The sequence below is a fragment of the Leptosomus discolor genome, unplaced genomic scaffold (genome assembly GCF_034619465.1).
Source record: "Leptosomus discolor isolate bLepDis1 unplaced genomic scaffold, bLepDis1.hap2 HAP2_SCAFFOLD_138, whole genome shotgun sequence".
Lineage (NCBI taxonomy): Eukaryota > Metazoa > Chordata > Aves > Leptosomiformes > Leptosomidae > Leptosomus > Leptosomus discolor.
In genome coordinates, this window is record NW_028237968.1 from 49,966 (window position 1) to 189,121 (window position 139,156).

At 56.2% G+C, this 139,156-nt stretch overlaps 1 protein-coding gene, 7 pseudogenes and 8 gene segments (V, D, J or C); 7 read left to right on the forward strand and 9 right to left on the reverse strand.

Annotated features, from left to right (window-relative positions):
• Positions 1-1,312: 1,312 nt before the first annotated feature.
• On the reverse strand, positions 1,313-49,694 carry LOC147412274 (Ig mu chain C region-like). The segment is given in 11 exon segments: positions 1,313-1,342; positions 2,827-2,951; positions 5,638-5,977; positions 7,113-7,442; positions 7,549-7,673; positions 7,736-7,868; positions 8,371-8,487; positions 8,526-8,811; positions 18,940-19,018; positions 49,229-49,534; positions 49,643-49,694. Coding segments are annotated over 11 exon segments (1,902 nt in total).
• Positions 49,695-57,433: 7,739 nt separating this feature from the next.
• LOC147412275 (uncharacterized) lies at positions 57,434-58,802 on the forward strand. The gene is made up of 3 exons (XM_086481532.1): positions 57,434-57,587; positions 57,693-58,045; positions 58,575-58,802. The coding sequence occupies exons 1-3, from the start codon at positions 57,434-57,436 to the stop codon at positions 58,800-58,802; spliced, it is 735 nt and encodes a 244-aa protein (XP_086337658.1).
• Positions 58,803-68,818: 10,016 nt separating this feature from the next.
• Positions 68,819-69,762, reverse strand: LOC147412276 (Ig heavy chain V region T601-like). The segment is given in 3 exon segments: positions 68,819-69,198; positions 69,304-69,565; positions 69,724-69,762. Coding segments are annotated over 3 exon segments (681 nt in total).
• A 4,597-nt stretch (positions 69,763-74,359) lies between these two features.
• On the reverse strand, positions 74,360-75,134 carry LOC147412277 (immunoglobulin heavy variable 3-23 pseudogene; annotated as a pseudogene).
• A 189-nt stretch (positions 75,135-75,323) lies between these two features.
• LOC147412278 (Ig heavy chain V region 914 pseudogene) lies at positions 75,324-75,743 on the forward strand (annotated as a pseudogene).
• Positions 75,744-76,098: 355 nt separating this feature from the next.
• Positions 76,099-78,709, reverse strand: LOC147412279 (immunoglobulin heavy variable 3-23-like). The segment is given in 2 exon segments: positions 76,099-76,478; positions 78,556-78,709. Coding segments are annotated over 2 exon segments (534 nt in total).
• Positions 78,710-89,353: 10,644 nt separating this feature from the next.
• LOC147412280 (Ig heavy chain V region 914-like) lies at positions 89,354-90,019 on the forward strand. The segment is given in 2 exon segments: positions 89,354-89,507; positions 89,613-90,019. Coding segments are annotated over 2 exon segments (561 nt in total).
• A 1,073-nt stretch (positions 90,020-91,092) lies between these two features.
• LOC147412281 (immunoglobulin heavy variable 3-23 pseudogene) lies at positions 91,093-91,897 on the forward strand (annotated as a pseudogene).
• A 658-nt stretch (positions 91,898-92,555) lies between these two features.
• On the reverse strand, positions 92,556-95,199 carry LOC147412282 (immunoglobulin heavy variable 3-11-like). The segment is given in 2 exon segments: positions 92,556-92,968; positions 95,046-95,199. Coding segments are annotated over 2 exon segments (567 nt in total).
• Positions 95,200-97,677: 2,478 nt separating this feature from the next.
• LOC147412283 (immunoglobulin heavy variable 3-23-like) lies at positions 97,678-99,207 on the forward strand. The segment is given in 4 exon segments: positions 97,678-97,689; positions 98,224-98,269; positions 98,659-98,997; positions 99,053-99,207. Coding segments are annotated over 4 exon segments (552 nt in total).
• Positions 99,208-99,704: 497 nt separating this feature from the next.
• On the forward strand, positions 99,705-101,590 carry LOC147412284 (immunoglobulin heavy variable 3-23-like). The segment is given in 5 exon segments: positions 99,705-99,873; positions 100,240-100,299; positions 100,405-100,716; positions 101,495-101,516; positions 101,575-101,590. Coding segments are annotated over 5 exon segments (579 nt in total).
• Positions 101,591-101,641: 51 nt separating this feature from the next.
• Positions 101,642-102,316, reverse strand: LOC147412285 (immunoglobulin heavy variable 3-23 pseudogene; annotated as a pseudogene).
• A 10,363-nt stretch (positions 102,317-112,679) lies between these two features.
• On the reverse strand, positions 112,680-113,454 carry LOC147412286 (immunoglobulin heavy variable 3-64D-like). The segment is given in 3 exon segments: positions 112,680-113,053; positions 113,159-113,218; positions 113,439-113,454. Coding segments are annotated over 3 exon segments (450 nt in total).
• A 189-nt stretch (positions 113,455-113,643) lies between these two features.
• On the forward strand, positions 113,644-114,063 carry LOC147412287 (Ig heavy chain V region 914 pseudogene; annotated as a pseudogene).
• Positions 114,064-114,249: 186 nt separating this feature from the next.
• Positions 114,250-117,029, reverse strand: LOC147412288 (immunoglobulin heavy variable 3-23 pseudogene; annotated as a pseudogene).
• A 3,745-nt stretch (positions 117,030-120,774) lies between these two features.
• On the reverse strand, positions 120,775-121,516 carry LOC147412289 (Ig heavy chain V region 914 pseudogene; annotated as a pseudogene).
• Between the last annotated feature and the right edge of the window lie 17,640 nt (positions 121,517-139,156).

The following is a 139,156-nucleotide window of genomic DNA, read 5'->3' on the forward strand; positions in this document are numbered from 1 at the left end:
AAACATCTCTCAGGGGCTTGAACCCTGTTGAGACACCCTCAAAACATCTTGCAGGCCCTTGAACCCTATTGGGAGATGCCCAAAATATCTCCTAGGAACTTGCACCCCAAAGAGACACCCCACAAAACGTCTCCCAAGAGCATACACCCCATGGAGAGAACCCAAAAATGTCTCCCAGGAATACGCAGCCCATGGAGAGACCCCCAAAACATCTCGCAGGACCTCGAACCCCATTGACTGACCCTCAAAATATCTCCTAGGAGCACGCAGCCTAGGGGCATGCAGCCCCCAAACACCTCCCAGAAGCACACGTCCCACTGAGAGACCCCCAAAACATCTCCTAGGACCTTGCAACCCACTGAGAGACCCCCCAAAATGTTCCCAAGGAGCACGCAGCCCATGGAGAGACCCCCAAAATATCTCCCAGCAGCCTGCAGTCAACTGAGAGACTCCCAAATGGCAACCAGGAGCACACACCCCACTGAGAGACCCCCCCAAAACATCTCCCAGGAGCTTGCACCCCACTGAATGACCCCCAAAACATCTCCCAGGAGAACACAATCCATGGAGAGACGCCCCAGAACATCTCCTAGGACCTTGCACCCCATGTAGAGACCCCCAAAACGTCTTCCAGGAGCTTGAACCCTGTGGAGAAACCCCACAAAACATCTCCCAGGAGAACACAATCCATGGAGAGACCCCCCCCAAAACATCTCCTAGGACCTTGTGCCCCACGGAGAGCCCCCCAAAATGTCTCCCAGGAGCTTGAACCCTGTGGAGAGACCCCACAAAACATCTCCCACAACAATACACCCTACTGAGAGACCCCCGAAATGTCTCCCAGATGCACGCACCCTACTGAGAGCCCCCCAAAACCTCTCCTAGGAGCACGTGCCCCATGGAGAGACCCCCCAAAACGTCTTCCAGGAGCTTGAACCCTGTGGTGAAACCCCCACAAAACATCTCCTAGGAGCACACACCCCACGGAAAGACCCCCAAAAATGGGTCCCAAACATGACGCCCCCCCCTCCAATGTCCCCCCCAAATCTTTCTTCCCCCCTATCTTCCCCCCGCAAAAAAAGGGTGGGTGATGGGGTTGCACCCGTCCAGCGGTGGAAAATGGGGGGTGTCCGCTTCTTGAGTTGTGTGATCCCAGAGAAAATCAGGAGGAAAACGGAGGAAAATTGGACAATTTTATTTTCAGGATGGAGAATATTTACAAGGGGGGGGGGGGGGGACACAAATGGGGGCGGAGAATCCCGAAAAATTCCGGCAATTTCCGGCGGCGGTGAGGCAGCGGTTTCGGGCGGCAAAAATGGCGTCAGGAGCTGGATTATTTCACCTGGGATTGAGGAAAAAAAGGGGAATTAATTCGGTTTTGGGGATAATCCTGGGTGAATGCATTAGGGGTGAATGAATGGGGAATAAATAGATAGTTTTGGCAAAGATGGGGGAAAAAATTGGGATTTTAGCGAAAATTGAGGAAAAATAGGGATTTTTTTTGTGGAAGGAAGAGGTGAAAAAATAGGGATTTTAGGGGAAATGGAGGGGGAAATAGAGACTTTTGCAAGGATGATGGGGGAAAAAAAGGATTTTTGCAAGGTTGGGGGGAAAAATAATTGGGTTTTTTGCAAAGGATGAGGGGAATAGGGATTTTTTTGCATGATGGGGTGGAAAAAAATGAGGTTTTGGAAGAATTGGGGGATAAACAGGGCGTTTTCCAAGGATGCAGGGGGAAAAGGGGGATTTTTTTTTGACAACTGGTGGAAAGAAAAATGGATTTTTTTGCAAGGAAGAGTGAAGAAAATAGGGATTTTGGCAAAGGTAGGGGGGGGAAAATGCAGATTTCTGGTAAGGATTGGGGGAAAAATAGGGATTTTTGTAAGGAAGAGGAGAAAAATAAGGATTTTAGTGAAACTGGTGGGTATAAATCATGATTTTTGCAAGGATGGGGAAAAGAGAAGGATGTTTTAAAAGGATATGGGGGGAAAAGGGATTTTGTGGAAGGATGGTGGGAAAAAGGATTTTTTTGGTGAGACGGGGTGAAAAATAGGGAGTTTTTGCAAGAATTGGGGGAAACCCAGGAATATTTTGCAAAGAGGGGGGAAAAATTGGATTTTCGCAAGACTGGGGGAAGGAAAAGGGATTTTTTTTTTCAAATATAAGGGGGGAAAACGGATTTTTTTGTCAAGGATGGGGAAAAAATTAGGGATTTTTTGCAAGGATGGCAGAAAATGAGGGGGTTTTGCAAGGACCGTGGGGAAAAATAGGGATTTTTGACAAGGACTGGGGGGAAAATAGGGATTTTAGTGAAATTGGTGGGAATAAATAGGGATTTTTGCAAGGATAAGGAAAATATAGGGATTTGGGGCAAGAATGGGGAGGAAAACGGATATTTTGCAAGGATGTGGGGGAGAAGATACAGATTTTTTGGCAAGGATGGTGGAAAAATACGGATTTTTTGGATGGATGGTGGAAAAAAGGGTTCTGTTTGTGAGATTGGAGAGTTTTTGCAAGAATCAGGGAAAAAAATAGGTATATTTTGCAAAGATGGGGGAAAACATCAAGACTTTGCAAGGATGAGGGGGAAAAGGGAATTTTTTTTTAAGAATGAGGGGGAAAAATTGGGTGGTTTTGCAAGGATTGGTGAGGAAAACAGGGGTTTTTTTTGCAAGGATTGGGGAAAAATAGGATTTTTTTTGGCAAGGATTGGTGGGAAAAATGGGGATTTTTTGCAAGGATTGGGGGGGAAAAAATACGGATTTGTCCAAAATGGGAGAAAAAATGAGGGGTTTTGGGGAAGGGTGAGTGCTGGAGGCCCCGTACCTTGATCAAGGTGACCGTGGCGCTGTAGAAGAGGCTGAGGATGAAGAGGACGATGAAGGTCGAGGCTGTTGCCCAGAGGTTGTTGAGATCCTCCTCCTCCGCCTCTGTGAAGCCGTCGAGGTAGGCTTTTGGGGGGGGGGGGGGGGGGCGACAAGAGGGGGGGGAGGGGGGGTTAGCAACGTCACCCAGCCAAGGGGAGCACCCTTGGGTGCAGCACCTTGGGGTGCAAAGGGAGGGGAGGGGGGGACACTCGCTTTGGGTTGGTTTGGGGCTATTTTGGCTACGGCCAGGGCTGGGAAGGGGGTATTTTTTGGGGAGGGGGGGAGGGCAGGCACTGCATTCGGGGGCCAAGGGCTGCTTAGCAAGCGAGAGGAGGCGGGGGTTCAGGGTGCATAGCCCAAAATTCAGGGTTTGTACCTCAAAATCTGGGGGGCATAGGCCACAATCTGGGATTTGTACCCCGAATTCTAGGTTTACACCCCAAAATCTGGGTTTGTACAGCAAAATCTGGAGCGCAGCCCAAAATCTGGGGTTTATACAGTAAAATCTGGGGTACATAGCCCAAAATCTGCAATTTGCACCTCAAAATCTGGGGTGCACAGCCTGAAATCTGGGGTGCAGAGCCCAAAATCTGGGATTTGTACCCCAAAATCTGGAGTGCGTAGCCCAAAATCTGGGGATGCACAGCAAAAAATTGGAGTTTGTACCCCAAAATCTGGTTTGTACCCCAAAATCTGGGGTTTGTAACCCAAAATCTGAGGGCTGTACCCCAAAATCTGGGGGTTGTACCCCAAAAGATGGGATTTGTACCCCAAAAACTGGGTTTGTATCCCAAAAGCTGGGGTACTTAACTCAAAATCTGGGTTTTGTTCTCCAAAACCTGAGATTTGTACCCCAAAAGCTGGGTTTGTACCCCAAAATCCGGGCTTTGTACCTCAAAATCCGGGCTTTGTACCCCAAAATCCAGGCTGCACACCCCCAAAAGCAGGGGCTCCGCCCCACTGCACGCAGCTACACCCCCCCTTGCAAAGGGGAGGGGGGGGGGGGGGAGCCCCCAATTTCTCCTCCCCCTAAATCACCACTTTTGGACCCAGGGCGGCTTCCCCCTCTCTTGGGGGGCAAGAGCCTGGTTTGCAAATTTTGCAGGATTTTTTTGGGGGGGGAGGGAGGGGAAGGGGGTTCGGCTGCAGCTTCTTGCAAGGGGTGCGAGGGGGAGGGCGCGTGCAAGAGGAGGGGGGGCGGCGGGGAGGGAGCTTGCACGGGGGTGCAAGGGGGGGCGGTTGCACGAGGATGCAGCGGGGGGGGGGTGCAAGGGGGGGGCGGCCGCAAAGGCGGCTGCAGCGGTGCTGAGCCCCAGGGAGCCCCCCAAAACCCAGCCCCCCCCTCCACCCCCCCCAGGAGAGCTGCGGGCGGCCCCCAAGGATGCAGTGCCTCACCTTCCCCCTCCCCCACCCCCCCCCAACACAAAGATGGGGGCGCTGGCGGCGCGGGCCGTGTCTGGAAAAAAGTTGATTTTATTGCGGTCGGAATGTCCAGAGGGTTTGTTTTCCCAGAAATTCATACAGGAAAGAGGAAAAAAAAAAGGTAATTTTTTTTTTTTTAGGGAATTGGTGGTGAATTTGTAGAGTTTGTAGCAAATTTGAGGAATTTGCAGGGATTTGCAGGGAATTCAGAGGAATTTGCGGGAAACTGTAGGAATTTGTAGCGAATTTGGAGGAATTCACAGGAATTTGTAGTGAATTCTATAGGAATGTTGTAGGGAATTCAGAGGAATTCGCAGGAATTTGTAGCGAATTTGGAGGGAATTTGGAGGAATTTGCCAGGAATTTGTGGGAATTTAAGGGAATTTGTATGAATCTCAGTGAATTTGCAGGGGTTTCTTTTAGCGAATTTGTAGTGAATTTTTTAGCAAATCTTTTTCATGAGTTTTTCCCAAATTTTGAGAGGAATTTGTATGAAATTTTAAGCAAATGTTTAGGGAATTTGTAGGGAATTTTAATCAAACTTCAAGGGGCGCTGTAGCAAGTTTGTAGCAAATTGTTTAAAAGTTGTCAGCAAATTTTCATCAAATTGCCAGCAAATTTTCGTCAAATTTCCAGTGAATTATCAGCACACTCTCAGCAATTTTTCAACAAATTCTCAGTGCATTTTCAGTGAATTATCAGCAATTTTCCAGTAAATTCTCAGTGCATTTTCAGCAAATTCTCAGCATTTTTTCCAGCAAATTCTCAACGAATTTTCCTCAGATTCTCAAAAATTCTCAGCAACTTTTCAGCAAGCTCAACAAACTCTCAGCGAGTTTTCAGAGAATTCCCAGTGAGTTTTCAGTGAATTTTCACCAATTCCTCTGCGAATTCTCTGTGAATTCTCAGTGAATTCACAGTGTGATTCTCAGCAAATTCCCAGCAAATTTTTCACCAATTTGTCAGTGAATTCTCTGCGAATTCTCAGCAAATTCTCTGCGAATTCTCAGCAATTTCTCTGCGAATTCTCATTGCGTTTTCACCAATTCCTCCATGAATTCTCTGCGAATTCTCAGCAAATTCTCGCTGAGTTTTCTACCAATTCCTCCGTGAATTCTCTGCGAATTCTCAGCAAATTCTCGCTGAGTTTTTCAACCAATTCCTCCGTGAATTCTCAGCAAATTTCTCAGCCAATTTCCCAGCGAATTCCCGGCGAAGTTCCGTCCGCTTCCTCCGCGAGCTCTGGGCGCCCCGCCGCCAACCCGGCCCCGCCGCCGGGCGCGCGCTCAGTAGCAGGCGGTGGCGGCGTCGGCGAGCACGAGGGAGATGTTGACGGCGGTGGGTTTACCCAAGGCCTTGTCCACCGACTTCTGGGCCACCTGCAGCGGGAGCCGCTCGTGGCCGACGAGGCAGGTGAAGACGTTGCCGGCCGCCCCAGTCCTCGCCTGCCCACCGTGAGGGAGCTGAAGGTGGTGAAGGAGGCGGGGCGGGTTGCACCTCGGGGGACGGGCGGGGGCGGTGACGTAGTCGGCGTCGGGGAGGGGGCTCGCCGTTGCGCAGCCAGCGGACGAAGAGGTCGGCGGGGCTGAAGCCCTTCACCAGGCAGGTGACGGTGACGGCCTCGCGCAGGGCCAGCTGCTCCGGCGGCGGCGGGAAGACGTAGACGGCGGGAGCCTTGGCGTCGCGGCCTGCGGGGGGGGGCGGGGGGCAAGCCGTTTGGGGGGCGGGGCTCGGGCGGGCCAATGGGAGAGGCCGCTCGGGCGCCCGCCCGGGTTTTGGAGAAGGGAAAAGCGGGGACCCGGCCCCTGGGGGGGGAGGGGGTGTGGGGGGTGTGAGACCGTTGTTGCGCCGGTCCCCCCCCAAATTGCAGAAAAAAAGGGGCGGTGGGGTTGCGCCCGGTTTCCCCAGATTTGCCAAAAAAATAAAGAAAAAGGGGGCGATGGAATTGTGCCCGTTTTCCCGCAGATTTGCAAAAAAATACGGCGGTGCAAACTGCAGCCGGGTTTCCCCCCAAATTGCAACAAAAAAAAAAGGGCGACGCGATTGCACCCATTTTCCCTCCAAAATTGCAAGGGGAGAAAAAAAAAAAGAGCAACGCAACTGCACCTGTTTTCTGTGGGATTTGCAGAGGAAAAAAAAAAAAAAAAAAGGGGCAATGGAATTGCGCCCGTTTTCCGCAGATTTGCAAAAAAATACGGAGATGCAACTGCAGCCGGGTTTCCCCCAGGTTGCAAAAAAAAAAGGGCGATGCGATTGCGCCTGGTTTACCCAGATTTGCCAAAAAATCCCGGCGTTGGAGCTGCACCCGGGTCCCCCCCAAATTGCAAAAAAAAAAACCCAAAATGGTGATGAGGTTGCACCCGTTATACTCAGATTTGGAAAAAAAAAAAAAAAAAAAGGCACTTGCACCTGTTTTCTGCAGATTTGCAAAAAAAAAAAAAGAGGGCGATGCAACCACACCCGTTTTCTGAGGATTTGCGAGAAAAAAAAGGACGGTGCGATTGCACCCGTTTTCTATGGATTTGCAAGAAAAAAAGGGTGGTGCAACTGCTCCCATTTCCTGAGGATTTGCAAGGAAAAAAAAAAGCAATGCAACCTCACCCTTTTCCTAAGGATTTGCAAGGAAAAAAGGGAGGCGGAATTGCGCCCTTTTCCTGAGGATTTGCAAGGAAAAAAAGGGCGGTGCACCCGCACCCCTTTTCCCCTCAAGTTGCAAACCAAAAAATCAGCGATGCCATCGCCCCCGCCCCCTCCCCCCCCCCGCCATCTACCACCCCCTCCCCCCCCCCCCCCGCCCCGCCCCGCCCCGCCCCGAGGACTCACTGGGGGTCTTCTGCAGCCTGCTCTCGGTGGGGAAGGGCAGGTCGGGGTGGGTGACCTTGCAGGTGTAGACCTCGCCCTTGGCCCAGTCCTCGTCGCAGACGCTGGCCACGCCGGCCACGCTGTAGAGCCCGTTGGGCTGCACCACCCGCCGGCCCGTCTCGCTCTCCAGCTTCTCGCCCGTCTCCTTCCACCACGAGATGACCAGCCCCTCCGTGCTCGGCAGGTTGCCCGCCTTGCACGTCAGCTTGGCCACCTTCTCGGCGAAGATGTCGGCGAACGTCGGCGGCACCACCTCCACCGTGATCTCCTCGCTGCAGCCCAACGAGGCGTCTGGAAGGGAGGGGGGGAGGCGCCGGGCGTGAATTCCCCCTCGTTTCCCCCCCCCCCCAAAAAAAGCGGACCTGCCCTGCCCGCCGGCCCCCGCCCCGTCACTCACAGCCGCACTCCAGCGCTTTACTGGTGTTCCTCAGCTCGTCGTCCGCTTGGCAGGTGTAGACGGTGTTGGCGTCCCACTCGGCCTCGGTGACGGACACCCGGCTGTTGGTGACGTAAGCGCCCCGGCTGCCGGGCCGTCAGGGTCTCGGGTGATGACGTCGTCAGCCAGGGGGGTCCCGTTCTTCAGCCAGCGGACGGCGGGGGTGAGAGGGCGGCGGCTCCGGACTTGGCAGAGGATGGTGGCGTTGCGGTAGGGGCCGCCGAACTCCTCGTGGGACGGCGGGTGGAGGGTGACGGTGGGACCCTCCTCCGGGACGGAACCTGGTGGCGGTGGGGGAGGGGGTGAGCTGAGGGCGAGGGGGCAGGGGGAGGCAGCGGGGGGGGGGGGGGGGGGGGAGGGGAGGATGCGGGAGCAGCGGGATGATCCAGGGGGGTTGCAACGCTGGGATGCAACGCCAGGATGCTCAAGGGAGGATGCTGGGAGCAGTGGGATGCTCCAGGGAGGATACAACACTGGGATGCAGCACCAGGATGCTCCAAGGAGGATGCAAGACTGGGATGCAACACCGGGATGCAGCACCAGGATGCTCCAAGGAGGATGCAAGACTGGGATGCAACACCGGGATGCAGCAGCACCACAATGCAGGAGCACAGGGAATGCTCAAGGGAGGATGCAGCAGCAGCAGGGTGCTCCAAGGAGGATGCAACACGGGATGCAGGAGCACGGGGATGCAACACCAGGATGCTCCAAAGAGGATGCAACACCGGGATGCAGGAGCACGGGGATGCTCAGGGGAGGATGCGGGAGCAGGGGGACACTGGCGGGGGAGGACGCAGGAGCAGGGGGACACGGGGGGGAGGATGCGGGAGCAGGGGGACACTGGGGGGAGGATGCAGGAGCAGGGGGACACGGGGGGGAGGATGCGGGAGCAGGGGGACACTGGGGGGGAGGATGCGGGAACAGGGGGCGTCACTCACCGGGGTTGGTCACCTCCCGGCTGCGCGTCCCCTGGGGGTGGGCGGCTCGGCAGGTGAAGGGCTGTTGGCTCTTGCCCTCCAGCAGGGGGAGGGTGAGGCGGGTGGCGGCCGCGTAGCGCCCGGCGGCCATGACGGAGGGGAAGTTCGTCACCCCCTTGGTGACGCTCTGGTTGATGTAGTCGCTCCAGGTGAAGGTGACGCCGTCGGGGAGGAAGCCACCGCCACGCAGCCCACCGCGTAGAGCTCCGGGGTGGCGGGGGACCCGCAAGAGACCAGCGGGTAGAGGTCGGGGGCACGGGGGGGGCCCTGAGGGTGGGGTGGGGGGAGGGGAAGAAGAGGCGTTAGGGTGGGGGTGAAGGCGGGGGGGGGGGTGAGCTCCGCCAGCCACGGGGTGGGGCAAAAATGGCCGGCACCGGGGGCGCAAAGACCCCTCAGGTTGGGGGCAAAGACCCCCTGGTTGGGGGCAAAGACCCCCTGGTTGGGGGCAAAGACCCCCTGGTTGGGGGCAAACCCCTCCTGTGCATGGGCAAACCCCACCGTTTGGGGGCAAACCCCATCATTTGGGTGCAAACCTCACCATTTTGGTGCAAACCCCACCGTTTGGGGGCAAACACCACTGTTTGGGAGCAAACCCCACCATTTGGGGGCAAACCCCACCATTTGGGGGCAAAGACCACCTGTTTGGGGGCAAAGACCACCTGTTTGGGTACAAAACTTGTCTGTGCATGAGAAAAAACCCCACCATTCCAGTGCAAACCCCACTATTCTGGTGCAAAACCCGTCCTGGTGCGCGTGCAAACCCCAACATTTCCGTACAACCCCCACCATTTGGGTGCAAACCCCACCATTTGGGTGCAAAGATCCCCATTTGGGGGGCAAACCCCACGTGTGCATGTGCAAAACCCACCATTTTGGTGCAAAACCCACCTGTGCATGTGCAAACCCCAACATTTCTGTACAAACCCCAACATTTCTGTACAAACCCCACCGTTTTGGTGCAAAGACCACCCGTTTGGGGGCAAAACCGACACGTGCATGTGCAAAACCCACCATTTTGGTGCAAACCCCACGTGTGCACGTGCAAACTGTAACATTTCCGTACAACCCCCACCATTTTGGTGCAACCCCCACCATTTGGGTGCAAATATCCCCCATTTGGGGGCAAAACCCACGTGTGCATGTGCAAAATCCACCATTTTGGTGCAAAATCCACCATTTGGGTGCAAAACCCGCCTGTGCATGTGCAAACCCCAACATTTCTGTACAAACCCCACCGTTTTGGTGCAAAGACCACCCGTTTGGGGGCAAAACCTACGTGTGCACGTGCAAACCCCACCATTTTGGTGCAAACCCCACCATTTGGGTGCAAATATCCCCCATTTGGGGGCAAAACCCACGTGTGCATGTGCAAAATCCACCATTTTGGTGCAAAATCCACCATTTGGGTGCAAAACCCGCCTGTGCATGTGCAAACCCCAACATTTCTGTACAAACCCCACCGTTTTGGTGCAAAGACCACCCGTTTGGGGGCAAAACCTACGTGTGCACGTGCAAACCCCACCATTTTGGTGCAAACCCCACCATTTGGGTGCAAATATCCCCCATTTGGGGGCAAAACCCACGTGTGCATGTGCAAAACCCACCATTTTGGTGCAAAACCCGCCTGTGCATGTGCAAACCCCAACATTTCTGTAAAAAATCCACCGTTTTGGTGCAAAGACCACCCGTTTGGGGGCAAAACCTACGTGTGCATGTGCAAAACCCACCATTTTGGTGCAAACCCCACCATTTGGGTGCAAATATCCCCCATTTGGGGGCAAAACCCACGTGTGCACGTGCAAAACCCACCATTTTGGTGCAAAATCCACCGTTTTGGTGCAAAACCCGCCTGTGCCTGTGCAAACCCCAACATTTCTGTACAAACCCCACCATTTTCATGCAAAACCCAACGTTCTGGAGCAGAGCCCCCCCCCGTTTGGGTGCAAAGACCCCCTGTTTGAGGGCACAACGCGCCTCTGCATGTGCAAAACCCCAACATTTTGGTCCCAAACCCACTCGTGCATGTGCAAAAGCCAACGTTTCTGTGCAAAACCCACCGGTTTTGTGCGAACCCCACCATTTGTGGTGCAAAGACCCCCCCCGTTTGGGTGCAAAACCCTCCTGTCCGTGCACAAAATCCAACATTTCCGTGCAACCCCCCCCCATTTTGATGCACACCCCCCCCCCCAATTTTGGTGCAACCCCCCCCCACCCCATATTGCTGCCAACCCCCCCCATTTTGGTCCAACCCCCCCCCCCCCCCCGTGCGCGTGCAAATCCCGTCTGTGCTTGTGCAGAGCAGCGTGGGCGTGCAAAAGACCAGTACCAGACCAGTACCAGACCAGTACCAGACCAGTACCAGCACCTCACAGCTCCCCCATAACCACTTCTACAGGACCATTACCTGAGACGTACCAGCACTGGACCAGTACATACCAGTACTAGCTGGTACAGCTACTGGACGCCCCAGCTGCCCGATACTGGGACCAGTACCAGCACCCCCCAGAGCCCCCCACAAACCGCCCCCCACCAGCTGCCCCATAGCTGCTTCTGTAGCACCACTACCGGACCAGTACAGGCACCCCCATACCACTACTGGACAAGTACCCGCTGATCCCTACCAGTACTGGACCAGTACCAGCTGTAACCAGTACCGGACCAGTACAGGCTCCCCATACCACTACAGAACCAGTACCTGCAGCTCCATACTGGTACTGGACCAGTACCAGCTGGTAGCAGTACCAGACCAGTACCTGCTGCCCCATACCAGCATGGAACCTGCACCAGCTGGCACCAGTACCAGACCAGTACAGGCTCCCCGTACCAGCACCAGACCAGTACCAGCTGCCCCATGACAGTACTGGACCAGTATGCACTGTTCCCTACCAGTACCAGAGCAGTACAGGCACCCCCATACCAGTACTGGACCAGTACCCGCTGCTCCCTAGCAGTACTGGACCAGTACCAGCTGGCCCATACCAGTACGGAACCAGTACCCGCTTCTCCTACCAGTACTGGGCCAGTACCAGCTCACCGTACCAGTGTGGAACAAGCACCAGCTGGTACCAGTACCGGACCAGTACAGGCTTCCCATACCAGTACAGAACCATTACCAGCCGGTACCTGTACCGGACCAGTACCAGCTCTCCCATACCAGTACTGGACGAGTACCACCTCCCCATACCAGTACAGAACCAGCACCAGCTGGTACCAGTTCTGGACCAGTACCAGCTGCCCTATAGAAGTACTGGACCAGTACCAGCTGGCCCATACCAGTACCGGACCAGTACCAGCTGGTACCAGTACCGGACCAGTACCTGCTGTACCATACCAGTACTAGACTGGTACCAGCTGTACCATACCAGTACGGAACCAGTACCCGCTTCTCCTACCAGTACTGGGCCAGTACCAGCTCACCGTACCAGTGCGGAACAAGCACCAGCTGGTACCAGTACCGGACCAGTACCGGCTTCCCATACCAGTACGGAACCATTACCAGCCGGTACCAGTACCGGACCAGTACCAGCTGCCCCATACCAGTACCGGACCAGTACCAGCTGGTACCAGTACCAGAGCAGTACCTGCTGTCCCATACCAGTACTGGACCAGTACCAGCTCCCCATACCAGTACGGAACCAGCACCAGCTGGTACCAGTTCTGGACCAGTACCAGCTACCCTATAGCAGTACTGGACCAGTACCAGCTGACCCATACCAGTACGGAACCAGTACCCGCTTCTCCTACCAGTACTGGGCCAGTACCGGCTCACCGTACCAGTGCGGAACAAGCACCAGCTGGTACCAGTACCGGACCAGTACAGGCTTCCCATACCAGTACGGAACCATTACCAGCCGGTACCAGTACCGGACCAGTACCGGCTTCCCATACCAGTACGGAACCATTACCAGCCGGTACCAGTACCAGACCAGTACCAGCTGCCCCATACCAGTACCGGACCAGTACCAGCTGGTACCAGTACCGGAGCAGTACCTGCTGTCCCATACCAGTACTGGACCAGTACCAGCTCCCCATACCAGTACGGAACCAGCACCAGCTGGTACCAGTTCTGGACCAGTACCAGCTACCCTATAGCAGTACTGGACCAGTACCAGCTGACCCATACCAGTACGGAACCAGTACCCGCTGCTCCCTACCAGTGCTGGGCCAGTACCGGCTCACCACACCAGTACGGAACCAGCACCGGCTGGTACCAGTACGGGACCAGTACCTGCTGTACCATACCAGTACTAGACCGGTACCAGCTGTACCATACCAGTACGGAAACAGTACCCGCTGCTCCTACCAGTACTGGGCCAGTACCAGCTCCCTACCAGTGCGGAACAAGCACCAGCTAGTACCAGTACCGGACCAGTACAGGCTCCCCATACCAGCACCAGACCAGTACCAGCTGGTACCAGTACGGGACCAGTACCTGCTGTACCATACCAGTACTAGACTGGTACCAGCTGTACCATACCAGTACGGAACCAGTACCCGCTTCTCCTACCAGTACTGGGCCAGTACCAGCTCACCGTACCAGTGCAGAACCAGCACCAGCTGGTACCAGTACCGGACCAGTACAGGCTTCCCATACCAGTACGGAACCATTACCAGCCGGTACCAGTACCGGACCAGTACCAGCTGCCCCATACCAGTACCGGACCAGTACCAGCTGTCCCATACCAGTACCGGACCAGTACCAGCTGGTACCAGTACCGGACCAGTACCAGCTCTCCCATACCAGTACCGGAGCAGTACCTGCTGTCCCATACCAGTACTGGACCAGTACCAGCTCCCCATACCAGTACGGAACCAGCACCAGCTGGTACCAGTTCTGGACCAGTACCAGCTGCCCTATAGCAGTACTGGACCAGTACCAGCTGGCCCATACCAGCACGGAACCAGTACCCGCTGCTCCCTACCCGTGCTGGCCCAGAACCAGCTCACCATACCAGTACGGATCCAGCGCCAGCTGGTACCAGTACCGGACCAGTACAGGCTTTCTATACCAGTATGGAACCAGTACCAGCTGGTACCAGTACCGGACCAATACCAGCTGCCCCATACCAGTACTGGACCGGTACCAGCTGGTACCGGTACCGGACCAGAACCTGCTGTCCCATACCAGTACTAGACCAGTACTCACTGCTCCATACTAGTACCGGACCAGTACCAGCTGGTACCAGTACTGGACCAGCACCTGCTCTCCCATACCAGTACTAGACCAGTACCAGCTGCCCCATACCAGTACCGGACCAGTACGCACTGCTCCATACCAGTACCGGACCGGTACCAGCACTGGACCAGTATCTGCTGTCCCATACCAGCACTAGACCAGTACCCGCTGCTCCCTACCAGTACCACACCAGTACCAACTGGGATCGGTACCAGCACCTGTGCTGCAGTTGCAATGGACCCCATTAAAGCAATGTCTTTAATTAAGGCAATTAATTATCTTAATTAAACCAATTTATGCCTTTAATTAAGGCAAGGAGTGCCCTTAATTAAGGCAGTCACTGCCTTTAATTAATCAATTAACACCCGCCAGCACTCGGCTGCTCAAGCATCCCCTGCTAATTAATGACTCTAATTACTCTAGTTAATGACCCAGCCCCTACTAACAAACCATCCTGTAATTAACCCCCCAAGTCATTAACTCCTAATTGCTCCCAAAGGCTCATTAAACCCATGAATTAGCGCCAAACTATTAAGTCTGTCCCTTGCGGAAGCTTAATCAGCCGAGGGGTAATTAGCCGAGGGCTAATTAATAGGAGGGGGGACAGGAGAAGTTTCGATGTAGTGCATTATTAACTATTAACTATTAATAATTAAGCAGACATTACTAAATATTAAAGATTAATTATTAAAGAGTAAGAATCAATGAAGAAATTTAAAGGTTAATTAAGGATTAATTACGAAATATTAATTATTAAATATTGAACGCTAAAGATTGATGACTAAATACTAATCGCTAAACATTAAAGATTAACAATTAAAGATCGATTATTAATCAGAATTAATCATTAATTAACCCGCTGCCCTCCGGCCAGCGGACTCTCCACCGACAACGATCGGGTTTAATTAACGGGGTTTTGGGGTTTCTGGAGTGAATTAATTGTAGCAAAATGGATCATTCGCTGCAATTAATTGGTTTCTGCTAATGAGCCGCGACCGGCTGGTCCCTGGCGTGGCATCAGGCAAAGAAAAATTTATGGATTGACAAATTAGATTATCGATATTATATTTTAATTTAATTTAATTTAATTTAATTTAATTTAATTCTATTTTATTTTGTTCTATTTTAGTTGTAATTTGATTTAATTTAGTTTAATTATATTAATTTCTATTATTTTGATTTTTAATTTTATTTTCTATTATTTTATTGTATTTGTTATTATTTTCTATTTGTTTTTTAATTGTATTTTCTATTGTTTTATTTTGTATTATTTTCTTTTTGATTTGACTATTTTATTTTATGTTACTATTTTGAATTTTATTTTATATTTCTTACATTTCCTATATCAAATTATCAAAAAATTGACACATGAGCTTAAAACTCTCAATAATTATAAAAATGTATTAAAAGTCATTTTATATGAAGTTGCTTTTATAGTCATGGCATCTTCGATTAAATATGTATAAAATATATTCTGCAGATTTCATTTAAATATATATGTTTTATATATATTTAATCTCAATATATTCGGCAGATTTAATCGCAATATATAATTTAAATACAAAAATATATATAATTTAAAAATATTAAATATATTTCAGCTAAATAATTATATTTGTATTAAAAATATCTATTTAACCTAAATATATTCAATATAGTTAAGCTAAATATATATTTTATCAAAATATATATTTAAACTAAATATATTCAATATATTTGAACCTAAATATATGTATTTTTTATAAAAATATATATATTTAACCTACATGTATTTAATATAGTTAAGCTAAATATATATATTTATATTAAAAATATATATCTAACCTAAATATATTCAATATATTTAACTTAAATGTGTCTATTCATATCAAAAATACCTATTTAATCGAAAGGAATCAAATATATATCATCTCAATATCTACGTTTATACCAAAATCTCTCTTTAATCTCAAGACATTCACTCGGTTCAACCTAAATACCAGCATTTTCTGTCTAAAACCATCCCTTCACTCCAAAACTTCACTCGATTTCACCAGAACGATGCTAAACGACACCAAAAACCCCCCAAATTCAACAAAAAATCCCTTTCTGAGCAACACCTTTGCCCCAAACCTCCTGAACTCACTCCAAAACTACTGTTTTCCCCACCCTGCACCCAAAAAAGCCACGTTTCACCCCAAACCCGTGGCTGGTTTCACACCCCCCCCCCTCCCCTTGGGCTTCGGGTCGTTTCTCGGGTGAAAAAAAAAGCGGAATTGGGACAAAAAACCCACAAACTTCCCACTTCTCCTTTCTTGCTGTTTTCGAAACCCAAACCTAGCTATTTTGGGCAAAAAAGGGCTGAAAAACAAACAAACGCAGGTGCCACCTGCAAGGCTGCGCCGCCATTTTGGGGCCAAACAGCCCCTTTCGGCGAAGTCGCCTTGAATTTTAATTTCTTTAGATTTTCTCCCGTTGAGCTTTGTGAAAAGGCAAAAAATGGCCAAAAAAAAAGCGAGTTGTGGAGTTGTTTCGAGGCAAAATGGCTCAATTTGGTTATAAAGCTCTATTAAAAATATTTTTAATAGATATTATTTAATTTATATCATTATAACAGATGTTTTTTCTTATCTATGAAAAAATATTTTTAATAGATATTTGGTGACACTGTATCGTCTATTCCTATGGTTTATATATTCGAATATTTTTATAATTATCTTTTTTATCTATTATCGGCTTTATTTTTAATATAATATTATCCGTTTTATACTTTTTCTGCATCTTATAAATTAACTATTTCTTGGTTTTCTATATTTTCTATATTAGTTATTTTATACTTTTTCTGTATTTTATATACTAATATTTATTTTTATATATTATATGTTGTCCATTTTATATTTTATATATTATCAATTTTTTCCATATTTTATATATTATCTATTTTTTCCATATTTTATATATATTATCTATTTTCTATTTTTCTCTATTTTACATATAATTTATTATATATTTCCCCACATTTTAGATATTATTATTTTTCTATACTTTTTATATTATTAATTTTATCCTTTTTCTACATTTTCTACATTATTTACTTACTATTTTTACTATATTTTGCGTATTATCTATCTTCTATTTTTCTACATTTTATAACTTACCCATTTTCTGTTTTTTCTACATTTTACACACTATCCATTCTCTATTTTTAATATTTTTTTCCCCATATTTTCTACATTTTATCAACTTCTCCAAGTCACCACATTGAACCACCCCCAATTTCACCTAAAACCCCTGAAAAACCCAAACCCCTCATCCCCATTTTCTGCAAAAATGACCTTTTCTTCGGGGAAAAAAAATAATCCTATTTTAACATGAATTTAACTTAAAACCCCCTGAGCGCTCCAAAACACTTCATTCTCTTCATCAATACAATGCCTTTTTCCTCTTGAAAAACTCCATTTCTGGCACTTTTCAACCTACTTTTAATTATTTTCTTTTTTTTTTTTTTAAGAGAACTGCCCCCACCAAAATCACTATCTTTTTTCCCCCAAAATCCCTTTTTTTGGCCCGTTTTGATGCATAAGACCACCCAAAAGCATCCTGTCTGTCACCCTAATTACTGATAATTAATTAAAAATCAGATTAATGGGGAGATTTTGGTAAACAGGGAGGGGAAAAAATATATAAATTTCACAATAACGGACCAAAAAAGGCAAAAAATCTCAAGTTCCTGCTTAAAAATTAACATTAATTATTAAATAGCCACATTCGGGGGCAAAAATAATAAATTTATTTGTCTGAATCCATTAATTTCCTATTAATGAAGCAATTAAAAAAAAAATCTCCTCTTTAAGGAGCATCAAACTCTGCTGAAACAGCCCCAAAAATGTCAAATTACACTTTTTCTCCCTAAAAACAGGGGTGGAGCTTGGCTTTGCTAAAAAATAAACCCCCAAACCGCTCTAAAAAGATGGTAAAAATTAAGATTTTTTGTCTTTAAGCTGCCCCAGATTCACCTAAAAGCCCCCAAAGTGCCACATCTTCACAAAAATATCCACAAAACTGATGAAATTTCAAAAAGACCCAAATTCGGGGATTTGTAACCAGCAAATTTCCCTCCAAAATGGCTCCAAATAAGGGAGAAATGACCTAAAATATTGTCTCTTCACCTCAATCTTCACTTTTTCTTCCAACTATTTTTTTTTTTTTGCCTTATTTTGGCCCTAAAAGTGCTTTTTTTCTCCCCATTTAAGCAATTTCTCCCTCAGGAAAAAAAGAAAATTATATTCCAGGGAGAAAAAAAAAAAATCGCTATTTCTACTCAACTCGAAACACCCTCATTTAAATACTGTTTTTTGGAGGAAAAAGTCATTTTCCACACAAAAAAAAAGTCCCAGCACAAAACCCTGCCTCTTTGACCTCGAATTTTACAGTTTTTCCCCAAAACACCCTAAAACCACCAAAATTGGGGTCTTTTTGACTATTTTCATCATCAAATTGCCCCCAGATTAATTTTTTTTTCCAAAAAAAAGACACTAAAATCAACTTTTTTATCCCCAAATCTGCCATCAAATCGCCTCTGGACAGTTTTTCCCCCCCAAAAAAGACTCAAAAAATTGACTTTTTGACACCCAAATCACATCTAAATTAATATTTCCAATAAAAGACCCTAAGAATCAACTTTTTTTCCCCAAATCTGCCACCTATTAATTAATTCTTCCCCTGAAAAGACCACCTTAAAAACCAGACTTTTGGACCTATTTTTGATGATCAAACCACCTCTAAATTAATATTTCCCCCCCCCCAAAAGACCCTAAAAATCAACTTTTTTCCCCCAAATTGCCTACAGATTAATTTTTCCTCCCAAAAAAGACCCCAAAATCAACATTTTTTTGCCCAATTCTGCCATCAAATCCCCTCAGGGTGAATTTCCCCCCGCCCCAAACCCCTTAAAATCGACTTTTTGGCCTATTTTTGACCACCAGCCAAAGCCCCTGCCCTAAAAAATCCCCCAAAATCACCTTTTTCACCCCAAGTTGCCTCTAAATGGACATTTACCCCCCAAAAACCGCCCTAAACCTGCCATTTTGCCCTGCCGACTGCCATTTCGACCCACCGACCGCCATTTCGGCCCCCGAAGGGGGGGGTCTCCCGCCCTCAAGCCCCCCCCCCCCGGCCAAAATTTGGGGAGAAAAAGGCCAAAATTTGTCACGGCGAGATGTTGGGGATGAGGACTTACCGGAGGAGACGGTGACGCCGACGCCGCTGCCCCACAAGTCTATACCACCAGCATTGCCACAGTGATGCGACGCCCATGTCCCGTCGTACAAAAACTCCTCCCTTGGGCGATTTTGGGGGCTAAAATCCTTTTTGAACCAATTCTAGGCATTTTTATCCCCCGAAAACTAAAAATATAAATAAAAAATACGGATCTTTCTTCTTTTTGGGAGCATCCTGCAGACTTCACACTTTTTTTTCTCCTCCTCAGGTGCATTGTGCAGATCCACGCGACAGGAATTTGGATGGTGTACCCCAAAACTGGGCCAAAAATGGGGAGAAAAGGGAAAAAAGAACCTACAAAAGGCAAAACCTTCTGAATATTTGGGCAAAAATGGTGATAAAGAGTAAAATACCCCATATTTGGGATTGCAATGCCCATATAAGGCAGAGAAATGAACATATATGGGGAAAAAAGAGCATAAAGACAAAAAAGTCTGAATCTTCGGGGTAAAAAATGGCCAAAGGAGGCAAAACCATCCAAAAATTTGGGGCAAAAGTGGCGATAATGACGAAAATACCCCGTATTTGGGATCACAAAGCCCATATTTGGGGTAAAATTTGGTATAAAGGCAAAAGCATCAAAATATTTGGGGGCAAAAATGCAATGAAAGGCCAAAGCATCTGAAGGTTTGGGGCAAAATTGGCCGAAAGAGGCAAAGGCATCCAAATATTTGGGGCAAAAATGGCAATAAAGAGGAAAATATCCCACATTCGGGATCACAATGGCCATATAAGGGAGAGAAATGAACACATGTGGGGAAAAAAGAGCATTAAGACAAAAAAGTCCGAATCTTTGGGGCAAAAATGGCCAAAAGAGGCAAAATCATCCAAATATTTGGGGTAAAAATGATGATAAAGAGGAAAGTACCACGTTTGGGATCACAATGCCCATATTGGGGGCAAAAATGGGTATAAAAGCAAAAGCGTCCTAATATTTGGGGCAAAAATGGCAATAAAGAAGAAAATACCCCACATCTGTGATCACAATGACCGTATAAGTTGGGGAAATGCACATATTTGGGGAAAAACAGTCCAAAAAAAGGAAAAAAAAAGTAAAAAAGCCCTAGAACTCCAAAGCATGTCCATATTTGGGGCAAAAGTGGCCACAATGGGAAAACCATCCAATCACATGGTACAGAAATGCCCATAGACAGCAACTGCATCACCATATTCAGGTCAAAAAAGGGTCGTAAAGGCAAAACTTGAGTGGAAAATGGCCAAAGAGGGGAAAAGGGACCAAACTGTACAAAGAGCCCCAAGACTTCATGCAAAATTAGTCATAAAGGACCAAAGTATGCCCAGATTTGGGTTGAAAATGGCCAGAGGAGTCAAAGCATGGCGACGTTTGGGGCAAAAGTGGCCAAAGAAGGCAAAGCGCGGCCAAAAAAGAAAAAGCATGCCCAGATTTGGTGTGAAAATGGACAAAATAAGGACAAACATCCCCAGATTTGCTGAAAAATTGACAGTAAAGGTTAAAACCTGCCCAGATTAAGGGGAAAAAAAGACCTCAGAGGCAAAGCATCCCCATATTGGGGGCAGAAATGGCCAGAATGGGCAAAACCAGCCCAGGTTTCCTGCGGCAGTGGGCAGGAAGGGGAAGGGGGCACAAGCGGGGGGGGGTCCCCTGGGAAAGGCCCCCCGGGGCGGGAGCCGAGCTCAGTCCCCGGCACCGTTTTTGTCACCGCCTGCACCACCGTGAGCAACAATATTCCAACCAGCATAACCAGTAGCACCCACAGTGACACAGAGGGGCACAAAATCCCCCAGCGCAGCCCCCTCCTCTGCGGGGCCGCACGCCCCAGCGCCCACAGCCCCAGCTCCTCCCTCCCGCCACTGAAAACACAGCGATGACGAGGGCAAAAATACTCTTGAATTCATGGAATAAATGGTTATAAAGGAAAAAACATGGCGAGATGTGTGTCCAGAAGAGCCCAAAGAGCCAAAGCTTGCCAAGATTTGGGTGAAAAGCAGCCAGAAGAGGCAAAGTATGTCCAGATTTGGGTCAAAATTGGCCTGAAGAGCCAAAGCAAGAGAAGATTTTAATCGGGAATGGCCAGAACAGACAAAAAAAAAGCGTGATTTGGGTCAAAACTGGCCAGAAGAGAAAAAAGAGGAGAAGATTTTGGTCAGGAATGGCCAGAAGAGCCAAACAGAAGCCTGATTTGGGTCTACACAGGGCCAAAGAGACAAAGCATGGCCCAATTTAGATGAAAACTGTCAAGGAGAGGAAAACCCTGCCCAGATTAGGGTCAAAACTGGCCCCAAGAGCCAAACTGTGCCCAGCTTTGGGTCAGCACTGGCTGGAAGAGCCAAAGCATGGCCAGATTTGGAGCAAAAAGGAGAAAATAGGGTAAAACATGTCCAGATTTGCTGAAAAGAAAGGATAAGAAAGGGTAAAAACCCCCCAGATTTAGGGCAAAACTGGTCCTCAAAGGAAAGTCATCATCACTTTAAGGAAAAATGATGTTAAAAGGCAAAAATGGTTTCATATTTGGAACGAATCTGTCCACAAACAGTGTAAGACACCAATAGCTGGGAGGGGGGAAACTGGTATTTAGAGGCAAAACCAGCCCAGGGCTGCTGCGGGGGTGGGCAGGAAGGGGAAGGGGGCACAAGCGGGGGGGGGTCCCCTGGGAAAGGCCCCCCGGGCGGGAGCCGAGCTCAGCCCCCGCCACCGTTTTTGTCACCGCCTGCACCACCGTGAGGAGCACCCCAACTACTACCAGCACCCACGGTGACACAGAGGGGCACAAAATCCCCCAGCACAGCCCCCTCCTCTGCGGGGCCGCACGCCCCAGTGCCCACAGCCCCAGCTCCTCCCTCCCAAAACCGAAAACATTCCTCAACAGCAAAAACCATCCCAATTTGGGGGCAAAGTGACCACCAAGGGCAAAACCTTCCCATCGTTTGGGGGTGGAAGGGCTGTGAAGGACAAACGGAGCCCCATGAAGGGGCCCAGATGCCCAGGAAATGCCCAGAAATGCTCCTATTCTGGGCAAAATTGGCCACAACGGGCACAGCATCTGCAGCCTGGGGGCAAAAATGGCCAGAAAAGGCAGAGAAAGGCCGGCGGGAAGGGGAAGAGTAGGCAGAAAGGGCAAAGCGCCCCAGGTTTGGGGCCAAAGGAGCCAGCAAGGACAACAATATTGCTGAATTTATGACATAAATTGTGATAAATGGAAAAGCATGTGCAGCTTTGGGTCAAAAGTAGCCAGAAGAGGCAAAGTGTGTTCTGATTTGCGTGGAGAAAGGGCCAAAAAACCCAATTGTGCCGCATTTGCATCAAAACTGGCCTGAAGATCCAAATCAAGTCATGATTTAGGTCTAGAATGGCCCAAAGACTGAAATGGTGCCCAGATGTGAGTCGAGAATCACCTGAAGTATCAACGTGTGCCCAGATTTGGAATAAGAATGGCCCAAAAAGAGCCAAATTGTGCCCAGATGTGCGTCGAATCTGGCCAGAAGAGCCAAACTGTGCCCAGGTTTGGGCTAAGATCAGTCCAAAGAGCCACAGCATGTCCAGATTTGGGTCAAAAGTAGCCAGAAGAGGCAAAGCGTGCCCGGATTTGTGTCAAATCTGGCCTGAAGAGCCAAAGGGAATCCAGATTTAGGTTGAGAAGGGTCCCAAGAGTCAATGCATGCCCAGATGTTACTGAGAATGGCCCACAAGAGCCAAAAAAAATCCCAGATTTGGGTCAAGAAAGGGCCGAAGAGCCAAAGAATGCTCAGCTTTGGGTCAAATATGGCTCAAAGAGCCAAAGAGCGCCCCGATTTGGGTCGAGAACGGCCAGAAGTGCCAAAGCATGCCCAGATTTGGGTGACAAATGGCCAGAAGAGCAAAGTGTATGAAGATTCGGGTTGAGAATTTCATGAATGGCCAAAGTATGCCCCAATTTAGACCAAAACTGTCAAGGAGAGGAAAACTCTGCCCAGATTAGGGACAAAACTGGCCCCAAGAGCCAAACCGGGCCCAGCTTTGGGTCAGCACTGGCTGGAAGAGCCAAAGCACGGCCAGATTTGGAGCAAAAATGACAAAATAAGATAAAACACCACAAGATTTGTCGAAAAGAAAGGACAAGAAAGGGTAAAGCACGCCCAGATTTAGGTCAAAACTGGTTCTCAAAGGAATTGCATTGCCATTCTAAGGAAAAGTGATATTAAAAGGCAAAAATGGTTTGATATTTGGAACTAATTTGTCCATAAAGGGCAGAAGACTCCAGTAGCTGGTGGGGTGGAAACTGGTATTTAGAGGCAAAACCAGCCCAGGGCTGCTGCGGGGGTGGGCAGGAAGGGGAAGGGGGCACAAGCGGGGGGGGGTCCCCTGGGAAAGGCCCCCCCGGGCGGGAGCTGAGCTCAGCCCCTGGCACCGTTTTTGTCACCGCCTGCACCACCGTGAGCATCAGTCCAACCAGCACCACCAGTAGCACCCACGGTGACACAGAGGGGCACAAAAACCCCCAGCACAGCCCCCTCCTCTGCGGGGCCGCACGCCCCAGCGCCCACAGCCCCAGCTCCTCCCTCTGATGCCCAAAACGTCTCTAAAAAGAGGAAAAATATCCCCAGAATCGCTGCAAAACTCACCATTGGAAGGAGAAATGTCCCTCGAGTTGGGTAGAACTGGGGATAAAGAGCAAAAGCTCCCTCCGACTGGGAGCAGCAAAGGCATGAAAAGTCCAAAACACCCGCAGGTTTCCTGCCAGAGTGGCTATAAACGTAAAAACGCATCCTGATATTGGGGGAAAATGTCCTCAAACAAAAACCACGCACATCTCTGGGGCAAACTGGCCTCAAAAGTCAAGAAATCCCAAGATTTGGGGCAAAACTGGGCATAAAAATCCCCATGTTCCCGGATTTCCTGCAGAACTGGCCGTAGAGGGCAAAACATTCCCAGACCGGGGCAAAACGGAAGAGAAATGCAAAATGTCGCAAGGTCTGCGAAGGAAACGTGGGCAGGCAAGGCCAAAAGAGGGTCACGTTAGGGGCAAGAATGGCCATCAAGAGCAAAACGTGCCCAGATTTGGGGCAAGACTGGGCAGAAAAGGCAAAGCATCGCAAGACATAGTGAAAAACTGGGCATAAAAGCCCAAAGCATGCCCACGTTTGGGGCGGAACCGGTGATAAACGGTGAAAGCATCCCCACCTTGGTGACAAGGAGGCAGCAAGGGCAAACCAGCAACAACTGTTGAGCAAAACTGGGCATAAATATCCACAGATTTGGGGAGGAATTGGCGACAAAGGGTAAAAGCTGCCCGGATTGAGGAGAAAAATGGTCCTCAGAGGCAAAGCATCCCCACATTGGGGGCAGAAATGGCCAGAAAGGGCAAAACTATTCCAAGGGCTGCTGCGGGGGTGGGCAGGAAGGGGAAGGGGGCACAAGCGGGGGGGGATCCCCTGGGAGAGGTCCCCCCGGGCGGGAGCCGAGCTCAGCCCCCGCCACCGTTTTTGTCACCGCCTGCACCACCGTGAGCAACAGCCCAACCAGCACCACCAGTAGCACCCACGGTGACACAGAGGGGCACAAAATCCCCCAGCACAGCCCCCTCCTCTGCGGGGCCGCACGCCCCAGCGCCCACAGCCCCAGCTCCTCCCTCCCAAAACTGAAAACATTCCTCAACGTCAAAAACCATCCCAATTTGGGGGCAAAGCAGCCACCAAGGGCAAAACCTTCCCATCTTTTGGGGCTGGAAGGGCTGTGAAGGACAAACAGAGCCCCATAAAGGGGCCCAGATGCCCAGGAAATGCCCAGAAATGCTCCTATTCTGGGCAAAATTGGCCACAACGGGCACAGCATCTGCAGCCTGGGGGCAAAAATGGCCAGAAAAGGCAGAGAAAGGCCGGCGGGAAGGGGAAGAGTAGGCAGAAAGGGCAAAGCGCCCCAGGTTTGGGGCCAAAGGAGCCAGCAAGGACAACAATATTGCTGAATTTATGACATAAATTGTGATAAATGGAAAAGCACGTGCAGATCTGGGTCAAAAGTAGCCAGAAGAGGCAAAGAGCGTTCTGATTTGCGTGGAGAAAGGGCCAAAAAACCAAATTGTGCTGCATTTGCATCAAAACTGGCCTGAAGATCCAAACCAAGTCATGATTTAGGTCTAGAATGGCCACAAGAGCCAAAGGGTGCCCAGATGGGGGTTGAGAATCACCTGAAGTATCAACACGTGCCCAGATTGGGAATAAGAATGGCCCAAAAAGAGCCAAATTGTGCCCAGATGTGCGTTGAAACTGGCCAGAAGAGCCAAACTGTGCCCAGGTTTGGGATAGATTGGTACAAAGAGCCACAGCATGTCCTGATTTCAGTTGAGAAGGGTCCCAAGAGCCAACGCGTGCCCAGATTTGGTCGAGAATGGCCCAAAGAGCCAAAAAAATTCCCAGATTTGAGTCAAGAAAAAGCCTAAGAGGCAAAGAATGCTTAGCTTTGGGTCAAAAATGGCCAGAAGGGCCAAAGTGTGCCTTGATTTGGGTTGAGCATTTCATGAATGGTCAAAGCATGGCCAATTTAGACCAAAACTGTCAAGGAGAGGAAAACCCTGCCCAGATTAGGGTCAAAACTGGCCCCAAGAGCCAAACCCTGCCCAGCTTTGGGTCAGCACTGGCTGGAAGAGCCAAAACATGCCCAGATTTGGAGCAAAACTGACAAAAAGAGGACAAAACATGCCCAGAATTGCTGAAAAGAAAGGACAAGGAAGGGTAAAGCACACCCAGATTTAGGGCAAAACTGGTCCTCAAAGGAATTGCATTGCCATTCTAAGGAAAAGTGATATTAAAAGGCAAAAATGGTTTGATATTTGGAACTAATTTGTCCATAAAGGGCAGAAGACTCCAGTAGCTGGTGGAGTGGAAACTGGTATTTAGAGGTAAAACCAGCCCAGGGCTGCTGCGGGGGTGGGCAGGAAGGGGAAGGGGGCACAAGCGGGGGGGGGTCCCCTGGGAAAGGCCCCCCCGGGCGGGAGCCGAGCTCAGCCCCCGGCACCGTTTTTGTCACCGCCTGCACCACCGTGATCAAGACCATAAGCAGCACCACTAGTATCACCCACGGTGACACAGAGGGGCACAAAAACCCCCAGCACAGCCCCCTCCTCTGCGGGGCCGCACGCCCCAGCGCCCACAGCCCCAGCTCCTCCCTCCCACAACTGAAAACATTCCTCAACAGCAAAAACCATCCCAATTTGGGGGCAAAGCGGCCACCAAGGGCAAAACCTTCCCATCTTTTGGGGCTGGAAGAGCTGTCAAGGACAAACAGAGCCCCATGAAGGGGCCCAGATGCCCAGGAAAGGCTCAGAAAAGCTTCTCTTCTGGGCAAAATTGGCCACAACGGGCACAGCATCTGCAGCCTGGGGGCAAAAATGGCCAGAAAAGGCAGAGAAAGGCCGGCGGGAAGGGGAAGAGTAGGCAGAAAGGGCAAGGCGTCCCAGATTTGGGGCCAAAGGAGCCAGAAAGGGCAACATTTCTGAATTTATGGCATAAATCGTGATAAATGGAAAAGCACGTGCAGCTTTGGGTCAAAAGTAGCCAGAAGAGGCAAAGTGTGTTCCGATTTGCGTGGAGAAAAGGTAAAAAAACCAAATTGTGCCGCATTTGCATCAAAACTGGCCTGAAGATCCAAATCAAGTCATGATTTAGGTCTAGAATGGCCACAAGAGCCAAAGGGTGCCCAGATGTGGGTCGAGAATCACCTGAAGTATCAACGTGTGCCCAGATTGGGAATAAAAATGGCCCAAAGAGCCAAATTGTGCCCAGAAGTGAGTTGAAACTGGCCAGAAGAGCCAAACTGTGCCCAGGTTTGGGCTTCGATCGGTCCAAAGAACCACAGCATGTCCTGATTTGGGTTGAGAAGGGCCCCAAGAGCCAACGCATGCCCAGATTTGATCGAGAATATCCCAAAGGGCCAAAAAAATCCCAGATTTGGCTCAAGAAAAAGCTGAAGAGCCAAAGAATGCTTAGCTTTGGGTCAAAAATGGCCAGAAGGGCCAAAGCGTGCCTCAATGTGGGTTGAGCATTTCATGACTGGTCAAAGCATGCCCCAATTTAGACCAAAACTGTCAAGGAGAGGAAAACTCTGCCCAGATTAGGGTCAAAACTGGCTCCAAGAGCCAAACCGGGCCCAGCTTTGGGTCAGCACTGGCTGGAAGTGCCAAAGCACGGCCAGATTTGGAACAAAAATGACAAAATAAGATAAAACACCACAAGATTTGTCGAAAAGAAAGGACAAGAAAAGGTAAAGCACACCCAGATTTAGGTCAAAACTGGTCCTCAAAGGAATTGCATTGCCATTCTAAGGAAAAGTGATATTAAAAGGCAAAAATGGTTTGATATTTGGAACTAATTTGTCCATAAAGGGCAGAAGACTCCAGTAGCTGGTGGGGTGGAAACTGGTATTTAGAGGCAAAACCAGCCCAGGGCTGCTGCGGGGGTGGGCAGGAAGGGGAAGGGGGCACAAGCGGGGGGGGGTCCCCCGGGAAAGGCCCCCCCGGGCAGGAGCCGAGCTCAGCCCCCGCCACCGTTTTTGTCACCGCCTGCACCACCGTGAGCATCAGTACTCCAACCGTCACCATTAGCTGCCACGGTGACACAGAGGGGCACAAAATCCCCCAGCGCAGCCCAAGCCCAAGCGACCGCAGGCAGAGCTCGTCCCTCCCCTGCCCCTAAATGCCCCTAAAAAGAAAAACAATCCCCATCTTTGCTGCAGAAATCACCGTAAAACCACAAAGAATCCCTACATCTTGGCCCAACCGGGGGTAAAAGGCAAGAGCATCCTCAGATTTGGGGCAAAAGTGGCATTAAAAGGCCAAATATCCTCAGGCTTCCTCCTGAGCACACGCCCTAAAAGGCCAAAATGTTGTTCTGTGTGGGGCAAAAATGATGGTGGAAAAAGGACTGTTTCTGTGGAGGAGGGTAAAATTGTCCATTAAAGGTAAAACGTCCCCAGTTTTCAGGGAAAACTGGCCATAAGAGGCAAAACATCCCCAGATTTGAGGCAAAACTGGCCAGAAAAAGCAAAGCATCCCCAGATTTGGGGCAAAAGCAGCCCACAGAGGACAAAAGCTTCACCTCTTGGGGCCAAAAAAGAACAAAACCTCCCCAGATTGGGAGCCAAAAATGGCCACAAAGGGCAAAACCTCCCCACACTGAGCCCAGAAGGGCCCAGAAAAAGCCCTGGCAGGCGGATAGCCAAGAGAAAAATGGCAGTAGAAGGAAAAGATGCCCATTTGGGGGGCAAAAAATGGGCGTCAAGGCCACAACGTCCCCATGTTGGCTGCAGAACTGGCCCAAGAAAAGAAAATCACCCCCAAATTGGGTTAAAAAAGGCCGGGAAGGGAAAATACCCTGGAGGCACTGCACACCTGGCCAGAAAGGGGAAACTGGGCTAAACCTTCAGAGATGTGGTGCCTGTAAAGCCACAAGGGGCCCGAGTTTTTCCAGGTTTGGGGGCAGAACTGGCCCGAAAAGGCAACGCATGGCCAGATTTGGTTTGAAAGTGGACAGAATAGGGACGAACATCTCCAGATTTGCTGAAAAATTGGCAAGAAAGTGTAAAACCCGCCCAGATTGAGGGGAAAAATGGTCCTCAGAGGCAAAGCATCCCCACATTGGGGGCAGAAATGGCCAGAAAGGGCAAAACTATTCCAAGGGCTGCTGCGGGGGTGGGCAGGAAGGGGAAGGGGGCATAAGCGGGGGGTGGTCCCCCGGGAAAGGCCCCCCCGGGCGGGAGCCGAGCTCAGCCCCCGCCACCGTTTTTGTCACCGCCTGCGCCACCGTGATCAGCAACCCAACCAGCACCACCAGTATCACCCACAGTGACACAGAGGGGCACAAAATCCCCCAGCACAGCCCCCTTCTCTGCGGGGCCGCACGCCCCAGCGCCCACAGCCCCAGCTCCTCCCTCCCACAACTGAAAACATTCCTCAACAGCAAAAACCATCCCAATTTGGGGGCAAAGCGGCCACCAAGGGCAAAACCTTCCCATCTTTTGGGGCTGGAAGGGCTGTGAAGGACAAACAGAGCCCCATGAAGGGGCCCAGATGCCCAGGAAATGCCCAGAAATGCTCCTATTCTGGGCAAAATTGGCCACAACGGGCACAGCATCTCCAGCCTGGGGGTAAAAATGGCCAGAAAAGGCAGAGAAAGGCCGGCGGGAAGGGGAAGAGTAGGCAGAAAGGGCAAAGCGCCCCAGGTTTGGGGCCAAAGGAGCCAGCAAGGACAACAATATTGCTGAATTTATGGCATAAATAGTGATAAATGGAAAAGCACGTGCAGCTTTGGGTCAAAAGTAGCCAGAAGAGGCAAAGCGTGTTCTGATTTGTGTGGGGAAAGGGCCAAAAAACCAAATTGTGCCACATTTGAGTGAAAACTGTCCACATGATGCAAAGCAAGAGGAGATTTTGTTTGAGACTAGTCAGAAGAGCCAAAGCATGGCCAGATTTGGGTCAAAACTGCCCAGAAAAGCCAAAGCAAGAGAAGATTTTGGTTGGAACAGCCAGAAGAGCCAAACAAAAGCCTGATTTTGGCCAGCAGGTAGGGGAAGAGTAGGCAGAAAGGGCAAAGCGCCCCAGATTTGGGGGAAATCAAGCCAGAAAGGGCAAAAACATTCTTGAATTGATGGCATAAATTGTGGTGAAGGGAAAGGCATGTGCAGATTTGGGTCGAGAGAGGCCCAAAGAGCCAAAGCCTGACCTGATTTGGGTCAAAAGAAGCCAGACGAGGCAAAGCAGGACAAGATTTCAGTCGAGAATGGCCAGAAGAGCTCAAGTATGCCCAGATTTGGGTCGAGAGCGGCCCAAAGAGCAAAAGCCTGCCCAGATTTGGGGTCGGAATGCCCTGAAGAGACAAACCACACCCGGATTTGGATGAGAGTGGCCCAAGGAGTCATACTGTGCCCCGATTTGGGTCAAAACTGGCCTGAAGAGACAAAGCAACACAAGATTTGGGTCAAGAATGGCCCAGAGTGCCAAAGCAAGTCAAGAATTGGGACAAAACTGGCCTGACATGCCAAAACGTGGCAAGATTTTTGTCAGAAGTGGGCCAAAGAAGCAAAGCTTGACCAGATTTGGGTCCAGAATTGCCCAAAGATATAAACCATGCCCAAAGTTAAGTCAAAACTGGCCCAAAGAGCCAAAGCATGCCCAGATTGGATGTAAAATTGACAAAGTAGGTTAAAACACGCCCAGATTTGCTGAAAACAAAGGACAAGAAACAGTAGAACATGCCCAAATTTAAGGCAAAACTGATCCTCAAAGGAAAGGCATCCCCATTTTAAGGAAAAATGATATTAAAAGGCAAAAATGGTTTCACATTTGGAACAAAACTGGCCATTAAGGGCATAAGACACCTGTAGCTGGGGGGGAGAACCCAGTATTTAGAGGCACAACCAGCCCAGGGCTGCTGCGGGGGTGGGCAGGAAGGGGAAGGGGGCACAAGCGGGGGGGGGTCCCCTGGGAAAGGCCCCCCCGGGCGGGAGCCGAGCTCAGCCCCCGGCACCGTTTTTGTCACCGCCTGCACCACCGTGAGCATCAGTACTCCAACCGTCACCATTAGCTGCCACGGTGACACAGAGGGGCACAAAATCCCCCGGCGCAGCCCAAGCCCAAGCGACCGCAGGCAGAGCTCGTCCCTCCCCTGCCCCTAAATGCCCCTAAAAAGAAAAACAATCCCCATCTTTGCTGCAGAAATCACCGTAAAACCACAAAGAATCCCTACATCTTGGCCCAACCGGGGGTAAAAGGCAAGAGCATCCTCAGATTTGGGGCAAAAGTGGCATTAAAAGGCCAAATATCCTCAGGCTTCCTGCTGAGCACACGCCCTAAAAGGCCAAAATGTTGTTCTGTGTGGGGCAAAAATGATGGTGGAAAAAGGAATGTTTCTGTGGAGGAGGGTAAAATTGTCCATAAAAGGTAAAACGTCCCCAGTTTTCAGGGAAAACTGGCCATAAGAGGCAAAACATCCCCAGATTTGAGGCAAAACTGGCCAGAAAAAGCAAAGCATCCCCAGATTTGGGGCAAAAGCAGCCCACAGAGGACAAAAGCTTCACCTCTTGGGGCCAAAAAAGAACAAAACCTCCCCAGATTGGGAGCCAAAAATGGCCACAAAGGGCAAAACCTCCCCACACTGAGCCCAGAAGGGCCCAGAAAAAGCCCTGGCAGGCGGATAGCCAAGAGAAAAATGGCAGTAGAAGGAAAAGATGCCCATTTGGGGGGCAAAAAATGGGCGTCAAGGCCACAACGTCCCCATGTTGGCTGCAGAACTGGCCCTAGAAAAGAAAATCACCCCCAAATTGGGTTAAAAAAGGCCGGGAAGGGAAAATACCCTGGAGGCACTGCACACCTGGCCAGAAAGGGGAAACTGGGCTAAACCTTCAGAGATGTGGTGCCTGTAAAGCCACAAGGGGCCCGAGTTTTTCCAGGTTTGGGGACAAAACCGGCCCGAAAAGGCAACGCATGGCCAGATTTGGTTTGAAAGTGGACAGAATAGGGACGAACATCTCCAGATTTGCTGAAAAATTGGCAAGAAAGTGTAAAGCCCGCCCAGATTGAGGGGAAAAATGGTCCTCAGAGGCAAAGCATCCCCACATTGGGGGCAGAAATGGCCAGAAAGGGCAAAACTATTCCAAGGGCTGCTGCGGGGGTGGGCAGGAAGAGGAAGGGGGCACAAGCGGGGGGTCGTCCCCCGGGAAAGGCCCCCCCGGGCGGGAGCCGAGCTCAGCCCCCGCCACCGTTTTTGTCACCGCCTGCACCACCGTGAGCAACAGCCCAACCAGCACCACCAGTAGCACCCACGGTGACACAGAGGGGCACAAAATCCCCCAGCACAGCCCCCTCCTCTGCGGGGCCGCACGCCCCAGCGCCCACAGCCCCAGCTCCTCCCTCTCGCCACTGAAAACATTCCTCAACAGCAAAAAACATCCCAATCTGGGGGCAAAGCGGCCACCAAGGGCAAAACCTTCCCATCTTTTGGGGCTGGAAGAGCTGTGAAGGACAAACAGAGCCTCATGAAGGGGCCCAGATGCCCAGGAAAGGCTCAGAAAAGCTTCTCTTCTGGGCAAAATTGGCCACAACGGGCACAGCATCTGCAGCCTGGGGGTAAAAATGGCCAGAAAAGGCAGAGAAAGGCCGGCGGGAAGAGGAAGAGTAGGCAGAAAGGGCAAAGCGTCCCAGATTTGGGGCCAAAGGAGCCAGAAAGGACAACAATATTGCTGAATTTATGGCATAAATAGTGATAAACGGAAAAGCACGTGCAGCTTTGGGTCAAAAGTAGCCAGAAGAGGCAAAGTGTGTTCCAATTTGCGTGGAGAAAAGGTAAAAAAACCAAATTGTGCCGTATTTGCATCAAAACTGGCCTGAAGATCCAAATCAAGTCATGATTTAGGTCTAGAATGGCCACAAGAGCCAAAGGGTGCCCAGATGGGGGTCGAGAATCACCTGAAGTATCAACGTGTGCCCAGATTGGGAATAAGAATGGCCCCAAAAGAGCCAAATTGTGCCCAGATGTGCGTCGAATCTGGCCAGAAGAGCCAAACTGTGCCCAGGTTTGGGCTAAGATCGGTCCAAAGAGCCACAGCATGTCCAGATTTGGGTCAAAAGTAGCCAGAAGAGGCAAAGCGTGCCCGGATTTGTGTCAAATCTGGCCTGAAGAGCCAAAGGGAATCCAGATTCAGGTTGAGAAGGGTCCCAAGAGTCAACGCATGCCCAGATGTTACTGAGAATGGCCCACAAGAGCCAAAAAAAATCCCAGATTTGTGTCAAGAAAGGGCCAAAGAGCCAAAGCATGCCCAGATTTGGGTGTCAAATGGCCAGAAGAGCAAAGTGTATGAAGATTCGGGTTGAGAATTTCATGAATGGCCAAAGCATGCCCCAATTTAGACCAAAACTGTCAAGGAGAGGAAAACTCTACCTGGATTAGGGACAAAACTGGCTCCAAGAGCCAAACCGTGCCCAGTTTTGGGTCAGCACTGGCTGGAAGAGCCAAAGCACGGCCAGATTTGGAGCAAAAACGACAAAATAAGATAAAACACCACAAGATTTGTCGAAAAGAAAGGACGAGAAAGGGTAAAGCACGCCCAGATTTAGGTCAAAACTGGTCCTCAAAGGACTTGCATTGCCATTCTAAGGAAAAGTGATATTAAAAGGCAAAAATGGTTTCATATTTGGAACTAATTTGTCCATAAAGGGCAGAAGACTCCAGTGGCTGGTGGGGTGAAAACTGGTATTTAGAGGCAAAACCAGCCCAGGGCTGCTGCGGGGGTGGGCAGGAAGGGGAAGGGGGCACAAGCGGGGGGTGGTCCCCTGGGAAAGGCCCCCCCGGGCGGGAGCCGAGCTCAGCCTCCGCCACCGTTTTTGTCACCGCCTGCACCACCGTGATTAGCACCCCAACCAGCACCACCAGTATCACCCACGGTGACACAGAGGGGCACAAAATCCCCCAGCACAGCCCCCTCCTCTGCGGGGCCGCACGCCCCAGCGCCCACAGCCCCAGCTCCTCCCTCTGATGCCCAAAACGTCTCTAAAAAGAGGAAAAATATCCCCAGAATCGTTGCAAAACTCACCATTGGAAGAAGAAACCTCCCTCGAGTTGGGCAGAACTGGGGATAAAGAGCAAAAGCTCCCTCCGACTGGGAGCAGCAAAGGCATGAAAAGTCCAAAACACCCGCAGGTTTCCTGCCAGAGTGGCTATAAACGTAAAAACGCATCCTGATATTGGGGGAAAATGTCCTCAAACAAAACCCACGCACATCTCTGGGGCGAACTGGCCTCAAAAGTCAAGAAATCCCAAGATTTGGGGCAAAACTGGGCATAAAAATCCCCATGTTCCCGGATTTCCTGCAGAACTGGCCGTAGAGGGCAAAACATTCCCAGACCGGGGCAAAACGGAAGAGAAATGCAAAATGTCGCAAGGTCTGCGAAGGAAACGTGGGCAGGCAAGGCCAAAAGAGGGTCACGTTAGGGGCAAGAATGGCCATCAAGAGCAAAACGTGCCCAGATTTGGGGCAAGACTGGGCAGAAAAGGCAAAGCATCGCAAGACATAGTGAAAAACTGGGCATAAAAGCCCAAAGCATGCCCACGTTTGGGGCGGAACCGGTCATAAACGGTCAAAGCATCCCCACCTTGGTGACAAGGAGGCAGCAAGGGCAAACCAGCAACAACTGTTGAGCAAAACTGGGCATAAATATCCACAGATTTGGGGAGGAATTGGCGACAAAGGGTAAAAGCTGCCCGGATTGAGGAGAAAAATGGTCCTCAGAGGCAAAGCATCCCCACATTGGGGGCAGAAATGGCCAGAAAGGGCAAAACTATTCCAAGGGCTGCTGCGGGGGTGGGCAGGAAGGGGAAGGGGGCACAAGCGGGGGGGGATCCCCTGGGAAAGGCCCCCCCGGGCGGGAGCCGAGCTCAGCCCCCGCCACCGTTTTTGTCACCGCCTGCACCACCGTGAGCATCAGTCCAACCAGCACCACCAGTAGCACCCACGGTGACACAGAGGGGCACAAAATCCCCCAGCACAGCCCCCTCCTCTGCGGGGCCGCACGCCCCAGCGCCCACAGCCCCAGCTCCTCCCTCCCGCCACTGAAAACATTCCTCAACAGCAAAAACCATCCCAATTTGGGGGCAAAGCGGCCACCAAGGGCAAAACCTTCCCATCTTTTGGGGCTGGAAGGGCTGTGAAGGACAAACAGAGCCCCATAAAGGGGCCCAAATGCCCAGGAAATGCCCAGAAATGCTCCTATTCCGCGCAAAATTGGCCATAACGGGCACAGCATCTGCAGCCTGGGGGTAAAAATGGCCAGAAAAGGCAGAGAAAGGCCGGCGGGAAGGGGAAGAGTAGGCAGAAAGGGCAAAGCGTCCCAGATTTGGGGCCAAAGGAGCCAGCAAGGACAACAATATTGCTGAATTTATGGCATAAATAGTGATAAATGGAAAAGCACGTGCAGCTTTGGGTCAAAAGTAGCCAGAAGAGGCAAAGCGTGTTCCGATTTGCGTGGACAAAATGCTAAAAACCCAAATTGTGCCACATTGGTGTCAAAACTGGCCTGAAGATCCAAATCAAGTCATGATTTAGGTCTAGAATGGTCACAAGAACCAAGCGTGCCCAGATGTGAGTCCAGAATCACCTGAAGTATCAACACGTGCCCAGATTGGGAATAAGAATGGCCCAAAGAGGCAAATTGTGACCAGATGTCTGTCGAATCTGGCCAGAAGAGCCAAACTGTGCCCAGATTTGGGATAAGATCGGTTCAAAGAACCACAGCACGTCCTGATTTGGGCCAAAAGTAGACAGAAGAGCCAAACTGTGCCCAGGTTTGGGCTTCGATCGGTCCAAAGAGCCACAGCATGTCCAGATTTCAGTTGAGAAGGGTCCCAAGAGCCAACGCGTGACCAGATTTGGTCGAGAATGGCCCAAAGAGCCAAAAAAATTCCCAGATTTGAGTCAAGAAAAAGCCTAAGAGGCAAAGAATGCTTAGCTTTGGGTCAAAAATGGCCAGAAGGGCCAAAGCGTGCCTTGATTTGGGTTGAGCATTTCATGAATGGCCAAAGCATGGCCAATTTAGACCAAAACTGTCAAGGAGAGGAAAACCCTGCCCAGATTAGGGTCAAAACTGGCCCCAAGAGCCAAACCCTGCCCAGCTTTGGGTCATCACTGGCTGGAAGAGCCAAAACACGCCCAGATTTGGAGCAAAACTGACAAAAAGAGGACAAAACATACCCAGAATTGCTGAAAAGAAAGGACAAGAAAGGGTAAAGCACACCCAGATTTAGGTCAAAACTGGTCCTCAAAGGACTTGCATTGCCATTCTTAGGAAAAATGATATTAAAAGGCAAAAAAGGTTTCATATTTGGAACAGATCTGGCCACAAAGGGCATAAGACACCCGTAGCTGGGGGGGAAACTGGTATTTAGAAGCAAAACCAGCCCAGGGTTGCTGCGGGGGTGGGCAGGAAGAGGAAGGGGGCACAAGCGGGGGGGGATCCCCTGGGAAAGGCCCCCCCGGGCGGGAGCCGAGCTCAGCCCCCGCCACCGTTTTTGTCACCGCCTGCTTCACCGTGATCAAGACCATAAGCAGCACCACCAGTATCACCCACGGTGACACAGAGGGGCACAAAATCCCCCAGCACAGCCCCCTCCTCTGCGGGGCCGCACGCCCCAGCGCCCACAGCCCCAGCTCCTCCCTCCCGCCACTGAAAACATTCCTCAACAGCAAAAACCATCCCAATTTGGGGGCAAAGCGGCCACCAAGGGCAAAACCTTCCCATCTTTTGGGGCTGGAAGGGCTGTGAAGGACAAACAGAGCCCCATAAAGGGGCCCAAATGCCCAGGAAATGCCCAGAAAAGATTCTATTCTGGGCAAAATTGGCCACAACGGGCACGGCATCTGCAGCCTGGGGGCAAAAATGGCCAGAAAAGGCAGAGAAAGGCCGGCGGGAAGGGGAAGAGTAGGCAGAAAGGGCAAAGCGTCCCAGATTTGGGGCCAAAGGAGCCAGAAAGGGCAACATTTCTGAATTTATGGCATAAATTGTGACAAATGGAAAAGCACGTGCAGCTTTGGGTCAAAAGTAGCCAGAAGAGGCAAAGCGTGTTCCGATTTGCGTGGAGAAAGGGCCAAAAAATCAAATTGTGCCGTATTTGCATCAAAACTGGCCTGAAGATCCAAATCGAGTCATGATTTAGGTCTAGAATGGCCACAAGAGCCAAAGGGTGCCCAGATGGGGGTCGAGAATCACCTGAAGTATCAACGTGTGCCCAGATTGGGAATAAGAATGGCCCAAAGAGCCAAATTGTGCCCAGAAGTGAGTAGAAACTGGCCAGAAGAGTCAAACTGTGCCCAGGTTTGGGCTTCGATCGGTCCAAAGAACCACAGCACGTCCTGATTTCAGTTGAGAAGGGTCCCAAGAGCCAACGCATGCCCAGATTTGATCGAGAATATCCCAAAGGGCCAAAAAAATCCCAGATTTGGCTCAGGAAAAAGCTGAAGAGCCAAAGAATGCTTAGCTTTGGGTCAAAAATAGCCAGAAGGGCCAAAGCGTGCCTTGATTTGGGTTGAGCATTTCATGAATGGTCAAAGCATGCCCCAATTTAGACCAAAACTGTCAAGGAGAGGAAAACTCTGCCCAGATTAGGGACAAAACTGGCCCCAAGAGCCAAACCGGGCCCAGCTTTGGGTCAACACTGGCTGGAAGTGCCAAAGCACGGCCAGATTTGGAACAAAAATGACAAAATAAGATAAAACACCACAAGATTTGTCGAAAAGAAAGGACCAGAAAAGGTAAAGCACACCCAGACTTAGGTCAAACTGGTCCTCAAAGGAATTGCATTGCCATTCTAAGGAAAAGTGATATTAAAAGGCAAAAATGTTTTCGTATTTGGAACTAATTTGTCCATAAAGGGCAGAAGACTCCAGTAGCTGGTGGGGTGAAAACTGGTATTTAGAGGCAAAACCAGCCCAGGGCTGCTGCGGGGGTGGGCAGGAAGGGGAAGGGGGCACAAGCGGGGGGGGATCCCCTGGGAAAGGCCCCCCCGGGCGGGAGCCGAGCTCAGCCCCCGGCACCGTTTTTGTCACCGCCTGCACCACCGTGAGCATCAGTACTCCAACCGTCACCATTAGCTGCCACGGTGACACAGAGGGGCACAAAATCCCCCGGCGCAGCCCAAGCCCAAGCGACCGCAGGCAGAGCTCGTCCCTCCCCTGCCCCTAAATGCCCCTAAAAAGAAAAACAATCCCCATCTTTGCTGCAGAAATCACCGTAAAACCACAAAGAATCCCTACATCTTGGCCCAACCGGGGTAAAAGGCAAGAGCATCCTCAGATTTGGGGCAAAAGTGGCATTAAAAGGCCAAATATCCTCAGGCTTCCTGCTGAGCACATGCCCTAAAAGGCCAAAATGTTGTTTTGTGTGGGGCAAAAATGATGGTGGAAAAGGGAATGTTTCTGTGGAGGAGGGTAAAATTGTCCATAAAAGGCAAAACGCCCCAGATTTCAGGGAAAACTGGCCATAAGTGGCAAAACATCCCCAGATTTGAGGCAAAACTGGCCAGAAAAAGCAAAGCATCCCCAGATTTGGGGCAAAAGCAGCCCACAGAGGACAAAAGCTTCACCTCTTGGGGCCAAAAAAGAACAAAACCTCCCCAGATTGGGAGCCAAAAATGGCCACAAAGGGCAAAACCTCCCCACACTGAGCCCAGAAGGGCCCAGAAAAAGCCCTGGCAGGCGGATAGCCAAGAGAAAAATGGCAGTAGAAGGAAAAGATGCCCATTTGGGGGGCAAAAAATGGGCGTCAAGGCCACAACGTCCCCATGTTGGCTGCAGAACTGGCCCTAGAAAAGAAAATCACCCCCAAATTGGGTTAAAAACGGCTGGGAAGGGAAAATACCCTGGAGGCACTGCACACCTGGCCAGAAAGGGGAAACTGGGCTAAACCTTCAGAGATGTGGTGCCTGTAAAGCCACAAGGGGCCCGAGTTTTTCCAGGTTTGGGGGCAAAACTGGCCCGAAAAGGCAACGCATGGCCAGATTTGGTTTGAAAGTGGACAGAATAGGGACGAACATCTCCAGATTTGCTGAAAAATTGGCAAGAAAGTGAAAAGCCCGCCCAGATTGAGGGGAAAAATGGTCCTCAGAGGCAAAGCATCCCCACATTGGGGGCAGAAATGGCCAGAACGGGCAAAACTATTCCAAGGGTTGCTGCGGGGGTGGGCAGGAAGGGGAAGGGGGCACAAGCGGGGGGGAGTCCCCTGGGAAAGGCCCCCCCGGGCGGGAGCCGAGCTCAGCCCCCGCCACCGTTTTTGTCACCGCCTGCACCACCGTGATCAGCACCCCAACCAGCACCACCAGTATCACCCACAGTGACACAGAGGGGCACAAAATCCCCCAGCACAGCCCCCTCCTCTGCGGGGCCGCACGCCCCAGCGCCCACAGCCCCAGCTCCTCCCTCCCACAACTGAAAACATTCCTCAACAGCAAAAACCATCCCAATTTGGGGGCAAAGCGGCCACCAAGGGCAAAACCTTCCCATCTTTTGGGGCTGGAAGAGCTGTGAAGGACAAACAGAGCCCCATGAAGGGGCCCAGATGCCCAGGAAAGGCTCAGAAAAGCTTCTATTCTGGGCAAAATTGGCCACAACGGGCACGGCATCTGCAGCCTGGGGGTAAAAATAGCCAGAAAAGGCAGAGAAAGGCCGGCGGGAAGGGGAAGAGTAGGCAGAAAGGGCAAAGCGCCCCAGGTTTGGGGCCAAAGGAGCCAGAAAGGGCAACATTTCTGAATTTATGGCATAAATTGTGACAAATGGAAAAGCACGTGCAGCTTTGGGTCAAAAGTAGCCAGAAGAGGCAAAGCGTGTTCCGATTTGCGTGGAGAAAGGGCCAAAAAACCAAATTGTGCCACATTTGCACCAAAACTGGCCTGAAGATCCAAATCAAGTCATGATTTAGGTCTAGAATGGCCACAAGAGCCAAAGGGTGCCCAGATGGGGGTCGAGAATCACCTGAAGTATCAACGTGTGCCCAGATTGGGAATAAGAATGGCCCAAAAAGAGGCAAATTGTGCCCAGATGTGCGTTGAAACTGGCCAGAAGAGCCAAACTGTGCCCAGGTTTGGGATAAGATCGGTCCAAAGAACCACAGCACGTCCTGATTTGGGCCAAAAGTAGACAGAAGAGCCAAACTGTGCCCAGGTTTGGGATAGATTGGTACAAAGAGCCACAGCATGTCCAGATTTCAGTTGAGAAGGGTCCCAAGAGCCAACGCGTGCCCAGATTTGGTTGAGAATGGCCCAAAGAGCCAAAAAAATTCCCAGATTTGAGTCAAGAAAAGCCTAAGAGGCAAAGAATGCTTAGCTTTGGGTCAAAAATGGCCAGAAGGGCCAAAGCGTGCCTCAATTTGGGTTGAGCATTTCATGAATGGCCAAAGCATGCCCCAATTTAGACCAAAACTGTCAAGGAGAGGAAAACCCTGCCCAGATTGGGGTCAAAACTGACCCCAAGAGCCAAACCCTGCCCAGCTTTGGGTCAGCACTGGCTGGAAGAGCCAAAACATGCCCAGATTTGGAGCAAAACTGACAAAAAGAGGATAAAACATGCCTAGATTTGTCGAAAAGAAAGGACAAGAAAGGGTAAAGCACACCCAGATTTAGGGCAAAACTGGTCCTCAAAGGACTTGCATTGCCATTCTAAGGAAAAGTGATATTAAAAGGCAAAAATGGTTTGATATTTGGAACTGATTTGTCCATAAAGGGCAGAAGACTCCAGTAGCTGGTGGGGGGAAACTGGTATTTAGAGGCAAAACCAGCCCAGGGCTGCTGCGGGGGTGGGCAGGAAGGGGAAGGGGGCACAAGCGGGGGGGGATCCCCCGGGAAAGGCCCCCCTGGGCGGGAGCTGAGCTCAGCCCCCGCCACCGTTTTTGTCACCGCCTGCACCACCGTGATCAGCACCCCAACTACTACCAGCACCCACGGTGACACAGAGGGGCACAAAAACCCCCAGCACAGCCCCCTCCTCTGCGGGGCCGCACGCCCCAGCGCCCACAGCCCCAGCTCCTCCCTCCCGCCACTGAAAACATTCCTCAACAGCAAAAACCATCCCAATTTGGGGGCAAAGCGGCCACCAAGGGCAAAACCTTCCCATCTTTTGGGGCTGGAAGAGCTGTGAAGGACAAACAGAGCCCCATGAAGGGGCCCAGATGCCCAGGAAATGCCCAGAAATGCTCCTATTCCACGCAAAATTGGCCACAACGGGCACGGCATCTGCAGCCTGGGGGCAAAAATGGCCAGAAAAGGCAGAGAAAGGCCGGCGGGAAGGGGAAGAGTAGGCAGAAAGGGCAAAGCGCCCCAGGTTTGGGGCCAAAGGAGCCAGAAAGGGCAACATTTCTGAATTTATGGCATAAATTGTGATAAATGGAAAAGCACGTGCAGCTTTGGGTCAAAAGTAGCCAGAAGAGGCAAAGCGTGTTCTGATTTGCGTGGAGAAAGGGCCAAAAAACCAAATTGTGCCACATTTGCACCAAAACTGGCCTGAAGATCCAAATCAAGTCATGATTTAGGTCTAGAATGGTCACAAGAGCCAAAGGGTGCCCAGATGGGGGTCGAGAATCACCTGAAGTATCAACGTGTGCCCAGATTGGGAATAAGAATGGCCCAAAGAGCCAAATTGTGCCCTGATGTGCGTCGAAACTGGCCAGAAGAGCCAAACTGTGCCCAGGTTTGGGCTTCGATCGGTCCAAAGAACCACAGCACGTCCTGATTTGGGCCAAAAGTAGACAGAAGAGCCAAACTGTGCCCAGGTTTGGGATAGATTGGTACAAAGAGCCACAGCATGTCCAGATTTCAGTTGAGAAGGGTCCCAAGAGCCAACGCGTGCCCAGATTTGGTTGAGAATGGCCCAAAGAGCCAAAAAAATTCCCAGATTTGAGTCAAGAAAAAGCCTAAGAGGCAAAGAATGCTTAGCTTTGGGTCAAAAATGGCCAGAAGGGCCAAAGCGTGCCTCAATTTGGGTTGAGCATTTCATGAATGGCCAAAGCATGCCCCAATTTAGACCAAAACTGTCAAGGAGAGGAAAACCCTGCCCAGATTGGGGTCAAAACTGACCCCAAGAGCCAAACCCTGCCCAGCTTTGGGTCAGCACTGGCTGGAAGAGCCAAAACATGCCCAGATTTGGAGCAAAACTGACAAAAAGAGGATAAAACATGCCTAGATTTGTCGAAAAGAAAGGACAAGAAAGGGTAAAGCACACCCAGATTTAGGGCAAAACTGGTCCTCAAAGGACTTGCATTGCCATTCTAAGGAAAAGTGATATTAAAAGGCAAAAATGGTTTGATATTTGGAACTGATTTGTCCATAAAGGGCAGAAGACTCCAGTAGCTGGTGGGGGGAAACTGGTATTTAGAGGCAAAACCAGCCCAGGGCTGCTGCGGGGGTGGGCAGGAAGGGGAAGGGGGCACAAGCGGGGGGGGATCCCCCGGGAAAGGCCCCCCTGGGCGGGAGCTGAGCTCAGCCCCCGCCACCGTTTTTGTCACCGCCTGCACCACCGTGATCAGCACCCCAACTACTACCAGCACCCACGGTGACACAGAGGGGCACAAAAACCCCCAGCACAGCCCCCTCCTCTGCGGGGCCGCACGCCCCAGCGCCCACAGCCCCAGCTCCTCCCTCCCGCCACTGAAAACATTCCTCAACAGCAAAAACCATCCCAATTTGGGGGCAAAGCGGCCACCAAGGGCAAAACCTTCCCATCTTTTGGGGCTGGAAGAGCTGTGAAGGACAAACAGAGCCCCATGAAGGGGCCCAGATGCCCAGGAAATGCCCAGAAATACTCCTATTCCACGCAAAATTGGCCACAACGGGCACGGCATCTGCAGCCTGGGGGCAAAAATGGCCAGAAAAGGCAGAGAAAGGCCGGCGGGAAGGGGAAGAGTAGGCAGAAAGGGCAAAGCGCCCCAGGTTTGGGGCCAAAGGAGCCAGAAAGGGCAACATTTCTGAATTTATGGCATAAATTGTGATAAATGGAAAAGCACGTGCAGCTTTGGGTCAAAAGTAGCCAGAAGAGGCAAAGCGTGTTCTGATTTGCGTGGAGAAAGGGCCAAAAAACCAAATTGTGCCACATTTGCACCAAAACTGGCCTGAAGATCCAAATCAAGTCATGATTTAGGTCTAGAATGGTCACAAGAGCCAAAGGGTGCCCAGATGGGGGTCGAGAATCACCTGAAGTATCAACGTGTGCCCAGATTGGGAATAAGAATGGCCCAAAGAGCCAAATTGTGCCCTGATGTGCGTCGAAACTGGCCAGAAGAGCCAAACTGTGCCCAGGTTTGGGCTTCGATCGGTCCAAAGAACCACAGCATGTCCTGATTTGGGTTGAGAAGGGCCCCAAGAGCCAACGCATGCCCAGATTTGATCGGGAATATCCCAAAGGGCCAAAAAAATCCCAGATTTGGCTCAAGAAAAAGATGAAGAGCCAAAGAATGCTTAGCTTTGGGTCAAAAAAGGCCAGAAGGGCTAAAGCGTGCCTCAATTTGGGTTGAGCATTTTGTGATTTGTCAAAGCATGCCCCAGTTTAGACCAAAACTGTCAAGGAGAGGAAAACTCTTCCCAGATTAGGGTCAAAACTGGCCCCAAGAGCCAAACCGGGCCCAGCTTTGGGTCAGCACTGGCTGGAAGATCCAAAACACGGCCAGATTTGGAGCAAAAATGACAAAAGAGGATAAAACATGCCTAGATTTGGTGAAAAGAAAGGACAAGAAAGGGTAAAGCACACCCAGATTTAGGTCAAAACTGGTCCTCAAAGGACTTGCATTGCCATTCTAAGGAAAAGTGATATTAAAAGGCAAAAATGGTTTGATATTTGGAACAGATCTGGCCACAAAGGGCATAAGACACCCGTAGCTGGGGGGGAAACTGGTATTTAGAAGCAAAACCAGCCCAGGGTTGCTGTGGGCTTGGGCAGGAAGAGGAAGGGGGCACAAGCGGGGGGGGGTCCCCTGGGAAAGGCCCCCCCGGGCGGGAGCCGAGCTCAGCCCCCGCCACCGTTTTTGTCACCGCCTGCACCACCGTGAGGAGCACCCCAATAAGCATAACTGCCAGCACCCACGGTGACACAGAGGGGCACAAAATCCCCCAGCACAGCCCCCTCCTCTGCGGGGCCGCACGCCCCAGCGCCCACAGCCCCAGCTCCTCCCTCCCGCCGCTGAAAACACAGCGAAGACGAGGGCAAAAATACTCTTGAATTCATGGAATAAATGGATATAAAGGGAAAAGCATGGCGAGATGTGTGTCCAGAAGAGCCTAAAGAGCTAAACCGTACCAAGATTTCGGTGAAAACTGGCCAGTAGAGCCCAAGTGAGCCCAGATTTGTGTGAAAAGCAGTCAGAAAAGAGGCAAAACGTGTCAAGATTTGGGTCAAAACTGGCCCGAAGAGCCAAATCAAGACATGATTTTGATCGAGAATGGCCACAAGAGCCAAAGGGTGCCCAGATGTGGGTCAAGAATCACCTGAAGTATCAACCTGGGCACAGATTGGGAATAAGAATGGCCGAAAAAGAGCCAAATTGTGCCCAGATGTGCGTTGAAACTGGCCAGAAGAGCCAAACTGTGCCCAGGTTTGGGCTTCGATCGGTCCAAAGAGCCACAGCATGTCCTGATTTGGGTCAAAAGTAGCCAGAAGAGGCAAAGCGTGCCCGGATTTGTGTCAAATCTGGCCTGAAGAGCCAAAGGGAATCCAGATTTAGGTTGAGAAGGGTCCCAAGAGTCAACGCATGCCCAGATGTTACTGAGAATGGCCCACAAGAGCCAAAAAAAATCCCAGATTTGGGTCAAGAAAGGGCCGAAGAGCCAAAGAATGCTCAGCTTTGGGTCAAATATGGCTCAAAGAGCCAAAGAGCGCCCCGATTTGGGTCGAGAACGGCCAGAAGTGCCAAAGCATGCCCAGATTTGGGTGACAAATGGCCAGAAGAGCAAAGTGTATGAAGATTCGGGTTGAGCATTTCATGAATGGTCAAAGCATGCCCCAATTTAGACCAAAACTGTCAAGGAGAGGAAAACTCTGCCCAGATTAGGGTCAAAACTGGCCCCAAGAACCAAACCGGGCCCAGCTTTGGGTCAACAGTGGCTGGAAGAGCCAAAGCACGGCCAGATTTGGAGCAAAAATGAGAAAATAGGGTAAAACATGCCCAGATTTGCTGAAAACAAAGGACAAGAAAGGGTAAAACAAGCCCAGATTTAGGGCAAAACTGGTCCTCAAAGGAAAGGCATCCTCATTTTAAGGAAAAATTATATTAAAAGGTGAAAATGGTTTCATATTTAAAACAAATCTGGCCATTAGGGCATAAGACGCCCGTAGCTGGAGGGGGACACACACACACGACTGGTATTTAGAAGCAAAACCAGCCCAGGGTTGCTGTGGCTGTGGGCAGGAAGGGGAAGGGGGCACAAGCGGGGGGTGGTTTCCTCAGAAATTCCCTTCCCCCAGGCAGGAGCCGAGCTCAGGCCCTGGCGCTGGTTTTGTCACCGACTGCAGCACTGTGAGCAACAATCCGATCAGTAGCAGCACCCACGGTGACACAGAGGGGCACAAAAACCCCCAGCGCAGCCCCCTCCTCTGCGGGGCCGCACGCCCCAGCGCCCACAGCCCCAGCTCCTCCCTCCTGTCACTGAAAACACAGCGATGACGAGGGTAAAAATACTCTTGAATTCATGGAATAAATGGTTATAAAGGAAAAATTATGCCAAGATTTGTGTCAAGAAGAGCCCAAAGAGCCAAAGCGTGCCACGATTTGGGTGAAACCTGGCCTGTAGAGGCAAAGTGTGTCCAGAGTTGGGTCCAACTGGCCTGAAGAGCTAAAGCAAGAGAAGATTTTGATCAAGAATGGCCAGAAGATCCAAAGCATGGTCAGGTTTTAGTCAAAACTGTCCAGAAGAGCCAAAGCAAGAGAAGAATTTGGTCAAGAATGGCCAGAAGATCCAAAGCATGGTCAGGTTTTAGTCAAAACTGTCCAGAAGAGCCAAAGCAAGAGAAGAATTTGGTCAAGAATGGCCAGAAGATTCAAAGCATGGTCAGGTTTGGGTTGAAACTGGCCAGAAGATTCAAAGCAAGAGAAGAATTTGGTCAAGAATGGCCAGAAGATCCAAAGCATGGTCAGGTTTGGGTTGAAACTGGCCAGAAGATTCAAAGCAAGAGAAGAATTCGGTCAAGAATGGCCAGAAGATCCAAAGCATGGTCAGGTTTGGGTTGAAACTGGCCAGAAGAGCCAAAGCAAGAGAAGAATTCGGTCAAGAATGGCCAGAAGAGCCAAACAAATGCTTGATTTGGGTCAAAACTGTGCAGAAGAGCCAAAGCCAGCCCCAATTTCGATCAAGAACAGCCCAAAGAGCCAAACAAAAGCCTGATTTGGGTCAAAACTGGCCTGAAGAGCCAAAGCAAGAGAAGATTTTGGTTGAGAATGACCAGAAGAAACAAAGCACGGCCAGATTTGGGTTGAAACTGGCCCGAAGATGGGTGCTGTTTTGACCCATAGCATCCCCAGATTTGGGTCAAAACTGTCCAGAATAGCCAAAGCAAGAGAAGATTTTGGTTGAGAATGACCAGAAGGGCCAAAGCAAGGCCAGATTTGGGTCAAAACCAGCCTGAAGAGCCAAAGCAAGAGAAGATTTTGGTTGAGAATGCCCAAAAAGCCAAAGCAAGGCCAGATTTGGGTCAAAACTGGCCCAAAGAGCCAAAGCATCGCCAGATTTGGGTTAAAAGTGGCCAGAAGAGTCAAAGTGTGTGTAGATTTTGGTCGAGAATGGCCATAAATGGCAAAAGCATCTCCATATTTGGGTCAAAACTGGCCAAACAGGCCCTGGGGAAGGTCCGTCAGGGATTTTTGGGGCACAGTGCACGGACAGTCAGGCTCTGTGCAAGGGTGTGGGCACCACAAAGGGTGTTTTGGTGACGTCTCAAGGGCACTCAGGCTCTCTGCAAAGACACTAGTGCCCCGTGCAAAGGGCCTGAGCCCTGTGCAAGGGGTCAGACTCCGTGCAAGGGGGCTTGGGTGCCCTGCAGAGGGTCTGGGCCGTGTGTAAAGGGTCTGGGCTCCGTGCAAGGGGGCTTGTGTGACCTGCAAAGGGTCTGGGCTCCGTGCAAGGGGCCTCAATCTCTGTGCCAGGGGGCTTGTGCACCATGCAGAGAGTCTGGGCTCCGTGCAAGGGGGCTCGTGTGACCTGCAAAGGGTCTGGGCTCCGTGCAAGGGGTCTCAACCTCTGTGCAAGGGGGCTTGTGCATGATGCAAAGGGTCGGGGCCCCGTGCAAGGGGTCTCAAGCTCTGTGCAAGGGGGCTTGTGCACCGTGCAAAGGGTCTGGGCTCCGTGCAAGGGTGCTTAGGTGACCTGCAAAGGGGCTGGGCCCTGTGCAAGGGGTCTCAACCTCCGTGCAAGGAGGCTTGTGTGTCGTGCAAAGGGTCTGGGCTCCCTGAAAGGCTCTTGTGCACCATGCAAAGGATCTGGGCTCCGTGCAAGGGGCCTCAACCTCTGTGCCAGGGGGCTTGTGCACCATGCAGAGAGTCTGGGCTCCGTGCAAGGGGGCTCGTGTGACCTGCAAAGGGTCTGGGCTCCGTGCAAGGGGTCTCAAGCTCTGTGCAAGGGGGCTTGTGCACCGTGCGAAGGGTCTGAGCTCTGTGCAAGGAGGCTTGTGTGTCGTGCAAAGGGTCTGGGCTCCTTGAAAGCCTCTTGTGCACCATGGAAAGGATCTGGGCTCCGTGCAAGGGGTCTCATCCTTTGTGCAAGGGGGCTTGTGTGTCATGCAAAGGGTCTGGGCTCCTTGAAAGTCTCTTGTGCACCATGCAAAGGGTCTGAGATCTGTGCAAGGGGTCTCATCCATTGTGCAAGGTGGCCTCATCCTTTGTGCAAGGGGGCTTGTGTGACCTGCAAAGGGTCGGGGCCCCGTGCAAGGGGTCTCAAGCTCTGTGTAAGGGGGCTTGTGCACCGTGCAAAGGGTCTGGGCTCCGTGCAAGGGTGCTTAGGTGACCTGCAAAGGGGCTGGGCCCTGTGCAAGGGGTCTCAACCTCCGTGCAAGGAGGCTTGTGTGTCGTGCAAAGGGTCTGGGCTCCTTGAAAGCCTCTTGTGCACCATGCAAAGGAACTGGGCTCCGTGCAAGGGGCCTCAACCTCTGTGCCAGGGGGCTTGTGCACCATGCAGAGAGTCTGGGCTCCGTGCAAGGGGCCTCAACCTCTGTGCCAGGGGGCTTGTGCACCATGCAGAGTCTGGGCTCCGTGCAAGGGGGCTCGTGTGACCTGCAAAGGGTCTGGGCTCCGTGCAAGGGGTCTCAACCTCTGTGCAAGGGGGCTTGTGCACCGTGCGAAGGGTCTGAGCTCTGCGCAAGGGGGCTTGTGTGTTGTGCAAAGGGTCTGGGCTCCTTGAAAGCCTCTTGTGCACCATGCAAAGGGTCTGGGCTCCGTGCAAGGGGTCTCATCCTTTGTGCAAGGGGGCTTGTACACTGTTCAAAGGGTCTCGTCTCCATGCAAGGGGTGTCATCCTCCGTGCAAGGGGGCTTGCGTGCCCTGCAAAGGGTCTGGGCTCCGTGCAAAGGCTTTTATCCCCCGTGCAAGGGGGCTTGGGCTCCATGCAAATGTCTGGACTCCACGCAAAAGGTTTTATCCTCTGTGCAAGGGGGCTTGGGTGCCGTGCAAAAGGTCTATGCTCCGTGCAAAGGCTTTTATCCCCCGTGCAAGGGGCCTTGGTCTCTGTGGAAGGGTCTGGGCTTCATGCAAAGGGTCCATCCTCCGTGCAAAGGGTCCAGGCTCCGTGCAAAGGCTTTTATCCCCCGTGCAAGGGGCCTTGGTCTCTGTGGAAGGGTCTGGGCTTCATGCAAAGGGTCCATCCTCCGTGCAAAGGGTCCAGGCTCCGTGCAAAGGCTTTTATCCCCCGTGCAAGGGGCCTTGGTCTCTGTGGAAGGGTCTGGGCTTCATGCAAAGGGTCCATCCTCCGTGCAAAGAGTACAGGCTCCGTGCAAAGGCTTTTATCCTCCGTGCAAGGGGGCTTGGTCTCCGTGCAAAGGGTCCAGGCTCCGTGCAAAGGCTTTTATCCCCCGTGCAAGGTTGCTTGGGCTCCTTGCAAAGGGTCTGCACTCCGTGCAAAGGGTCCCATCCTCCGTGGAAGGGGGCTTGGGCTCCGTGCAAAGGCTTTTATCCTCCGTGCAAGGGGGCTTGGTCTCCGTGCAAAGGGTCCAGGCTCCGTACAAAGGCTTTTATCCCCCGTGCAAGGGGCCTTGGTCTCTGTGGAAGGGTCTGGGCTTCATGCAAAGGGTCCATCCTCCGTGCAAAGGGTACAGGCTCCGTGCAAAGGCTTTTATCCTCCGTGCAAGGGGGCTTGGTCTCTGTGAAAAGGTGCAGACTTGGTGCAAGGGGGCTTGGGCTCCGTACAAAGGCTTTTATCCCCTGTGCAAGGGGGCTTGGTCTTTGTGAAAGGGTCCGGGCTCCGTGCAAAGGGTCTCATCCTTTGTGCAAGGGGGCTTGGGCTCCGTACAAAGGGTCTGCACTCCGTGCAAAGGGTCCCATCCCCCCGTGCAAGGGGGCTTGAGGGGCTGCGCAAAGGCCCCGGCCTCCCCGCCACAGCTCTCGCGCGCCGGGCAAAGGCTCCGGTGGCCGACCAAACCCCAGGCGCCCCGTCGGTGGCCGCTCAAGCGCGGCGATCGGCCAGGCGCGACCGCCCGGGCGTCGACGTCATGGCGGGGGGGGGGGGGGGGGCGGGTGGCTTTTTGCCGGGCCCCGCGCCGGGTCGGCGTCACCGTGAGCAGCTTTGGCGCAGTAGTAGGTGGCCGAGTCGTCGGCCCTGAGGCTGTTCATCTGCAGCGTGACCGTGCTCTGGGCGTTGTCCCTGGAGAGGGTGAAGCGTCCCTTGACCGACGACGCGTAGTATGCGCTACCACCGCTGGTAATAGCTGCGACGAACTCGAGCCCCTTCCCGGGCGCCTGTCGCGCCCACTCCATGGCGAAGCTGCTGAAGGTGAAGCCGGAGCCCTTGCAGAGGAGGGTCAGGGACCCCCCGGGGGTCTGGAGGCCCCCTCCGGACTCGACCAGCTGCTCGGCCGCCCGCAGCCCTGCGGAGGGAGGAAGGACACGGTTGAGTCGCCCCGTCCCGCCAGCGCCCGGTCGTCCCCCCGCCCAAATCCGCTCCCGCTAGGGGGCTCGGAGGGGCTGCGACCTACCTGGGAGGGCCGCGAGGAGGAGGAGGAAGGCGGAGGCCAAGCGGACACCCATGGTGGAGGAGGAAGAGGAGGGTGGGGGTGACCGGGGATGTGCCACCATGGTGGGACCGGGGGGTTTTAAAGGCGCCGAGCGTCGAGGATTTGCATGGGAGGGGGGCGGCGCGTGGGGGTCCCGAGCCCCCGCTGCCCCGCCCCGTGTTTTCATTGGAAATCTCTGCCGGGAGGGGGCGGGGCTTGGGTGGCGGGACCCGTGGTTTAACTGCAAGCTCGGCTGGGCTTGTTTACGGCCCGGAGTTCAATCGCGGGGGTCTCGGGGGAATTAATGGAGGGTGGCGAGCCAATTAATTAATTGGGGGGGGGGGTGTCTCTGGGGAATTAGTGGCAGGTGGCGAGCCAATTAATTAATTGGGGGGGTGTCTCTAGGGAATTAGTGGCAGGTGGCGAGCCAATTAATTAATTGGGGGGGGGGTCTCTAGGGAATTAATCGCAGGTGCGCGGGGAATTAACGGCCAGCTCAGCAGCCGGCCCTTTGCCGCTTATTTACGGCGATTAATTGAATGGCGAGCTCCGCGGTGCGTGTTGTTTTCGGGGCGAACGAATTAATTGAGATCTCTGCAGCCCTTGTTGTTTACTGACGCTCAATTAACTAATTGAAATCTCTGCTGGGAGCCTTTATGGTTGATTTCCACTGAATTCCTTAATTTATTAGTAAAAAAATCATTTCTTTAATTAATTTAATCCCAAACTCTGCAGTGCCCTGATTAAATACTCTAATTAATTTAATCCCAAACTCTGCAGCATCCTTATCATTTATTTACACTGAATTAATTATTTGCAATCTCTGCAGAGCTATGATTGATTAATTACTCTGATTAATTTAATCCCAAACTCTGCAGCACCCTTATCATTTATTTACACTGAATTAATTGCAATCTCTGCAGCGCTCTGATTGACTAATTACTCTAATTAATTTAATCCCAAACTCCGCAGCACATTTATCATTTATTTACACTGAATTAATTAATTGCAATCTCTGCAGCGCTCTGATTGACTAACTACTCTAATTAATTTAATCCCAAACTCTGCAGCACCCTTATCATTTATTTACACTGAATTAATTAATTGCAATCTCTGTAGCGCCCTGATTGATTAATTACTCTAATTAATTTAATCCCAAACTCCGCAGCACCCTTATCATTTATTTACACTAATTAATTTAATCCCAAACTCTGCAGCACCCTTATCATTTATTTACATGGAATTAATTAATTGCAATCTCTGCAGCGCTCTGATTGATTAATTACTCTAATTAATTTAATCCCAAACTCTGCAGCACCCTTATCATTTATTTACACTGAATTAATTAATTGCAATCTCTGCAGCGCTCTGATTGATTAATTACTCTAATTTAATCCCAAACTCTGCAGTACCCTTATCATTTATTTACACTGAATTAATTAATTGCAATCTCTGTAGTGCCCTGATTGATTAATTACTCTAATTAATTTAATCCCAAACTCTGCAGCACCCTGGTTAATTAATTACTCTAATTAATTCAATTGCAATCCCTGCAGCAAGCCCTCCTATCTCTTTCATACTGAATTATTTAATTGCAAGCTGATAATTTATTTACATTTATTAATTTAATTGCAATCCCTGCAGTGTCCTGGTCATTTATTCACACTAATTAATTTAATCGCAAGCTCTACAATACCCTTATTATTTGTTTACACTAATTAATTTATTTGCAACCTCTGCAGCACCCTGATTAATTAATTACTCCGATGAATTTAATCCAAACTCTGTAGCGCCCTCATCATTTATTTGCACTGATTAGTTTAATAGCAAGCTCTGCAGCGCCCTCATCAATTAATTACAGCAATTAATTTAACAGCAAGCTCTGCAGTGCCCCAATCAATTAATCACAGCGACGAATTTAATTGCAAGCTCTGCATCACACTTGTAAATTAATTACACCGATTAATTTAATCCCAAACTCTACAGCGTCCTCATCATTTATTTATACTAATTAAGTTAACTGCAAGCTCTGCAGCACCCTGCTCAATTAATTACGCTGATTATTTAATTGCAAGTTCAGCAGCGCCCTCATCATTTATTTACACCGATTAGTTTAACTGCAAGCTCTGCAGCACCCTGATTAATTAATGATGTTGATTAATTTAATCCCAAACTCCGCAGCGCCCTCATCATTTCTTTACGCTGATTAATGTAATTGCAATGATTAATTTAATTGCAAGCTCTGTGACAACCTGATCATTTATTTACACTGATTAATTTAATCGCAATCTCTGCAGCGCTCTCATCAATTAATTACAGTAATTACTTTAACCACAAGCACTGCGGCACCCTTATCAATTAGATACGCTGATTTATTTAATTGCAAGCTCTGCAGCGCCCTCATAATTACGTTGATTAATTGCAAGCTCTGCAGCACCCTCATCGTTTATTTACACTAATTAATTTAATTGCAAGCTCTGCACCACCCTGATTAATTATTTACACTGATCAATTTAATTGCAAGCTCTGCAGCACTCCGCTCAATTAATTACTCTGATTAATTTAATCGCAAACCCTGCAATACCTTGATTAATTAATCACTCAATTTAATTGCAAGCTCTGCATCTCCCTGGTCAATTAATTATGCAAATTAGTTCAATGGCAAGCCCTGCAGCGCCCTGCTCAATTATTACATTCCCAGCACTAATTACTTCTTCAGGCTTAATTATTTAATTGCCCTCCCTGCCCATGCAGGGCTGATCTGGGCCACTGGTGAGCTCTGCAGTGCCCTCATCACTGACGTCATCGCCATTGTTTTGGGGCAGGAAGCCGAGAAATGAGCGTTTCGGTTGCTGCCTGCCCTCCCCCCACCGCTGTGATCTGGAGCGAGGATCTGGGGGGAAATGGTGGGATTTGGGGGAAAATCTGGGGGTTTTGGGGCGCAGGGCCAGGGACATCTGGGCTTGGAGCGCGGATTTGGAGGAAAATAATGGGATTTGGGGAAATTGGTGGGGTTTTAAGGGGCAGGGATGCTGATATTTGGGGGAAGGATTTTCAGGAAGATAATGGGATTTTGGAAGAAAGCTTGGATTTTGGAGTGCAGGGATGCTGATGCTTGGGGAAGGATTTGGGGAAAATGGTGGGATTTGGGGAAAATGGCGGAATTTCAGTGTGCAGGGATGCAGATGCTTGGGGGAAACACTTTGGGAGATAATAATGGGATTTTGGAAAAATGCTGGGATTTTGGAGTACAGGGTTGCTGATGCTTGGGGCGAGGATTTTGGGGGAAATAGTGGGGTTTAGCCGTACAGGGCAGCAAAGCTCTTACTCAGAGCAAGGAATTTGGGAAGAGAATGGAATTTTGGGAAAATGGCGGGATTCGAGGGTGCAGGGCAGGGACGTTTGGGCTCAGAGAAAGGATTTCGGGGAAGATAGTGGGATTTTGAGAAAATCCTGGGATTTTCGGATGCAGGGCAGCGCTGACTGGGTTCAGAGCAAGGCTTTTGGGGAGGATGAAGGAATTCGAGGGAAAATGCTGAGATTTGGCGACACAGGACAGGAACGTTTGGGCTGGGCACAGGGTGTGGGCTGGGTGCGAGGGTTTGGGAAAGGCCCTGGGTGCCCGTTGCACTGGGAACACCCCGGAGGGGATGGAGGGGAATGTGGAGCCCTTGCAGGGGAGTCATAGGGCAAGGATCTGGGACCGAAGCTGAGGATTTGGGCTGGATAAAGGCTTTGGTGCTTGGTACAGGGTCCAGGCTGCAAGAGCTGGGTCATGTGTAAGGATCGCAGGGAGAAGCTGAGATGTTGGACCACGGTGCCAGCACCACCGTAACCATCATCAGCTTTGGCGCAGTAGTAGGTGGCCGAGTCGTCGGCCCTGAGGCTGTTCATCTGCAGTGTGACCGTGCTCTGGGCGTTGTCCCTGGAGAGGGTGAAGCGTCCCTGGACCGACGGCGCGTAGTATGTGTCACCATCGCTGTCAATACTCGCGACCCACTCGAGCCCCTTCCCGGGCGCCTGTCGCACCCAGTTCATGCTGGTGCTGCTGAAGGTGAAGCCGGAGCCCTTGCAGAGGAGGGTCAGGGCACAGATTTCGGTCAAGAGCTGGGGATTTGCCCAGCGCCCAGCAGGCCACATCCCCCATCTCCCTCCCTCCACCTTCCTCCTCCTCCTCGCAGCCCTCCCAATTAGGACCCAGCCCCGCTGAGCCCCCCCTTCCCCAGGTGCGGATTTGGGGGGGACGGGCGCTGGCGGGACGGGGCGACTCAACCGTGTCCTTCCTCCCTCCGCAGGGCTGCGGGCGGCCGTGCAGCTGGTCGAGTCCGGAGGGGGCCTCCAGACCCCCGGGGGGTCCCTGACCCTCCTCTGCAAGGGCTCCGGCTTCACCTTCAGCAGCTTCGGCATGGAGTGGGCGCGACAGGCGCCTGGGAAGGGGCTCGAGTGGGTCGCGGGTATTTACAGCGATGGCAGTACCACAAACTACGCGCCGTCGGTCAAGGGACGCTTCACCATCTCTAAGGACAACGCCCAGAGCACGGTCACGCTGCAGATGAACAGCCTCAGGGCCGACGACTCGGCCACCTACTACTGCGTGAAAAGTGCTTATGGTGGTGCTGGTGGTGCTGGCACCCTGCCCCAGCATCCCTGCAGCCTGCCCCAGCATCTCAGCGTCTTCCCTAAAACTTCCGCTAAACAAAAACCCTGTATCCAGCCCAAATTCTCGGATTTTACCCCAAAATCCCTGCCCTGCACATCCCCTGCAAGGGCTCTGCCTGCCCCTCCAGTCCCTCCCCAGGGAGTTCCCAGTGCAACGGGCACCCAGGACCTTCCCCAAACCCTCACCCAGCCCACAGCCCCGTCCCCAGCCCAGACTCCTGCACCAATCCCAGACCCCTGCCCTGATCTCAGAGCCCTGCCCCCAGCCCGGGGCCCTGCCCCCATGAGGGATCCTTTGAGGGGACGGAGATTGCGAGGGGTGGGGACGCAGACTTTGGGGTGCGGGGATGGAGCCGTCCCAGGGTGGCACCAAGGCCTGGGGGCTGCCGGGCATCGCTGCCTCTTGCGGGGACACGTTCGCTGGTGGTTTTCCTGCCCCGACACAGCCTCGGCCCCACCACCAGCACCATAATAACCATCATCATCATCTTCTTTGGCGCAGTAGTAGGTGGCCGAGTCGTCGGCCCTGAGGCTGTTCATCTGCAGCGTGACCGTGCTCTGGGCGTTGTCCCTGGAGATGGTGAAGCGTCCCTTGACCGATGGCGTGTAGAATGTGATACCACCAGCCCAGTGAATACCCGCGACCCAGTCGAGCCCCTTCCCAGGGGCCTGTCGCACCCAGAACATGCCGTAGCTGCCGAAGTCGAAGCCGGAGGCCTTGCAGAGGAGGGTCAGGGACCCCCCGGGGGTCTGGAGGCCCCCTCCGGACTCGACCAGCTGCACGGCCGCCCGCAGCTCGGGGCAGGGGACAGAAGGGGAGACCCCCCAGCGCCTGCAGGTCCTGCTCCAGGCTGGCCCCAGCCACGGGGAGCAGGTCTGGGGGATCTGGGGGGGGTTGGCACAGGGAGGCGGCTGGGCTGGGAGGAAAGGGTCCAGGATTAGGGCAAGGGCCGGGGTTCTGGGCAGGGGATCAGTCTGGGTGCGATGGTCTGGGCTCAGGGCAGGTTTTAGGGAGCGAGTTAGACTTTGGGGAAGAGCACAGGGATGTCTGGGTGAGGGGCAAAGGGTCAGGGCCTGGGAGCTGGGGTTTCGGGAAGGTGCTGGGGTGTGGGGCCAGTGCGCCGGGGGGGCTGGGGCTCAGGGTTGGGGTGCAAACAGCCCAGGCTGGGGGAGAGGGCTGTGGGCTTTGGGCAAGGGGTCCGGGTTTGGTTGTCCCGCAGCAGGCCACGTCCCGCATCAGCCCCCCTCTGCCTTCCTCCTCCTCCTCGCAGCCCTCCCAGGTAGGACCCAGCCCCGCTGAGCCCCCCCTTCCCCGGGTGCGGATTTGGGGGGGACGGGCGCTGGCGGGACGGGGCGACTCAACCGTGTCCTTCCTCCCTCCGCAGGGCTGCGGGCGGCCGAGCAGCTGGTCGAGTCCGGAGGGGGCCTCCAGACCCCCGGGGGGTCCCTGACCCTCCTCTGCAAGGGCTCCGGCTTCGCCTTTGGGGGCTTCACCATTGACTGGGTGCGACAGGCGCCCGGGAAGGGGCTCGAGTGGGTCGCACGTATTGACAGCAGTGGTGGTTACAAATACTACGCGCCGTCTGTCGAGGGGCGCTTCACCCTCTCCAGGGACAACGCCCAGAGCACGGTCACGCTGCAGATGAACAGCCTCAGGGCCGACGACTCGGCCACCTACTACTGCGCCAAAGAAGCTGATGGTGATGGTTATGGTGCTGCTGATGGTGGCACCGACCCGGTGTCAGGGCAGGAAATCCACCAGCGAGCACGTCCCCGCAGGAGGCAGCGCTGCCCGGCAGCCCCCAGCCCTCGGTGCCGCCCTGGACGGCTGCAGACGCCCCATCTGCCTGCCCCGAGCCCGCAGCCCAGCACCATGCCCCCACCGCCCCGCAGCGTGTCCCAGCACCCCAGCACCTTCCCAAAACCCTCGTGCCCAGCCCCGACCCCTGTCCCCAGCCCAGACGTTCCTGTCCTTCCTCCCCAAGTCCAAGCACATTCCCAAGATCCCAGCAGTTCTGCACCTTCCCACAGCCTCGCGCCCAGCCCCGACCCCTTCCCTCAAGCCCAGAGCCCTGCACCGAGCCTGGACCGTGGTGCCGTGGTCAGATCCCACAAAGGATCCCACCTGGGGGCAGGGCCCGGGCTGGGGGAGGGGTCTGAGATCAGGGCAGGGGTCTGGGATCGGTGCAGGAGTCTGGGCAGGGGACGGGGCTGTGGGCTGGGTGTGAGGGTTTTGGGAAGCTGGCGGGATGGTGAGACACCCTGCAGGGCGGTGGGGCAGTGTTTTGAGGCAAAAGCGGTCGAGGTTTGAGACAAAAGTTGTGTTTTGAGGCAAACAGTTGAGATTGGGGCAAAAGTCATTGAGAATTCGGGCAAACGTCAGTGCTTGGGGAAAAGTTGAGATTTGGGGGAAACAGCCAATCTTTTGGGGCAAAACCTGTAGAGCTTGGGGCAAATGATTTACGCTTGGGGCAAAAGCATTTGAGGTTGGGGGAAAGCAGTTGAGATTTTGGACAAAGGGTTGAGATTTGGGTGCAAACTGTTGAAGTTTGAAGCAAAAGTATTTCAGACCTGGGGCGAATGGTTGATGCTCAAGAGAAACAGCTGAGATTTGAGAGAAAGACTCGAGGTTTGGGGCAAACGGTCAAGTTCTGTGGCTAAAACAGCAAAATTTTAGGGCAAAGAGTGGAGATCTGGGCAAACGCTTGACAGTTGTGTCAAAAGGAGTTGAGGTTTGAGGCCAATAGTTGAGGCTCAAGGTGAACAGCTGAGATTTGGGGCAAACACTTGCAGATGGAGGCAAACGGTAGAGGCTCGGGTCAAGGATCTTGTCTGGGTGCAGTAGTTTTGGGAAGGTGTGGGGACACAGCGCAGGGGTGTTGGGGCACGGAGCTGGGGTCGGGGCCACCAGCAGCAGCAGCAGCTTTGGCGCAGTAGTAGGTGCCCGAGTCGTCGGCCCTGAGGCTGTTCATCTGCAGCGTGACCGTGCTCTGGGCATTGTCACCGGAGAGGGTGAAGCGTCCCTTGACCGACGGTGCGTAGTATGCGCTACCACTGCTGCTAATAAGTGCGACGAACTCGAGCCCCTTCCCGGGCGCCTGTCGCACCCAGTTCATGCTGGTGCTGCTGAAGGTGAAGCCGGAGCCCTTGCAGAGGAGGGTCAGGGCACAAATTTGGGTCAAGAGCTGGGGATTTGCCCCGCATCCTGCTGGGCACATCCCCCATCTCACTCCCTCCACCTTCCTCCTCCTCCTCACAGCCCTCCCAGGTAGGACCCAGCACCGCTGAGCCCCCCCTTCCCCGGGTGCGGATTTGGGGGGGACGGGCGCTGGCGGGACGGGGCGACTCAACCGTGTCCTTCCTCCCTCCGCAGGGCTGCGGGCGGCCGTGCAGCTGGTCGAGTCCGGAGGGGGCCGCCAGACCCCCGGGGGGTCCCTGACCCTCCTCTGCAAGGGCTCCGGCTTCACCTTCAGCAGCACCAGCATGGGATGGGTGCGACAGGCGCCCGGGAAGGGGCTTGAGTTCGTCGCAGGTATTTGGGGCGATGGTACCACATTCTACGCGTCGTCGGTCAAGGGGCGCTTCACCCTCTCCAGGGACAACGCCCAGAGCACGGTCACGCTGCAGATGAACAGCCTCAGGGCCGACGACTCGGCCACCTACTACTGCGCGAAAAGTGCTTATACTGGTGGTTATGGTGATGCTGCTGGTGGTGGCACTGACCCGGTGCTGAGGCACGAAAACTCCCATCGAGCGTGTCCCCGCAGGAGGCAGCGATGTCCGGCAGCCGCCAGCCCTCGGTGCCACCCTGGGACGGCTCCATCCCCACACCCCTCCATCTCCATCCCCACACCCCAACACCTCCCTGAAACCCCAGCCCCCAGCCCAGACCCTTCACCCCACACCGAGACATCCCTGAGGTCTTCCCCCAACTCCCGGCATCTCCCGAAACCCCTGCCCCGAACCCGGCCCACCGGCGCTGCCGCCTACTCCTGCCCAACGTGCTGGTGCTTACAGAGGTGCCCTCCCCGGGCCCCAGCCCCCCTGCAGCCTCTCCCAGCATCTCAGCACCTTCCCGAGCCCCCTGGCCGCAGCCCAGAGCCCTGCCCGGAGCCTGGACCGTTGCACCATGGTCAGACACTTCACCGACCCCAGACCCTGGCCCCAAGCCCAAACGTCCCTGCGCTGCTGCCCGAATTCCCACCATCCTCCCAGTCCCCCGCACCCGGCCTGTCCCGTCCATCCCACCCCACAGCCCTGCCCCGGGCCGGGGTTACCTGCTCCAAGCCTAGAGCCCAGCACCCAGCCGGGACCCTCTGGACCCAGCCTGGAGCTCACGCCCCAGCATCACGCTCACTCGCGGAGGCGCTGTGTCCCCTACGCCTGGCACCCACCCGAAACGCCTGCCCTGAGCCCCGAGCCCTGCCCCGAGCCCTGCATGTCCCTGCGCTGTGTCCCCACAGCCCAGCACCCGGCCCCGTGACCCCAGAGCCCCTCACGGGGACAAAATGTCCTGTCCTGGCCCCAAATCCCTGTGTCCAGCACAGACCCTGGCCTGAAGCCCAATCCCTGTCCCTGACCCTCCTCTCCAAGGGCTCCGGCTTCACCTCCGGCAGCTTCGGCGTGTTCGGGGTGCGACAGTGTGGTGGGCTGACCCTGGGTAAAAGGCCAGGGGCCCACCAAAGCCACTCCATCGCTCCCCCTCCTCAACTGGGCAGGGGACAGGAAAAAAACCACCAACGGGCTTGTGGGGTTGAGATCAGGACAGGGAGATCACTCGGCATTTACCGTCACGGGCAAAACAGACTCAACGGAAAGGAAATGTGATTTATTACCAATTAACTGAGAGAGGAGTAATGAGAAATAAAACCAAATCTTAAAACACCTTCCCTGCACCCCTCCTTTCTTTCCCGGGCTTAACTTTGATCCCGTTTTTCCTCCCTCCTCCCCCGCAGCGGCACAGGTGGAAAACAGGGAATGGGGGTTGGGGTCAGTTCATCGCTCTGTTGTTTTCTGCCGCCCCTTCCTCCTCAGGGGGAGGCTCCTCACACGCTTCCCCTGCTCCAATGTGGGGTCCCCCTCACGGGAGAAAGTCCTCCGTGACTTCTCCAGCGGGAGTCCTTCCCAGGGGCTGCAATTCTCCAGGAACTGCTCCAGTGTGGGTCTCCTCCATGGGGTGCCGTCCTTCAGGAACCGCCGGCTCCAGCGTGAGCCCCCTCACGGGGTCCCCAGCAGCAAACCTGCTCCAGCGGGGGCTGCTCTCTCCCGCCATGGGCCATAGGTCCTGCCAGGAGCAGCCTGCTCCGGTGCAGGCTTCCCACGGGGTCACAGCCTCCTTCAGGCATCCCCCTACTCCGGTTTGTGAGTCCTCCACGGGGGGCAGGCAGGACTCTGCTCCCCCGCCCACGGGCTGCGGGGGGACAGCCTGCCTCCCCGCGGTCTTCCCCACCGGCCACAGGGGAATCGCTGCTCCGGCGCCTGCAGCACCCCCTGCCCCTCCTTCTGCGCCGCCCTGGGTGCCTGCAGGGCTGTTTCTCTCCCACACTCTCACTCCTCTCACTCGCTGCCATTCCTGCTGCCCAACAACTTTTTCCCTTTTTAGACACGTTATCCCGGAGGCGAAAATCTCCGTCGCTGCTTGGCTCGGCCTTGGCCAGCGGTGGGTCCGTCTTAAAGCCGGCTGGCATTGGCTGTATCTGACATAGGGAAACCTCGAGCAGCTTCGTACAGAAGCCACCCCTGTAACCCCCCCGCTCCCAAAACCTTGCCACGCACACCCGTTACAGTCCCACACCCCGAGCTCGACACTCTAGAGGGAGCCCCAGCCCCTGCACCCACCCCCCTGGGCTGTGCCCACCGCCCCGACCAAGGTGACCCCCCCTTGGCAGAGGGAACCCCCAGCAGGAAACCACAGCGACGACGGGGGGACGGGGCGACTCAACCGTGTCCTTCCTCCCTCCGCAGGGCTGCGGGCGGCCGAGCAGCTGGTCGAGTCCGGAGGGGGCCTCCAGACCCCCGGGGGGTCCCTGACCCTCCTCTGCAAGGCCTCCGGCTTCACCTTCAGCAGCACCGACATGGAGTGGGTGCGACAGGCGCCCGGGAAGGGGCTCAAGGTCGTTACAGCTATTGACAGCTATGGTAGCACTTACTACGCGCCGTCGGTCAAGGGACGCTTCACCATCTCCAGGGACAACGCCCAGAGCACGGTCACGCTGCAGATGAACAGCCTCAGGGCCGACGACTCGGCCACCTACTACTGCGTGAAACGTGCTTATGGTGGTGCTGGTGGTGCTGGCACCCTGCCCCAGCATCCCTGCAGCCTGCCCCAGCATCTCAGCGTCTTCCCTAAAACTTCTGCTAAACAAAAACCCTGTATCCAGCCCAAATTCTCGTATTTTACCCCAAATCCCTGTCCTGCACATCCCCTGCAAGGGCTCTGCCTGCCCCTCCAGCCCCTCCCCGGGGAGTTCCCAGTGCAACGGGCACCCAGGACCTTCCCCAAACCCTCACCCAGCCCACAGCCCCGTCCCCAGCCCAGACTCCTGCACCAATCCCAGACCCCTGCCCTGATCTCAGAGCCCTGCCCCCAGCCCTGGTTATGCTGGTGGTGGTGGTGGCACCGACCCGGAGTTGGGGCAGGAGAGCCCCCGGCGAGAGTATCCCCACTGGAGGCAGTGACACCCAGCAGCCCCCAGGCTCTGTGCCACCCTGGGTTGCCTCCATTCCCACACCCCTCCATCTCCGTCCCGACATCCCACCATCTGTTGGCGCGGGCTGAGGCTGGGCCGGCCACTAACGAATGACAGACGCTCTCTACGAACCCCTCTCCCCTCCCAAAAGGGAAAAGGAGAGAGAACGAGGGAGAGAGACTTTACGGTTTGGAAAAGAAAACTGAAACAGCTTTAATGGAACAATAACAATAAAAGAAAAGATAATAAGAAGAATAAGGAAATAATGAAATACATACAAGAGGTACAAATAGATACAAACAGATACCAAACCAACACCGAACCCAACTGCCCCCACCCTGATGACGACACGTCCCCACCACACCGCAGGGCTGGCACTGGGGCAGTCCCAGGCTGGACTGGGCAGCAGGCAGGGACGGGATGCAGGAGCTGGACTCAGGCCCTGGATTCAGGGATGCACGGGTCGGGATCGACGATAGAAGAACAGCCAGAGTCCTCCTCAGATGTCGGCCATCGAAGAAGAGAGATTGACCCTCGTGATCCCTCAGCTTTACACTGACCCTGACAGCTATGGGGTGGAACACTCTGTGGGTCAGGTTTGGGTCACCTGTCTGGTTCGCTCCTCCCTGTAGGGGCGACCCTTTTCCCTCCCGGCACCCCAACACGGGGTACAAGATTCAGCAGTGACCTCGGTCGCCATAAGAACCAGGATAAGCCAGGGCCTCTCTGCATCCCATGCCGTGGTACGGACTGTAAACACCGGGGGTTGGCACTGCTGGGAGCAGTCGCTGTCTGGAAAAACGAGCCGCTGTTTCAGAAAGTGCCGTCAGTTAGAGGAGACCTGAGTGAAAAGTTAAAGCCCTAAACCAGAATCAGTTCTGATTTAGCCCAAACCAGGACAAGCAGTCAACACACTGGTGCGTTATCCAGCTGCCACTGCACAGCACGGTGAGGGCTGCACCTCAGGCAGACCCGTTACAATACCCACCCCTTATTCCATACCACTTGTGTCATGCTCGGGTACCACAGCATCTAATGCACATCCTTCTTACCAACACTCACCGCTGATGCTACCTACTTAAACCGCCTTTAGCCCCAACACAGAGATTTAACATCCTCAGTAACGACCGTCCCTTGTCCTTCAGCAGACAGACAGTCTTTTTTCCCCAGGTCTACAGCTTGTGTCCCACCTCTCAAGATGAGCGCTCAGGACAGGAGCAGCAGTGTGTTCGACCGTTGGGCACCAGCGCCGGCTTGCTTTTGGTCATCGCTGCACTCGTCTGGTTCCTTGCCAACCTCTCTCTTCGTCGCTCCAGCTCACTCCTGCTACATTCCTTTCCTGCAACAGACACATTACTTCTCGGCAGAGGTTAAGTCTCCTTGGGGCACACATCGGGTCTCCCCATCCTTCCGCATTCCCCACCAAGGACACCCAGGGCCCTGAGCAAAGACAATCCCACGAACGGGGTTGCCTTTTCCCACGGGAGGAGCGACCCACACCGCCTTTCCCAGCCGCTTTCTTGTATGCGCTACGGGGACTGTATCTCCTCCCACAGGACGCAGAGGTTTTGTTTGGGCAGAACCAGGACGGTTAGCAGATCCTCTGCTGTTTACTCGCCAAGTGGCTTCTGAAAAATTGACGTCCCAGTGCTTCCCTGCCCCGCGGCCCAATGCTTTCCACACCGTCTTTAACAGTCCATTCTATCGTTCAATCTTTCCAGAAGCTTGTGGGTGGCGGGGGATGTGATACACCCACTCAACGCCGTGTTTCTTCGCCCAGCTGTTTATCAGGTTATTTGGGAAACGTGTCCCATCGTCGGATTCACTTCTTTCTGGGGCGCCATGTCGCCACAAAATTTGCCTTTCGAGGCCTCAGGTGGTGTTTCGGGCAGCGGCACGGTTTACAGGGTATGTTTCCAGCCAAGCGGTAGTTGCTTCCAGCATGGTGAGGGTGCAGCGCTTGCCTTGCTGTGTTCGTGGCAGTGGTCCAATACAGTCAATTTGCCAGGCCTCACCATAGCCAAAACCCAGCCACCGCCCTCTGTTCCAGGGAGATTTTCCTCGCGTGGCTCCCTTGATGGCAGCACACGGTTCGCATTCCTGAGTGACCTGCGCAAGGGCCTCCACGGTCAGGTCCAGCCCTCGATCACGAGCCCATCTGGACGTTGCATCTCTTCCTAGATGTCCGGATGTTCCATGGGCCCAGCGAGCTACAAACAGCTCACCCTCACGCTCCCAGTCCAGGTCCACCTGAGCGACGTCCGTTTCGGCAGCCTTGTCTACCTGCTCAGTGGTTTGATGTTCTTCTGTGGCACGGCTTTTGGGCAGGTGAGCATCTACATGACGTGCCTTTAGAGCCATGTTTTCTACCCGGGCAGCAATGTCCTGCCACCGTGCAGCGGCCCAGGCGGGTTTACCCCTGCGCTGCCAATTAGTCTTCCTCCACTGCTGTAGCCAACCCCACAGGGCATTAGCCACCATCCCGGAATCCGTACAGAGATAGAGTACTGGCCACTTTTCTCTCTCCGCAGTCTCCAGGGCTAGTTGGATAGCTTTTACTGCTGCAAACTGACTTGACTCGCCTTCTCCTTCAGCAGCCTCAACGCCTTGTCCTGCGGGATTCCACACAGCAGCTTTCCACCTCCCACGGTTTCCTACCACACCACAGGATCCGTCCGTAAGCAAAGCGTAACGCCTTTCATCTTCTGATAACTCATTGTACGGTGGTGCCTCTTGGGCACGAGCCGTCTCCTCAGGCAGTGTCCTCGGTTACAGTGTCAAATGTGCCAAAAGGAAAAAAAAAGTATTCTATGACCATCTTGGGGAGCGGTTGAGACCAGGTGGGGCGGTGCTCCCTGCCTCCCCCCTCTGGACTATCTCCTGTCAATGGGCACAACAATGCCTTATCGCCTGACCCATGGATAACTCGCTCCTGGGCTATCTCCTGTTCATGGCCCATCAAGGAACTGCCTCACGACTCCCCATCCCGTGGTGAGATGCTCCGCCCGGGGGGAAGGAGCCAAGCAGTCCATGCCAATAAAAACGGAGATCTCCAACACCCTAGCAGCCTTCTTCCACTGGATTCCCAGAGGAGCTTTTCCCCCTGACTGGAGTTTCAGAAGACAAGAGCTACCTACCTACCACTGGACCTTCGGAGGAAGACCAGACCCTTTTACCTGATCGCTGCTTCCACAGAACTACACCCATCACTTCAGGAGGACTGCAGCCAGCATCTTATCGGACTGCTACTGCCACCCTAACAGGGTGTCAGGTTGTATTCCTGACTCTGTCAGAGTAAACCAGTGGGTTGTTTGGTTTTCCCTGCCTTGTGTTATATATATATATATATATATTAGTAAAGAACTGTTATTCCTATTCCCCATATCTTTGCCTGAACGCCCGTTAATTTCAAAATTGTAATAATTTGGAGGGAAGGGGGTTGCACTTTCCATTTCAAGGGAGGCTCCTGCCTTCCTCCCCAGACACCTGTCTTTCAAACCAAGACATCTTGGCACCCCCTGTCACTCCTGAGATCCAGGTGGGTTCTGCCCTGATCTCAGAGCCCTGCCCCCAGCCCGGGGCCCTGCCCCCAGATGGGATCCTTTGTGGGGACACAGATGGAGGGGTGTGGGGATTCAGCCGTCCCAGGGTGGCACAGAGGGCTGGGGGCTGCCGGGCATCCCTGCCTCTTGCAGGGACACGCTCGCCGGGGGTTCTCCTGCCCCGACATCGCTTCGGTGCCATCACCAGGACCATCATAACCAGAATTACTGTCAGAAACTTACGCGCAGTAGTAGGTGGCCGAGTCGTCGGGCCTGAGGCTGTTCATCTGCAGCGTGACCGTGCTCTGGGCGTTGTCCCTGGAGAGGGTGAAGCGTCCCTTGACCGACGGCGCGTAGTATGCGCTACCACCGCTGCTAATAGCTGCAACCCGCTCGAGCCCCTTCCCGGGCGCCTGTTGCACCCACTCCATGCTGAAGCTGCTGAAGGTGAAGCCGGAGCCCTTGCAGAGGAGGGTCAGGGACCCCCCGGGGGTCTGGAGGCCCCCTCCGGACTCGACCAGCTGCACGGCCGCCCGTAGCCCGGGGCAGGGGACAGAAGGGGAGACACCCCAGCGCCTGCAGGTCCTGCTCCAGGCTGGCCCCAGCCACAGGGAGCAGGTCTGGGGGATCTGGGGGGGGTTGGCACAGGGAGGCGGCTAGGCTGGGAGGAAAGGGTCCAGGATTAGGGCAAGGGCCTGGGTTCTGGGCAGGGGATCAGTCTGGGTGCGATGGTCTGGGCTCAGGGCAGGTTTTAGGGAGAGAGTTGGACTTTGGGGAAGAGCACAGGGATGTCTGGGTGAGGGGCAAAGGGTCAGGGCCTGGGAGCTGGGGTTTCAGGAAGGTGCTGGGGTGTGGGGCCAGTGCGCAGGGGGGGCTGGGGCTCAGGGTTGGGGTGCAAACATCCCAGGCTGGGGGTGAAGGCTGTGGGCTCTGGGCAAGGGGTCTGGTTTGGTTGTCCCCCAGCAGGCCACGTCCCGCATCAGCCCCCTCCGCCTTCCTCCTCCTCCTCGCAGCCCTCCCAGGTAGGACCCAGCCCCGCTGAGCCCCCCCCTTCCCCGGGTGCGGATTTGGGGGGGACGGGCGCTGGCGGGACGGGGCAACTCAACCGTGTCCTTCCTCCCTCCGCAGGGCTGCGGGCGGCCGAGCAGCTGGTTGAGTCCGGAGGGGGTCGCCAGACCCCTGGGGGGTCCCTGACCCTCCTCTGCAAGGGCTCCGGCTTCACCTTCAGCAGCTTCGCCATGTACTGGGTGCGACAGGCGCCCGGGAAGGGGCTCGAGATCGTTGCAGTTATTGACAGCTATGGTAGCACTTACTACGCGCCGTCGGTCAAGGGGCGCTTCACCCTCTCCAGGGACAACGCCCAGAGCACGGTCACGCTGCAGATGAACAGCCTCAGGGCCGACGACTCGGCCACCTACTACTGCGCCAAACTTGCTGCTGGTTATGATGGTGCTGGCACCCTGCCCCAGCATCCCTGCAGCCTGGCCCAGCATATGAGCATCGTTCCAAAAGCTTGCACCAAGAACAAATCTTTTATCCACCCAAATCCTCGGATTTTTCCCCAAAATCCCTGCCCTGCACATCCCCTGCAAGGGCTCTGCCTGCCCCTCCAGCCCCTCCCCAGGGAGTTCCCAGTGCAACGGGCACCCAGAATCTTCCCCAAACCCTCGCACCCAGCCCACAGCCCCGTCCCCAGCCCAGACTCCTGCACCTATCCCAGACCCCTGCCCTGATCTCAGAGCCCTGCCCCCAGCCCGGGGCCCTGCCCCCACGAGGGATCCTTTGTGGAGACGCGGATGGTGGGTGTGGGGATGCAGATAGGTGGGATATGGAGGACACAGACGTCCCAGGGTGGACCAGAGGGCTGGGGTTGTCGGGCATCGCTGCCTCCTGCGGGGACACGCTCGCCGGGGGCTCTCCTGCCCCAACACTGGGTCGGTGCCGCCATCAGCAGCACCATAACCATCAGCATCAGCTTCTTTGGCGCAGTAGTAGGTGGCCGAGTCGTCGGCCCTGAGGCTGTTCATCTGCAGCGTGACCGTGCTCTGGGCGTTGTCCCTGGAGAGGGTGAAGCGCCCCTCGACCGACGGCGCGTACCTTGTGGTACTACCATCACTGCTAATACTGGCGACGTATTCGAGCTCCTTCCCGGGCGCCTGTCGCATCCATCCCATGGCGAAGCTCCAGAAGGTTTTAACAGGTCTGCGTGGCAAGGTTTTGGGAGCGGGGGGGTTACAGGGGTGGCTTCTGTACGAAGCTGCTCGAGGTTTCCCTATGTCAGATACAGCCAATGCCAGCCGGCTTCAAGACGGACCCACCGCTGGCCAAGGCCGAGCCAAGCAGCGACGGAGGTTTTCGCCTCTGGGATAACGTGTCTGAAAAGGGAAAAAGTTGTTGGGCAGCAGGAATGGCAGCGAGTGAGAGGAGTGAGAGTGTGGGAGAGAAACAGCCCTGCAGGCACCCAGGGCGGCGCAGAAGGAGGGGCAGGGGGTGCTGCAGGCGCCGGAGCAGCGATTCCCCTGCGGCCGGTGGGGAAGACCGCGGGGAGGCAGGCTGTCCCCCCGCAGCCCGTGGGCGGGGGAGCAGAGTCCTGCCTGCCCCCCGTGGAGGACCCCACACCGGAGTAGGGGGATGCCTGAAGGAGGCTGTGACCCCGTGGGAAGCCTGCACCGGAGCAGGCTGCTCCTGGCAGGACCTGTGGCCCATGGCGGGAGAGAGCAGCCCCCGCTGGAGCAGGTTTGCTGCTGGGGACCCCGTGAGGGGGCTCACGCTGGAGCCGGCGGTTCCTGAAGGACGGCACCCCATGGAGGAGACCCACACTGGAGCAGTTCATGGAGAATTGCAGCCCCTGGGAAGGACTCCCGCTCTAGAAGTCACAGAGGACTTTCTCCCGTGAGGGGGACCCCACATTGGAGCAGGGGAAGCGTGTGAGGAGCCTCCCCCTGAGGAGGAAGGGGCGGCAGAAAACAACAGAGCGATGAACTGACCCCGACCCCCATTCCCTGTTTTCCCCCTGTGCCGCTGGGGGGGAAGAGGGAGGAAAATCGGGATCAAAGTTCAGCCCGGGAAAGAAAGGAGGGGTGGGGGGAAGGTGTGTTAAGCTTTGGTTTTATTTCTCATTACTCCCCTCTCAGTTAATTGTCAATAAATTGCATTTTCCTTTCAGTCGAGTCTGTTTTGCCCGTGACGGTAAATGCCGAGTGATCTCCCTGTCCTGATCTCAACCCCACAAGCCCGTTGGTGGTTTTTTTCCTCTCCCCTGCCCAGTTGAGGAGGGGGAGCGATGGAGTGGCTTTGGTGGGCACCTGGCCTTTTACCCAGGGTCAGCCCACCACACTGTCGCACCCCGAACACGCCGAAGCTGCCGGAGGTGAAGCCGGAGCCCTTGGAGAGGAGGGTCAGGGACAGGGATTGGGCCTCAGGCCAGGGTCTGTGCTGGACACAGGGATTTGGGGCCAGGACAGGGCATTTTGTCCCCGTGGGGGACTCTGGGGACACGGGGCCGGGTGCTGGGCTGTGGGGACACAGCGCAGGGACATGCAGGGCTCGGGGCAGGGCTCGGGGCTCAGGGCAGGCGTTTCGGGTGGGTGCCAGGCGTAGGGGACACAGCGCCTCCGCGAGTGAGCGTGATGCTGGGGCGTGAGCTCCAGGCTGGGTCCAGAGGGTCCCGGCTGGGTGCTGGGCTCTGGGCTTGGAGCAGGTAACCCCGGCCCGGGGCAGGGCTGTGGGGTGGGATGGACGGGACAGGCCGGGTGCGGGGGACTGGGAGGATGGTGGGAATTCGGGCAGCAGCGCAGGGACGTTTGGGGTTGGGGCCAGGGTCTGGGGTCGGTGAAGTGTCTGACCATGGTGCAACAGTCGAGGCTCGGGGCAGGGCTCTGGGCTGCGGCCAGGGGGCTCGGGAAGGTGCTGAGATGCTGGGAGAGGCTGCAGGGGGGCTGGGGCCCGGGGAGGGCACCTCTGTAAGCACCAGCACGTTGGGCAGGAGTAGGCGGCAGCGCCGGTGGGCCGGGTTCGGGGCAGGGGTTTCGGGAGATGCCAGGAGTTGGGGGAAGAGCACAGGGATGTCTGGGTGTGGGGTGAAGGGTCTGGGCTGGGGGCTGGGGTTTCGGGGAGGTGTTGGGGTGTGGGGATGGAGATGGAGGGGTGTGGGGATGGAGATGGAGGGGTGTGGGGATGGAGATGGAGGGGTGTGGGGATGGAGCCATCCCAGGGTGGCACCGAGGGCTGGGGGCTGCCGGACATCGCTGCCTCCTGCGGGGACACGCTCAATGGGAGTTTTCGTGCCTCAGCACCGGGTCAGTGCCGCCACCAGCAGCATCACCATAACCACCAGTATAAGCACTTTTCGCGCAGCAGTAGGTGGCCGAGTCGTCGGCCCTGAGGCTGTTCATCTGCAGCGTGACCGTGCTCTGGGCGTTGTCCCTGGAGATGGTGAAGCGTCCCTTGACCGACGGCGTGTAGCCTGTGCTACCAGCGCTGTTAATACCCGCGACGTATTCAAGCCCCTTCCCGGGCGTCTCTCGCACCCACTCCATGGCGAAGCTGCTGAAGTCGAAGCCGGAGCCCTTGCAGAGGAGGGTCAGGGACCCCCCGGGGGTCTGGAGGCCCCCTCTGGACTCGACCAGCTGCTCGGCCGCCCGCAGCCCTGCGGAGGGAGGAAGGACACGGTTGAGTCGCCCCGTCCCGCCAGCGCCCGTCCCCCCCAAATCCGCACCCGGGGAAGGGGGGGCTCAGCGGGGCTGGGTCCTACCTGGGAGGGCTGCAAGGAGGAGGAGGAAGGCGGAGGGGGGCTGATGCGGGATGTGCCCAGCAGGATGCGGGGCAAATCCCCAGCTCTTGACCCAAATTTGTGCCCTGACCCTCCTCTGCAAGGGCTCCGGCTTCACCTTCAGCAGCACCAGCATGAACTGGGTGCGACAGGCGTCCGGGAAGAGGCTCGCTGGGTCGCGGGTATTAGCAGGGATGGGTACATCTACTACGCGCCGTCCGCGGGAAAGTTTCTGACAGTAACACTAGAGAGCGGGGAATTGAGAGAGGAATTGGGAAAGAGGCAGCGCTTTGCAGTCTCTGGAGACGGCTGCTCCCACGTGTAAAGGCAAGATGTCCATTCAAGGAAGATCTTGCAACCTCACCGGGAAAGTGGACTGGTGCAGATGAAGGCATCCAGTACCTGAGAGAACTCGCGGTGCTGGAAATCATCTACAGCCATCTGGACAAAGATCAAGGCCCCACAGATCCAGAGGATGTCCTGTGCACCCGGGCCGTGTGGAGGAAGGTGGTTCAAAGTGCCCCTGTGTCATGTTCTGGCAGCCTGGCTTCAATGTATTACCCAGATATGGAGACACTGATGTGGAAAGAGCATCTGCTTGGCTCCAAACCTCTGCAGAAAATCTGTGTCCCTCATGGTTACGGGACAGCACCTTGGCTGTCAGGGGTGCCCCAAGAAGACAGTCCGCTCCCGTGCCGCTCAGAGGGAAAGGCAGCCCCAGCCGTAGGCCACGTGGTGCGCTCTGGTTTTTCCTGCGTGACCAGGGGGAGGACATGAGGAAGTGGGACGGTGAACCCACCCCCAAGCTGGAAGCCCGTGCACGTGAACTGAGAGGGAAGACAGCTGTTAAGAAGGGATCACCCAAGGCGGCTGTCAGCGTGGTCTCTGCAAAGACCCGAGAAGGCAATCACCGATCTGCCAGACATCAAAGAACTGAGATCACCTCCCTCGATCCTGGCGAGGGAACTTCTGCTCTGGCACTGCAAAGGTCAGACAGCGAATGTTCTGATGAGGAACAGCAACAGAGGGTCCCTGCCTTCGGCCAGGAGAAGGAAAGGGATGACCGGGTATACTGGACCGTGTGGGTCCGATGGCCTGGCACATCAGACCCACAGAAGTACAAAGCTTTAGCAGATACTGGTGTGCAGCGCACGCTGGTGCCATCAGGGTACAGGGGCGCAGAACCCACCTGGATCTCAGGAGTGACAGGGGGTGCCAAGATGTCTTGGTTTGAAAGACAGGTGTCTGCGGAGGAAGGCAGGAGCCTCCCTTGAAACGGAAAGTGCAACCCCCTTCCCTCCAAATTATTACAAATTTGAAATTAACGGGCCTTCAGGCAAAGATATGGGGAATAGGAATAACAGTTCTTTACTAATATATATACATATATATATATATATATATATATAACACAAGGCAGGGAAAACCAAACAACCCACTGGTTTACTCTGACAGAGTCAGGAATACAACCTGACACCCTGTTAGGGGGGCAGTAGCAGTCCGATAAGATGCTGGCTGCAGTCCTCCTGAAGCAATGGGTGTAGTTCTGTGGAAGCAGCGATCAGGTAAAAGGGTCTGGTCTTCCTCCGAAGGTCCAGTGGTAGGTAGGTAGCTCTTGTCCTCTGGAACTCCAGTGGGGGGAAAAGCTCCTCTGGGAATCCAGTGGCAGAAGGCTGCTAGGGTGTTGGAGATCTCCGTTTTTATTTGGCATGGACTGCTTGGCTCCTTCTCCCCGGGCGGAGCATCTCACACTGGGATGGGGAGTCGTGAGGCAGTTCCTTGATGGGCCATGAACAGGAGATAGCCCAGGAGCGAGTTATCCATGGGTCAGGCGATAAGGCATTGTTGTGCCCATTGACAGGAGATAGTCCAGAGGGGGGAGGCAGGGAGCACCGCCCCACCTGGTCTCAACCGCTCCCCAAGATGGTCATAGAATACTTTTTTTTTCCTTTTGGCACATTTGACACTGTAACCGAGGACACTGCCTGAGGAGACGGCTCGTGCCCAAGAGGCACCACCGTACAATGAGTTATCAGAAGATGAAAGGCGTTACGCTTTGTTTACAGATGGATCCTGTGGTGTGGTAGGAAACCGTGGGAGGTGGAAAGCTGCTGTGTGGAATCCCACAGGACAAGGCGTTGAGGCTGCTGAAGGAGAAGGCGAGTCAAGTCAGTTTGCAGCAGTAAAAGCTATCCAACTAGCCCTGGAGACTGCGGAGAGAGAAAAGTGGCCAGTACTCTATCTCTGTACGGATTCCGGGATGGTGGCTAATGCCCTGTGGGGTTGGCTACAGCAGTGGAGGAAGACTAATTGGCAGCGCAGGGGTAAACCCGCCTGGGCCGCTGCACGGTGGCAGGACGTTGCTGCCCGGGTAGAAAACATGGCTCTAAAGGTACGTCATGTAGATGCTCACCTGCCCAAAAGCCGTGCCACAGAAGAACATCAAACCACTGAGCAGGTAGACAAGGCTGCCGAAACGGACGTCGCTCGGGTGGACCTGGACTGGGAGCGTGAGGGTGAGCTGTTTGTAGCTCGATGGGCCCATGGAACATCCGGACATCTAGGAAGAGACGCAACGTCCAGATGGGCTCGTGATCGAGGGCTGGACCTGACCGTGGAGGCCCTTGCGCAGGTCACTCAGGAATGCGAACCGTGTGCTGCCATCAAGGGAGCCACGCGAGGAAAATCTCCCTGGAACAGAGGGCGGTGGCTGGGTTTTGGCTATGGTGAGGCCTGGCAAATTGACTGTATTGGACCACTGCCACGAACACGGCAAGGCAAGCGCTGCACCCTCACCATGCTGGAAGCAACTACCGCTTGGCTGGAAACATACCCTGTCAACCGTGCCGCTGCCCGAAACACCACCTGAGGCCTCGAAAGGCAAATTTTGTGGCGACATGGCGCCCCAGAAAGAAGTGAATCCGACGATGGGACACGTTTCCCAAATAACCTGATAAACAGCTGGGCGAAGAAACACGGCGTTGAGTGGGTGTATCACATCCCCCGCCACCCACAAGCTTCTGGAAAGATTGAACGATAGAATGGACTGTTAAAGACGGTGTGGAAAGCATTGGGCCGCGGGGCAGGGAAGCACTGGGACGTCAATTTTTCAGAAGCCACTTGGCGAGTAAACAGCAGAGGATCTGCTAACCGTCCTGGTTCTGCCCAAACAAAACCTCTGCGTCCTGTGGGAGGAGATACAGTCCCCGTAGCGCATACAAGAAAGCGGCTGGGAAAGGCGGTGTGGGTCGCTCCTCCCATGGGAAAAGGCAACCCCGTTCGTGGGATTGTCTTTGCTCAGGGCCCTGGGTGTCCTTGGTGGGGAATGCGGAAGGATGGGGAGACCCGATGTGTGCCCCAAGGAGACTTAACCTCTGCCGAGAAGTAATGTGTCTGTTGCAGGAAAGGAATGTAGCAGGAGTGAGCTGGAGCGACGAAGAGAGAGGTTGGCAAGGAACCAGACGAGTGCAGCGATGACCAAAAGCAAGCCGGCGCTGGTGCCCAACGGTCGAACACACTGCTGCTCCTGTCCTGAGCGCTCATCTTGAGAGGTGGGACACAAGCTGTAGACCTGGGGAAAAAAGACTGTCTGTCTGCTGAAGGACAAGGGACGGTCGTTACTGAGGATGTTAAATCTCTGTGTTGGGGCTAAAGGCGGTTTAAGTAGGTAGCATCAGCGGTGAGTGTTGGTAAGAAGGATGTGCATTAGATGCTGTGGTACCCGAGCATGACACAAGTGGTATGGAATAAGGGGTGGGTATTGTAACGGGTCTGCCTGAGGTGCAGCCCTCACCGTGCTGTGCAGTGGCAGCTGGATAACGCACCAGTGTGTTGACTGCTTGTCCTGGTTTGGGCTAAATCAGAACTGATTCTGGTTTAGGGCTTTAACTTTTCACTCAGGTCTCCTCTAACTGAGGGCACTTTCTGAAACAGCAGCTCGTTTTTCCAGACAGTGACTGCTCCCAGCAGTGCCAACCCCCGGTGTTTACAGTCCGTACCACGGCATGGGATGCAGAGAGGCCCTGGCTTATCCTGGTTCTTATGGCGACCGAGGTCATTGCTGAATCTTGTACCCCGTGTTGGGGTGCCGGGAGGGAAAAGGGTCGCCCCTACAGGGAGGAGCGAACTGGAGAGGTGACTCAAACCTGCCCCACAGAGTGTTCCACCCCATAGCTGTCATGGTCAGTATAAAGCTGAGAGATCACGAGGGTCTCGCTCTCTTCATCTCTTCCTCTCTTCTTCGATGGCCGACATCTGAGGAGGACCGACCCGTGCATCCCTGAATCCAGGGCTTGAGTCCAGCTCCTGCATCCCGTCCCTGTCTGCTGCCCAGTCCAGCCTGGGACTGCCCCAGTGCCAGCCCTGCGGTGTGGTGGGGACGTGTCGTCATCAGGGTGGGGGCAGTTGGGTTCGGTGTTGGTTTGGTATCTGTTTGTATCTATTTGTACCTCTTGTATGTATTTCATTATTTCCTTATTCTTCTTATTATCTTTTCTTTTATTGTTATTGTTCCATTAAAGCTGTTTCAGTTTTCTTTTCCAAACGGTAAAGTCTCTCTCCCTCGTTCTCTCTCCTTTTCCCTTTTGGGAGGGGAGAGGGGTTCGTAGAGAGCGTCTGTCATTCGTTAGTGGCCGGCCCAGCCTCAGCCCGCGCCAACAGCGCAGGGATGTCGAGGCTCGGGGCAGGGCTCTGGGCTGCGGCCAGGGGGCTCGGGAAGGTGCTGAGATGCTGGGAGAGGCTGCAGGGGGGCTGGGGCCCGGGGAGGGCACCTCTGTAAGCACCAGCACGTTGGGCAGGAGTAGGCGGCAGCACCGGTGGGCCGGGTTCGGGGCAGGGGTTTCGGGAGATGCCGGGAGTTGGGGGAAGACCTCAGGAATGTCTGGGTGTGGGGTGAAGGGTCTGGGCTGGGGGCTGGGGTTTCGGGGAGGTGTTGGGGTGTGGGGATGGAGATGGAGGGGTGTGGGGACGGAGCCGTCCCAGAGTGGTACTGAGGGCTGGGGGCTGCTGGGAGTCACTGCCTCCTGCGGGGACACGCTCGTCAGGGGTTCCACTGCCCCAAAACCTGGCCGGTGCCACCACCACCAGTAGCATAACCACCACCAGCAGCACGTTTCACGCAGTAGTAGGTGGCCGAGTCGTCGGCCCTGAGGCTGTTCATCTGCAGCGTGACCGTGCTCTGGGCGTTGTCCTTAGAGATGGTGAAGCGTCCCTGGACCGACGGCGCGTAGCCTGTGCTACCAGCGCTGTTAATAGCCGCGACGTATTCAAGCCCCTTCCCGGGCGCCTGTCGCACCCAGTTCATGCTGAAGCTGCTGAAGGTGAAGCCGGAGCCCTTGCAGAGGAGGGTCAGGGACCCCCCGGGGGTCTGGCGACCCCCTCCGGACTCGACCAGCTGCTCGGCCGCCCGCAGCCCTGCGGAGGGAGGAAGGACACGGTTGAGTCGCCCCGTCCCGCCAGCGCCCGTCCCCCCCAAATCCGCACCCGGGGAAGGGGGGGCTCAGCGGGGCTGGGTCCTACCTGGGAGGGCTGCGAGGAGGAGGAGGAAGGCGGAGGGGGGCTGATGCGGGACGTGGCCTGCTGCGGGACAACCAAACCCGGACCCCTTGCCCAGAGCCCACAGCCCTCTCCCCCAGCCTGGGCTTTTTGCACCCCAACCCTGAGCCCCAGCCCCCCCTGTGCACTGGCCCTACACCGCAGCACCTTCCCGAAACCCCAGCTCCCAGGCCCTGACCCTTTGCCCCTCACCCAGACATCCCTGTGCTCTTCCCCAAAGTCCAACTGTCTCCCTAAAACCTGCCCTGAGCCCAGACCATCGCACCCAGACTGATCCCCTGCCCAGAACCCAGGCCCTTGCCCTAATCCTGGACCCTTTCCTCCCAGCCCAGCCGCCTCCCTGTGCCAACCCCCCCCAGATCCCCCAGACCTGCTCCCCGTGGCTGGGGCCAGCCTGGAGCAGGACCTGCAGGCGCTGGGGGGTCTCCCCTTCTGTCCCCTGCCCCGGGCTACGGGCGGCCGAGCAGCTGGTCGAGTCCGGAGGGGGCCTCCAGACCCCCGGGGGGTCCCTGACCCTCCTCTGCAAGGGCTCCGGCTTCACCTTCAGCAGCACCGACATGGTTTGGGTGCGACAGGCGCCCGGGAAGGGGCTCGAGGTCGTTGCAGTTATTGACAGCTATGGTGACACTTACTACGCGCCGTCGGTCCAGGGGCGCTTCACCCTCTCCAGGGACAACGCCCAGAGCACGGTCACGCTGCAGATGAACAGCCTCAGGGCCGACGACTCGGCCACCTACTACTGCGCCAAACTTGCTGCTGGTTATGATGGTGCTGGCACCCTGCCCCAGCATCCCTGCAGCCTGGCCCAGCATATGAGCATCGTTCCAAAAGCTTGCACCAAGAAGAAATCTTTTATCCAGCCCAAATAATCGGATTTTACCCCAAAATCCCTGCCCTGCACATCCCCTGCAAGGGCTCTGCCTGCCCCTCCAGCCCCTCCCCAGGGAGTTCCCAGTGCAACGGGCACCCAGGACCTTCCCCAAACCCTCGCACCCAGCCCACAGCCCCGTCCCCAGCCCAGACTCCTGCACCAATCCCAGACCCCTGCCCTGATCTCAGAGCCCTGCCCCCAGCCCGGGGCCCTGCCCCCACGAGGGATCCTTTGTGGAGACGCGGATGGTGGGTGTGGGGATGCAGATAGGTGGGAGATGGAGGACACAGACGTCCCAGGGTGGACCAGAGGGCTGGGGGTGTCGGGCATCGCTGCCTCCTGCGGGGACACGCTCACCGGGGGCTCTCCTGCCCCAACACCGGGTCGGTGCCACCATCAGCAGCACCATAACCATCACCATCAGCTTCTTTGGCGCAGTAGTAGGTGGCCGAGTCGTCGGCCCTGAGGCTGTTCATCTGCAGCGTGACCGTGCTCTGGGCGTTGTCCCTGGAGAGGGTGAAGCGTCCCTTGACCGACGGCGCGTAGTAAGTGCTACTACCACTGCTGTAAATACTCGCGACGAACTCGAGCCCCTTCCCGGGCGCCTGTCGCACCCATCCCATGCTGAAGCTGCTGAAGGTGAAGCCGGAGCCCTTGCAGAGGAGGGTCAGGGACCCCCCGGGGGTCCGGAGGCCCCCTCCGGACTCGACCAGCTGCTCGGCCGCCCGCAGCCCTGCGGAGGGAGGAAGGACACGGTTGAGTCGCCCCGTCCCCCCGTCGTCGCTGTGGTTTCCTGCTGGGGGTTCCCTCTGCCAAGGGGGGTTCACCTTGGTCGGGGCGGTGGGCACAGCCCAGGGGGGTGGGTGCAGGGGCTGGGGCTCCCTCTAGAGTGTCGAGCTCGGGGTGTGGGACCAGCCTTGTGGCGTGCGCCTGGGCTCGGAGCAAAGCGTCTGGGCCCCGTGCAGAGCCGTGTCCAAATCCCCAGGGCTTGGCCCAACCTTGGGCCCTGCCCCTCCTCTGCAAGGCCTCCGGCTTCACCTCCAGCAGCACCGACACCAAACCGTCGAGGCTTGGGGGAAACAGTTGAGATTTGGGGGACACAGGCAAGGTTGGGGGCAAATTCGGCTGAGGTTTGGGGCAAAGGCTTGATACTTGGGGCAAAAATGTTCGACACTTGAGGCAAAGAGTTGAGATTTGGGGCAAACGCCTGAGAGTTGATCAGACGGCTGAGGTTTGGGGCGATGGGTCTAGACGTGCGGCAAATGGTTGATCTACGGGGCAAAGGCTTGAGATTTGAGGTGAAAATGTTCAAGACGTGGGGTGAATGGTTGAGGCTTGAAGCAACCGGTTCATATTTGGGGGAAAGAGCCAAGGTTTGAGGCAAAAATGATCGAGATCTTGGCAGAATCGAGCAAGGGTTAGGGCAAATGGTGGAGGCTCAAGGGAAACAGTTGAAATCTGGGGCATCGGTTCAGGTTTGGAGCAAATAAGGAGGGGGTCTCCCCTTCTGCCCCCTGCCCAGGGCTGCGGGCGGCCATGCAGCTGGTCGAGTCCAGAGGGGGCCTCCAGACCCCCGGGGGGTCCCTGACCCTCCTCTGCAAGGCCTCCGGCTTCGACTTCGGCAACACCTACATGGGATGGGTGCGACAGGAACCTGGGAAGGGGCTTGAGTACGTCGCACATATTACCAGCGGTGGTAGCACAGAATACGCGCCGTCGGTCGAGGGACGCTTCACCCTCTCCAGGGACAACGCCCAGAGCACGGTCACGCTGCAGATGAACAGCCTCAGGGCCGACGACTCGGCCACCTACTACTGCGCCAAAGTTTCTGACAGTGGTTCTGGTTCTGGTGCTGCTGGTGCTGGTGGCGAGTAGGAGTGGAGCCAGAAACGACCTTTGGAAGCCCGCCGAGCGTTAGTGCTTTGCTTGGCAAGTAGCCGTGGGAACGCGCCAGTCACAAGGACTCACAAGGGGGCACACATAGTTTTGCTGCTAAATAAAGTACCTCAGCTGGGCATAAGGAAGTGTGCCTGCTGGATAAAGGTGTCCCAGCTTGTCTCAGCTTTCACCACAGCCTGAGTCCGTGCCTCAGGTGCCACTGTGGCACCGACCCAGTGCCGGGGCAGGAGAACCCCCGGCGAGTGTTTCCCCGCGGGAGGCAGCCATGCCCGGCAGCCCCAGCCTCGGCCCCGACCCTGAACGTCCCCGTGCGCTGCGGGAGGTTTGCTTGGCGTGCAGGGAGGTGGCTGCAGGGGTTTAGCTTGGCCGTTGGAAGCACGTGCTGTCAGCGCCCGGGGGCAGAGCCTTGGCGGGCCCAACCTAACGAGCAGGCACAGTTTCTCGTGCCTGTCGAACCGCAGCCCCGATCAAGGGCCGCAGAAGGAACAAAGGGATGAAGGAGGTGGCGAAGCGCCGGAAGATGTGCCAGGCTGAGGGCAAACTGTGGGGAACGCGGTTGGCTGGGGTGGACCCACGGTCTGCGTCACCTTCAGCAGCTTCGGCATGGGATGGGCACGGCAGGCGCCCGGGTAGGGCTCGAGTACGTGGCGGGTGTCAACTGCGCCGTCGGTCCAGGGGCGCGTCACCCACTCCATGTAGGTGTTGCCGAAGTCGAAGCCGGAGGCCTTGCAGAGGAGGGTCAGGGACCCCCCGGGGGTCTGGAGGCCCCCTCCGGACTCGACCAGCTGCTCGGCCGCCCGCAGCCCTACGGAGGGAGGAAGGACACGGTTGAGTCGCCCCGTCCCGCCAGCGCCTGGTCGTCCCCAAATCCGCACCTGGGGAAGGGTGGGCTCAGTGGGGCTGGGTCCTACCTGGGAGGGCTGCGAGGAGGAGGAGGAAGGCAGAGGGGGGCTGATGCGGGACGTGGCCTGCTGGGCACTGGGCAAATCCCCAGCTCTTGACTGAAATTTGTGCCCTGACCCTCCTCTGCAAGGGCTCCGGCTTCACCTTCAGCAGCTTCAGCATGCAGTGGGTGCGACAGGCGCCCGGGAAGGGGCTCGAGTTCGTCGCGGGTATTACTGACAGAGCTGGTGGCACATTCTACGCGCCGTCGGTCCAGGGACGCTTCACCCTCTCCAGGGACAACGCCCAGAGCACGGTCACGCTGCAGATGAACAGCCTCAGGGCCGACGACTCGGCCACCTACTACTGCGCCAAAGAAGCTGATGGTGATGGTTATGGTGCTGCTGATGGTGGCACCGACCCGGTGTCAGGGCAGGAGAGCCCCCGGCGAGCGCATCCCCGCAGGAGGCAGCGCTGCCCGGCAGCCCCCAGCCCTCCGTGCCGCCCTGGACGGCTGCAGACGCCCCATCTGCCTGCCCCGAGCCCGCAGCCCGGCACCGTGCCCCCACCGCCCCGCAGCGTGTCCCAGCACCCCAGCAGCTTCCCAAAATCCTCACACCCAGCCCCAACCCCTTCCCTCAAGCCCAGAGCCCTGCACTCAGCCTGGATCGTGGCGCTGTGGTCAGACCCTGACAGTAACCCCAGACCCTTGCCCCAAGCCCAAACCCCCCCTTGTTACTGCCCAAATTCTGAGCACCTTCCCAGAACCCCAGCCTCGTGTTCACACCCCCACACTGAACCTGCACCCAGCTTCAGCCCCCTCACACCCACCTTGGCTGTGTCCACCACCCTGACCGAGCCGAGGCCCCAGGTCAGAGGGGACCACCCAACAGGCCACATCTCTCATCTGCCCCCCTCTACCTTCCTCCTCCTCCTCCTCTCAGCCCTCCCAGGTAGGACCCAGCCCCGCTGAGCCCCCCCTTCCCCGGGTGCGGATTTGGGGGGGACGGGCGCTGGCGGGATGGGGCGACTCAACCGTGTCCTTCCTCCCTCCGCAGGGCTGCGGGCGGCCGAGCAGCTGGTCGAGTCCGGAGGGGGCCTCCAGACCCCCGGGGGGTCCCTGACCCTCCTCTGCAAGGGCTCTGGCTTCACCTTCAGCAGCTTCGGCATGGGATGGGTGCGACAGGCGCCCGGGAAGGGGCTCGAGTTCGTCGCAGGTATTTGGGGCGATGGTACCACATTCTACGCGCCGTCGGTCCAGGGACGCTTCACCGTCTCCAGAGACAACGCCCAGAGCACGGTCACGCTGCAGATGAACAGCCTCAGGGCCGACGACTCGGCCACCTACTACTGCGCGAAAAGTGTTTATACTGGTGGTTATGGTGATGCTGCTGGTGGTGGCACTGACCCGGTGCTGAGGCACGAAAACTCCCATCGAGCGTGTCCCCGCAGGAGGCAGCGATGTCCGGCAGCCCCCAGCCCTCGGTGCCACCCTGGGACGGCTCCATCCCCACACCCCTCCAGCTCCATCCCCACACCCCAACACCTCCCCGAAACCCCAGCCCCCAGCCCAGACCCTTCACCCCACACCCAGACATCCCTGTGCTCTTCCCCCAACTCCCGGCATCTCCCGAAACCCCTGCCCCGAACTGGGCCCACCGGCGCTGCCGCCTACTCCTGCCCAACGTGGTGGTGCTTACAGAGGTGCCCTCCCCGGGCCCCAGCCCCCCTGCAGCCTCTCCCAGCATCTCCGCACCTTCCCGAGCCCCCTGGCCGCAGCCCAGAGCCCTGCCCGGAGCCTGGACCGTTGTACCATGGTCAGACACTTCACCGACCCCAGACCCTGGCCCCAACCCCAAACATCCCTGTGTGGTGCTCCCCGAATTCCCACCATCCTCCCAGTCCCCCGCACCCGGCCTGTCCCGTCCATCCCACCCCACAGCCCTGCCCCGGGCCGGGGTTACCTGCTCCAAGCCCAGAGCCCAGCACCCAGCCGGGACCCTCTGGACCCAGCCTGGAGCTCACGCCCCAGCATCACGCTCACTCGCGGAGGCGCTGTGTCCCCTACGCCTGGCACCCACCCGAAACGCCTGCTCTGAGCCCCGAGCCCTGCCCCGAGCCCTGCATGTCCCTGCGCTGTGTCCCCACAGCCCAGCACCCGGCCCCGTGACCCCAAAGCCCCCCACGGGGACAAAATGCCCTGTCCTGGCCCCAAATCCCTGTGTCCAGCACAGACCCTGGCCTGAGGCCCAATCCCTGTCCCTGACCCTCCTCTCCAAGGGCTCCGGCTTCACCTCCGGCAGCTTCGGCGTGTTCGGGGTGCGACAGTGTGGTGGGCTGACCCTGGGTAAAAGGCCAGGGGCCCACCAAAGCCACTCCATCGCTCCCCCTCCTCAACTGGGCAGGGGAGAGGAAAAAAACCACCAACGGGCTTGTGGGGTTGAGATCAGGACAGGGAGATCACTCGGCATTTACCGTCACGGGCAAAACAGACTCAACGGAAAGGAAATGTGATTTATTGACAATTAACTGAGAGAGGATTTTCCCATGAGAAATAAACCCAAATCTTAAAACACCTTCCCTGCACCCCTCCTTTCTTTCCCGGGCTTAACTTTGATCCCGATTTTCCTCCCTCTTCCCCCCCAGCAGCACAGGGGGAAAACAGGGAATGGGGGTCGGGGTCAGTTCATCGCTCCGTTGTTTTCTGTCGCCCCTTCCTCCTCAGGGGGAGGCTCCTCACACGCTTCCCCTGCTCCAATGTGGTGTCCCCCTCACGGGAGAAAGTCCTCCGTGACTTCTCCAGCAGGAGTCCTTCCCAGGGGCTGCAATTCTCCAGGAACTGCTCCAGTGTGGGTCTCCTCCATGGGGTGCCGTCCTTCAGGAACCGCCGGCTCCAGCGTGAGCCCCCTCACGGGGTCCCCAGCAGCAAACCTGCTCCAGCGGGGGCTGCTCTCTCCCGCCATGGGCCACAGGTCCTGCCAGGAGCAGCCTGCTCCGGTGCAGGCTTCCCACGGGGTCACAGCCTCCTTCAGGCATCCCTCTACTCCAGTTTGGGAGTCCTCCACGGGGTGCAGGCAGGACTCTGCTCCCCCGCCCACGGGCTGCGGGGGGACAGCCTGCCTCCCCGCGGTCTTCCCCACCGGCCGCAGGGGAATCGCTGCTCCGGCGCCTGCAGCACCCCCTGCCCCTCCTTCTGCGCCGCCCTGGGTGCCTGCAGGGCGGTTTCTCTCCCACACTCTCACTCCTCTCACTCGCTGCAATTCCTGCTGCCCAACAACTTTTTCCCTTTTTAGACACGTTATCCCAGAGGCGAAAACCTCCGTCGCTGCTTGGCTCGGCCTTGGCCAGCGGTGGGTCCGTCTTGAAGCCGGCTGGCATTGGCTGTATCTGACATAGGGAAACCTCGAGCAGCTTCGTACAGAAGCCACCCCTGTAACCCCCCCGCTCCCAAAATCTTGCCACGCAGACCCGTTACAGTCCCACACCCCGAGCTCGACACTCTAGAGGGAGCCCCAGCCCCTGCACCCACCCCCCTGGGCTGTGCCCACCGCCCCGACCAAGGCGACCCCCCCTGGGCAGAGGGAACCCCCAGCAGGAAACCACAGCGACGACGGGGGGACGGGGCGACTCAACCGTGTCCTTCCTCCCTCCGCAGGGCTGCGGGCGGCCGAGCAGCTGGTCGAGTCCGGAGGGGGCCTCCAGACCCCCGGGGGGTCCCTGACCCTCCTCTGCAAGGCCTCCGGCTTCACCTTCAGCAGCACCGAAATGGTTTGGGTGCGACAGGCGACCGGGAAGGGGCTCGAGGTCGTTACAGCTATTGACAGCTATGGTAGCACTTACTACGCGCCGTCGGTCAAGGGACGCTTCACCATCTCCAGGGACAACGCCCAGAGCACGGTCACGCTGCAGATGAACAGCCTCAGGGCCGACGACTCGGCCACCTACTACTGCGTGAAACGTGCTGCTGGTGGTGCTGGTGGTGCTGGCACCCTGCCCCAGCATCCCTGCAGCCTGCCCCAGCATCTCAGCGTCTTCCCTAAAACTTCTGCTAAACAAAAACCCTGTATCCAGCCCAAATTCTTGTATTTTACCCCAAATCCCTGTCCTGCACATCCCCTGCAAGGGCTCTGCCTGCCCCTCCAGCCCCTCCCCGGGGAGTTCCCAGTGCAACGGGCACCCAGGACCTTCCCCAAACCCTCACCCAGCCCACAGCCCCGTCCCCAGCTCAGACTCCTGCACCAATCCCAGACCCCTGCCCTGATCTCAGAGCCCTGCCCCCAGCCCTGGTTATGCTGGTGGTGGTGGTGGCACCGACCCGGAGTTGGGGCAGGAGAGCCCCCGGCGAGAGTATCCCCACTGGAGGCAGTGACACCCAGCAGCCCCCAGGCTCTGTGCCACCCTGGGTTGGCTCCATTCCCACACCCCTCCATCTCCGTCCCGACATCCCACCATCTCTATCCCCACACCCCAACACCTCCCCGAAACCCCAGCCCCCAGCCCAGACCCTTCACCCCACACCCAGACATCCCTGTGCTCTTCCCCCAACACCCAGCATCTCCCTAAACCCCTGCCCCGAACCCAGCCCACCGGCACTGCCGCCTACTCCTGCCCAACGTGGTGGTGCTTACAGAGGTGCCCTCCCCGGGCCCCAGCCCCCCTGCAGCCTCTCCCAGCATCTCCGCACCTTCCCGAGCCCCCTGGCCGCAGCCCAGAGCCCTGCCCCGAGCCTCGACATCCCTGCGCTGTTGGCGCGGGCTGAGGCTGGGCCGGCCACTAACGAATGACAGACGCTCTCTACGAACCCCTCTCCCCTCCCAAAAGGGAAAAGGAGAGAGAACGAGGGAGAGAGACTTTACGGTTTGGAAAAGAAAAGTGAAACAGCTTTAATGGAACAGTAACAATAAAAGAAAAGATAATAAGAATAATAAGGAAATAATGAAATACATACAAGAGGTACAAATAGATACAAACAGATACCAAACCAACACCGAACCCAACTGCCCCCACCCTGATGACGACACGTCCCCACCACACCGCAGGGCTGGCACTGGGGCAGTCCCAGGCTGGACTGGGCAGCAGGCAGGGACGGGATGCAGGCGCTGGACTCAGGCCCTGGATTCAGGGATGCACGGGTCGGGATCGACAATAGAAGAACAGACAGAGTCCTCCTCAGATGTCGGCCATCGAAGAGAGAGAGAGACCCTCGTGATCCCTCAGCTTTACACTGACCCTGACAGCTATGGGGTGGAACACTCTGTGGGGCAGGTTTGGGTCACCTCTCCAGTTCGCTCCTCCCTGTAGGGGCGACCCTTTTCCCTCCCGGCACCCCAACACGGGGTACAAGATTCAGCAGTGACCTCGGTCGCCGTAAGAACCAGGATAAGCCAGGGCCTCTCTGCATCCCATGCCGTGGTACGGACTGTAAACACCGGGGGTTGGCACTGCTGGGAGCAGTCGCTGTCTGGAAAAACGAGCTGCTGTTTCAGAAAGTGCCCTCAGTTAGAGGAGACCTGAGTGAAAAGTTAAAGCCCTAAACCAGAATCAGTTCTGATTTAGCCCAAAGCAGGACAAGCAGTCAACACACTGGTGCGTTATCCAGCTGCCACTGCACAGCACGGTGAGGGCTGCACCTCAGGCAGACCCGTTACAATACCCACCCCTTATTCCATACCACTTGTGTCATGCTCGGGTACCACAGCATCTAATGCACATCCTTCTTACCAACACTCACCGCTGATGCTACCTACTTAAACCGCCTTTAGCCCCAACACAGAGATTTAACATCCTCAGTAACGACCGTCCCTTGTCCTTCAGCAGACAGACAGTCTTTTTTCCCCAGGTCTACAGCTTGTGTCCCACCTCTCAAGATGAGCGCTCAGGACAGGAGCAGCAGTGTGTTCGACCGTTGGGCACCAGCGCCGGCTTGCTTTTGGTCCTCGCTGCACTCGTCTGGTTCCTTGCCAACCTCTCTCTTCGTCGCTCCAGCTCACTCCTGCTACATTCCTTTCCTGCAACAGACACATTACTTCTCGGCAGAGGTTAAGTCTCCTTGGGGCACACATCGGGTCTCCCCATCCTTCCGCATTGCCCACCAAGGACACCCAGGGCCCTGAGCAAAGACAATCCCACGAACGGGGTTGCCTTTTCCCACGGGAGGAGCGACCCACACCGCCTTTCCCAGCCGCTTTCTTGTATGCGCTACGGGGACTGTATCTCCTCCCACAGGACGCAGAGGTTTTGCTTGGGCAGAACCAGGACGGTTAGCAGATCCTCTGCTGTTTACTCGCCAAGTGGCTCCTGAAAAATTGACGTCCCAGTGCTTCCCTGCCCCGCGGCCCAATGCTTTCCACACCGTCTTTAACAGTCCATTCTATCGTTCAATCTTTCCAGAAGCTTGTGGGTGGCGGGGGATGTGATGCACCCACTCAACGCCGTGTTTCTTCGCCCAGCTGTTTATCAGGTTATTCGGGAAACGTGTCCCATCGTCTGTTTCACTTCTTTCTGGGGCGCCATGTCACCACAAAATTTGCCTTTCACACCTCAGGTGGTGTTTCGGGCAGCGGCACGGTTTACAGGGTATGTTTCCAGCCAAGCGGTAGTTGCTTCCAGCATGGTGAGGGTGCAGCGCTTGCCTTGCCGTGTTCGTGGCAGTGGTCCAATACAGTCAATTTGCCAGGCCTCACCATAGCCAAAACCCAGCCACCGCCCTCTGTTCCAGGGAGATTTTCCTCGCGTGGCTCCCTTGATGGCAGCACACGGTTCGCATTCCTGAGTGACCTGCGCAAGGGCCTCCACGGTCAGGTCCAGCCCTCGATCACGAGCCCATCTGGACGTTGCATCTCTTCCTAGATGTCCGGATGTTCCATGGGCCCAGCGAGCTACAAACAGCTCACCCTCACGCTCCCAGTCCAGGTCCACCTGAGCGACGTCCGTTTCGGCAGCCTTGTCTACCTGCTCAGTGGTTTGATGTTCTTCTGTGGCACGGCTTTTGGGCAGGTGAGCATCTACATGACGTGCCTTTAGAGCCATGTTTTCTACCCGGGCAGCAATGTCCTGCCACCGTGCAGCGGCCCAGGCGGGTTTACCCCTGCGCTGCCAATTAGTCTTCCTCCACTGCTGTAGCCAACCCCACAGGGCATTAGCCACCATCCCGGAATCCGTACAGAGATAGAGTACTGGCCACTTTTCTCTCTCCGCAGTCTCCAGGGCTAGTTGGATAGCTTTTACTGCTGCAAACTGACTTGACTCGCCTTCTCCTTCAGCAGCCTCAACGCCTTGTCCTGTGGGATTCCACACAGCAGCTTTCCACCTCCCACGGTTTCCTACCACACCACAGGATCCGTCCGTAAACAAAGCGTAACGCCTTTCATCTTCTGATAACTCATTGTACGGTGGTGCCTCTTGGGCACGAGCCGTCTCCTCAGGCAGTGTCCTCGGTTACAGTGTCAAATGTGCCAAAAGGAAAAAAAAAGTATTCTATGACCATCTTGGGGAGCAGTTGAGACCAGGTGGGGCGGTGCTCCCTGCCTCCCCCCTCTGGGCTATCTCCTGTCAATGGGCACAACAAGGCCTTATCGCCTGACCCATCGGTAACTCGCTCCTGGGCTATCTCCTGTTCATGGCCCATCAAGGAACTGCCTCACGACTCCCCATCCCATGGTGAGATGCTCCGCCCGGGGGGAAGGAGCCAAGCAGTCCAAGCCAAATAAAAACGGAGATCTCCAACACGCTAGCAGCCTTCTGCCACTGGATTCCCAGAGGAGCTTTTCCCCCCACTGGAGTTCCAGAGGACAAGAGCTACCTACCTACCACTGGACCTTCGGAGGAAGACCAGACTCTTTTACCTGATTGCTGCTTCAACAGAACTACACCCATCACTTCAGGAGGACTGCAGCCAGCATCTTATCGGACTGCTACTGCCACCCTAACAGGGGGTCAGGTTGTATTCCTGACTCTGTCAGTGTAAACCAGTGGGTTGTTGGTTTTCCCTGCCTTGTGTTATGTATATATATATATATATATATTAGTAAAGAACTGTTATTCCTATTCCCCATATCTTTGCCTGAAGGCCCGTTAATTTCAAAATTATAATAATTTGGAGGGAAGGGGGTTGCACTTTCCATTTCAAGGGAGGCTCCTGCCTTCCTCCGCAGACACCTGTCTTTCAAACCAAGACAGGCAGTGCTCCAAAATCTCTGCCTTCTGGCCAGTCCATAGTTTCTTCCAGGATTCCAGTCGAGCTCGTTGGGTGATCAATGCTACCCGCTCACACCACGTAGCGCTGGTTGCATGATGCGTAGAAGGCATGTCTCCTTTGAACATCCAGTGTAACACAGGCAATCGTGGTGCCAAGAGGAGAGATGCTTCTGTACCAACAACTTCTGAAGCAGCTCGAACGCCCCCATACGCTGCTCGTATCTCCTTTCCAGTCGGGGTGCAGTGGGCTTCTGATCCTCGATATCCTCGGCTCCAAAACCCTAATGGTCGACCTCGGGTTTCTCCTGATGTTTTCCGCCAGAGGCTCCAGGTCAGACCGCGCTCCCCCGCTGCAGTGTAGAGGACATTCTGCGCAGCCGGTCCTGTCCGGACAGGCCCAAGAGCTACCGCACGAGCTGTTCCCTGTTTGATCTGCTCAAAGGCTTGTTGTTGCTCAGAGCCCCACGCAAAACAGTTCTTCTTTCGTGTCACTCGATAGAGAGGACTCACAAGCTGACTATAACCTGGAATATGCATTCTCCAGAACCCCACGAGGCCTAGGAAAGCTTCTGTTCCCTTTTGGCTGGCTCCTGGAGACACAGTTGCTGTCTTGTTGACCACCTCCACAGGCACACGACGGTGCCCGTCCTGCCGTTTTATTCCGAAGAACAGAATCTCCTGCACAGGTCCCTTAACTTTGTTTTCCTTTATGGCGAAGCCAGCCTTCAGAAGAATCTGAATCACTTTTCTTCCTCTCTCAAACACTTCTTCTGCCTTATCCCCCCACGTGATGATGTCACCAATGTATTGTAAATGTTCAGGGGCATCACCCTTTTCCAGTGCGGTTTGTATTGTTCCATGACAAACGGCAGGGCTGTGCTTCCACCCCTGGGGCAGTCGATTCCAGGTCTATTGGATACCCCTCCGTGTGAAAGCAAACGGTGGCCTGCACTCTGCTGCCAAAGGAATTGAGAAAAACGCACTGGCAATGTCCATCATAGCAGACCACTCGGCCGCCTTCGACTCCAGTTCATACTGGAGCTCCAGCATATCTGGTACAGCTGCACTCAATGGTGGCGTCACTTCGTTCAGGCCACGATAGTCTACTGTTACCCTCCACCCTCCGTCAGACTTTTGCACTGGCCATATGGGGCTATTGAAAGGCGAATGAGTCTTGCTGAGGACTCCTTGGCTCTGCAGTTGCTGAATCCGCTCACGGATGGGAGCCAAGGAGTCTCGGTGGGTGCGATATTGCCGTCGGTGCACCGTCCTGGTAGCAATTGGCACCTGCTGTTCTTCAACTTGCAGCAGTCCCACAACGAATGGATCCTCCGAGAGGCCAGGCCGGGTGGAGAGCTGTTTGATCTTCTCGGTGTTCACAGTGGCTACACCAAAAGCCCATCGATATCCCTTTGGGTCCTTGAAATACCCTCTCTCTCGACGTCGTCTGTGCCAAGGATACAAGGGGTCTCTGGGCCAGTCACAATGGGGGGCTTTTCCCATTCGGCCCCTGTCAGGCTCACCTCAGCCTCTGATACAGATAATTCTGGGCACCCCCTGTCACTCCTGAGATCCAGGTGGGTTCTGCGCCCCTGTACCCTGATGGCACCAGCGTGCACTGCGCACCAGTATCTGCTAAAGCTTTGTACTTCTGTGGGTCTGATGTGCCAGGCCATCGGACCCACACGGTCCAGTATTCCCGGTCATCCCTTTCCTTCTCCTGGCCGAAGGCAGGGACCCTCTGTTGCTGTTCCTCATCAGAACATTCGCTGTCTGACCTTTGCAGTGCCAGAGCAGAAGTTCCCTCGCCAGGATCGAGGGAGGTGATCTCAGTTCTTTGATGTCTGGCAGATCGGTGATTGCCTTCTCGGGTCTTTGCAGAGACCACGCTGACAGCCGCCTTGGGTGATCCCTTCTTAACAGCTGTCTTCCCTCTCAGTTCACGTGCACGGGCTTCCAGCTTGGGGGTGGGTTCACCGTCCCACTTCCTCATGTCCTCCCCCTGGTCACGCAGGAAAAACCAGAGCGCACCACGTGGCCTACGGCTGGGGCTGCCTTTCCCTCTGAGCGGCACGGGAGCGGACTGTCTTCTTGGGGCACCCCTGACAGCCAAGGTGCTGTCCCGTAACCATGAGGGACACAGATTTTCTGCAGAGGTTTGGAGCCAAGCAGATGCTCTTTCCACATCAGTGTCTCCATATCTGGGTAATACATTGAAGCCAGGCTGCCAGAACATGACACAGGGGCACTTTGAACCACCTTCCTCCACACGGCCCGGGTGCACAGGACATCCTCTGGATCTTTGGGGCCTTGATCTTTGTCCAGATGGCTGTAGATGATTTCCAGCACCGCTGGTTCTCTCAAGTACTGGATGCCTTCATCTGCACCAGTCCACTTTCCTGGTGAGGTTGCAAGATCTTCCTTGAATGGACATCTTGCCTTTACACGTGGGAGCAGCCGTCTCCAGAGACTGCAAAGCGCTGCCTCGTTCCCAATTCCTCTCTCAATTCCCCGCTCTCTAGTGTTACTGTCAGAAACTTTCCCGCGGACGGCGCGTAGTAGATGTACCCATCCCTGCTAATACCCGCGACCCACTCGAGCCCCTTCCCGGGCGCCTGTCGCACCCAGTTCATGCTGGTGCTGCTGAAGGTGAAGCCGGAGCCCTTGCAGAGGAGGGTCAGGGCACAGATTTCGGTCAAGAGCTGGGGATTTGCCCAGTGCCCAGCAGGCCACGTCCCGCATCAGCCCCCCTCCACCTTCCTTCTCCTCCTCGCAGCCCTCCCAGGTAGGACCCAGCCCCACTGAGCCCCCCCTTCCCTGGTCACGGATTTGGGGGGGACGGGCGCTGGCGGGATGGGGCGACTCAACCGTGTCCTTCCTCCCTCCGCAGGGCTGCGGGCGGCCGAGCAGCTGGTCGAGTCCGGAGGGGGCCTCCAGACCCCCGGGGGGTCCCTGACCCTCCTCTGCAAGGGCTCCGGCTTCGGCTTCAGCAGCTTCAGCATGTACTGGGTGCGACAGGCGCCCGGGAAGGGGCTTGAGCGGGTCGCAAGTATTACCAGCGGTGGTAGCGCATACTACGCGCCGTCGGTCAAGGGACGCTTCACCCTCTCCAGGGACAACGCCCAGAGCACGGTCACGCTGCAGATGAACAGCCTCAGGGCCGACGACTCGGCCACCTACTACTGCGCCAAAGCTGCTGCTGCTTATGGTGGCCCCGATCCTGGCTCCATGCCCCTACACCCCTGCGCCGTGTCCCCACAGCTGCCCAAAACTCCTGCCCCCAGACAAGGTCTTTAACCTCAGCCTTGACCTTTTGCCTCCATCTGCAACTGTTTGCCCCAAATCTCAGCTTTTGACCTCGAGCCTCGATTATTTGCCTCAAACCTCAACTCCTTTTAATACAACTGTCAAGTATTTTCCCAGGTCTCCATGCTTTCCCCTAAAATGTGGCCGTTTTAGCTCCAAAACTTGACCGTTTGCCCCAAACCTTGAGTGTTTCCCTGAAATCTCAGCTGTTTCTCTTGAGCATCAACCATTCGCCCCAGCTCTGAAATACTTTTGCTTCAAACCTCAACTGTTCACCCCCAAATCTCAACCCTTTCTCCAAAATCTCAACCGCTTCCCTCCAACATCGAATGCTTTTGCCCCAAGCGTAAACCGTTTGCCCCAAACTCTACAGGTTTTGCCCCAAAGCTTGGCTGTTTCCCCTAAATCTCAACTTTTCCCCAAGCACTGACGTTTGCCCAAATTCTCAATGACTTTTGCCCCAATATCAACTGTTGGCCACAAAACACAACTTTTGCCTCAAACCTCGAGCGCTTTTGCCTGAAAACACTGCCCCACCGCCCTGCAGGGTGTCCCACCAACCCATCAGCGTCCCAAAACCCTCACACCCCGCCCACAGCCCCATCCCCAGTCCAGACTTTTGCACAAATCCCAGACCCCTGCCCTGATCTCAGAGCCCTGCCCCCAGGCCGGGGCCCTGCCCCCAGATGGGATCCTTTGTGGGGACACAGATGGAGGGGTGTGGGGATTCAGCCGTCCCAGGGTGGCACAGAGGGCTGGGGGCTGCCGGGCATCCCTGCCTCTTGCAGGGACACGCTCGCCGGGGGTTCTCCTGCCCCGACATCGCTTCGGTGCCATCACCAGGACCATCATAACCAGAATTACTGTCAGAAACTTGCGCGCAGTAGTAGGTGGCCGAGTCGTCGGCCCTGAGGCTGTTCATCTGCAGCGTGACCGTGCTCTGGGCGTTGTCCCTGGAGAGGGTGAAGCGTCCCTTGACCGACGGCGCGTAGTACGTGTCACCATCGCTGTCAATACTCGCGACCCACTCGAGCCCCTTCCCGGGCGCCTGTCGCACCCAGTTCATGCTGGTGCTGCTGAAGGTGAAGCCGGAAGCCTTGGAGAGGAGGGTCAGGGACAGATTTCGGTCAAGAGCTGGGGATTTGCCCCGCGTCCTGCTGGGCACATCCCCCATCTCCCTCCCTCCACCTTCCTCCTCCTCCTCGCAGCCCTCCCAGGTAGGACCCAGCCCTGCTGAGCCCCCCCTTCCCCGGGTGCGGATTTGGGGGGACGGGCGCTGGCGGGACGGGGCGACTCAACCGTGTCCTTCCTCCCTCCGCAGGGCTGCGGGCGGCCGAGCAGCTGGTCGAGTCCGGAGGGGGCCGCCAGACCCCCGGGGGGTCCCTGACCCTCCTCTGCAAGGGCTCCGGCTTCGGTTTCAGCAGCACCAGCATGGGATGGATGCGACAGGCGCCCGGGAAGGGGCTCGAGTGGGTCACACGTATTGACAGCAGTGGTGGTTACAAATACTACGCGCCGTCTGTCGAGGGACGCTTCACCATCTCCAGGGACAACGCCCAGAGCACGGTCACGCTGCAGATGAACAGCTTCAGGGCCGACGACTCGGCCACCTACTACTGCGCCAAAGAAGATGATGATGATGGTTATTATGGTGCTGGTGGTGGGGCCGAGGCTGTGTCGGGGGAGGAAAACCACCAGCGAACGTGTCCCCGCAGGAGGCAGCGATGCCCGGCAGCCCCCAGACCTTGGTGCCACCCTGGGACGGCTCCATCCCCGCACCCCAAAGTCTGCATCCCCAAACCCACCATCCGCGTCTCCACAAATGATCCCATCTGGGGGCAGGGCCCCGGGCTGGGGGCAGGGCTCTGAGATCAGGGCAGGGGTCTGGGGTCGGTGCAGGAATCTGGGCTGGGGACGGGGCTGTGGACTGGGTGTGAGGGTTTTGGGAAGCTGGTGGGATGGTGGGACACCCTGCAGGGCGGTGGGGCAGTGTTTTGAGGCAAAAGCGGTCGAGGTTTGAGACAAAAGTTGTGTTTTGAGGCAAACAGTTGAGATTGGGGCAAAAGTCATTGAGAATTTGGGCAAACGTCAGTGCTTGGGGAAAAGTTGAGATTTGGGGGAAACAGCCAAGCTTTTGGGGCAAAACCTGTAGAGCTTGGGGCAAATGATTTACGCTTGGGGCAAAAGCATTTGAGGTTCGGGAAAGCAGTTGAGATTTTGGACAAAGGGTTGAGATTTGGGTGCAAACTGTTGAAGTTTGAAGCAAAAGTATTTCAGAGCTGGGGCAAATGGTTGATGCTCAAGAGAAACAGCTGAGATTTGAGAGAAAGACTCGAGGTTTGGGGCAAACGGTCAAGTTCTGTGGCTAAACCAGCAAAATTTTAGGGCAAAGAGTGGAGATCTGGGCAAACGCTTGACAGTTGTGTCAAAAGGAGTTGAGGTTTGAGGCCAATAGTTGAGGCTCAAGGTGAACAGCTGAGATTTGGGGCAAACACTTGCAGATGGAGGCAAACGGTAGAGGCTCGGGTCAAGGATCTTGTCTGGGTGCAGTAGTTTTGGGAAGGTGTGGGGACACAGCGCAGGGGTGTTGGGGCACGGAGCCGGGGTCGGGGCCACCAGCAGCAGCAGCAGCAGCTTTGGCGCAGTAGTAGGTGGCCGAGTCGTCGGCCCTGAGGCTGTTCATCTGCAGCGTGACCGTGCTCTGGGCGTTGTCCTTAGAGATGGTGAAGCGCCCCTCGACAGACGGCGCGTAGTCTTTGTAACCACCACTGCTGTCAATACGTGCGACCCACTCGAGCCCCTTCCCAGGCGCCTGTCGCACCCATCCCATGTAGGTGTTGCTGAAGTCGAAGCCGGAGGCCTTGCAGAGGAGGGTCAGGGACCCCCCGGGCGTCTGGAGGCCCCCTCCGGACTCGACCAGCTGCTCGGCCGCCCGCAGCCCTGCGGAGGGAGGAAGGACACGGTTGAGTCGCCCCGTCCCCCCGTCGTCGCTGTGGTTTCCTGCTGAGGGTTCCCTCTGCCCAGGGGGGGTCGCCTTGGTCGGGGCGGTGGGCACAGCCCAGGGGGGTGGGTGCAGGGGCTGGGGCTCCCTCTAGAGTGTCGAGTTCGGGGTGTGGGACCAGCCTTGTGGTGTGCGCCTGGGCTCGGAGAAAAGCGTCTGGGCCCCGTGCAGAGCCGTGTCCAAATCCCCAGGGCTTGGCCCAACCTTGGGCCCTGCCCCTCCTCTGCAAGGCCTCCGGCTTCACCTCCAGCAGCACCGACACCAAACCGTCGAGGCTTGGGGGAAACAGTTGAGATTTGGGGGAGACAGGCAAGGTTGGGGGCAAAATCGGCTGAGGTTTGGGGCAAAGGCTTGATACTTGGGGCAAAAAGGTTTCAGGTTTGAGGCAAAGAGTTGAGATTTGGGGCAAACGCCTGAGATTTGGTCAGATGGCTGAGGTTTGGGGCGATGGGTCTAGACGTGCGGCAAATGGTTGATCTACGGGGCAAAGGCTTGAGATTTGAGGTGAAAATGTTCAAGATTTGGGGTGAATGGTTGAGGCTTGAAGCAACCGGTTCATATCTGGGGGAAAGAGCTAAGGTTTGAGGCAAAAATGATCGAGATCTTGGCAGAATCGAGCAAGGGTTAGGGCAAATGGTGGAGGCTCAAGGGAAACAGTTGAAATCTGGGGCATCGGTTCAGGTTTGGAGCAAAGAAGGAGGGGGTCTCCCCTTCTGCCCCCTGCCCAGGGCTGCGGGCGGCCATGCAGCTGGTCGAGTCCAGAGGGGGCCTCCAGACCCCCGGGGGGTCCCTGACCCTCCTCTGCAATTGCTCCGGCTTCGACTTCGGCAACACCTACATGGGATGGGTGCGACAGGAACCTGGGAAGGGGCTTGAGTACGTCGCACCTATTACCAGCGGTGGTAGCACAGAATACGCGCCGTCGGTCCAGGGATGCTTCACCCTCTCCAGGGACAACGCCCAGAGCACGGTCACGCTGCAGATGAACAGCCTCAGGGCCGACGACTCGGCCACCTACTACTGCACCAAAGTTTCTGACAGTGGTTCTGGTTGTGGTGCTGCTGGTGCTGGTGGCGAGTAGGAGTGGAGCCAGAAACGACCTTTGGAAGCCAGCCGAGCGTTAGTGCTTTGCTTGGCAAGTAGCCGTGGGAACGCGCCAGTCACAAGGACTCACAAGGGGGCACACATAGTTTTGCTGCTAAATAAAGTACCTCAGCTGGGCATAAGGAAGTGTGCCTGCTGGATAAAGGTGTCCCAGCTTGTCTCAGCTTTCACCACAGCCTGAGTCCGTGCCTCAGGTGCCACTGTGGCACCGACCCAGTGCCGGGGCAGGAGAACCCCCGGCGAGTGTTTCCCCGCGGGAGGCAGCCATGCCCGGCAGCCCCAGCCTCGGCCCCGACCCTGAACGTCCCCGTGCGCTGCGGGAGGTTTGCTTGGCGTGCAGGGAGGTGGCTGCAGGGGTTTAGCTTGGCCGTTGGAAGCACGTGCTGTCAGCGCCCGGGGGCAGAGCCTTGGCGGGCCCGACCTAACGAGCAGGCACAGTTTCTCGTGCCTGTCGAACCGCAGCCCCGATCAAGGGCCGCAGAAGGAACAAAGGGATGAAGGAGGTGGCGAAGCGCCGGAAGATGTGCCAGGCTGAGGGCAAACTGTGGGGAACGCGGTTGGCTGGGGTGGACCCACGGTCTGCGTCACCTTCAGCAGCTTCGGCATGGGATGGGCACGGCAGGCGCCTGGGTAGGGCTCGAGTACGTGGCGGGTGTCAACTGCGCCGTCGGTACAGGGGCGCGTCACCCATCCCATGTAGGTGTTGCCGAAGTCGAAGCCGGAGGCCTTGCAGAGGAGGGTCAGGGACCCCCCGGGGGTCTGGAGGCCCCCTCCGGACTCGACCAGCTGCTCGGCCGCCCGCAGCCCTACGGAGGGAGGAAGGACACGGTTGAGTCGCCCCGTCCCGCCAGCGCCTGGTCGTCCCCAAATCCGCACCTGGGGAAGGGTGGGCTCAGTGGGGCTGGGTCCTACCTGGGAGGGCTGCGAGGAGGAGGAGGAAGGCAGAGGGGGGCTGATGCGGGACGTGGCCTGCTGGGCACTGGGCAAATCCCCAGCTCTTGACTGAAATTTGTGCCCTGACCCTCCTCTGCAAGGGCTCCGGCTTCACCTTCAGCAGCTTCAGCATGCAGTGGGTGCGACAGGCGCCCGGGAAGGGGCTCGAGTTCGTCGCGGGTATTACTGACAGAGCTGGTGGCACAGGCTACGCGCCGTCGGTCAAGGGACGCTTCACCCTCTCCAGGGACAACGCCCAGAGCACGGTCACGCTGCAGATGAACAGCCTCAGGGCCGACGACTCGGCCACCTACTACTGCGCCAAAGAAGCTGATGGTTCTGGTTATGGTGCTGCTGATGGTGGCACCGACCCGGTGTCAGGGCAGGAGAGCCCCCGGCGAGCGCATCCCCGCAGGAGGCAGCGCTGCCCGGCAGCCCCCAGCCCTCGGTGCCGCCCTGGACGGCTGCAGACGCCCCATCTGCCTGCCCCGAGCCCGCAGCCCGGCACCGTGCCCCCACCGCCCCGCAGCGTGTCCCAGCACCCCAGCAGCTTCCCAAAATCCTCACACCCAGCCCCAACCCCTTCCCTCAAGCCCAGAGCCCTGCACTCAGCCTGGATCGTGGCGCTGTGGTCAGACCCTGACAGTAACCCCAGACCCTTGCCCCAAGCCCAAACCCCCCCTTGTTACTGCCCAAATTCTGAGCACCTTCCCAGAACCCCAGCCTCGTGTTCACACCCCCACACTGAACCTGCACCCAGCTTCAGCCCCTTCACACCCACCTTGGCTGTGTCCACCACCCTGACCGAGCCGAGGCCCCAGGTCAGAGGGGACCACCCAACAGGCCACATCTCTCATCTGCCCCCCTCTACCTTCCTCCTCCTCCTCCTCTCAGCCCTCCCAGGTAGGACCCAGCCTTGCTGAGCCCCCCCTTCCCCGGGTGCGGATTTGGGGGGGACGGGCGCTGGCGGGATGGGGCGACTCAACCGTGTCCTTCCTCCCTCCGCAGGGCTGCGGGCGGCCGAGCAGCTGGTCGAGTCCGGAGGGGGCCTCCAGACCCCCGGGGGGTCCCTGACCCTCCTCTGCAAGGGCTCTGGCTTCACCTTCAGCAGCTTCGGCATGGGATGGGTGCGACAGGCGCCCGGGAAGGGGCTCGAGTTCGTCGCAGGTATTTGGGGCGATGGTACCACATTCTACGCGCCGTCGGTCCAGGGACGCTTCACCGTCTCCAGAGACAACGCCCAGAGCACGGTCACGCTGCAGATGAACAGCCTCAGGGCCGACGACTCGGCCACCTACTACTGCGCGAAAAGTGTTTATACTGGTGGTTATGGTGATGCTGCTGGTGGTGGCACTGACCCGGTGCTGAGGCACGAAAACTCCCATCGAGCGTGTCCCCGCAGGAGGCAGCGATGTCCGGCAGCCCCCAGCCCTCGGTGCCACCCTGGGACGGCTCCATCCCCACACCCCTCCATCTCCATCCCCACACCCCAACACCTCCCCGAAACCCCAGCCCCCAGCCCAGACCCTTCACCCCACACCCAGACATCCCTGTGCTCTTCCCCCAACTCCCGGCATCTCCCGAAACCCCTGCCCCGAACCCGGCCCACCGGCGCTCCCGCCTACTCCTGCCCAACGTGGTGGTGCTTACAGAGGTGCCCTCCCCGGGCCCCAGCCCCCCTGCAGCCGCTCCCAGCATCTCAGCACCTTCCCGAGCCCCCTGGCCGCAGCCCAGAGCCCTGCCCGGAGCCTGGACCGTTGCACCATGGTCAGACACTTCACCGACCCCAGACCCTGGCCCCAAGCCCAAACGTCCCTGCGTTGCTGCCCGAATTCCCACCATCCTCCCAGTCCCCCGCACCCGGCCTGTCCCGTCCATCCCACCCCACAGCCCTGCCCCGGGCCGGGGTTACCTGCTCCAAGCCCAGAGCCCAGCACCCAGCCGGGACCCTCTGGACCCAGCCTGGAGCTCACGCCCCAGCATCACGCTCACTCGCGGAGGCGCTGTGTCCCCTACGCCTGGCACCCACCCGAAACGCCTGCCCTGAGCCCCGAGCCCTGCCCCGAGCCCTGCATGTCCCTGCGCTGTGTCCCCTCAGCCCAGCACCCGGCCCCGTGACCCCAGAGCCCCCCACGGGGACAAAATGCCCTGTCCTGGCCCCAAATCCCTGTGTCCAGCACAGACCCTGGCCTGAGGCCCAATCCCTGTCCCTGACCCTCCTCTCCAAGGGCTCCGGCTTCACCTCCGGCAGCTTCGGCGTGTTCGGGGTGCGACAGTGTGGTGGGCTGACCCTGGATAAAAGGCCAGGGGCCCACCAAAGCCACTCCATCGCTCCCCCTCCTCAACTGGGCAGGGGAGAGGAAAAAAACCACCAACGGGCTTGTGGGGTTGAGATCAGGACAGGGAGATCACTCGGCATTTACCGTCACGGGCAAAACAGACTCGACTTCAGGAAAATGCAATTTATTGCCAATTAACTGAGAGGGCAGTAATGAGAAATAAACCCAAAGCTTAAAACACCTTCCCCCCACCCCTCCCTCCTTTCCCGGGCTGAACTTTGATCCCGATTTCTCTCCCTCTCCCCCGCAGCGGCACAGGGGGAAAACAGGGAATGGGGGTCGGGGTCAGTTCATCGCTCTGTTGTTTTCTGCTGCCCCTTCCTCCTCAGGGGGAGGCTCCTCACACGCTTCCCCTGCTCCAATGTGGGGTCCTCCTCGTGGGAGAAAGTCCTTCATCACTTCTCCAACGTGAGTCCTCCCACGGGTTCAATTCTCCAGGAACTGCTCCAGTGTGGGTCTCCTCCATGGGGTGCCGTCCTTCAGGAACCGCCGGCTCCAGCGTGAGCCCCCTCACGGGGTCCCCAGCAGCAAACCTGCTCCAGCGGGGGCTGCTCTCTCCCCCCATGGGCCACAGGTCCTGCCAGGAGCAGCCTGCTCCGGTGCAGGCTTCCCACGGGGTCACAGCCTCCTTCAGGCATCCCCCTACTCCGGTGTGGGGTCCTCCACGGGGCGCAGGCAGGACTCTGCTCCCCCGCCCACGGGCTGCGGGGGGACAGCCTGCCTCCCCGCGGTCTTCCCCACCGGCCGCAGGGGAATCGCTGCTCCGGCGCCTGCAGCACCCCCTGCCCCTCCTTCTGCGCCGCCCTGGGTGCCTGCAGGGCTGTTTCTCTCCCACACTCTCACTCCTCTCACTCGCTGCAATTCCTGCTGCCCAACAACTTTTTCCCTTTTCAGACACGTTATCCCAGAGGCGAAAACCTCCGTCGCTGCTTGGCTCGGCCTTGGCCAGCGGTGGGTCCGTCTTGAAGCCGGCTGGCATTGGCTGTATCTGACATAGGGAAACCTCGAGCAGCTTCGTACAGAAGCCACCCCTGTAACCCCCCCGCTCCCAAAACCTTGCCACGCACACCCGTTACAGTCCCACACCCCGAGCTCGACACTCTAGAGGGAGCCCCAGCCCCTGCACCCACCCCCCTGGGCTGTGCCCACCGCCCCGACCAAGGCGACCCCCCCTGGGCAGAGGGAACCCCCAGCAGGAAACCACAGCGACGACGGGGGGACGGGGCGACTCAACCGTGTCCTTCCTCCCTCCGCAGGGCTGCGGGCGGCCGAGCAGCTGGTCGAGTCCGGAGGGGGCCTCCAGACCCCCGGGGGGTCCCTGACCCTCCTCTGCAAGGCCTCCGGCTTCACCTTCAGCAGCTTCAGCATGGGATGGGTGCGACAGGCGCCCGGGAAGGGGCTCGAGGTCGTTACAGCTATTGACAGCTATGGTAGCACTTACTACGCGCCGTCGGTCAAGGGACGCTTCACCATCTCTAAGGACAACGCCCAGAGCACGGTCACGCTGCAGATGAACAGCCTCAGGGCCGACGACTCGGCCACCTACTACTGCGCCAAAGAAGATGATGATGATGGTTATTATGGTGCTGGTGGTGGGGCCGAGGCTGTGTCGGGGCAGGAAAACCACCAGCGAACGTGTCCCCGCAGGAGGCAGCGATGCCCGGCAGCCCCCAGACCTTGGTGCCACCCTGGGACGGCTCCATCCTCGCACCCCAAAGTCTGCGTCCCCACCCCTCGCAATCTCCGTCCCCTCAAAGGATCCCTCATGGGGGCAGGGCCCCGGGCTGGGGGCAGGGCTCTGAGATCAGGGCAGGGGTCTGGGATTGGTGCAAGAGTCTGGGCTGGGGACGGGGCTGTGGGCTTGGTGAGGGTTTGGGGAAGGTTCTCGGTGCCCGTTGCACTGGGAACTCCCTGGGGAGGGGCTGGAGGGGCAGGCAGAGCCCTTGCAGGGGATGTCCAGGGCAGGGATTTTGGGGTAAAATCCGAGGATTTGGGCTGGATAAAAGATTTGTTCTTGGTGCAAGCTTTTGGAACGATGCTCATATGCTGGGCCAGGCTGCAGGGATGCTGGGGCAGGGTGCCAGCACCATCATAACCAGCAGCAAGTTTGGCGCAGTAGTAGGTGGCCGAGTCGTCGGCCCTGAGGCTGTTCATCTGCAGCGTGACCGTGCTCTGGGCGTTGTCCCTGGAGAGGGTGAAGCGTCCCTGGACCGACGGCGCGTACCATGTGCTACTACCATCATTCCTAATAGCTGCAACGTACTGAAGCCCCTTCCCGGGCACCTGTCGCACCCACTCCATGTTGGTGCTGCTGAAGGTGAAGCCGGAGGCCTTGCAGAGGAGGGTCAGGGACCCCCCGGGGGTCTGGAGGCCCCCTCCGGACTCGACCAGCTGCTCGGCCGCCCGCAGCTCGGGGCAGGGGACAGAAGGGGAGACCCCCCAGCGCCTGCAGGTCCTGCTCCAGGCTGGCCCCAGCCACAGGGAGCAGGTCTGGGGGATCTGGGGGGGGTTGGCACAGGGAGGCAGCTGGGCTGGGAGGAAAGGGTCCAGGATTAGGGCAAGGGCCTGGGTTCTGGGCAGGGGATCAGTCTGGGTGCGATGGTCTGGGCTCAGGGCAGGTTTTAGGGAGATAGTTGGACTTTGGGGAAGAGCACAGGGATGTCTGGGTGAGGGGCAAAGGGTCAGGGCCTGGGAGCTGGGGTTTCGGGAAGGTGCTGGGCTGTGGGGCCAGTGCGCAGGGGGGGCTGGGGCTCAGGGTTGGGGTGCAAACAGCCCAGGCTGGGGGCGAGGGCTGTGGGCTCTGGGCAAGGGGTCCGGGTTTGGTTGTCCCGCAGCAGGCCACGTCCCGCATCAGCCCCCCTCCTCCTTCCTCCTCCTCCTTGCAGCCCTACCAGGTAGGACCCAGCCCCGCTGAGCCCCCCCTTCCCCGGGTGCGGATTTGGGGGGGACGGGCGCTGGCGGGACGGGGCGACTCAACCGTGTCCTTCCTCCCTCCGCAGGGCTGCGGGCGGCCGAGCAGCTGGTCGAGTCCGGAGGGGGCCTCCAGACCCCCGGGGGGTCCCTGACCCTCCTCTGCAAGGGCTCCGGCTTCACCTTCAGCAGCACCAGCATGAACTGGGTGCGACAGGCACCCGGGAAGAGGCTCAAGTGGGTCGCAAGTATTAACACCTTTGGTACCACATTCTACGCGCCGTCGGTCGAGGGACGCTTCACCGTCTCCAGGGACAACGCCCAGAGCACGGTCACGCTGCAGATGAACAGCCTCAGGGCCGACGACTCGGCCACCTACTACTGCGCCAAAGGAGCTGATGGTGATGGTTATGGTGCTGCTGATGCTGGCACCGACCCGGTGTCAGGGCAGGAGAGCCACCGGCGAGCACGTCCCCGCAGGAGGCAGCGCTGCCCGGCAGCCCCCAGCCCTCGGTGCCGCCCTGGACGGCTGCAGACGCCCCATCTGCCTGCCCCGAGCCCGCAGCCTGGCACCGTGCCCCCACCGCCCCGCAGTGTGTCCCAGCACCCCAGCAGCTTCCCAAAACCCTCGTGCCCAGCCCCGACCCCTGTCCCCAGCCCAGACATTCCTGTCCTTCCTCCCCAAGTTCAAGCACCTTCCCAAGATCCCAGCAGTTCTGCACCTTCCCACAGCCTCGCGCCCAGCCCCGACCCCTTCCCTCAAGCCCAGAGCCCTGCACCGAGCCTGGACCGTGGTGCCGTGGTCAGATCCCACAAAGGATCCCACCTGGGGGCAGGGCCCGGGCTGGGGGAGGGCTCTGAGATCAGGGCAGGTGGGTGGGGTCGGTGCAGGAGTCTGGGCTGGGGATGGGGCTGTGGGCTGGGTGTGAGGGTTTGTGGAATCTGGTGGGATGGTGAGACACCCTGCAGGGCGGTGGGGCAGTGTTTTGAGGCAAAAGCGGTCGAGGTTTGAGGCAAAAGTTGTGTTTTGAGGCAAACAGTTGAGGTTGGGGCAAAAGTCATTGAGACTTTGAGCAAACGGTCAGTGATTGGGGAAAAGTTGAGATTTGGGGGAAACAGCCAAGCTTTGGGGCAAAACCTGTAGAGTCTGGGGCAAAAGCATTTGACGTTGGAGGAAAGGGGTTGAGATTTGGGAGAAAGGGTTGAGATTTGGGGCAAAGGGTTGCAGATGGAGGCAAGTGGTCGAGGCCTGGGGCAAGGATCTTGTCTGGGTGAAGGATTTTGGGGAAGGTGTGGGGACACAGCGCAGGGGTGTTGGGGCACAGAGCCGGGGTCGGGGCCACCATCACCATCAGCTTGTTTGTCGCAGTAGTAGGTGGCCGAGTCGTCGGCCCTGAGGCTGTTCATCTGCAGCGTGACCGTGCTCTGGGCGTTGTCCCTGGAGAGGGTGAAGCGTCCCTCGACCGACGGCGCGTAGCCTGTGCCACCACTGCTGCTACTAGCTGCGATGTACTCGAGCCCCTTCCCGGGCGCCTGTCGCACCCATCCCATGTAGGTGTTGCTGAAGTCGAAGCCGGAGCCCTTGCAGAGGAGGGTCAGGGACCCCCTGGGGGTCTGGAGGCCCCCTCCGGACTCGACCAGCTGCTCGGCCGCCCGCAGCCCTGCGGAGGGAGGAAGGACACGGTTGAGTTGCCCCGTCCCGCCAGCGCCCGTCCCCCCCAAATCCGTGCCCAGGGAAGGGGGGGCTCAGCGGGGCTGGGTCCTACCTGGGAGGGCTGCGAGGAGGAGGAGGAAGTCGGAGGGGGCTGATGCGGGACGTGGCCTGCTGCGGGACAACCAAACCCGGACCCCTTGCCCAGAGCCCACAGCCCTCGCCCCCGGCCTGTGCTGTTTGCACCCCAACCCTGAGCCCCAGCCCCCCCTGTGCACTGGCCCCACACCCCAGCACCTTCCCGAAACTCCATCTCCCAGGCCCTGACCCTTTGCCCCTCACCCAGACATCCCTGTGCTCTTCCCCAAAGTCCAACTGTCTCCCTAAAACCTGCCCTGAGCCCAGACCATAGCACCCAGACTGATCCCCTGCCCAGAACCCAGGCCCTTGCCCTAATCCTGGACCCTTTCCTCCCAGCCCAGCCACCTCCCTGTGCCAACCCCCCCCAGATCCCCCAGACCTGCTCCCTGTGGCTGGGGCCAGCCTGGAGCAGGACCTGCAGGCGCTGGGGGGTCTCCCCTTCTGTCCCCTGCCCCGAGCTGTGGGCGGCCGTGCAGCTGGTCGAGTCCGGAGGGGGCCTCCAGACCCCCGGGGGGTCCCTGACCCTCCTCTGCAAGGCCTCCGGCTTCACCTTCAGCAGCACCGAAATGGTTTGGGTGCGACAGGCGACCGGGAAGGGGCTCGAGGTCGTTACAGCTATTGACAGCTATGGTGACACTTACTACGCGCCGTCGGTCCAGGGACGCTTCACCATCTCCAGGGACAACGCCCAGAGCACGGTCACGCTGCAGATGAACAGCCTCAGGGCCGACGACTCGGCCACCTACTACTGCGTGAAACGTGCTGCTGGTGGTGCTGGTGGTGCTGGCACCCTGCCCCAGCATCCCTGCAGCCTGCCCCAGCATCTCAGCATCTTCCCTAAAACTTCTGCTAAACAAAACCCCTGTATCCAGCCCAAATCCTCGGATTTTACCCCAAAATCCCTGCCCTGCACATCCCCTGCAAGGGCTCTGCCTGCCCCTCCAGCCCCTCCCGAGGGAGTTCCCAGTGCAACGGGTACCCAGGACCTTCCCCAAACCCTCGCACCCAGCCCACAGCCCCGTCCCCAGCCCAGACTCCTGCACCGATCCCAGACCCCTGCCCTGATCTCAGAGCCCTGCCCCCAGCCCGGGGCCCTGCCCCCATGAGGGATCCTTTGTGGGGACGCGGATGGTGGGGGGTGGGGACGCAGACTTTGGGGTGCGGGGATGGAGCCGTCCCAGGGTGGCACCAAGGTCTGGGGGCTGCCGGACATCGCTGCCTCCTGCGGGGACACGTTCGCTGGTGGTTTTCCTCCCCCGACACAGCCTCGGCCCCACCACCAGCACCATAATAACCATCATCATCATCTTCTTTGGCGCAGTAGTAGGTGGCCGAGTCGTCGGCCCTGAGGCTGTTCATCTGCAGCGTGACCGTGCTCTGGGCGTTGTCCCTGGAGATGATGAAGCGCCCCTTGACCGACGGCGCGTAGTCTGTGCCACTGCCATCGCTGCTAATACTGGCGACGTATTCGAGCTCCTTCCCCGGCGCCTGTCGCATCCATCCCATGGCGAAGCTCCAGAAGGTTGTAACGGGTCTGCGTGGCAAGGTTTTGGGAGCGGGGGGGTTACAGGGGTGGCTTCTGTACGAAGCTGCTCGAGGTTTCCCTATGTCAGATACAGCCAATGCCAGCCGGCTTTAAGACGGACCCACCGCTGGCCAAGGCCGAGCCAAGCAGCGACGGAGGTTTTCGCCTCTGGGATAACGTGTTGAAAAAGGGAAAAAGTTGTTGGGCAGCAGGAATTGCAGCGAGTGAGAGGAGTGAGAGTGTGGGAGAGAAACAGCCCTGCAGGCACCCAGGGCGGCGCAGAAGGAGGGGCAGGGGGTGCTGCAGGCGCCGGAGCAGCGATTCCCCTGCGGCCGGTGGGGAAGACCGCGGGGAGGCAGGCTGTCCCCCCGCAGCCCGTGGGCGGGGGAGCAGAGTCCTGCCTGCGCCCCGTGGAGGACCCCACACCGGAGTAGGGGGATGCCTGAAGGAGGCTGTGACCCCGTGGGAAGCCTGCACCGGAGCAGGCTGCTCCTGGCAGGACCTGTGGCCCATGGCGGGAGAGAGCAGCCCCCGCTGGAGCAGGTTTGCTGCTGGGGACCCCGTGAGGGGGCTCACGCTGGAGCCGGCGGTTCCTGAAGGACGGCACCCCATGGAGGAGACCCACACTGGAGCAGTTCCTGGAGAATTGAACCCGTGGGAGGACTCACGCTGGAGAAGTCATGAAGGACCTTCTCCCACGAGGAGGACCCCACATTGGAGCAGGGGAAGCGTGTGAGGAGCCTCCCCCTGAGGAGGAAGGGGCGGCAGAAAACAACGGAGCGATGAACTGACCCCAACCCCCATTCCCTGTTTTCCCCCTGTGCTGCTGGATGGGAGGGGGAGGGAAAGAAATCGGGATCAAAGTTAAGCCCGGGAAAGGAGGGAGGGGTGGGGGGAAGGTGTTTTAAGCTTTGGGTTTATTTCTCATTACTCCTCTCTCAGTTAATTGGTAATAAATCACATTTCCTTTCCGTTGAGTCTGTTTTGCCCGTGACGGTAAATGCCGAGTGATCTCCCTGTCCTTATCTCAACCCCACAAGCCCGTTGGTGGTTTTTTTCCTCTCCCCTGCCCAGTTGAGGAGGGGGAGCGATGGAGTGGCTTTGGTGGGCCCCTGGCCTTTTACCCAGGGTCAGCCCACCACACTGTCGCACCCCGAACACGCCGAAGCTGCCGGAGGTGAAGCCGGAGCCCTTGGAGAGGAGGGTCAGGGACAGGGATTGGGCCTCAGGCCAGGGCCTGTGCTGGACACAGGGATTTGGGGCCAGGACAGGGCATTTTGTCCCCGTGGGGGGCTCTGGGGTCACGGGGCCGGGTGCTGGGCTGTGGGGACACAGCGCAGGGACATGCAGGGCTCGGGGCAGGGCTCGGGGCTCAGGGCAGGCGTTTCGGGTGGGTGCCAGGCGTAGGGGACACAGCGCCTCCGCGAGTGAGCGTGATGCTGGGGCGTGAGCTCCAGGCTGGGTCCAGAGGGTCCCGGCTGGGTGCTGGGCTCTGGGCTTGGAGCAGGTAACCCCGGCCCGGGGCAGGGCTGTGGGGTGGGATGGACGGGACAGGCCGGGTGCGGGGGACTGGGAGGATGGTGGGAATTCGGGGAGCACCACACAGGGATGTTTGGGCTTGGGGCCAGGGTCTGGGGTCGGTGAAGTGTCTGACCATGGTGCAACAGTCGAGGCTCGGGGCAGGGCTCTGGGCTGCGGCCAGGGGGCTCGGGAAGGTGCGGAGATGCTGGGAGAGGCTGCAGGGTCTGGGGCCCGGGGAGGGCACCTCTGTAAGCACCACCACGTTGGGCAGGAGTAGGCGGCAGCGCCGGTGGGCCGGGTTCGGGGCAGGGGTTTCGGGAGATGCCGGGAGTTGGGGGAAGAGCACAGGGATGTGTGGGTGTGGGGTGAAGGGTCTGGGCTGGGGGCTGGGGTTTCGGGGAGGTGTTGGGGTGTGGGGATGGAGATGGAGGGGTGTGGGGATGGAGCCGTCCCAGGGTGGCACCGAGGGCTGGGGGCTGCCGGACATCGCTGCCTCCTGCGGGGACACGCTCGATGGGAGTTTTCGTGCCTCAGCACCGGGTCAGTGCCACCACCAGCAGCATCACCATAACCACCAGTATAAGCACTTTTCGCGCAGCAGTAGGTGGCCGAGTCGTCGGCCCTGAGGCTGTTCATCTGCAGCGTGACCGTGCTCTGGGCGTTGTCCCTGGAGATGGTGAAGCGTCCCTTGACCGACGGCGTGTAGCCTGTGCTACCAGCGCTGTTAATACCCGCGACGTATTCAAGCCCCTTCCCGGGCGTCTCTCGCACCCACTCCATGGCGAAGCTGCTGAAGTCGAAGCCGGAGCCCTTGCAGAGGAGGGTCAGGGACCCCCCGGGGGTCTGGAGGCCCCCTCCGGACTCGACCAGCTGCTCGGCCGCCCGCAGCCCTGTGGAGGGAGGAAGGACACGGTTGAGTCGCCCCGTCCCGCCAGCGCCCATCCCCCACAAATCTGCACCCGGGGAAGGGGGGGGCTCAGCGGGTCTGGGTCCTACCTGGGAGGGCTGCGAGGAGGAGGAAGAGGAAGGTGGAGGGGGGCTGATGCGGGACGTGGCCTGCTGGGCACTGGGCAAATCCCCAGCTCTTGACCGAAATCTGTGCCCTGACCCGAGTGGGTCGCGGGTATTAGCAGGGATGGGTACATCTACTACGCGCCGTCCGCGGGAAAGTTTCTGACAGTAACACTAGAGAGCGGGGAATTGAGAGAGGAATTGGGAAAGAGGCAGCGCTTTGCAGTCTCTGGAGACGGCTGCTCCCACGTGTAAAGGCAAGATGTCCATTCAAGGAAGATCTTGCAACCTCACCAGGAAAGTGGACTGGTGCAGATGAAGGCATCCAGTACTTGAGAGAACCAGCGGTGCTGGAAATCATCTACAGCCATCTGGACAAAGATCAAGGCCCCAAAGATCCAGAGGATGTCCTGTGCACCCGGGCCGTGTGGAGGAAGGTGGTTCAAAGTGCCCCTGTGTCATGTTCTGGCAGCCTGGCTTCAATGTATTACCCAGATATGGAGACACTGATGTGGAAAGAGCATCTGCTTGGCTCCAAACCTCTGCAGAAAATCTGTGTCCCTCATGGTTACGGGACAGCACCTTGGCTGTCAGGGGTGCCCCAAGAAGACAGTCCGCTCCCGTGCCGCTCAGAGGGAAAGGCAGCCCCAGCCGTAGGCCACGTGGTGCGCTCTGGTTTTTCCTGCGTGACCAGGGGGAGGACATGAGGAAGTGGGACGGTGAACCCACCCCCAAGCTGGAAGCCCGTGCACGTGAACTGAGAGGGAAGACAGCTGTTAAGAAGGGATCACCCAAGGCGGCTGTCAGCGTGGTCTCTGCAAAGACCCGAGAAGGCAATCACCGATCTGCCAGACATCAAAGAACTGAGATCACCTCCCTCGATCCTGGCGAGGGAACTTCTGCTCTGGCACTGCAAAGGTCAGACAGCGAATGTTCTGATGAGGAACAGCAACAGAGGGTCCCTGCCTTCGGCCAGGAGAAGGAAAGGGATGACCGGGAATACTGGACCGTGTGGGTCCGATGGCCTGGCACATCAGACCCACAGAAGTACAAAGCTTTAGCAGATACTGGTGCGCAGTGCACGCTGGTGCCATCAGGGTACAGGGGCGCAGAACCCACCTGGATCTCAGGAGTGACAGGGGGTGCCCAGAATTATCTGTATCAGAGGCTGAGGTGAGCCTGACAGGGGCCGAATGGGAAAAGCCCCCCATTGTGACTGGCCCAGAGACCCCTTGTATCCTTGGCACAGACGACGTCGAGAGAGAGGGTATTTCAAGGACCCAAAGGGATATCGATGGGCTTTTGGTGTAGCCACTGTGAACACCGAGAAGATCAAACAGCTCTCCACCCGGCCTGGCCTCTCGGAGGATCCATTCGTTGTGGGACTGCTGCAAGTTGAAGAACAGCAGGTGCCAATTGCTACCAGGACGGTGCACCGACGGCAATATCGCACCCACCGAGACTCCTTGGCTCCCATCCGTGAGCGGATTCAGCAACTGCAGAGCCAAGGAGTCCTCAGCAAGACTCATTCGCCTTTCAATAGCCCCATATGGCCAGTGCAAAAGTCTGACGGAGGGTGGAGGGTAACAGTAGACTATCGTGGCCTGAACGAAGTGACGCCACCATTGAGTGCTGCTGTACCAGATATGCTGGAGCTCCAGTATGAACTGGAGTCGAAGGCGGCCGAGTGGTCTGCTACGATGGACATTGCCAGTGCGTTTTTCTCAATTCCTTTGGCAGCAGAGTGCAGGCCACCGTTTGCTTTCACACGGAGGGGTATCCAATAGACCTGGAATCGACTGCCCCAGGGGTGGAAGCACAGCCCTGCCGTTTGTCATGGAACAATACAAACCGCACTGGAAAAGGGTGATGCCCCTGAACATTTACAATACATTGGTGACATCATCGTGTGGGGGGATAAGGCAGAAGAAGTGTTTGAGAGAGGAAGAAAAGTGATTCAGATTCTTCTGAAGGCTGGCTTCGCCATAAAGGAAAACAAAGTTAAGGGACCTGTGCAGGAGATTCTGTTCTTCGGAATAAAACGGCAGGACGGGCACCGTCGTGTGCCTGTGGAGGTGGTCAACAAGACAGCAACTGTGTCTCCAGGAGCTAGCCAAAAGGAAACAGAAGCTTTCCTAGGCCTCGTGGGGTTCTGGAGAATGCATATTCCAGGTTATAGTCAGCTTGTGAGTCCTCTCTATCGAGTGACACCAAAGAAGAACTGTTTTGCGTGGGGCTCTGAGCAACAACAAGCCTTTGAGCAGATCAAACAGGGAACAGCTCGTGCGGTAGCTCTTGGGCCTGTCCGGACAGGACCGACTGCGCAGAATGTCCTCTACACTGCAGCGGGGGAGCGCGGTCTGACCTGGAGCCTCTGGCAGAAAACATCAGGAGAAACCCGAGGTCGACCATTAGGGTTTTGGAGCCGAGGATATCGAGGATCAGAAGCCCACTGCACCCCGACCGGAAAGGAGATACGAGCAGCGTATGGGGGCGTTCGAGCTGCTTCAGAAGTTGTTGGTACTGAAGCATCTCTCCTCTTGGCACCACGATTGCCTGTGTTACACTGGATGTTCAACGGAGACATGCCTTCTACGCATCATGCAACCAGCGCTACGTGGTGTGAGCGGGTAGCATTGATCACCCAACGAGCTCGACTGGAATCCTGGAAGAAATCACGGACTGACCAGAAGGCAGAGATTTTGGAGCACTGCCTGTCTTGGTTTGAAAGACAGGTGTCTGCGGAGGAAGGCAGGAGCCTCCCTTGAAATGGAAAGTGCAACCCCCTTCCCTCCAAATTATTACAATTTTGAAATTAACGGGCCTTCAGGCAAAGATATGGGGAATAGGAATAACAGTTCTTTACTAATATATATATATATATATATATAACACAAGGCAGGGAAAAACAAACAACCCACTGGTTTACACTGACAGAGTCAGGAATACAACCTGACCCCCTGTTAGGGGGGCAGTAGCAGTCCGATAAGATGCTGGCTGCAGTCCTCCTGAAGCAATGGGTGTAGTTCTGTGGAAGCAGCGATCAGGTAAAAGGGTCTGGTCTTCCTCCGAAGGTCCAGTGGTAGGTAGGTAGCTCTTGTCCTCTGGAACTCCAGTGGGGGGAAAAGCTCCTCTGGGAATCCAGTGGAAGAAGGCTGCTAGGGTGTTGGAGATCTCCGTTTTTATTTGGCATGGACTGCTTGGCTCCTTCCCCCCGGGCGGAGCATCTCACCATGGGATGGGGAGTCGTGAGGCAGTTCCTTGATGGGCCATGAACAGGAGATAGTCCAGGAGCGAGTTATCCATGGGTCAGGCGATAAGGCATTGTTGTGCCCATGGACAGGAGATAGCCCAGAGGGGGGAGGCAGGGAGCACCGCCCCACCTGGTCTCAACTGCTCCCCAAGATGGTCATAGAATACTTTTTTTTTCCTTTTGGCACATTTGACACTGTAACCGAGGACACTGCCTGAGGAGATGGCTCGTGCCCAAGAGGCACCACCGTACAATGAGTTATCAGAAGATGAAAGGCGTTACGCTTTGTTTACGGACGGATCCTGTGGTGTGGTAGGAAACCGTGGGAGGTGGAAAGCTGCTGTGTGGAATCCCACAGGACAAGGCGTTGAGGCTGCTGAAGGAGAAGGCGAGTCAAGTCAGTTTGCAGCAGTAAAAGCTATCCAACTAGCCCTGGAGACTGCGGAGAGAGAAAAGTGGCCAGTACTCTATCTCTGTACGGATTCCTGGATGGTGGCTAATGCCCTGTGGGGTTGGCTACAGCAGTGGAGGAAGACTAATTGGCAGCGCAGGGGTAAACCCGCCTGGGCCGCTGCACGGTGGCAGGACATTGCTGCCCGGGTAGAAAACATGGCTCTAAAGGCACGTCATGTAGATGCTCACCTGCCCAAAAGCCGTGCCACAGAAGAACATCAAACCACTGAGCAGGTAGACAAGGCTGCCGAAACGGACGTCGCTCGGGTGAACCTGGACTGGGAGCGTGAGGGTGAGCTGTTTGTAGCTCGATGGGCCCATGGAACATCCGGACATCTAGGAAGAGATGCAACGTCCAGATGGGCTCGTGATCGAGGGCTGGACCTGACCGTGGAGGCCCTTGCGCAGGTCACTCAGGAATGCGAACCGTGTGCTGCCATCAAGGGAGCCACGCGAGGAAAATCTCCCTGGAACAGAGGGCGGTGGCTGGGTTTTGGCTATGGTGAGGCCTGGCAAATTGACTGTATTGGACCACTGCCACGAACACGGCAAGGCAAGCGCTGCACCCTCACCATGCTGGAAGCAACTACCGCTTGGCTGGAAACATACCCTGTCAACCGTGCCGCTGCCCGAAACACCACCTGAGGCCTCGAAAGGCAAATTTTGTGGCGACATGGCGCCCCAGAAAGAAGTGAATCCGACGATGGGACACGTTTCCCAAATAACCTGATAAACAGCTGGGCGAAGAAACACGGCGTTGAGTGGGTGCATCACATCCCCCGCCACCCACAAGCTTCTGGAAAGATTGAACGATAGAATGGACTGTTAAAGACGGTGTGGAAAGCATTGGGCCGCGGGGCAGGGAAGCACTGGGACGTCAATTTTTCAGAAGCCACTTGGCGAGTAAACAGCAGAGGATCTGCTAACCGTCCTGGTTCTGCCCAAACAAAACCTCTGCGTCCTGTGGGAGGAGATACAGTCCCCGTAGCGCATACAAGAAAGCGGCTGGGAAAGGCGGTGTGGGTCGCTCCTCCCGTGGGAAAAGGCAACCCCGTTCGTGGGATTGTCTTTGCTCAGGGCCCTGGGTGTCCTTGGTGGGGAATGCGGAAGGATGGGGAGACCCGATGTGTGCCCCAAGGAGACTTAACCTCTGCCGAGAAGTAATGTGTCTGTTGCAGGAAAGGAATGTAGCAGGAGTGAGCTGGAGCGACGAAGAGAGAGGTTGGCAAGGAACCAGACGAGTGCAGCGATGACCAAAAGCAAGCCGGCGCTGGTGCCCAACGGTCGAACACACTGCTGCTCCTGTCCTGAGCGCTCATCTTGAGAGGTGGGACACAAGCTGTAGACCTGGGGAAAAAAGACCGTCTGTCTGCTGAAGGACAAGGGACGGTCGTTACTGAGGATGTTAAATCTCTGTGTTGGGGCTAAAGGCGGTTTAAGTAGGTAGCATCAGCGGTGAGTGTTGGTAAGAAGGATGTGCATTAGATGCTGTGGTACCCGAGCATGACACAAGTGGTATGGAATAAGGGGTGGGTATTGTAACGGGTCTGCCTGAGGTGCAGCCCTCACCGTGCTGTGCAGTGGCATCTGGATAACGCACCAGTGTGTTGACTGCTTGTCCTGGTTTGGGCTAAATCAGAACTGATTCTGGTTTAGGGCTTTAACTTTTCACTCAGGTCTCCTCTAACTGACGGCACTTTCTGAAACAGCAGCTCGTTTTTCCAGACAGTGACTGCTCCCAGCAGTGCCAACCCCCGGTGTTTACAGTCCGTACCACGGCATGGGATGCAGAGAGGCCCTGGCTTATCCTGGTTCTTATGGCGACCGAGGTCACTGCTGAATCTTGTACCCCGTGTTGGGGTGCCGGGAGGGAAAAGGGTCGCCCCTACAGGGAGGAGCGAACTGGAGAGGTGACTCAAACCTGCCCCACAGAGTGTTCCACCCCATAGCTGTCATGGTCAGTGTAAAGCTGAGAGATCACGAGGGTCTCGCTCTCTTCATCTCTTCCTCTCTTCTTCGATGGCCGACATCTGAGGAGGACCGACCCGTGCATCCCTGAATCCAGGGCTTGAGTCCAGCTCCTGCATCCCGTCCCTGTCTGCTGCCCAGTCCAGCCTGGGACTGCCCCAGTGCCAGCCCTGCGGTGTGGTGGGGACGTGTCGTCATCAGGGTGGAGGCAGTTGGGTTCGGTGTTGGTTTGGTATCTGTTTGTATCTATTTGTACCTCTTGTATGTATTTCATTATTTCCTTATTCTTCTTATTATCTTTTCTTTTATTGTTATTGTTCCATTAAAGCTGTTTCAGTTTTCCAAACCGTAAAGTCTCTCTCCCTCGTTCTCTCTCCTTTTCCCTTTTGGGAGGGGAGAGGGGTTCGTAGAGAGCGTCTGTCATTCGTTAGTGGCCGGCCCAGCCTCAGCCCGCGCCAACAGCGCAGGGATGTCGAGGCTCGGGGCAGGGCTCTGGGCTGCGGCCAGGGGGCTCGGGAAGGTGCTGAGATGCTGGGAGAGGCTGCAGGGGGGCTGGGGCCCGGGGAGGGCACCTCTGTAAGCACCACCACGTTGGGCAGGAGTAGGCGGCAGCACCGGTGGGCCGGGTTCGGGGCAGGGGTTTCGGGAGATGCCGGGAGTTGGGGGAAGACCTCAGGGATGTCTGGGTGTGGGGTGAAGGGTCTGGGCTGGGGGCTGGGGTTTCGGGGAGGTGTTGGGGTGTGGGGATGGAGATGGAGGGGTGTGGGGACGGAGCCGTCCCAGAGTGGTACTGAGGGCTGGGGGCTGCTGGGAGTCACTGCCTCCTGCGGGGACACGCTCGTCAGGGGTTCCACTGCCCCAAAACCTGGCCGGTGCCACCACCACCAGTAGCATAACCACCACCAGCAGCACGTTTCACGCAGTAGTAGGTGGCCGAGTCGTCGGCCCTGAGGCTGTTCATCTGCAGCGTGACCGTGCTCTGGGCGTTGTCCTTAGAGATGGTGAAGCGTCCCTGGACCGACGGCGCGTAGCCTGTGCTACCAGCGCTGTTAATAGCCGCGACGTATTCAAGCCCCTTCCCGGGCGCCTGTCGCACCCAGTACATGCTGAAGCTGCTGAAGGTGAAGCCGGAGCCCTTGCAGAGGAGGGTCAGGGACCCCCCGGGGGTCTGGAGGCCCCCTCCGGACTCGACCAGCTGCACGGCCGCCCGCAGCCCTGCGGAGGGAGGAAGGACACGGTTGAGTCGCCCCGTCCCGCCAGCGCCCGTCCCCCCCAAATCCGCACCCGGGGAAGGGGGGGCTCAGCGGGGCTGGGTCCTACCTGGGAGGGCTGCGAGGAGGAGGAGGAAGGCGGAGGGGGGCTGATGCGGGACGTGGCCTGCTGCGGGACAACCAAACCCGGACCCCTTGCCCAGAGCCCACAGCCCTCGCCCCCAGCCTGGGATGTTTGCACCCCAACCCTGAGCCCCAGCCCCCCCTGTGCACTGGCCCTACACCCCAGCACCTTCCCGAAACCCCAGCTCCCAGGCCCTGACCCTTTGCCCCTCACCCAGACATCCCTGTGCTCTTCCCCAAAGTCCAACTGTCTCCCTAAAACCTGCCCTGAGCCCAGACCATCGCACCCAGACTGATCCCCTGCCCAGAACCCAGGCCCTTGCCCTAATCCTGGACCCTTTCCTCCCAGCCCAGCCGCCTCCCTGTGCCAACCCCCCCCAGATCCCCCAGACCTGCTCCCCGTGGCTGGGGCCAGCCTGGAGCAGGACCTGCAGGCGCTGGGGGGTCTCCCCTTCTGTCCCCTGCCCCGGGCTACGGGCGGCCGAGCAGCTGGTCGAGTCCGGAGGGGGCCTCCAGACCCCCGGGGGGTCCCTGACCCTCCTCTGCAAGGGCTCCGGCTTCACCTTCAGCAGCACCGACATGGTTTGGGTGCGACAGGCGCCCGGGAAGGGGCTCGAGTTTGTTGCAGTTATTGACAGCGATGGTGACACTTACTACGCGCCGTCGGTCCAGGGGCGCTTCACCCTCTCCAGGGACAACGCCCAGAGCACGGTCACGCTGCAGATGAACAGCCTCAGGGCCGACGACTCGGCCACCTACTACTGCGCCAAACTTGCTGCTGGTTATGATGGTGCTGGCACCCTGCCCCAGCATCCCTGCAGCCTGGCCCAGCATATGAGCATCGTTCCAAAAGCTTGCACCAAGAAGAAATCTTTTATCCAGCCCAAATAATCGGATTTTACCCCAAAATCCCTGCCCTGCACATCCCCTGCAAGGGCTCTGCCTGCCCCTCCAGCCCCTCCCCAGGGAGTTCCCAGTGCAACGGGCACCCAGGACCTTCCCCAAACCCTCGCACCCAGCCCACAGCCCCGTCCCCAGCCCAGACTCCTGCACCAATCCCAGACCCCTGCCCTGATCTCAGAGCCCTGCCCCCAGCCCGGGGCCCTGCCCCCATGAGGGATCCTTTGTGGAGACGTGGATGGTGGGTGTGGGGATGCAGATAGGTGGGAGATGGAGGACACAGACGTCCCAGAGTGGACCAGAGGGCTGGGGGTGTCGGGCATCGCTGCCTCCTGCGGGGACACGCTCGCCGGGGGCTCTCCTGCCCCAACACCGGGTCGGTGCCACCATCAACAGCACCATAACCATCAGCATCAGCTTCTTTGGCGCAGTAGTAGGTGGCCGAGTCGTCGGCCCTGAGGCTGTTCATCTGCAGCGTGACCGTGCTCTGGGCGTTGTCCCTGGAGAGGGTGAAGCGTCCCTTGACCGACGGCACGTAGTAAGTGCTACTACCACTGCTGTAAATACTCGCGACGTACTCGAGCCCCTTCCCGGGCGCCTGTCGCACCCATCCCATGCTGAAGCTGCTGAAGGTGAAGCCGGAGCCCTTGCAGAGGAGGGTCAGGGACCCCCCGGGGGTCTGGAGGCCCCCTCCGGACTCGACCAGCTGCTCGGCCGCCCGCAGCCCTGCGGAGGGAGGAAGGACACGGTTGAGTCGCCCCGTCCCCCCGTCGTCGCTGTGGTTTCCTGCTGGGGGTTCCCTCTGCACAGGGGGGGTCGCCTTGGTCGGGGCGGTGGGCACAGCCCAGGGGGGTGGGTGCAGGGGCTGGGGCTCCCTCTAGAGTGTCGAGCTCGGGGTGTGGGACCAGCCTTGTGGCGTGCGCCTGGGCTCGGAGCAAAGCGTCTGGGCCCCGTGCAGAGCCGTGTCCAAATCCCCAGGGCTTGGCCCAACCTTGGGCCCTGCCCCTCCTCTGCAAGGCCTCCGGCTTCACCTCCAGCAGCACCGACACCAAACCGTCGAGGCTTGGGGGAAACAGTTGAGATTTGGGGGACACAGGCAAGGTTGGGGGCAAATTCGGCTGAGGTTTGGGGCAAAGGCTTGATACTTGGGGCAAAAATGTTCGACACTTGAGGCAAAGAGTTGAGATTTGGGGCAAATGCCTGAGATTTGGTCAGATGTCTGAGGTTTGGGGCAATGGGTCTAGACGTGGGGCAAATGATTGATCTACGGGGCAAAGGCTTGAGATTTGAGGTGAAAATGTTCAAGACGTGGGGTGAATGGTTGAGGCTTGAAGCAACCGGTTCATATTTGGGGGAAAGAGCCAAGGTTTGAGGCAAAAATGATCGAGATCTTGGCAGAATCAAGCAAGGGTTAGGGCAAATGGTGGAGGCTCAAGGGAAACAGTTGAAATCCAGGGCAGTGGTTGAGGATTGGGGCAAATGAGGTGGGGGTCTCCCCTTCTGCCCCCTGCCTAGGGCTGCGGGCGGCCGAGCAGCTGGTCAAGTCCGGAGGGGGCCTCCAGACCCCCGGGGGGTCCCTGACCCTCCTCTGCAAGGCCTCCGGCTTCGACTTCGGCAACACCTACATGGGATGGGTGCGACAGGAACCTGGGAAGGGGCTTGAGTACGTCGCAGCTATTACCAGCGGTGGTAGCACAGAATACGCGCCGTCGGTCGAGGGACGCTTCACCCTCTCCAGGGACAACGCCCAGAGCACGGTCACGCTGCAGATGAACAGCCTCAGGGCCGACGACTCGGCCACCTACTACTGCGCCAAAGTTTCTGACAGTGGTTCTGGTTCTGGTGCTGCTGGTGCTGGTGGCGAGTAGGAGTGGAGCCAGAAACGACCTTTGGAAGCCAGCCGAGCGTTAGTGCTTTGCTTGGCAAGTAGCCGTGGGAACGCGCCAGTCACAAGGACTCACAAGGGGGCACACATAGTTTTGCTGCTAAATAAAGTACCTCAGCTGGGCATAAGGAAGTGTGCCTGCTGGATAAAGGTGTCCCAGCTTGTCTCAGCTTTCACCACAGCCTGAGTCCGTGCCTCAGGTGCCACTGTGGCACCGACCCAGTGCCGGGGCAGGAGAACCCCCGGCGAGTGTTTCCCCGCGGGAGGCAGCCATGCCCGGCAGCCCCAGCCTCGGCCCCGACCCTGAACGTCCCCGTGCGCTGCGGGAGGTTTGCTTGGCGTGCAGGGAGGTGGCTGCAGGGGTTTAGCTTGGCCGTTGGAAGCACGTGCTCTCAGCGCCCGGGGGCAGAGCCTTGGCGGGCCCGACCTAACGAGCAGGCACAGTTTCTCGTGCCTGTCGAACCGCAGCCCCGATCAAGGGCCGCAGAAGGAACAAAGGGATGAAGGAGGTGGCGAAGCGCCGGAAGATGTGCCAGGCTGAGGGCAAACTGTGGGGAACGCGGTTGGCTGGGGTGGACCCACGGTCTGCGTCACCTTCAGCAGCTTCGGCATGGGATGGGCACGGCAGGCGCCCGGGTAGGGCTCGAGTACGTGGCGGGTGTCAACTGCGCCGTCGGTCCAGGGGCGCGTCACCCACTCCATGTAGGTGTTGCCGAAGTCGAAGCCGGAGGCCTTGCAGAGGAGGGTCAGGGACCCCCCGGGGGTCTGGAGGCCCCCTCCGGACTCGACCAGCTGCACGGCCGCCCGCAGCCCTGCGGAGGGAGGAAGGACACGGTTGAGTCGCCCCGTCCCGCCAGCGCCTGGTCGTCCCCAAATCCGCACCTGGGGAAGGGTGGGCTCAGTGGGGCTGGGTCCTACCTGGGAGGGCTGCGAGGAGGAGGAGGAAGGCAGAGGGGGGCTGATGCGGGACGTGGCCTGCTGGGCACTGGGCAAATCCCCAGCTCTTGACTGAAATTTGTGCCCTGACCCTCCTCTGCAAGGGCTCCGGCTTCACCTTCAGCAGCTTCAGCATGAACTGGGTGCGACAGGCGCCCGGGAAGGGGCTCGAGTTCGTCGCGGGTATTACTGACAGAGCTGGTGGCACAGGCTACGCGCCGTCGGTCAAGGGACGCTTCACCCTCTCCAGGGACAACGCCCAGAGCACGGTCACGCTGCAGATGAACAGCCTCAGGGCCGACGACTCGGCCACCTACTACTGCGCCAAAGAAGCTGATGGTGATGGTTATGGTGCTGCTGATGGTGGCACCGACCCGGTGTCAGGGCAGGAGAGCCCCCGGCGAGCGCATCCCCGCAGGAGGCAGCGCTGCCCGGCAGCCCCCAGCCCTCGGTGCCGCCCTGGACGGCTGCAGACGCCCCATCTGCCTGCCCCGAGCCCGCAGCCCGGCACCGTGCCCCCACCGCCCCGCAGCGTGTCCCAGCACCCCAGCAGCTTCCCAAAATCCTCACGCCCAGCCCCAACCCCTTCCCTCAAGCCCAGAGCCCTGCACTCAGCCTGGATCGTGGCGCTGTGGTCAGACCCTGACAGTAACCCCAGACCCTTGCCCCAAGCCCAAACCCCCCCTTGTTACTGCCCAAATTCTGAGCACCTTCCCAGAACCCCAGCCTCGTGTTCACACCCCCACACTGAACCTGCACCCAGCTTCAGCCCCTTCACACCCACCTTGGCTGTGTCCACCACCCTGACCGAGCCGAGGCCCCAGGTCAGAGGGGACCACCCAACAGGCCACATCTCTCATCTGCCCCCCTCTACCTTCCTCCTCCTCCTCCTCTCAGCCCTCCCAGGTAGGACCCAGCCCCGCTGAGCCCCCCCTTCCCCGGGTGCGGATTTGGGGGGGACGGGCGCTGGCGGGATGGGGCGACTCAACCGTGTCCTTCCTCCCTCCGCAGGGCTGCGGGCGGCCGAGCAGCTGGTCGAGTCCGGAGGGGGCCTCCAGACCCCCGGGGGGTCCCTGACCCTCCTCTGCAAGGCCTCTGGCTTCACCTTCAGCAGCTTCGGCATGGGATGGGTGCGACAGGCGCCCGGGAAGGGGCTCGAGTTCGTCGCAGGTATTTGGGGCGATGGTACCACATTCTACGCGCCGTCGGTCCAGGGACGCTTCACCGTCTCCAGGGACAACGCCCAGAGCACGGTCACGCTGCAGATGAACAGCCTCAGGGACGACGACTCGGCCACCTACTACTGCGCGAAAAGTGTTTATACTGGTGGTTATGGTGATGCTGCTGGTGGTGGCACTGACCCGGTGCTGAGGCACGAAAACTCCCATCGAGCGTGTCCCCGCAGGAGGCAGCGATGTCCGGCAGCCCCCAGCCCTCGGTGCCACCCTGGGACGGCTCCATCCCCACACCCCTCCATCTCCATCCCCACACCCCAACACCTCCCTGAAACCCCAGCCCCCAGCCCAGACCCTTCACCCCACACCGAGACATCCCTGAGCTCTTCCCCCAACTCCCGGCATCTCCCGAAATCCCTGCCCCGAACCCGGCCCACCGGCGCTGCCGCCTACTCCTGCCCAACGTGCTGGTGCTTACAGAGGTGCCCTCCCCGGGCCCCAGCCCCCCTGCAGCCTCTCCCAGCATCTCCGCACCTTCCCGAGCCCCCTGGCCGCAGCCCAGAGCCCAGCCCCGAGCCTGGACCGTTGCACCATGGTCAGACACTTCACCGACCCCAGACCCTGGCCCCAAGCCCAAACGTCCCTGCGCTGCTGCCCGAATTCCCACCATCCTCCCAGTCCCCCGCACCCGGCCTGTCCCGTCCATCCCACCCCACAGCCCTGCCCCGGGCCGGGGTTACCTGCTCCAAGCCCAGAGCCCAGCACCCAGCCGGGACCCTCTGGACCCAGCCTGGAGCTCACGCCCCAGCATCACGCTCACTCGCGGAGGCGCTGTGTCCCCTACGCCTGCCACCCACCCGAAACGCCTGCCCTGAGCCCCGAGCCCTGCCCCGAGCCCTGCATGTCCCTGCGCTGTGTCCCCACAGCCCAGCACCCGGCCCCGTGACCCCAGAGCCCCCCACGGGGACAAAATGCCCTGTCCTGGCCCCAAATCCCTGTGTCCAGCACAGACCCTGGCCTGAGGCCCAATCCCTGTCCCTGACCCTCCTCTCCAAGGCCTCCGCCTTCACCTCTCGCAGCTTCGGCGTGTTCGGGGTGCGACAGTGTGGTGGGCTGACCCTGGGTAAAAGGCCAGGGGCCCACCAAAGCCACTCCATCGCTCCCCCTCCTCAACTGGGCAGGGGAGAGGAAAAAAACCACCAACGGGCTTGTGGGGTTGAGATCAGGACAGGGAGATCACTCGGCATTTACCATCACGGGCAAAACAGACTCGACTGAAAGGAAATGTGATTTATTTACAATTAACTGAGAGGGCAGTAATGAGAAATAAACCCAAAGCTTAACACACCTTCCCCCCACCCCTCCCTCCTTTCCCAGGCTGAACTTTGCTCCCGATTTCTCTCCCTCTCCCCCACCAGCGGCACAGGGGTAAAACAGGGAATGGGGGTCGGGGTCAGTTCATCGCTCCGTTGTTTTCTGCCGCCCCTTCCTCCTCAGGGGGAGGCTCCTCACACGCTTCCCCTGCTCCAATGTGGGGTCCCCCTCACGGGAGAAAGTCCTCCGTGACTTCTCCAGCGGGAGTCCTTCCCAGGGGCTGCAATTCTCCAGGAACTGCTCCCGTGTGGGTCTCCTCCATGGGGTGCCGTCCTTCAGGAACCGCCGGCTCCAGCGTGAGCCCCCTCACGGGGTCCCCAGCAGCAAACCTGCTCCAGCGGGGGCTGCTCTCTCCCGCCATGGGCCACAGGTCCTGCCAGGAGCAGCCTGCTCCGGTGCAGGCTTCCCACGGGGTCACAGCCTCCTTCAGGCATCCCCCTACTCCGGTGTGGGGTCCTCCACGGGGGGCAGGCAGGACTCTGCTCCCCCGCCCACGGGCTGCGGGGGGACAGCCTGCCTCCCCGCCGTCTTCCCCACCGGCCGCAGGGGAATCGCTGCTCCGGCGCCTGCAGCACCCCCTGCCCCTCCTTCTGCGCCGCCCTGGGTGCCTGCAGGGCTGTTTCTCTCCCACACTCTCACTCCTCTCACTCGCTGCCATTTTTGCTGCCCAACAACTTTTTCCCTTTTTAGACACGTTATCCCAGAGGCGAAAACCTCCGTCGCTGCTTGGCTCGGCCTTGGCCAGCGGTGGGTCCATCTTAAAGCCGGCTGGCATTGGCTGTATCTGACATAGGGAAACCTCGAGCAGCTTCGTACAGAAGCCACCCCTGTAACCCCCCCGCTCCCAAAACCTTGCCACGCAGACCCGTTACAACCTTCTGGAGCTTCGCCATGGGATGGATGCGACAGGCGCCCGGGAAGGGGCTCGAGTACGTCGCCAGTATTAGCAGGGATGGCAGTGGCACAGACTACGCGCCGTCGGTCGAGGGACGCTTCACCCTCTCCAGGGACAACGCCCAGAGCACGGTCACGCTGCAGATGAACAGCCTCAGGGCCGACGACTCGGCCACCTACTACTGCGCCAAAGAAGATGATGATGATGGTTATTATGGTGCTGGTGGTGGGGCCGAGGCTGCGTCGGGGCAGGAAAACCACCAGCGAACGTGTCCCCGCAGGAGGCAGCGATGCCCGGCAGCCCCCAGACCTTGGTGCCACCCTGGGACGGCTCCATCCCCGCACCCCAAAGTCTGCATCCCCACCCCCCTCCATCTCTGTTCCCACAAATGATCCCATCTGGGGGCAGGGCCCCAGGCTGGGGGCAGGGCTCTGAGATCAGGGCAGGGGTCTGGGATTGGTGCAGGAGTCTGGGCTGGGGACGGGGCTGTGGGCTGGGTGAGGGTTTGGGGAAGGTCCTGGGTGCCCGTTGCACTGGGAACTCCCCGGGGAGGGGCTGGAGGGGCAGGCAGAGCCCTTGCAGGGGATGTGCAGGGCAGGGATTTGGGGTAAAATACAAGAATTTGGGCTGGATACAGGGTTTTTGTTTAGCAGAAGTTTTAGGGAAGACGCTGAGATGCTGGGGCAGGCTGCAGGGATGCTGGGGCAGGGTGCCAGCACCACCAGCACCACCAGCAGCACGTTTCACGCAGTAGTAGGTGGCCGAGTCGTCGGCCCTGAGGCTGTTCATCTGCAGCGTGACCGTGCTCTGGGCGTTGTCCCTGGAGAGGGTGAAGCGTCCCTTGACCGACGGCACGTAGTCTGTGCTACCAGCCCAGTGAATACCCGCGACGTATTCGAGCCCCTTCCCGGACGCCTGTCGCAGCCAGAACATGCCGTAGCTGCCGAAGTCGAAGCCGGAGCCCTTGCAGAGGAGGGTCAGGGACCCCCCAGGGGTCTGGAGGCCCCCTCCGGACTCGACCAGCCGCACGGCCGCCCACAGCCCTGGGCAGGGGGCAGAAGGGGAGACCCCCACCTCAGTTGCCCCAATCCTCAACCACTGCCCCAGATTTCAACTGTTTCCCTTGAGCCTCCACCATTTGCCCTAACCCTTGCTCGATTCTGCCAAGATCTCGATCATTTTTGCCTCAAACCTTGGCTCTTTCCCCCAAATATGAACCGGTTGCTTCAAGCCTCAACCATTCACCCCACGTCTTGAACATTTTCACCTCAAATCTCAAGCCTTTGCCCCGTAGATCAACCATTTGCCGCACGTCTAGACCCATCGCCCCAAACCTCAGCCGTCTGACCAAATCTCAGGCGTTTGCCCCAAATCTCAACTCTTTGCCTCAAACCTGAAACCTTTTTGCCCCAAGTATCAAGCCTTTGACCCAAACCTCAGCCGATTTTGCCCCCAACCTTACCTGTCTCCCCCAAATCTCAACTGTTTCCCCCAAGCCTCGACGGTTTGGTGTCGGTGCTGCTGGAGGTGAAGCCAGAGGCCTTGCAGAGGAGGGGCAGGGCCCAAGGTTGGGTCAAGCCCTGGGGATTTGGACACGGCTCTGCACGGGGCCCAGACGCTTTGCTCCGAGCCCAGGCGCACGCCACAAGGCTGGTCCCACACCCCGAGCTCGACACTCTAGAGGGAGCCCCAGCCCCTGCACCCACCCCCCTGGGCTGCGCCCACCGCCCCGACCAAGGCGACCCCCCCTGGGCAGAGGGAACCCCCAGCAGGAAACCACAGCGACGACGGAGGGACGGGGCGACTCAACCGTGTCCTTCCTCCCTCCGCAGGGCTGCGGGCGGCCGTGCAGCTGGTCGAGTCCGGAGGGGGCCTCCAGACCCCCGGGGGGTCCCTGACCCTCCTCTGCAAGGGCTCTGGCTTCGACTTTGGCAACACCTACATGGAGTGGGTGCGACAGGCACCCGGGAAGGGGCTCGAGTACGTCGCATATATTAGCAGCGGTGGTAGCGCATACTACGCGCCGTCGGTCGAGGGACGCTTCACCCTCTCCAGGGACAACGCCCAGAGCACGGTCACGCTGCAGATGAACAGCCTCAGGGCCGACGACTCGGCCACCTACTACTGCGCCAAAGCTGCTACTGCTTACGGTGGCCCCGATCCCGGCTCCATGCCCCAACACCCCTGCGCCGTGTCCCCACAGGTGCCCAAAACTCCTGCCCCCAGACAAGGTCTTTAACCTCAGCCTTGACCTTTTGCCTCCATCTGCAACTGTTTGCCCCAAATCTCAGCTTTTGACCTTGAGCCTCAACTATTTGCCTCAAACCTCAACTCCTTTTGACACAACTGTCAAGCGTTTGCCCAGGTCTCCATGCTTTCCTTTAAAATGTGGCCGTTTTAGCTCCAAAACTTGACCGTTTGCCCCAAACCTCGAGTCTTTCTCTCAAATCTCAGCTGTTTCTCTTGAGCATCAACCATTTGCCCCAAGTCTGAAATACTTTCGCTTCAAACTTCAACAGTTTGCACCCAAATCTCAACCCTTTGTCCAAAATCTCAACTGCTTTCCCCCAACCTCAAATGCTTTTGCCCCAAGCGTAAATCATTTGCCCCAAGCTCTACAGGTTTTGCCCCAAAAGCTTGGCTGTTTCCCCCAAATCTCAACTTTTCCCCAAGCACTGACGTTTGCCCGAATTCTCAATGACTTTTGCCCCAATCTCAACTGTTTGCCTCAAAACACAACTTTGGCCTCAAACCTCGATCGCTTTTGCCTCAAAACACTGCCCCACCGCCCTGCAGGGTGTCCCACCATCCCGCCAGCGTCCCAAAACCCTCACACCCAGCCCACAGCCCCATCCCCAGCCCAGACTCTTGCACCGATCCCAGACCCCTGTCCTGATCTCAAACCCCTCCCCCAGCCCGGGCCCTGCCCCCAGGTGGGATCCTTTGTGGGATCTGACCACGGCACCACGGTCCAGGCTCGGTGCAGGGCTCTGGGCTTGAGGGAAGGGGTCGGGGCTGGGCGCGAGGCTGTGGGAAGGTGCAGAACTGCTGGGATCTTGGGAAGGTGCTTGAACTTGGGGAGGAAGGACAGGAATGTCTGGGCTGGGGACAGGGGTCGGGGCTGGGAAAGAGGGTTTTGGGAAGCGGCTGGGGTGCTGGGACACGCTGCGGGGCGGTGGGGGCACGGTGCCGGGCTGCGGGCTCGGGGCAGGCAGATGGGGCGTCTGCAGCCGTCCAGGGCGGTACCGAGGGCTGGGGGCTGCCGGGCAGCGCTGCCTCCTGCGGGGACGTGCTCGCTGGTGGATTTCCTGCCCTGACACCGGGTCGGTGCCACCATCAGCATCACCATAACCATCACCATCAGCTTCTTTGGCGCAGTAGTAGGTGGCCGAGTCGTCGGCCCTGAGGCTGTTCATCTACAGCGTGACCGTGCTCTGGGCGTTGTCCCTGGAGATGGTGAAGCGTCCCTCGACCGACGGCGCGTAGTAAGTGTCACCATAGCTGTCAATAACTGCAACGACCTCGAGCCCCTTCCCGGGCGCCTGTCGCACCCAAAGCATGTCGGTGCTGCCGAAGTCGAAGCCGGAGGCCTTGCAGAGGAGGGTCAGGGACCCCCCGGGGGTCTGGAGGCCCCCTCCGGACTCGACCAGCTGCTCGGCCGCCCGCAGCCCTGGGCAGGGGGCAGAAGGGGAGACCCCCACCTCATTTGCCCCAATCCTCAACCACAGCCCTGGATTTCAACTGTTTCCCTTGAGCCTCCACCTTTTGCCCTAACCCTTGCTTGATTCTGCCAAGATCTCGGTCATTTTTGCCTCAAACCTTGGCTCTTTCCCCCAAATATGAACCGGTTGCTTCAAGCCTCAACCATTCACCCCACGTCTTGAACATTTTCACCTCAAATCTCAAGCCTTTGCCCCGTAGATCAACCATTTGCCGCACGTCTAGACCCATCACCCCAAACCTCAGCCGTCTGACCAAATCTCAGGCGTTTGCCCCAAATCTCAACTCTTTGCCTCAAGCCTGAAACCTTTTTGCCCCAAGTATCAAGCCTTTGCCCCAAACCTCAGCCGATTTTGCCCCCAACCTTACCTGTCTCCCCCAAATCTCAACTGTTTCCCCCAAGCCTCGACGGTTTGGTGTCGGTGCTGCTGGAGGTGAAGCCGGAGGCCTTGCAGAGGAGGGGCAGGGCCCAAGTTTGGGCCAAGCCCTGGGGATTTGGACACGGCTCTGCACGGGGCCCAGACGCTTTGCTCCGAGCCCAGGCGCACGCCACAAGGCTGGTCCCACACCCCGAGCTCGACACTCTAGAGGGAGCCCCAGCCCCTGCACCCACCCCCCTGGGCTGTGCCCACCGCCCCGACCAAGGCGACCCCCCCTTGGCAGAGGGAACCCCCAGCAGGAAACCACAGCGACGACGGGGGGACGGGGCGACTCAACCGTGTCCTTCCTCCCTCCGCAGGGCTGCGGGCGGCCGAGCAGCTGGTCGAGTCCGGAGGGGGCCTCCAGACCCCCGGGGGGTCCCTGACCCTCCTCTGCAAGGGCTCCGGCTTCACCTTCAGCAGCGCCTACATGGTTTGGGTGCGACAGGCGCCCGGGAAGGGGCTTGAGTGGGTCGCGAGTATTTACAGCGGTGGTAGTAGCACTTACTACGCGCCGTCAGTCAAGGGACGCTTCACCCTCTCCAGGGACAACGCCCAGAGCACGGTCACGCTGCAGATGAACAGCCTCAGGGCCGACGACTCGGCCACCTACTACTGCGACAAACAAGCTGATGGTGATGGTGGCCCCGACCCCGGCTCCGTGCCCCAACACCCCTGCGCTGTGTCCCCACACCTTCCCCAAAATCCTGCACCCAGACAAGATCCTAGCCCCAGGCCTCGACCACTTGCCTCCATCTGCAACCCTTTGCTCCAAATCTCAGCTGTTCACCTTGAGCCTCAACTATTTGCTTCAAACCTCAACTCCTTTTGACACAACTCTCGAGCATTTGCCCGTCTCAACTCTTTGCCCTAAAACTCGGCCATCTTAGCCCCAAAACTTGACCATTTCCCCAAACCCTGAGTTTTGCCCCCAAACCTCAGTTGTTTCTCTAAGCATCAATCATTTGCCCCAGGTCTGAAATACTTTTGCTTCAAACCTCAACTGTTTGCACCCAAATCTCAACCCTTTTCCCCAAATCTCAACCCTTTCTCCCAAATCTCAACCCCTTTCCTCCAACGTCAAATGCTTTTGCCCCAGACTCTACAGGTTTTGCCCCAAAGCTTGGCTGTTTCCCCCAAATCTCAACTTCTGCCCAAGCACTGACCATTTGCTCAAAGTCTCAATGACTTTTGCCCCAATCTCAACTCTTTGCCTCAAAACACAACTTTGGCCTCAAACCTCGACCGCTTTTGCCTCAAAACACTGCCCCACCGCCCTGCAGGGTGTCTCACCATCCCACCAGATTCCACAAACCCTCACACCCAGCCCACAGCCCCATCCCCAGCCCAGACTCCTGCACCGACCCCAGACCCCTGCCCTGATCTCAGACCCCTCCCCCAGCCCGGGCCCTGCCCCCAGGTGGGATCCTTTGTGGGATCTGACCACGGCACCACGGTCCAGGCTCGGTGCAGGGCTCTGGGCTTGAGGGAAGGGGTCGGGGCTGGGCGCGAGGCTGTGGGAAGGTGCAGAACTGCTGGGATATTGGGAAGGTGCTTGGACTTGGGGAGGAAGGACAGGAATGTCTGGGCTGGGGACAGGGGTTGGGGCTGGGCACGAGGGTTTTGGGAAGCTGCTGGGGTGCTGGGACACGCTGCGGGGCGGTGGGGGCACGGTGCCGGGCTGCGGGCTCGGGGCAGGCAGATGGGGCGTCTGCAGCCGTCCAGGGCGGCACCGAGGGCTGGGGGCTGCCGGGCAGCGCTGCCTCCTGCGGGGACGCGCTCGCCGGTGGCTTTCCTGCCCTGACACCGGGTCGGTGCCAGCATCAGCAGCACCATAACCATCACCATCAGCTCCTTTGGCGCAGTAGTAGGTGGCCGAGTCGTCGGCCCTGAGGCTGTTCATCTGCAGCGTGACCGTGCTCTGGGCGTTGTCCCTGGAGACGGTGAAGCGTCCCTCGACCAACGGTGCGTAGAATGTGGTACCAAAGGTGTTAATACTTGCGACCCACTCGAGCCTTTTCCCGGGTGCCTGTCGCATCCATCCCATGCTGGTGCTGCTGAAGGTGAAGCCGGAGCCCTTGCAGAGGAGGGTCAGGGACCCCCCGGGGGTCTGGAGGCCCCCTCCGGACTCGACCAGCTGCTCGGCCGCCCGCAGCCCTGCGGAGGGAGGAAGGACACGGTTGAGTCGCCCCGTCCCGCCAGCGCCCATCCCCCCCAAATCCGCACCCGGGGAAGGGGGGGCTCAGCGGGGCTGGGTCCTACCTGGGAGGGCTGCAAGGAGGAGGAGGAAGGCGGAGGGGGGCTGATGCTGGATGTGCCCAGCAGGATGCGGGGCAAATCCCCAGCTCTTGACCCAAATTTGTGCCCTGACCCTCCTCTCCAAGGCCTCCGGCTTCACCTTCAGCAGCACCAGCATGAACTGGGTGCGACAGGCGCCCGGGAAGGGGCTCGAGTGTGTCGCGGGTATTAGCAGGGATGGGTACATCTACTACGCGCCGTCCGCGGGAAAGTTTCTGACAGTAACACTAGAGAGCGGGGAATTGAGAGAGGAATTGGGAAAGAGGCAGCGCTTTGCAGTCTCTGGAGACGGCTGCTCCCACGTGTAAAGGCAAGATGTCCATTCAAGGAAGATCTTGCAACCTCACCAGGAAAGTGGACTGGTGCAGATGAAGGCATCCGGTACTTGAGAGAACCAGCGGTGCTGGAAATCATCTACAGCCATCTGGACAAAGATCAAGGCCCCAAAGATCCAGAGGATGTCCTGTGCACCCGGGCCGTGTGGAGGAAGGTGGTTCAAAGTGCCCCTGTGTCATGTTCTGGCAGCCTGGCTTCAATGTATTACCCAGATATGGAGACACTGATGTGGAAAGAGCATCTGCTTGGCTCCAAACCTCTGCAGAAAATCTGTGTCCCTCATGGTTACGGGACAGCACCTTGGCTGTCAGGGGTGCCCCAAGAAGACAGTCCGCTCCCGTGCCGCTCAGAGGGAAAGGCAGCCCCAGCCGTAGGCCACGTGGTGCGCTCTGGTTTTTCCTGCGTGACCAGGGGGAGGACATGAGGAAGTGGGACGGTGAACCCACCCCCAAGCTGGAAGCCCGTGCACGTGAACTGAGAGGGAAGACAGCTGTTAAGAAGGGATCACCCAAGGCGGCTGTCAGCGTGGTCTCTGCAAAGACCCGAGAAGGCAATCACCGATCTGCCAGACATCAAAGAACTGAGATCACCTCCCTCGATCCTGGCGAGGGAACTTCTGCTCTGGCACTGCAAAGGTCAGACAGCGAATGTTCTGATGAGGAACAGCAACAGAGGGTCCCTGCCTTCGGCCAGGAGAAGGAAAGGGATGACCGGGAATACTGGACCGTGTGGGTCCGATGGCCTGGCACATCAGACCCACAGAAGTACAAAGCTTTAGCAGATACTGGTGCGCAGTGCACGCTGGTGCCATCAGGGTACAGGGGCGCAGAACCCACCTGGATCTCAGGAGTGACAGGGGGTGCCAAGATGTCTTGGTTTGAAAGACAGGTGTCTGGGGAGGAAGGCAGGAGCCTCCCTTGAAACGGAAAGTGCAACCCCCTTCCCTCCAAATTATTACAAATTTGAAATTAACGGGCCTTCAGGCAAAGATATGGGGAATAGGAATAACAGTTCTTTACTAATATATATATATATATATATATAACACAAGGCAGGGAAAACCAAACAACCCACTGGTTTACTCTGACAGAGTCAGGAATACAACCTGACCCCCTGTTAGGGGGGCAGTAGCAGTCCGATAAGATGCTGGCTGCAGTCCTCCTGAAGCGATGGGTGTAGTTCTGTGGAAGCAGCAATCAGGTAAAAGGGTCTGGTCTTCCTCCGAAGGTCCAGTGGTAGGTAGGTAGCTCTTGTCCTCTGGAACTCCAGTGGGGGGAAAAGCTCCTCTGGGAATCCAGTGGCAGAAGGCTGCTAGGGTGTTGGAGATCTCCGTTTTTATTTGGCATGGACTGCTTGGCTCCTTCCCCCCGGGCGGAGCATCTCACACTGGGATGGGGAGTCGTGAGGCAGTTCCTTGATGGGCCATGAACAGGAGATAGTCCAGAGGGGGGAGGCAGGGAGCACCGCCCCACCTGGTCTCAACCGCTCCCCAAGATGGTCATAGAATACTTTTTTTTTCCTCTTGGCACATTTGACACTGTAACCGAGGACACTGCCTGAGGAGACGGCTCGTGCCCAAGAGGCACCACCGTACAATGAGTTATCAGAAGATGAAAGGCGTTACGCTTTGTTTATGGACGGATCCTGTGGTGTGGTAGGAAACCGTGGGAGGTGGAAAGCTGCTGTGTGGAATCCCACAGGACAAGGCGTTGAGGCTGCTGAAGGAGAAGGCGAGTCAAGTCAGTTTGCAGCAGTAAAAGCTATCCAACTAGCCCTGGAGACTGCGGAGAGAGAAAAGTGGCCAGTACTCTATCTCTGTACGGATTCCTGGATGGTGGCTAATGCCCTGTGGGGTTGGCTACAGCAGTGGAGGAAGACTAATTGGCAGCGCAGGGGTAAACCCGCCTGGGCCGCTGCACGGTGGCAGGACATTGCTGCCCGGGTAGAAAACATGGCTCTAAAGGTACGGTCGTTACTGAGGATGTTAAATCTCTGTGTTGGGGCTAAAGGCGGTTTAAGTAGGTAGCATCAGCGGTGAGTGTTGGTAAGAAGGATGTGCATTAGATGCTGTGGTACCCGAGCATGACACAAGTGGTATGGAATAAGGGGTGGGTATTGTAACGGGTCTGCCTGAGGTGCAGCCCTCACCGTGCTGTGCAGTGGCAGCTGGATAACGCACCAGTGTGTTGACTGCTTGTCCTGGTTTGGGCTAAATCAGAACTGATTCTGGTTTAGGGCTTTAACTTTTCACTCAGGTCTCCTCTAACTGAGGGCACTTTCTGAAACAGCGGCTCGTTTTTCCAGACAGCGACTGCTCCCAGCAGTGCCAACCCCCGGTGTTTACAGTCCGTACCACGGCATGGGATGCAGAGAGGCCCTGGCTTATCCTGGTTCTTATGGCGACCGAGGTCACTGCTGAATCTTGTACCCCGTGTTGGGGTGCCGGGAGGGAAAAGGGTCGCCCCTACAGGGAGGAGCGAACTGGAGAGGTGACCCAAACCTGCCCCACAGAGTGTTCCACCCCATAGCTGTCATGGTCAGTGTAAAGCTGAGGGATCACGAGGGTCTCTCTCTCTCTCTTCGATGGCCGACATCTGAGGAGGACTCTGTCTGTTCTTCTATCGTCGATCCTGACCCGTGCATCCCTGAATCCAGGGCTTGAGTCCAGCTCCTGCATCCCGTCCCTGCCTGCTGCCCAGTCCAGCCTGGGACTGCCCCAGTGCCAGCCCTGCGGTGTGGTGGGGACGTGTCGTCATCAGGGTGGGGGCAGTTGGGTTCGGTGTTGGTTTGGTATCTGTTTGTATCTATTTGTACCTCTTGTATGTATTTCATTATTTCCTTATTCTTCTTATGATCTTTTCTTTTATTGTTATTGTTCCATTAAAGCTGTTTCAGTTTTCTTTTCCAAACCGTAAAGTCTCTCTCCCTCGTTCTCTCTCCTTTTCCCTTTTGGGAGGGGAGAGGGGTTCGTAGAGAGCGTCTGTCATTCGTTAGTGGCCGGCCCAGCCTCAGCCCGCGCCAACAGCGCAGGGATGTCGAGGCTCGGGGCAGGGCTCTGGGCTGCGGCCAGGGGGCTCGGGAAGGTGCGGAGATGCTGGGAGAGGCTGCAGGGGGGCTGGGGCCCGGGGAGGGCACCTCTGTAAGCACCAGCACGTTGGGCAGGAGTAGGCGGGAGCGCCGGTGGGCCGGGTTCGGGGCAGGGGTTTCGGGAGATGCCGGGAGTTGGGGGAAGAGCACAGGGATGTCTGGGTGTGGGGTGAAGGGTCTGGGCTGGGGGCTGGGGTTTCGGGGAGGTGTTGGGGTGTGGGGATGGAGATGGAGGGGTGTGGGGATGGAGCCGTCCCAGGGTGGCACCGAGGGCTGGGGGCTGCCGGACATCGCTGCCTCCTGCGGGGACACGCTCGCCGGGGGTTCCCCTGCCCCAAAACCTGGCCGGTGCCACCACCACCAGTAGCATAACCAGCACTACCAGCACGTTTCCCGCAGTAGTAGGTGGCCGAGTCGTCGGCCCTGAGGCTGTTCATCTGCAGCGTGACCGTGCTCTGGGCGTTCTCACCGGAGAGCGTGAAGCGCCCCTGGACCGACGGCGCGTAGTAAGTGTCACCATCGCTGTCAAAAACTGCAATGACCTTGAGCCCCTTCCCGGGCGCCTGTCGCACCCAGAACATGCCGTAGCTGCCGAAGTCGAAGCCGGAGCCCTTGCAGAGGAGGGTCAGGGACCCCCCGGGGGTCTGGAGGCCCCCTCCGGACTCGACCAGCTGCTCGGCCGCCCGCAACCCTGCGGAGGGAGGAAGGACACGGTTGAGTCGCCCCGTCCCGCCAGCGCCCGTCCCCCCCAAATCCGCACCTGGGGAAGGGGGTGCTCAGCGGGGCTGGGTCCTAATTGGGAGGGCTGCGAGGAGGAGGAGGAAGGTGGAGGGGGGCTGATGCGGGACGTGGCCTGCTGGGCACTGGGCAAATCCCCAGCTCTTGACCGAAATCTGTGCCCTGACCCTCCTCTGCAAGGGCTCCGGCTTCACCTTCAGCAGCACCAGCATGAACTGGGTGCGACAGGCGCCCGGGAAGGGGCTCGCTGGGTCGCAGGTGTTTGGAGCCAGGGTCTGGCACAGCCCCCACGTCGTCCCAAAACGGCTGCTTCCGGCCGAGATCTTTGCCCCAAACCTCACTTGGTTTTGCCCCAGATCTCGCCTGGTTTTGCCCCAGATCTTGCCCGTTTTGCCCCAAATCTCATCTGTTTGCCCCAAACCTCAAGCGATCCCCACATCTGCCCCACACCCCAAGCCTCGATCCCTGCTGGGTACCCAGGCCCCAGCCCTAATACCCTTAATTATTAGCCTTAATTAGGAGGGGCTGGGGGATACATTTAATTATTAGCCCTAATACACTTAATTATTAGCCCTAATTTAGGACGGATGGGGAATGAATGTAATTATAAGCCCTAGGAGACTTAATTATTGGCCCTAATTTAGTGCGTCTGGGGAATAAACCTAATTATAAGCCCTAATAAAACTTATTAGCTTTAATAGACTTAATTATTAGCTCTAATTTAGGGAAGAGGGGGATAAATTGAATTCTAAGCTCTAATAAACCGAATTATCAGCACTCATAGACTCAGTTTTTGAGGGGATGTGGGGGCTAAATCTAATTATACCCTGAAATTCAGGTGCCGAGAGTGACAGCTGCAATTAAAACCCCCGAAAACGAGAACAGGGACTAAAATTGGGGTCAAAAAGGCCCTTTTAGGGGTTTCAGGGCCATTAATGGGTATTTTTGGCGGCAGCAGCTGGGCGGGAAAGTCCCAAACCGGGCGGGTTTAGCAGAGGAAAAGGGGCCGCCCCGGGCGGCAGCTGCGCGCCCGAAACGCGGGGGGTGACGCGGGTGACATCGGTGACGCCGCCGGGGCGGGAACCCGAAATGGGCGACTTCGGCCGCTTTTGGGGAACTTCGCTGCTCAATTTTGCTGAGCAGTTTTTGGGCGAGACGTGCTGGTTTAGGGGGCGTGTTGGTGCCGCGGCGGGCAGGGGCTGACCGGGAAATTATCGTTATCGTTATCATTAACTATCGCTTACTGTTACGGACGACTTTATTTTTGATTGTTATAATTGATTCTTAACCCATTTGTTAATTTTAATTATTTAATTATTAGTCTTTACGGTTACCGTGTGCGACTTTATTTTCTACTATTATTTTTATTAGCAGAAATATGTGCTCCTTTATTTTATTATTACCATTATTATCATTATTATGATCATTATTGTCATTATTATCGTTATTATTATCATTAAACTTCTACTTTATTTTCATTATTATTACCAGTAACAACTGCATTTTTAGTCCTATTATTGCTTTACTATGAATACTTTTGCAGAAATCTGCGCTTATTATTATTGTTAATATCATCAGCAGAAACATTTCCATTTTGTTTTCAAATTATTATTACAGCTGCCAATAATAATTGACATTTTTCTTATTTTTACTCTTCTTGGAGAAATCCGCGCTACTGGGGATTATTACGAGCAGAAAGACGTCTATATTTTTATTGTTATTACTACTGCTTTTAACAATCCCTGTCACTTTAGTCTTATTTTGACTACTTTGCAGAAATCTGTGCTACTTCGTTGATTAATATTAGCAGCAAGTTGCCTATTTTTTTTTATTCCTATATTCGCTTCAATAGTCCTTGTTCTTTCATGATGATTTTTACCGCTTTGCAGAAACGTTATTTATTTTTATTTTCATTCTATTAATTTATTCCATTATTTTTATTACTTTATTACTTATTTTATTATTGTTTATTATTGTTGTTGTTATTATAATATTATATATCGATATTATAATATTTAATATCGTTGTTATGATAATATTATATATTATAATATATTTTTAAACACTTCTGGGTTATTATTATTATTAGCAATAAGATGTGCTACTTCATTTATTATTATTTCTACTATTGTTTATTATTATTATAGATTAATTATTATAATTATTATAGATTTATAGAGTATTATAGAGTATTATTAGCATTATATATTATTATAGATTGATAGATTATTATAATTAATAGATTATTATTATAGACTTACAGCTTGTTATAGATCATATTACTACTATTGACTATTATTATTGATTATTACAGATGATGATGATGACGATGATGATGATGACGATGACCACCACCATTACCATCGCCGTCATTAACTTTAACCACCGCTACCGAGCCCCGTCCCAGCAGCCACCGGCGCGGTTCTGTCACCACCGGTTGACCAGAAATAACCACGATCTTGTCGGCGTTGCCTCGGCGCTGCAAGAGCGCGCGCTGCCCGGGGTCGGGGGGGGTGTTTCATCGTTTTGGGTAGAAAAAGGCGAGATTCGGTGTTTGTGACCGTCAGCGGTGCCCGCCGTAAGTCACGGGCTCGTCTCCGTTCCTGTTGGTTATCCGGTAGGAACGATTCCACCCCCGTTACCGTGAAACCAGGGGTCAGTTCTGGTTCAGTCACAACCGCCAAGGGCACCGCTCAGCAGCCGCCACCGTTACTCCTGGTTCTCCTGAAAATGATTTAATTCTCATTTTCGCTCTCGATCGATTCCCGGTTTTCTCTTCCCCTCGGCACCACGCGGTTCCCTTTCCCGTCTGCGTGGTTTCCGGGATTATTTATTGCTTTTCTCGGTGTGGCCTGAAAAACAACCAACAAAAACTTTGCAAAACAAAATAATAATGAACTTTAAATCTCCTTCCCCCCCCCCCCCCCTCTTTTTTTTTTTTTTGAGGGGGGGGCCCCAGAAGCTGCCGCCCTGGGACGAGGGGAACGGGGGGAAATGGAGTAAAAAGGAAATAAAGGGGATCAAAATGAAATGGAATAAAATAAAATAAAGGGAATAAAAATAAAATAAAGGGAATAAAAATAAAATAAAGGGAATAAAAATAAAATAAAGGGAATAAAAATGAAACAAAGAGAATAAAATAAAATAAAGGAATAAAAATGAAACAAAGGGAATAAAATAGAAATAAATAGAATAAAAAATAAATGAAGGGAATAAAATAAAGTGAATAAAGGGGAAAAAATGAAATAAAGGGGAAAAAATGAAATAAAGGGAAAAAATGAAATAAAGGGAAAAAATGAAATAAAGGGAAAAAATGAAATAAAGGGAAAAAATGAAATAAAGGGGAAAAAATAGAAAGAAATAGAATAAAAATTAAATGAAGGGAATAAAATAAAATAAAGTGAATAAAAACAAAATAAAGGAAGAAAAATGAAATAAAGGAAATTAAATAAAATAAAGGAATAAAAATGAAATAAAGGAAATTAAATGAAATAAAGGAAATTAAATAAAATAAAGGAATAAAAATGAAATAAAGGAAATTAAATGAAATAAAGGAAATTAAATAAAATAAAGGAATAAAAATGAAATAAAGGAATAAAAATGAAATAAAGGAATAAAAATGAAATAAAAAATTTAAAAATGAATAAAAGAAAAAAGGAATACATAAATGAAATGAAACAAAATGAATAAAGAAAATAACAGATAAAAGGAAAAAAATGGAATAAAATAAATAGAATAAATAGAATAAATAAATGGAATCAAATAAATGGAATAAAAAGAAAATAAAGTAATAGAAAAAAATACAGAGAACAAAAGAAAATAAAGAGAATGAAAGAAAATAAAGGGAATAAATAAATGGAATAAAAATAAATTCAAACGAATAAAAGGAAAATAAATGGAATAAAAAAATAAATTCAAAGGCATAAAAGGAAAATAAATGGAATAAAAAAATAAATTCAAAGGCATAAAAGGAAAATAAATGGAATAAAAAATAAATAAAAATAAAGAAAATAAATGGAAAAAATAAAGAAAATAAATGGAAAAAATAAAGAAAATAAATGGAAAAAATAAAGAAAATAAATGGAAAAAATAAAGAAAATAAATGGAAAAAATAAAGAAAATAAATGGAAAAAATACAAAATGAAATAAGAGAAAATAAATGGACTAAGGGAGTAAAAATAAACCTGATTGAATAAAAGGCATAAAAGGAAAAAAAAGGGATAAAAGGAAATGAAGTGAATAAAATAAATTGAATTAAAAATTTAAAAAATGAGTAAGAGTTTTAAAAGAAAATAAAAGGCCTAACAGGAAAGAAACGGGACTAAAAGGAAGGGAAAGAGAAGAAAGAAATGGAAATAAACGTACGTAAAAAATAATGGAATAGATAATTAAAAAATAATTAAATTTTATTTGTAAAATAATTAAATAAAAATAAAGGAGCGATAAAAATCCCTGAAATAAATGAACTAAAAATAAAGGGACGGTCAAACGGGTGACATAAAGGCAATAAAAAAGCATTAAATGGGCGAAAAGAAATTAAAGAAATGCAAAAAAAAAAGAAATTAAGTGAAATAAATTGACATAAATTAAAAGAAATTAAATTAATGAGAGAAAAGATGTAAAAAAGGAATAAAAAGACCTAAAAATAAATGAAATCATGGAATAAACGGAATGAGAGCAACGAAATAAATGCATTAAAAATAAATGAAACCAAAGAAATTTAAAAAAAGAACTAAAGAAAATCAATTAAATCAGTGAAATTAAATTAAATCAAACCAAATTAAAGCGGTTCAATGGCGGCACCAAACGCCTCCAAATAACAGAAATAAAAAGAAAATCAAACTAAATTTAATAAAATCAAACTAAATTTAATAAAATTCAAGAATATAAAGAAAAAACCCGCACAACTCGGGTCTGGGGGGCAGGGCCAAGGGCACGCCGCGAGGCCGCCATTTGCAGCGCGCCCCCCCCAACATGGCGCTCTAATCTGCCTAGCAACGCGCGCTGATTGGCCGCGCCGCCTCCCGGGGAGGCGTGGCTTCGGCTGAGGTGATTTCCCCCCCCTCCCTTCCCCCGCGCCTGCGCAGACTCCGCGGGGGGGGGGGGGGGGGGGGGGGGAAGAAACCCGGAAGCGCGTCCCTTCCCGTAGCAACCGCGGGGCTTCCCTTAGCAACCGCGGGGTTTCCCGTAGCAACCGCGGGGTTTTCCTTAGCAACCGCCTCCGGGTGGGTTCGAAGAGGGGGGGCGACGGGGCTGGGGGGGGGGGGGGTCAGGGGCTTCGTGGGGGTGGGGGACAGGCCGGGGGGGGGGGGGGGGGGGAGGGTCCAGGCCTCGGGGTGGGGTCTAGGCCTCAGGGGGGACTAGGCCCAGGTAGGCCCCGGGGCGGCGGGGGACAGGCCTGGGGGGGGGGGGGGGGGGGCAATGGGGGGGTCCAGGCCGCGGAGAAGGGGGCGCACAAGGGTCTGGGGAAGCCCCTGAGGGCCGGGGGGGGCCACACCAGGCCCTGGGGGGGAGGGGGGTGTCAGGCTTTTTTGGGGGGGGGGTGTGTCTAGGCCCTGCGGGGGGGGACCCTTATCCTTTTGAGGGGGGGCAACAAGAAGAGGGGCGGGGGGGGTCACGCCGTTCACCCCATCTTTTCCTCCTTCCCCCAGGAGAGCTCCGGGTGACGCACCCCCCGCTTCTTCCCCCCCTCCTCCAGGTAAGAATAACCCCCCCAAAAATGGGGGAAACCCCCCCCCAATTAAGCCTCTTTGTGTCCAGCCATTCATTAATGTGCCTCCCCCTGTCAGCCCCCCCCCCAATAAGTATGTAACCCCCCAAATAAGTATTCAACCCTCAGAAAAGAAGTATTTAACCCCCAAAATGGGTATTTAGCCCCCCCCCAGGTAAGTGTACACCCCCCAAAGTTATGCAGACACCCTCCAAAAATCAGACACCCCAAAAATAAGTAGACACCCCCCAAAAATAGGTATTTAACCACCAAAATAAGCATTGAAACCCCTCAAATAGTATTTAACCCCCCCAAAAGTATTTAACCACAAAAATAAGTAGTTAATGCCCAAACTTTTAAACCCCCCAAAAAACATTTAACCCCCCCAAATAAGTATTTAAGCTCCCAAAATAAGTATTTAACCACAAAAAAAAGCATTTAACTCCCCAAAATAAGTATTTAACCCCCAAAAGTATTTAACCCCCCAAATAAATATTTAACTCCCCAAAATAAGTATTTAAGCCTCCAAAATAAGTATTTAACCCCCAAAATAAGAATTTAACCCCCCAAAATAAGTATTTAACCCCTAAAATAAGAATTTAACCCCCAAAAATAAGTATTTAACCCCTAAAATAAGTAGTTAACCCCCAAAAATATGTATTTAACCCCCAACATAAATATTTAATCCCCCAGAATAAATACTTAACCCACTAAAATAACTATTTAAACCCCCATGAAAAAGTATTTACCCCCCAAAATGAAATATTTAGCCCCCAAAATATTTAACCTGTTAAAATATAACTATTTAACCCCCCGAAAAAAGTATTTCACCCCCAAAATTAAATATTTAACCCCCCAAAATAAGTATTTAACCCCCCCCAAGTATTTAATACCCCCAAAATATTTACCCCACCAAAATCAGCATTTAACCCCCCAAAAAATAAGTATTTAACCCCCCAAAATAAGCAGTTAACCCCTTGAAATGAGCACTTAAGTCCCCAAAATAAGCATCTCACCCCCCAAAATGAGGATTTAACCCCCCCCAAAATAAGTCTACGCATCCCAAAATTACACATACCCCCCCCCAATTCAGTAGACCCCCCCCCAAAATCAACAGACACCCCCCTCCCCAAATCCCCCCCTAGGAGGTGTGGGGGGGGGGGGGAAGGGAAGGGGTTAAAAGGCTGAAAAAGGGGGAAAAAAGGCGCTTTTGGGGACAAGAAAACACGACGAGCCAGGAGGGGGGGGGGGGGGGAAGGCGGGGCCTCGGCGGGGCCCCGCTTTGGGGGGCTCGGGAGGGTTTTGGGGGGTGTCCCCCCCCTTTTTTTGGGTCCCTGGGGTCTCCCTCTGTGTCCCCCCCCCCCGCCATTTTGTGTGTGTCCCCCCCCAAAATTTGGGGGATGCCTCGTCGCAAGCAGCAGCAGCCGCAGCAGCTCCCGGGCTCCAACCACGGTATTTTTTGGGGGGGGGGTGTGGGGTGTTGGGGTGTCCTTTAGATTTGGGGGGGGGACTCCTACCTTTGGGGGGGGGGCTTAGGAATGGGAGGGGGTGGTTTATTTGAGGGGGGGGGTGGGTAATTTTAGAGGGAAACTCCCCCAAAATTAAGGGGGGGGGGGAAGTGGAAAGGCGCGGAGGGGAAGTTGAAGCAACTTGGAGCCCCCCCCTCCCCCCCCCCCCAAAAAAAGTGATTTGGGGACCCCCGAAGTGGTTCAAGGACCCCCCCAAAGTGATTTAGGGACCCCCAAAGTGATTTAGGGACCCCCCCCAAATTGAGGAGGGGTCATGTAGAATTGGGGGGGGGTGTTTTAAAGTGAGGGGGGTCCCCACAGCTCCCCCCCCCCCCCCCAAAAAACTTTGGGAGGGTGTTGGTGGGGGGTGGGGGGTTAAAAGACCCTCGGTCCCGCCCCCAAATTCTGTCAGGGAGCCCCCCCCAACCCCCTCAAAGCCCCCCCAAACCCCCTCAGGGACCCCCCCAGACCCCACTCAGGGTCCCCCAAACTGCCTCAAAGTCCCCCCCAACCCCCCCCCCCGACCACCTCAGGGTCCCTCAAAAACCCCTAACCCCCCCCAACTCCTTCAAAGCCCCCCCCAGCCCCCTCAGGGACCCCCCAAAACGGCTCGAGACCCCCTAAAACCCCCTCAAAGCTCCCCCCAACCCCCTCAAGGACCCCCGAGACCCCTTCAGGGTCCCCCCAAAACCCCTCAAAGTCCCCCCAGACCCCCTCAGGGACCCCCAAGACCCCCTCAGGATCCCCCAAAAAACCCTAGCCCCCCCCAAACCCCCTCAAAGCCCCCCCGAGACCCCCTCAGAGACCCCTGAGACACCTTCAGAGGCCCCCCAGACCCCCTCAGGGTCCCCCCAAAACCCCTCAAAGCCCCCCCAAACCCCCTCAGGGACCCCCAAAAACCCCTCAAAGTCCCCCCAGACCCCCTCAGGGACCTCCAGACCCCCTCAGGATCCCCCAAACTGTCTCAAAGCCCCCCCCAAACCCCCTCAGGGACCCCCCAGGC

Bases quoted from the DNA above. Each gene is read 5' to 3' on its own strand.
- LOC147412275 (XM_086481532.1), top strand. From the start codon at position 57,434: ATGCTGGTGCTGCTGAAGGTGAAGCCGGAGCCCTTGCAGAGGAGGGTC. The intron at 57,588-57,692 runs GTAGGACCCAGC...CTCCCTCCGCAG, and splicing joins CCTCCTCACAGCCCTCCCAG to GGCTGCGGGCGGCCGTGCAG. The intron at 58,046-58,574 runs GTGCTGAGGCAC...CCCACCCCACAG, and splicing joins CTGGTGGTGGCACTGACCCG to CCCTGCCCCGGGCCGGGGTT.